This window comes from Gordionus sp. m RMFG-2023, chromosome 2, assembly GCF_954871325.1.
Source record: "Gordionus sp. m RMFG-2023 chromosome 2, tfGorSpeb1-WG-v2, whole genome shotgun sequence".
NCBI classification, from domain to species: domain Eukaryota; kingdom Metazoa; phylum Nematomorpha; class Gordioida; order Chordodea; family Parachordodidae; genus Gordionus; species Gordionus sp. m RMFG-2023.
The window spans coordinates 61824506-61968684 of record NC_088776.1 but is presented as its reverse complement, the minus strand read 5'-3'; the positions used below and the strand labels follow the sequence as shown (position 1 = coordinate 61968684).

The 144179-nt window shown below is 27.2% G+C and overlaps 4 protein-coding genes across 8 annotated transcripts; 1 reads left to right on the top strand and 3 right to left on the bottom strand.

Annotated features, from left to right (window-relative positions):
* Nucleotides 1–56521: 56521 nt before the first annotated feature.
* Nucleotides 56522–82452, bottom strand: LOC135923633 (NEDD8-activating enzyme E1 regulatory subunit-like). Its single transcript, XM_065458489.1, has 15 exons — nucleotides 82399–82452; nucleotides 81947–82050; nucleotides 80896–81083; nucleotides 80623–80705; nucleotides 75551–75660; nucleotides 72264–72373; nucleotides 71713–71793; nucleotides 65242–65347; nucleotides 63053–63189; nucleotides 62196–62433; nucleotides 61948–62081; nucleotides 58341–58434; nucleotides 57467–57574; nucleotides 56903–57155; nucleotides 56522–56764 (listed from the first exon to the last, which is right to left on the bottom strand). The coding sequence occupies exons 1-15, from the start codon at nucleotides 82443–82445 to the stop codon at nucleotides 56605–56607; spliced, it is 1953 nt and encodes a 650-aa protein (XP_065314561.1). The 5' UTR covers nucleotides 82446–82452; the 3' UTR covers nucleotides 56522–56604.
* A 12594-nt stretch (nucleotides 82453–95046) lies between these two features.
* LOC135924793 (uncharacterized) lies at nucleotides 95047–111948 on the top strand. Of its 3 annotated transcripts, none has more exons than XM_065459900.1 (15): nucleotides 95047–95177; nucleotides 98407–98481; nucleotides 99827–99895; nucleotides 100449–100511; nucleotides 101096–101379; nucleotides 103028–103093; nucleotides 104734–104790; nucleotides 106490–106549; nucleotides 106846–106908; nucleotides 109599–109658; nucleotides 109944–109979; nucleotides 110283–110345; nucleotides 110692–110751; nucleotides 111376–111523; nucleotides 111860–111948. In XM_065459900.1, exons 1-15 carry the CDS (start codon nucleotides 95072–95074, stop codon nucleotides 111904–111906), a joined length of 1257 nt encoding a protein of 418 aa, XP_065315972.1. In that variant the 5' UTR covers nucleotides 95047–95071; the 3' UTR covers nucleotides 111907–111948. The 3 variants fall into 3 exon arrangements, with proteins under 3 accessions (XP_065315972.1, XP_065315971.1, XP_065315973.1); XM_065459899.1 differs by having other exon boundaries at nucleotides 109944–110006; XM_065459901.1 differs by lacking the exon at nucleotides 103028–103093 and having other exon boundaries at nucleotides 109944–110006.
* Nucleotides 111949–117880: 5932 nt separating this feature from the next.
* Nucleotides 117881–121834, bottom strand: LOC135923962 (transmembrane protein 170A-like). 3 transcript variants are annotated; one of them, XM_065458996.1, is made up of 3 exons: nucleotides 121711–121830; nucleotides 118562–118695; nucleotides 117881–118236 (listed from the first exon to the last, which is right to left on the bottom strand). In XM_065458996.1, exons 1-3 carry the CDS (start codon nucleotides 121799–121801, stop codon nucleotides 118150–118152), a joined length of 312 nt encoding a protein of 103 aa, XP_065315068.1. In that variant the 5' UTR covers nucleotides 121802–121830; the 3' UTR covers nucleotides 117881–118149. The 3 variants fall into 3 exon arrangements, with proteins under 3 accessions (XP_065315068.1, XP_065315067.1, XP_065315065.1); XM_065458995.1 differs by having other exon boundaries at nucleotides 117906–118236; nucleotides 118516–118695; XM_065458993.1 differs by lacking the exons at nucleotides 117881–118236; nucleotides 118562–118695 and adding an exon at nucleotides 120165–121216 and having other exon boundaries at nucleotides 121711–121834.
* Nucleotides 121835–126067: 4233 nt separating this feature from the next.
* LOC135924536 (uncharacterized) lies at nucleotides 126068–138473 on the bottom strand. The gene is made up of 11 exons (XM_065459595.1): nucleotides 138279–138473; nucleotides 138144–138237; nucleotides 137388–137938; nucleotides 132888–132894; nucleotides 130509–130750; nucleotides 129960–130128; nucleotides 129651–129785; nucleotides 128635–128804; nucleotides 128404–128509; nucleotides 127849–128274; nucleotides 126068–126182 (listed from the first exon to the last, which is right to left on the bottom strand). The coding sequence occupies exons 1-11, from the start codon at nucleotides 138339–138341 to the stop codon at nucleotides 126070–126072; spliced, it is 2076 nt and encodes a 691-aa protein (XP_065315667.1). The 5' UTR covers nucleotides 138342–138473; the 3' UTR covers nucleotides 126068–126069.
* Nucleotides 138474–144179: the final 5706 nt, after the last annotated feature.

Here is a 144179-nt window from a genome sequence, read left to right as displayed (position 1 = left end):
TTCACGAATAATTATGCAAGATAAACATTAACATTGATATTCAAACAATATACTTGGAAAATTTTCGTAGTTGGTAACACTGGGAAACATTTTTTAAATGAGAAAATTTGATAAATTTTTGTTTTCCTATCCTAACACTCTACATATGATAATCAACAAAACACAAACCTCTCCATGCCCAAGTTTATTTGAGCTACAGGCCCTGTTACAGAATGTTGAAACAGGACAGAGAGTATTTTGAATAAATTTTATATAATTAAGATGATTTAGTATAGAGTGAGAAATTTTAAAGGGAACTTTATGGATTGAACCTTTTCTAGAAGAAACTAACATATTTAGGACTCCTGCAGGCTAATTCACTGCTATCAGTGCCTCTTTCTACATTTGATATCCTTCATGAGCTTTATTATCTTTTATTTTGAGTTAAAGTGAGCAAAGGGATATCTCCAAATTCTACTGAATAATAGATTAATCAAAGACTTAGTAAAGGCTTTTTATTCGCTGTTAGGAAATGGGGTCACGATAGAAGAATAAACCCGCTTTTTCTATTCTTCCAGAGTAAGAATATAAAAAGTAATGTTATTAAAAGCGTGTCGATTTAAAAAAAATGTCCGATTAAGATTATAACCAAAATAACATTATATGATTTTTCTCATAGCTGGCAGAAATGTTTGGTCATATATTTGTATAATTTCGATGCTCACATAATATTTTTTTAGCTAAAATGGCCATTTTGAGAAATCGATAAAAATCGGACTTTTAAACAATACTATAAACGAGGATCTGGTAGAAGAATGAGTTATTTAGCTACTCATGGGCTCTTCTAAATATGAGTAAGGTAGCAAGGGAAACTAATGAAGGAGGTATGCAGCTAATCTACCAACTTTCAGAAAAAGGATGCTAATTTACAACTGAAATAACTATATTATAAGTTTTTATTAAAAAAAATAATTTAAATAAGGTAACTGATGATAGATTTTTTCAGGGAGATTTTATTTACAATATATAAACATAATTTATTTACCATATGTATATTATATTAATATAATATGTGTAATTTTAATATACAAACAATACAAGAAGTTTGATAAACTTAAATCTAAAATAAAAATTCTTAATTACTCACATTAATGCGAAACTGGTTATCAAATTGTATACCACATTTATTTTATGGTTATGCGGGAATAAATTTCATGCAAGATTTTATTTTAAACTTTAATTTATAAAAATTAGCACACATTACTTATTTCTAATTATATTCCTAAAAATATAACTATTATATAGTTATAAATTTCCTCAAAAAGGCATTATAATGACAAAATTACTTTTAAAAATATATGTTCAAAATATGAGAATTAAAATATTTTTTTAAAAAGAAAAGATCAATAAATCTATATAGAGATCGAAAAATCATAAGAGTCAAAAATATTTTCAAAAGGGAAAATATTTAAATGTAAGTTTTTGGAATGCTTATTTTAGAAACTACAAAAAGGGTTTAATCACTAAAATGTACTAAATACGCACTAATTATTTAAAAAAGTTTCTGAATAATGGCTTATTAAAGCCCTCAAAAGTTACTAATTTACCCCAAAATATTGACATACATTTTGGTATTAGTGTTTCCATATAGGCCAGGCCAACATTACAGATGTAAGTATTAAGAGATATTACCTATTTTGGAAAGCCTACTATGAATAAAGCTTAGTTTATTCCCTTGCAAACGATTAAATATTGAATGTAATTAATCCTAAATAAAAAAATTATGCTTGGCATTGTTTCGTACATGTTTACAATTAATATCAAATTATCGATAAATTATTCAGGATTATTTTCTTAATTTAGCCATAAAATATTATCTTTTTACCAATCATTTACTAAAAAAAATGCTAGCCATATATATATATATCAATCTTTGAAATTAAATTATATATATTTTTTTTTAAATTATTTAATATTCACTTAGTACATAATATATAACATTTTCTTTCTTTCTTTTTTTTATATTTCTTTCTTTCTTTCTTTCTTTCTTTCTTTCTTTCTTTCTTTCTTTCTTTCTTTCTTTCTTTCTTTCTTTCTTTCTTTCTTTCTTTCTTTCTTTCTTGTTATAATATTCAGATGAATAATTTTACAAAAAATTTCCTTAAAATTAGAAGAATTATTAAGATATTATACTTAATTTCGCATATGTAGATGAGGATATTATGAAAATGCACATTTAAAGGAAGATATTTATTTGAGATTTAGTGTATATAATTCACTTTTAAATTTATTGAAAAAAATTCTTTTCCTTTTTATTTTTTATTTTTTTTTATTTATTACTTTTCAATTTTCATATAATAAGTAATATAAAGTATTAAAAAAACGAAAATATAATATTTTATGTTTTAATATATTTAAAAATGTTTTAAAAATATATAATAATACTATTTAAAAAAAAGAACGGAGATGGTGTGACGCAGGGAAACAAAAATGAAAAAGGGACTTAAGTGTTGTCTAGGATAGCTCTTTGGCTAGAAGACTACCATTGAAACTGATATAATTAGCTTGAAAATCACTATGGATAATCGTTGATGAAGAAAAAAACCCTCTCGAGGTTCTTCTGAGAGTTTGCCTAAGTTTTTGAAAAATGCTAAGGCGAGTTTGCCGAAGGTGCCAAGAGTGGTTGATATGATTGGGATGAAGCAATGATCGTTCATTATTTCTGTGTATTTAGAAGTTTTAAGTTGTTCCTTCTGGTCAAGGATGTTGATAGCGTGGTTGGATGGAGCCAAGGGGTTCTAGAGTGGAAGGAATTTGGGCGGATTTCAGTGCATGTTGGATGATTGTATTACATTGCTTGTGTCTGATGAATCGTCCGTTGCAGGAGAGACAATGTAAACTATGTCTACCCTTCGAGTCAACCCTGAGCAGATGTGAGGGTGAGTGATGGAACAATTTAGACGAATGCCGATGGCGTGGGTAAATTTATTGTTTGATAGTTGAAGCTTAAGATTGGTAGATGGGATGGCCTCAAGAAACTCATGTCCCGTACCATTGAGCAGGGAAGAGAATAGGGTGCGGTCAGTAGATTGCATGCTAGATAAGAGAGTTTCAACGTAGCGAGCAACCACTGGTACATCACAGTCTTTCTGTCTATGGGTTGTGGGGGGATGAGAATCAGCATTGATCCTTGTTTTCCAAATATCCGCCACAATTAAGGAAAGGTCTTCTTTAGAATTATGGGCGGTGGTTATTGGCTTTGTCAAAAGACTACTCGATATGAAAGTAGTTATTGCTAAGTCAAGTGGAGATCTGATGCCGAGACCACCAAATTTGGTTGGAAGAGTTGCTTGGGCCCAAGCGGTTTCGTTGAATCTGATATTTACTATTTTTTCGGTTAAGTCCTTTATTCCTTTTTCGTAAGTTTGGGGAGGAATAGGATATTTAAAAATTGGTGTTGACCGAAATGCGTAAAGAATCCTTGGTATAAAAAAGAAATTTTTTAGCAAAAAAAAGGACTTGTGTGATGGAAGAAGTGTAAAGATGTCCTCCAGTTTAAGGAGTATGTCAAGTGTGCAATGAAGAAAGATGCTTATTGCCTCGTGTCCTCCTACAGGCGATCCTAGATGTGTTAATTCAACGCTTGATGTGAATTTGAAATCGTGAATGTTGGAAGCGTTAGAATTTAGTGAGAATTCAGATTTGCTCTGGTTAAGCGAAAGTCCAATGGCTGTGCCCATTTCTTAAATTATGTTGACTGCTTTGGCAATTTCACTACAGGGACCACTAAAGATTCCATCATCAATATACCAAGCGTGGAGCGATAGAGTACATGAAGAGTTTATTGATTTTATCATGTCATTGATTCCAAGACTAAAGAGAAGGGATCCGAGAGAGTCACCCTGTTGGATACCCTCGACAGAAAGTATCTTTTCTTTGTTGTATTGTAAGATTGTTGGTGATTGGTAGCAAGAGAAAATAAATTTGGTGTAAGCGGGGAAATGGAAGCAAGTTGAATGTAGGAACGTGTTGCGCGAAAGAGTGTTGTAGGCGTTAGAGAAGTCAATTTTTACTAGGGATTCGTTTTTTGGGTTATTTTCAAGGTGAATTCTTGTTAAGTGCACAGCAGCTTCACACCCACCAGGTATCCCTACACCCAGTTGGTAGGGGCTTAGAATGTGTGCGGCATCGTGTTTGATTCTAGATGCGATTAATTTAGCGACCAATCTACGGTATGTTGAACCAATTGCGATGGGCCGAATGTCCTTGTTTGGTTTTTGGAGTGCGATGAGTCTGGCACCGAAGTGTAAGGGGGTAATAAAGCTGGGTACGTCTCCGTTTAGGATTTTGTTGACTAAATTTGTGATTTTAATGAGAATTGAAACCTGTGTACAGATCACAGGAGAGGTAATGTCCTGTAAAAAAATTGGTCAAATCCCATCTAGACCATGAGCCGAATCCCGATGAAAAGATAGGATTGCTTTCCTTACTTCTTCCTGTGTGAAGTCTGCTGCACAATAGGAATAGGGTTGGGGCAATATTGGCATAAATGTTGTTGTGGGATGCTTTGATCGAAGTTTCGTTTTTTTTAATACTTTATATTATTTATTATTTGAAAATTGAAAATAAAGGATTTTGAGTTTATTTTATTACTTTTTAACTTTAATTTTTTTATTATAATCTTTTATAATGTTAATAATGTACTTTTTAACATTACTTATTAATTTATTATTTTATAATTAATGGAAATGAATAAAAGGAAATCATAAATTTTGTTTCAATCTTCATATTCTTCATTATTCAATCTATCATTATTTTATATATAGATTCAACTTTTTATCTTTTACAATGATGTTCAAACTCTCAATTCAAATACATATTATCAAAAAAATACACTAATATTTATATTTTAAGATAGTCATTAGAATATTTTTTATATTCCTTGAGTTCATGTAAGGGTTCTTATTTTCAGTCTTTATTTTTTTGATTAAAATTATCGCTCGACATATGTCCAAGGAAAGAGATATATAAACAGAATTAGAATTCACATTTTTTTTAGAAATGATGATTCGTGAAGTCGCAAATTAGGGATAACTAAGAAACTTAAGTTAAACCATCTAACCTTAAGTCATCATCTGATAATAAATTAAATATTTTTTTATTTTAATAGCAATATAAAATATGTAATGATTTTCATAAAATTCCCAGTAATATAAAAATTAATTAATAAATGAATGTTTATATATGAATAAAAATTTATATTATATTATAAAAATAATTAAGTAAGGCCATTAATTCCATCACCAAATCAAAGATTAAATATGGTATATTGTTAATAATGTGTATGATTTTAATATAAATATATTTTACGAAAAAATTAATTTTGTAAGATATCTTTAACGTGAACATTAATATTCAATATTATTAATCTTGGAAAGAAGGAAAGACGGAAGCATTGAAGATCTCAATCAACTATTTATATGAATTAGTTTTAAAATACACATATTATGATAATAAATAAATTATTTTAAAAAATATTAATTTATGTAATATATCTGTTTAACGTTATTGCCTTTATTAAAATCTTTAAATCATTTTTTGAGCCCATTTTTTAAATTCCAAAAACAAGATTTTTCTATAAACGTATTCCAGTATGTATAGAAACTTACTTTTGTAATTGTGACAAAAATTTTGCCTAGAACATTTAAAATTTGAACTTTATCATTTATATTAGTTTGCCCATAGATTTTTTTATATAAATTATAAATGTATCAAGGGTCAACTGCAAAAATATCATAAAGTCTTAGGGTGAGTTCTAAAATTAAAGGAATACCTTTCCATCAAAGAAAAAATTGTATTTTAAAGTTCAATCCTTAAAGGTGATATTTTTTGTTATTTAATAATATAATAAAACAAATAATATCCCAAGCAAAAAATTTTTTGTCACTTTTGAATATTTTATAGTGTCTTTTTATTTTCAAACATTAAAATTTAGATATAATTAATGGAAATTGTAAATTGAAATAACATTTCGTTTGCTATTGATACAATTAAAGTAATTGTGAAAAAATATATTTTACTAATAAATTAATCAAAATACTGGGAAGAAGATATATTTATCGGTAAATAGTTTAATATACCGTACTATAATTTTAAATATTAGTGATCTTACTCTTAGATAACTACAATTTTAGGAAAAATATTTGAAATGAACATTTTATAGGGTTCAATGTTTTTAGCAATCAGGCAATATGCGCCAATCTTCTCAATGCGGGTTATTATATATATGCTTCTGGAATATGTTTTTCACAAAATCAAAAAAAATTTCAAAAAAATGCTTGAAATAAATAATTATTTTTTTTAAAAAAATATCTAAAGCAATCAAATCTAAAAACAATTATATTATTTATTATAAAAGTAGTAATATTACTTATATCCTCTATTTCTAAAGAAATTATGAGAAATATATTTAAATAAAAATGATTTAGAGTTAAAAAAACGAAAATTAACAGATTTTTTTAAACGTAAAATTAGCTCAAATTATTAACAAGCTTCTAACTATCAAATAATTTTAAGTGTGCAATAATTATTCTCAGCATTTACTATGAATGCATTATTTTAGTGTATTTTTTGACATGAATTATAGTATGATTATATGTATAACCCTTTTAAAATTACATTAAAAAAATATTCAGTAATATTTTTTGTTTAAAAAATAATATTATGATTGTTATGCAGTATATATGTATAATTATAATAAGTTCTACATAATAATAGAATTTAAAAGAATTTTACAGCAATATATTTTGCTCATTTTTATTTTTAAACATAATTGATAAATTATAACCCCCCAAATACCTAATCCCTCAGTTTACTCTCCTTATATGACTATCCTTTACCCTCTTAAAAAAATTGAAATCAAACTATACCTACCTCAGCTTCCCCCGTGAAAGACAAAATCATAATATAAATTGTTGATGTGAAATTTGTTTCTTAAGAATGATAACTGATTTGTAATTATATAAAAAATCTCCTTTAAAAAACTCATTTTTTCTGATATTTAAAATAACCTGTAGATAAATAGTTTGAAATACACATTGCATTGATAATTTAAGTTTCAGAATACATGTGATAGCAAATGCACTATTTTTTAGTTTATCAGATATATGTACAATTGGAGGCTGAGGTAAACGTCTTACTTTTTGATTTTTAGGGTTAATGTTTTAAATTTGGTCAAAAGATGATCCTCATAAAAAAATTTTAAAAAAATCAATTTTTAGGCCTTTTTAACGGCTTTTTTAACAATTTTTTATTTTATGTCCTTGATGATAATATACCCTTCTATATCTTACAAAATTATGTAATTATTTGCTAAATGTCTAGGATATAGATTAAACTTGGCGCTAAGTTTTTCTAGTATATCGAAAAACTCTTTCACCTTATTTAAACTTCAAGAGGTAAAATGGCAAATAAAAGAGTATTAAATTGTATATGAAAAAATGTTAAATTCCAAAAATGATAAAAATATGAAAAAATTTTTAAAAAAAATTGGAAAATAAGTAATGTTTGGCTAATGTTATCTATTATCCATAGTAAAAAAAAGCGAAGACTCGTTAAAGTGAATGTCCCAAATAGGCACGTTTAAGATGTGTTAGGAACAAGGTTGCCAGGTCATAATTTTCAAATTGCGGGAGAAAGTTATTATTTTGCGAGAGAAATATGAAAATTGCGGTAGAAATTTTAAATTGCTTGGCAAAAAATTTTTTGCGGGCCAATTAGCTTAATTATCGGCCTATTATTTTTTATAATTAGTTTATACAAATCAGAGGCGTTGCTAGCCTTTACAATCTCAGGGGGCTCAACTAAAAAAATTTCTTCGGCCCGCTTTTGCCCGGGCTTCGGCCGGGTTTTATATTATACTTTTTAAAAATTGGCTAACTCTGAATAATTATTCTGAATTTCATATTTTGTCATTTATTATATTATGCATACAAAATAAACTAGCATCATATAAATAATTAAAACAATATAAGAAATTTTTTAAAAATTTTATTTTTTAATACAACATCTATTTATTACAGTGTAAAATATTTTCGATTGCTGATATAAATTTTGCGTCTAAAGAATTACAAGTGATAAAAAAGATTAATTAATTAATTCATACATATGCCTCAATTTATAATGGTTTTTAAAAACTACATATTTTAAAATTAGCAACTTACATTGACAAAAGGTCAAGTAACTAATATAACACTCCGTTACCATTTTTAGACAATGTTTTATAGAATGGACTAATAAGGAAAAATTTATACCAAATCAACAATTCTTGGAGAAGAGAATATAAAAGACCAATCCAAATCATAAAACTATATTGTGTAGAGCTTCCTCTTAAATGACATGATGGAAGCTAGAGTAATTGAGAAAAAAATTGTGAGATATTAAATTTCTAAAAGATTATCTTCCATTATTAATGATATATAAACAACTACACAGTTGACCATTATTGCTTATAAAATATGCAATCATATGCTCTCAGCAGCTGTAATAATAATTTTATTAGCCATACAAAATAGATGCTTGTTAATTTGCAGTCATAGCCATGGTACTCACTATATTAAGTTATATCAGAATTTATTATGCTAGATAAATTGATAAAACAAAAACACTACAAATCTTTAGAAGAAAGCAAATGTATTGAAGCCTTAAGTTATTTACAAGGCAGGGATGACATATTAGAAGAAACATTTTGGAGTTAAAAATATTGTAAAATTAAAATTGGTTTTTTTTTTATAAAATTTTATCTTGTTTACATTCTTTTATATTTAAAAAAGATCGTTGGTTTTTTTTTTAGAAATTAATATATTTTAATAAATCAAGATGTTATTTCATTTTGAAAAATATTTAGCTACTTTGCATTTGTATAAGTGGCGTCGCTAGGAACGAGGGGCTCGAGCCTCCTAAAAAATTTGAATAACCCCTCCGAAGCAAAAATTTTTTTTTAATGGCTCCTTAATATCTCCTTAAACTAAAAATCCCATTGAATCATTTCTTTTATAATACTTTTGAGTAATATATAGATTTAATTTTATATAAAAAATAATAAGTCTATCTAATAATTATTATATTAGATTAATACTTATAAATTATATTGTCAGTATGTCAGCTTGCAATCAAATTCTGTGTTAAAAATAGAATATTAATATCACTCACTAAATATTAATTTAGCATTAATTGAAGCTTTATTGATTTAAATAATTATATAACCCTAATTAAATAAATATTAATTAGCCGAGTTCAAAATCACTAATCAACTATATTATTGATATTTAAATTTAATTACCATGCCTCTTAAAATTATTTTTAAGGTCCAAATCCAAATAAGTATAAGAGATTTATTTATAAAAAGTAAGTAAACATATAGTTTATAATCCTCTATTAGATATAATTGGTAATAAAAGATTAAGTTAAATACCACTTTTACAGACGTATTTGACAGTTATATAATATATTACAGTTAATATTTTAATAAATTTTACTAATAAATGCTTTTGATAATAAATAAAAGTAATAAATTGCTTTTAAATATTTAACGCCATCTAATTATTTAGAAATATTTAAAATTTTTAAGATCTTTTTATTTATCTAGAATGGATGTAATAAATTAGATAACTTTTCTTCTCTTTTTTAGAAAGCTATTTTTTTCTTATTTGAAAAACAGTTTCGAGTTAAATTTTTAATACTAGTATATTTTTGATATTATTACAAACTTATACTATTATAAGATATAATACACCAACTAGAGATGGTGTGACAATAATATATAAAATCTATTCGAATATCCCGCACCGCAATTGGAAATCTACCGTGTGTGTGTATTACATTATAAGGATAGGCGCTTATTTATCACGTATCAAGTTTAAATACATAATAAGATAATATTGTACTCATTTCAATGATAATTATTTTGATTTATTACAATTCAATCACATTATTATTATAATCAATGCAGGCGAGTGTATACATTCATTGCAAAATAAAAATATTCTCCATAAATAAGAAATAATAAAGATGCAACTACAGTTGCGGCAATTGTAATCACTTATCTTGTAGTACAACATTCACAGAGTTACTTATCATATGTGGGCAGAAAGAATCTTTTCCTCATAATATTTAACGACTCCAAGATAAATGAAAACTTTATTTGTAGAACAAAAATGAGCAAGGATATCATCAATGTTTTAGGACCTGAATCCAGGAAGTCATTTCTTGACGATTTGAAAGATGGGCATACATATGCAATTCTAACAGATGCATCTAATAAAGTAAATATTAAAATATTTCCCTTGATCCTCCGCTATTTCAACAAAATTAAGGTCCTTTTAATAAAACTATTAAATATTTTCTCCTCAAATAGTAAAAAATCCAAAGACATAGCTAACCATACAATGGTAAATATAGCAGATTCGGGATTATCAATAAATTGCATGTCAGCTTTCTGATCTGATAATGCCTCAGTGAATTTGGAAAAAACCAAAGCGTATTTACAGAATTGGGTCAGCACAATGTTGGTTTTGATATGTTCCTATTGCCCGCCATCGATAGAATTTTTAAATTTTATAATCCTTAAAAAAAAATTTCTTAAATATAGACTATAAAAGCTGTACTTCCATTTTGAAAAATTTTTTCAATAATTAATGGCAAGTATTTAGGAATGATTTCACATGTAGGAAATCTACTACATGCTGTTAATGTGCAGTTGCTAACAGAAGAATTTTAACAATAATTCACAAAATTATGCTGCAGATGTGTTCAACTTTAGAGTTAAAAATTGAATAAATTTTATGACGCCATTGCTAAAACTATATTAAAGTGTTCAAATATTTTAAAGATACCGATAGACATTGATGTCTTGTTTGAGGAGATTGTAATGCTCTCTATTTTTGATTTACAATGTAAAAAATATATTTATTTTATGCGAATGTATAAATAAGATTTTATAAAATATAAAAAAAAATATGGAAGATAAATAGTTATAATGTGTTAATTGTATTTTATTTGAGATTTAAATAATGGAACTATACGTTTACCGTCGTTATTGAGATATTTATAAAATTACTGGCATGACATATTATAAATTTGTTTAACCATTAGCTCGGCCTCTAATGTCCGATTTCTCTCCTTTTTCCAGGCAGTCTCCGTCAGGCTAAAAATGCGCTTGGTTGAGGCATTAGAATGAGGTAAGGAGAAGACATAGTCGCATTTTTTTCCAAGCATGGAGATTTATTGTTATTACGAAAAAATTCTACCCATTTCTCCTCAGATTTTAAACCATCTAACTTTAAGTATTCTGGCTAATCATAAAAAATAGAGAGAATTACAATCTCCTCAAACAAGACATAAATGTCTTTCGGTATTTTTAATATATTTATTAAATTATAAAAACCTTATGATGGTTTCTGTTCCAAGGTCATAATATTTATACATTTGTAAATAGAGTTATTAAAATCAAATTTTGATTGTAAATATTCTAAAATTGTCTTAATAAAAATATCTGCTTCATTTAAAAATGTATTAAATAGAGTATTATTTGAATATATTAATATAATATTATTTAGCAATAGTGCCATAAAATTTATTATCAATTTTTAACTGTTGAGATGAACAGAGCTGTAGCATGATTTTATGAACCTTTATTAATAAAGAATTTCTGATTGCAACGAATATTAACTGCATGAAGTAGATTTCCTACATGTGAAACTAATCCCAAATCTGCCATTTCATACTCGAAAAAATTTTTCAAAATTTTTGGATAGCTTTTAAAATCTTTATTTAAGAAGTATTTTTTTCAGGGTTTGTAAAATTTTATAATTCTATCGATGACGGGTATTAATGATAACCACCTGATAGGTACATATCGCAACAACTTACACCATTCCAAGTCAGACCATACTAACTCTTTTAATTCATTAACTCTTTTAGTTGATGAACTAAATTCGTTAAAACATTTCATCACAATTATGTTGACATCTACAGATAGTACATTCATTGCCTTCTTGCCAGAATTATGTAGTATATGGCATATACAGCCAATTGGTAATAATTCATTATTGTGCTGCCTCAATTTTGCCAAAATTTATAGAGGCAATCGTGCAAAAAGCTAACATGTAAATCATGATAACCCTGAATCAGATATATTTACCATTATGTGGTTAGCTACCTCGTTGGATTTTTCACTATCCGAGGAAAAAAATTTTAACAGTTTTATTGAAATGTTCTTATTCTTGTTGAAATATTGAAGGGTCGAGAGAAATGTTTTAATATTTCCCTTATTAAATGCATCTGTTAGAATTGCATATGGATGCCCATCTATCAAATCGTCTAAAATTGACCTCTAAGATTCAGGTACTAAAACACTTGTGATAGCCTTGCTCATTTTTGTTCTACCAAAAGTAAGATTTGCACTTATATTGGTCATTAAATATCATGGGAAAGATTCGACCCACATTGTGACGATATAGGTCTGTGGTTGAACTAAATGATAGTTGTATACGATTTCCGCAACTGTATTTTCATCTATATTATTTATTATTTTTGAAATATTTTTGTATTGCAATCGATGTTGATATACTCCCCTGTACTGGCTTATATGAATGAAATGATGTTGATATATTATTGGATAAAAATAAAACGGATAGAAAGAAATTTACAAACTGGACATGTTTTTCAAATAAATATTTAAAATTTATTTATAAAATATAAAAATATTCAATTACTATCTATCAAAATTATTATTTATATGTTAAAATGTTAAAATACTAAAAAAAAATTGCAGTAGCATTTTGAGGGAGATTTTCAATTGCGGTAGTTTTTCGGGAGAGAGATGTCTGCGTGCTGATGGGGGGAGACATGACAACCCTGGTTAGGAATCATCCATTTTATATAAAAATCGGACGAAACGTTTAAAGATCATATTAAAATTTTCTGAAAAACCTTAACAAATTTCCAATTTGATAAGAGATCTTATAAAATATGAAGAAAAAACAAATTAGCTTCCTTTATATAACAAGAGGCACATGCCAAAATTCTGATAAAGTTATAAAATGATGAGGATTTGAATAAAGATTTTGAAGATGATCTAATAAGTTCCCTTTTTTAATCATTCTTTTTTAATAAATTCCCCCTTATAAAAATTATTATCTTTTAAATATAAATAATACAACCCCCATATCCTCAGCACCAGTTGAAAGTGTGTGTAACACCGAAAGTTGGGATTGAATACTAAAACTCCCTTGTTCATCTGATCATAATTTTCATATATAAAAAAAATTATTACAAAAAGATATTATCTATATAATATATTTATTATATGTGGGGAAAAAAACATAATATTTTTTTAAATAATATGCGAGTAACGCTTTTTCCCCAAACGAGTAACTGAAAGTTCCTTTTTTTCAAATTTAACTAGTAGTGCATAACCTTTGTTGAAGTATTCGTTAATTACTGCAGTATTTATTTGGCAAAAATTGCGACCTAATAATATACTTAAAAATATTTTATAAATAAGAAATTATTCTAAAAAAAATATTTTTTCCCTATCTTTTCCTTTTACTTTCCTGTGGATGTTATAGCATCGCTTTTTAAAATCTATTCTTCTAAAACGTGTCATCATTTTTTGTATTATGAAGAGAAGAGAAGAGAAGAGAAGAGAAGAGAAGAGAAGAGAAGAGAAGAGAAGAGAAGAGAAGAGAAGAAGAAGAGAAGAGAAGAAGAAGAAGAAGAGAAGAAGAAGAGAAGAGAAGAGAAGAGAAGAGAAGAGAAGAGAAGAGAAGAGAGAGAGAAGAGAAGAAGAGAAGAGAAGAGAAGAGAAGAGAAGAGAAGAGAAGAGAAGAGAAGAGAAGAGAAGAGAAGAGAAGAGAAGAGAAGAGAAGAGAAGAGAAGAGAAGAGAAGAGAAGAGAAGAGAAGAGAAGAGAAGAGAAGAGAAGAGAAGAGAAGAGAAGAGAAGAGAAGAGAAGAGAAGAGAAGAGAAGAGAAGAGAATTTATCATATATAAGACCTCTAGGGAAAACCTAAATGAGCGAGTTCAAATCGAGTTTTTATTAGGTGACTAAAAAAAATTAATAGAACAAATATTATTACCTAGAGCAAGTCCTTCAGCAGCCACTTCTTAATAGAAAAAAAATAAATATATATTTACTATTCTTGTGAGAAAAATTTTTTTTTGTTTTTTTAAAATTTGAAATTAAAATGACTACAATAATGATATCAAATAAATGTCCTATTAGGATATACGGAATCATGTGAGATTCGGAATCGCCACGTTTTATACAGAATCTTTATTTTGTATATTTTATTAAAAAATATTGCGAATCCCAAAAACTATTATTTTTCTTCATTTTTTGTGGTCTGGCTACCAGATAATTTTATTTCTCAAAAATAATTTATGCTCCCTCTTTTAATAACAACTCATTCGTGCGAGCTGAAAATTCTAAAATTAATAAATACAATTCCCTAACCAGCAATCTCATACCAATCGTGTCCGACACAACCGGTTTTTTTGGCAATCATGCCCTAACCTCTTCAAATCCCTTGATAAAAAAATTCGCGCCATCACTGGTGACCCACAGGTAGGCTTCTATCTCAGACAGCGCATATCTATTGATATATGCAAATCTAACTGCATTGCCATCCACGGCTCCCTTTCTTGACCTCCTCCCACCCAACATACAATTTATTATACTAATTTTTTTTTATTATACAGTTTTTTATATAGATTTTAATTTAGAAATAGTTTACATGATATTTTTATATTTTTAAATTACCAATATATGTTTTACTTTTAATGTTCTATGTATTATTTTAAAATTGTGATATAGATTTATAAATCTATGATGAAAAAAAAAAAAATTTCTATTATAAGTTAATAAAATAATTGTAAATTTTCAAAAAAGATATAATCAAAAGAGGCCAAAATAAGAGATTTAAAAAGAGAATGTTTAAAAAAAATAATAGTATTAAAAGGCATATAATGAATTAAAAGGGATAGAATAGTTTCTAAATATAAATAAGAAAACACTTTAAATATTAATTATGAAGGTATATTTTGAAAAGATTTGTATTTGGGTGTTATTTATATTCTGTATCTATTTTGGGTAAAAAAATTTGAGGCATTAAAAAAAAATTTTAAATTAAAAATTGAAATAATTTAATATAAATTTACAAAAACAAAAATAAATTTTCAAAATAATAACTTATAAATTCTATGAAAAAAAATTAATATAAATGCCGACCAATATGATTCATAATTCATATAAAAAATTAATTTTCAAAATCAAATAATTTAGAAATTCCATAGAAAATAATCCCGCTAAATATGATTTTTAATTCATATTAAAAATATATGCCTTAATTTTACACTATTTACTTTTTTAAACATTTTCTTTTTTAAATCCCTTATTTTGACCTCTTTTAAATTATATCTTTTTTTGACAATTAATTTATTATAACTTATAGAAAATAAATAATTTTTAAAAAATGAAATTTTCTGGGTGACACCCAGATTGCAAAAAAAGGAAGAAAAATATAATATTATATTTTTTAAATATATTTTTAAAATTTAAAAAAAAAGATTCCGAATTAAACGTGGGGATTTAAGATCTCTCATCTCCATATTGGGATTCCGAATCCCACATGATTTAGTATCCCAATTCGTCATAAACATTATAGTTTTTAAATTTTTGCTTTTTATTTAATCAAAAGAGGTGCAAATTTTACTCATATAATATAAATTATATAAAATTTAAAAAAAAATTTTATTTTTAACATTGGTTTCTGTTTCAAATACAAAGGGATAATTATTAAATTTAATAAATTTGATTAAAATAAAAATGTTTTGGGCAACTTTAATTTTAAAATTGACCACGAAAAGAGTTATTTCTTTAATTTATATCATCCTTTTGTTTCTATTTTTTTAAAAATACAAAACTTGATATTCTTACCTGATGCAGCTTCTTGTTCTATAACTTGTTAGTGAAAAAAATATAAAAAATTAAAACAACGATTAATTTAAAATTATTTTTTTATTATTTCCTATATTCCTCCTTTTTAAACTAAATGCATATAATGAAAAGTATGAATGTAATTTTCTAAAATAAATATTCTTACTTGGAGCTACTTCTGATGTAATTAGTTAATTAAAAGATATATTATATTAATAAAAAAATAACCGGTAATAATAATCTCTGTATATATTTTTATTATTTTTTTTTAAATTTCAAATCATTTTATATATTTTAAAATAGGATATATATACACCAAATAATTAAAAATATATATGTATTATAATAAAAAACAAATAGGCATATATTAAAACAGAATTTAAAGAAAAAAAGAATATTTAAAAAAAAAGGAGTATAAATCACTCCAGAGAAGAGTGAATGCTTAAAAAACTTGAACCTGCAGATTTCCAAAAAATATATTATCCTAGAAATATACATTTCTGAAATTTACAAAACAGCCTTTGTTTTATTTTAATGTGAAATTTTCTAATTATTAGAAAAATTAAAGATTAAAATATTTATAACTCTTTTTTTATTATTATTCTTTCTTAACTTTTAATTCTATTAATAATTTTATTTTAGGTTTTTAGGAATAGTTAATGAATATATTTATATAAAATTATTTATATTTTATTTGATATATTAAAATTTTATTTGTGTGTAAGGGTTGGGGGTAGTATAAAATTTATATGAAGTTGAAATAATAAGTGGTAATGTATAAGAAGACTCTTCATCTGTACTTTTTATGATAATTTAACCACTCGTGAATATAAATCAAAATTAATGATCATAAATATAAATTAACAAGTCTATAAAATTTATACTGTTAATTTTTCTTCTTCATATTTTTTATATGCATTTTTTCTTGTAAGATATAATGTCATAACGGAATATGAAATTCATAGGAATTCCAAATCAGTGATAAAAGATTTTTAAATTTATAGATATCCATTTTGGGAAGAAATGTATTTCTACATGTGTAGAGTAAGTATTTTAAACAATTATTTTACCATAAACATTTTTGTACTTTTTAATCTCTATGAAAAACAATCTATTAATTAATACTAATACATAAAGGTATAGTTGAAAGGTTCAAGCAAATTTGTGTAAAAAAATCTCAGTAAATCATATTAAATTAACTAATTTAGAACTCTATTAATTTCATATTTTGTTAACGAAGATATAAATAAAAAATAATTTGCTTCAAAATAAATATTACCCTGAACAGTTTCTTCTTCCACTTCTTGATAAAATGAAAATTTTTTTAATAAAAATTAAATTTTTATTCTAATATTATGCCTAACCTTAATTCTACTTAGTAAATTACAGTTTACGAATAAAATTTTATCATTTCTAGTTTTTATTTCTCTTGATATTTTTTAGCTTTGTTTACGTCTCTATACATGGTTTCCAGATATAAATTATTCGATTGTGGTAGTTTAACTTCAAAAAAAAATATATATTGTGAGCTTAGCCCCCAAAACAACATTAACCATTCCTCAAGTCGGATTAGAAAGGAAACTATTTCCTGGGCTAAAAAAAATACTAATTATTGATTTATTTTTCAAATATTTACAAAAAAAATTATGAGATAATTTTTTTTACCCTTAGAAAATAATCATGATGCTTTTATCATTTAAAATATTTTAGTGAATATGTTATGGTCATTAATCTATTAATGATCCTATACTTTTATTGATTATCAGATAAAACATAATGAATTGAAAAGGTGTTTCAATAGAAAGAGATATTTTAATTTCTAGATTTTTGAAATTACATTTTTGGCCATATTACATAATATTTGTATATCAAAAACATGATTTGTAAAAAAATATTTACAATTATAGAAGATTGGAGGTTTTGTGATATATAAATTTAAAACATTTGGTAGAATTGTGACAGTAGAGTTTATATGGTATGTTTAGAATTTTTTAAAAAAGATTGTGAAAGGTCTACTAGTAAGTGTGATAGACTTGGCAACCCTGTTTCTATATCTATATTATATTCTTACCGGCAGCAAATTCTTCCATATCTTGTTCAAAAATACAAACATTTATAAATTATTTAATTTCGAATAAACATTTACTATATACTTTAGTAATATCAAATCATATCATAACCTGTAATCAAAGGTTGACAGAGAGGTGGGGGGGGGGACTATATGGTTATAACCTTACACTGGCCTTAAAAGTTTAAGTTAGATTAATATTATTTCTTCAGCAGTACTCTGCTAATATTTTCTATTAAAAAATATATGATTTTTTTAGGAAAAATGAATCTAAGTGAGAATACATCTAAATATTTTGGATAATTTGCCATGGAATGATCGTTTCCCTGACAATTTCTGTCGAAACAAGTTAAAACGGGTTTTAACTTTTGTAGGAATTTTTTCTAAACTAGAAAATAATAGACTAGTCATAACCAATTAGTTAAATTGGTAAGCCCATCTTTGATAAATAATGAGCTCTGCTAAGGTAATGACCTTCGCCAAAGTCTTGCCATAAATATAATTTGATAAAATTTTATGAGTTCCACTTCTTCACTTAAGATGAAGACTTAATCTATATAGATTTGTTTTTCATTATAAATATCGTTTTATATATGTAATATTTATATATGATCAAAAAATTTGTTTAATTGTAATCTTTTAATATTAAACTTTATCTATTTGCAATTATCTTGTTTATTTTCTATCCATATACATTTTTTTTGTATCTTTTTGTAACATATTGACATTAATATGGTATTCTCCCTCAAATCTTTGTCTAATTGTATAGTATTTAATATACCATCTTTTTTTAAAGTGGGAATTATCAAATACAGAGATGTATTTTTCAAAACACGAAATTTTTTTTATACATGCTAATTTTAGTTTTTTTTTAATATCAAGATATCTTAAATTATTAATGATTAAATGGCCTCTAATAACGATTATTTGATATAAATTAAATATAAATTATAAATATTTCTGTTAGTTAATTAAAATAAGGTATTCGATGAATTTAATGAAATTATAATTAAAGAATTAATAGATAACTTTCCATGATCATTATTATATAATTGAATATATTGCAGATTAGGATATCACAATTATCCCAGAATGCCATGGTACAAGTACAATCACTTTCACATATGACAGATATGTTTAGAGTTGTTACCACTCGTTTAAGCCGATTTTAACAATATTTTATCCAGAAAAATATTTGAAAATCTTTTTTATAAAATCTCCAGGCTTAGGCAATATTTTTCCTGCTACAAATAGATATTATATAAAATATATTCTTAATAATGGGAAAAGTATACATATAATTTACTTAAAAAAAATAAATTGTTAAATATAAAAAAATGGACAAAATACTATTAGATAATTTTTTTTTTATTTCTATATTTTTCTTTCTTTTCTTTTCTATTTTTATTTTTCATTTATATTACATTCTGTATTTCAATTATCTTTCTCCCTTTTTATGTAGTTTATTTTATATACTCTTAATTACATATTTCTTTTAATCAAAATATTATTTAATTTTTTTCGTAAAATAAATATTCTTACCAGAGAAATCTTCTCCTAATATTTTATAATTAATATAATATATCAGATTATTATATTAATCATGGTTAGCTTTAGCAGCGTCTACATGAACGGGGAGGGTTAGAAGCAGTTAGCATCCTGTTTTTTGATGGGGGTAGGATGCTTTAATGGGGCTAGGATACATTTTTTGGGGGGTTATCTATTAAATTTTGAGATCAATTATTTAAAAATAACTCCTTTATATTCACAAAATGTCGATTGTTGGTAGTAGAGATAAAATAATTTAAGTTATTCTTTTTAAATTTTCTGATAGAGTATCATATAATTAAAAAGGTGAAATTAAAAATAGAGAAAACATCGCCGCCGAATTCGGTGAAAATATTTTAGGGGGGTAGGCATAGGTTTTTGAAGGGGGTTTGCATCCAGTGAAAATTCTGTAATGTAGACGCTGATGGTTACATTACATGTCATGTGTTTTTAACGTTCATAAAATTGATTTCACATAACTTCTTCTAACATATTTTTTTTACAGAATATTGCAATCAATTATTTGTGAAATTTATATGAATTAAAAATTATTTCTCAAAAACAAATTTAGTGGTTAATGGCGCTATAAACTGCCTTTTTTTCCATCATTTAATAGTTAGGATAAATCGTTCCTTAATGAGTTCTTGGGCAATGAAAATGAAGAATTTCCCTACTATTAATATATAAACAATGTCTCTAGCATGTTACTTAATAAACATTAGTAAATAGTCAATGTAAAACTAAATGAAAATTAACGGAAATGTATTTAGTATATTTGTATATACCTTAGGGTAATATCTTATATAATATTTATTAAACTTTTAAACTATATTTTTCGAATATAATTATGATAATAATTTAGTGTGTCTGAAAAAAAACATAAGTTTGTATTTTATAATTTTTTATAAAATTAATATCCCAAATAATAAACTTCTATTCATTATTTGAATTAGACTTCAATAGATCTTTTTCCAACCAATTGGAGTAAGTATCAACTCTACTAAACAAACAATTTTGTCTACTGGCACTGCTAAATATTTATGGATGATCCAACAGATCTTTCCAGTTTATTGAAATATAATGAATTTTCAGTTACGGGTCATCTGGCGAACTCCGACAATTTTTAGGTAATATTTTATATCAATAGGTTTTCCTATTCCTCTCCATTTTATCTTTTCTCCACTATTGTAATTGTTGGTAAACTTATAATATACAATATCATCCATGATAATGATATTTTGAACGTTATCAGACATTCTATATTAATTAATTGTTTAAGAAAAAAAATTCTTATATTATAAATTAAAATTGTAGTTTGTAGTAAGTAATCATGTACATTAATTGACTTAATAATTAGATATATAATATCTTAATAAGACTTATTAAAGTTAAGAATTTATATATATAAAATAAACCTTCCAATTCTTCGGAAAGAGAATTATCAGTAATATCTGCTAATATTGAAAAAAAGATAATAAAATTAAATAACGTCTTGATAATTTATAATTATAGGTAACTCTGAAATTAGGAATAAATGTTAAAATAATCCATTTTATTCAAAATATTGTTCAAATAATTTGATCGAATATTCAAGATATCCGGAATAATTATTAAGTAGTCAATTTTCCTCACTAAATGAAACACCTGAAAATATTGTGGTAATTTTGTTACAACTATTATTGATAACAAAAGGTCACGTATTAAGCTTTGATATAGTCAGACAAGATATAGTATAACATTCATATATAATACATATTGGTTGTTTTAAATTCATTAAATATAAAAATTCAAATTATCATAAAATGTAAAATATGTAAATAAATTTTGAAATTATCTATCGTATTTTAATTTTTTACAATAATAACATTTTATCTTATTTTTTATACCCCTAATGATCAACGTTTCAGATATCCAACGGTTCAAATGTCCTATTTGTGATTAATTTTTAATGCCGAATATTTCTTAGTTATAGACTAAAATAAATAAAATTTGTTAAAATCTAGAATTTTTATCATCTGAAAAAAGTGTTCTCATTTATTTTTTTTATAAAATAAAAAACCTTCCACATCTTCGGGAGAAGAATTCTCATCAATATCTGCTATAATTGAAAGAAAATATGAAATAAAAATAAAGATAAAGAACCGTCATAGTAATTTATAATTATAGTTAACTCGAAAATTGGGAATAAATATTAGAATAATCCCTTTAATTCAAAACATTGTTCAAATAATTGTATCGAATATTTAAGTTATTCTCATTTCTGATGATACCCTGTCAAATATTATTTAAGATGAAATTGTATATAACAAATTTCAAAAACGAAATAAAAAATTATTTCAAAATATTATTTTTAATAATTTTATAAAAGAAATATAATGTTAATGCAAAATTTTTTTCATTTTCAAGCAAAATATAAAATTCTTTATGTTTTAGATCATAATATAACAATAAACAATAATCGTATAGAAATAATGAAATTCATTTATATTTTAATATTTGGGAAAAATTTAGCTTCATTTTTACAACAGTATACAAATATATCTGATAACTGCATCTATGATATGTGTCCATTACTGAAAATTGATGGTAATTTTTTAAAATTTTTATATTAGTAGTTCCTTCTAATCAGATACTATAAAAAGGCATAATTATATTTGCATTTTCAAAGTTTAAATATTTCCTGGATATATGTAAATATAAGCTAAAATATATCTTAAAATTTTAAAAATTGACTCGATCTATTGTTCGTTAATAAGTAGAGGTATTGGATAGTCATCAAACCGCAAAACAAACAAAATCTAGCCTAACTATCTATTTTAGCTTAGGCATTATTTAAGAGTTATTTAAAAGTCATGCTTTTTCCACCACGATCTGGGGCATAATAAAATATGAGGAGGACGGGAAATGACAAATACCCAAGCATGAAACATTAAATTTAATAATTTCTATTGTAAAAATTTATTAAAAAATTACATATCAAAAAAAATTTATTATATGCTGTATGTAACCTGTTTGTAAAAATGTAAATATAATCATTTTGACACTTCCTTGTCATTACCAGCCATATTTACAATATATTTAAATAATCTTCTTTATATAGCAAAGGATATAATGACGTTAATAAAATTCTATTTTTGAGAATTTAAGCTATACCATACGTGTTGGGATAATAAATTATTATTTTTTAAATTTACAGTAATATTGACAAAATAAATGGCAAACAAAACATATAATTTAAAAAGAATGTTAATCATTGATTTATTAATTGTAAAAAAGTGGCTTTAAAATTAAAATAGTCCCACATTTCCCATTCAGTTAAAATACAACATAGTTTTATAAATAATTAAATTAAATTTTATCCTCATTAGCTAAAGATAAATGAGTTATTTTTGACATAGGGTTCAATTATCAAAAAATTTAACTGAAATATATTTACAGAATATTTATAAAAAAAAATATTACCGTTCACAACTTAGAAAAAAAAATAAAGAAAGAAATATAGCAAAAAAAATATTATATCTAGCAAGATGCAATTTCGGTAAAATCATATTTCCAAAGGTTTTCTAGATGGGTCTAATTTTTGGTATTTTATAACATAATAATATAAATTTCTTAAATTATGAGCATGAAATTACTATAAATCATAATGGTTGCGCATGGAGCACAGACTTATTAGAATAAATTGTGTAATATGCCAAAAAAAAATAGATAATAAAAAATTTCATGTATCTTGTTTAAAAAGGTCATATATCATATAGATTAGCTGATTAAGACAATTATTAATAAGTAAATGCTCGTTAACCAAAATATTTCTAATAATAAATTCAATTTAATCATTTATATCGACATTTAAAAAATTTATGCCTCCTTCTATTTTTATACGTATCAAATATATAGAACAAATCGTCATATCAAAATTGTGAATGTTTTCATGAAGGTTTTTAAAATTTACTAAACTTTAAAAATATTTTTAATGTATTTTGACATGTTTTATAATGAAACTTCGATATTTTTTAAGTTTTGTACATCATATATTATACACTATTATATATATGTATGGTGTAATATTTGTTTTATAAAATTAAAAATTACTATATAATTTTTTAACTGTAATAACACTAATTTACAATATTATATTTAGAATTTATACAGTAATTTAGATTTAATGTTATAAACGATAATTTAATTAAATGATACTTTTATTAAGTGTATATTTATACATTTATAATAGTTTAATAATAAAAGAAGCACATATATTATTTTTTAATATTAAATTAATAGAGGTGATTATTGTAAAATCCATCTAATAATATATAAAGAAAATGCAAGAAAAAATTTATAATAATTTTTGAATTACCAAGAATTTCTTCCACTAAAAATATAATTTTTACGGATATTATTTTTAACTTATTATATTAAAACATTTCCTTAAGGATAAATTTTTTTATTTTAATCACATTTAACTTAGATTCTTTTATATATTTTTATCTATTACCAAATGTTGCTTGTAATTATAATCCTTTGAATATTGAATCTTAAAATTCTAGTCCGACCTTTTGCTTCATGTAAATATTTAATGTTATCGAATACTATTTTAAAAAAGCTCCACTGGTTTTCGTTTAATTTAATCATGAAATTAATGTAATATGGGTAACTAAAATGATGTGTTACTAGTTGATTTTTATTGATACACATATAAATAAATAGTCAAAATATGTAGTTAAATTATAAATTAAATTTCAACATAATTATTAATAATGATAATTATTTAAAAATAAATTTCATATTAAATAATTTTGAACTATTGTTCTCAGCATGATTATTTACCCCATCTTAGGACAAATCATTAACAACTCCCCAAAAAAAAATTCTAGCAAATCTTGAGAATTCCATTTACGTTTTTTTCTTACAAATAAAAATTGCAAATCTGGAAAAGATCAGACAATTTTTTATAAAAAAAATACGAAATACCTTCTGATTTCTCACATACTCCGAAATTTATTTTAATATCTTAAATATTATAAATGTCTTATGTTATTTAAGAAAAAGTAAATGCTTTAATTATAGTAATTTTATTTACTAATTATTTAAGCCTATTAAAAATAGAAAAAATTAGTTGTAGGTATTATTACTTGTTGGAACACAAAGCATAAAAGTTGGGAAAATATGGATATGTTTTGCATTATAAAATTATCTAATTAATTACCTTCAGGATCGATCAATAATTCCACTTGAAGAAAATTAGAAAAATATTATAAATTTTTTTCTATATAAAATATTTAAAGATTTTACCTTGCTCTCCTTTAATAAAATATTAAAAGTCGTTAAAAAATTTTATATTTATTTCATTTAATGCAAATTTACCAAATTCATCGTCAATTTCTACCTCTGCAGCGAAATTCAAAAAATCTAAAAAAAAAATAAATAAATAGATTATATATATTTTTTTTTATAAATAATGAAAGAAATAATACCTTCATTGAAAGCAGGCTCATTGATAACTTATAAAGAATATTTTTTTAAAAAAGTTATATATAAATATAGATGTGAACAAAGAATTTAATCGTGGATATTCTACCTTTCCATATTATTTACGTTTATAATTAAGAAATTTTATAGGATTCCTTTAAGTGTGTTAAAAGACTCTTTTTTTTAATTTGGAAGAAAATGTATCACCCATAAACCTTGTTGTACGGCAAATGCTATATTATCAACTAACTCCAAAAAAACTAAAAAAAAATTATATAAAGATATATATTTTTTTTTAATAATGAAAATAAATACTATCATCCCCCAAAGCAGGAACATTTGCCACTTATAAAAAAATATTTTAAAAGAAATTTATTAAATATTATAGATGAAGTTTGTAATGAAAAGAAATAATAACTAAAATAAATAATACCTTGAAAAGGTAAATCCATTGCTAAATCTTTAAAAAAATGTATGTTTAAGACTTTTACAAAAACGAACACTTTATGTTATTGTTTTGTAACTTTCATAAATAATTTTTTTTTTTAATTTATGTTTTGGGCCATGAAAAAACATGTTTATTTGCTATTTTTCTATATAATTATAAATTAAGTGATATTTTGAAGACTGAAAATATTCTATCTTACTTATATATAATAAATATATTTATTAGGATAAACAAATTGGATTTTTAAATAAAAATGATCTGCAAACTAATCTTTGTATTATTAATGTATAATCCTATATGAATCCTTTTCCCATGGGCAGATGTATGTTTGAAGGATTTTTCATTACAATTGAATAATATTGAAAAATAAAATGAATTTAAGAATTTGCTGCGATCTGGTGAAAAAGAGCTATACATATTTTTTTAATTCATTTATTTTCAAAGAAAGCTTATTTTTTAAAAATTATTTTCGAGAAGAAAACATGGAATACTAGAACAGTCATATGCATAAATTTCTAAAAAAAAATTAAAATATCGGTAGCGGTCGCCAAGCCATTTGTTCGTTTAATTGATACACTACTTGGATATTAGTAAAATCCATTAGATGCAGTTGCCCCTACACTTTCTGAGTGAATGAAGCCCCCCCTCGAAAAAATGATAATTGACACCCATAAATTTCAAAAATATTTTTTATTGCAACAATTTTTAATATATAATATAAATAAAATGCAAAAAATATATACTTTATAAATATTATTTTTAAATTAAAAATTTAGATAAATTAGGGGAAGAGAAAGCGAAAGATTTTATAATTTCATCAATATTTAGTTGTTTAAATAAATTTTTTCATTGATAATATGGTTAAATTTTTGAGAAATGAATCTTTCATGGTACTAGAAAGTCTTGTTTTAATTAATTTAAATTTACTCATGACTCTTTCGGCAGTACATGAGGTTGTAGGAATGGTTAATAAATATTTATATAAAATTCTTAAATAAGGAGAAGCAGAAAATTTAAAAGTAGACGATAAGGTAAAATAAATGAATAGTTTTTCCAATCTTAATCGTAAGTCCCTGAATTATCATCCATCAGAAGAAGCTAAATAATGTATTGGTAAAAATATTTTAATTAAATAAATTTACAATTCTCAGAATCTGACAAATCTTTAGATTCTTGAACTCTATGTCATAATAATTACATACCCCATTTTGGCCATTAAATATTCCTAAACTTCTACATTTCTTCGAAAATTTGACTTGAATTTAAATTGTAAAATTCGCAGATATCCTCGATATCTTCCTTAATAATTGATTTTTCTGCCACATTATTAGGCGTAAAAAATGATGTGTGATGTAAAAATTTTATCGAATTATCATTAAATCTTTCGTTAAACTGCAATAATTAAATCGAGTGCAGCTTAAAACACACCTATTTTAAAGCTAAAAAAAAATTCTATATTTAATGATGAAAGTATATATATACCTCTCCTTTTTGGATTGTAATGTTTGAAGTCTAGAACTTTTAAAATCAAAAGGTAGTTCTCTCCTTCATAAAATCTTTTGCCTTTGAAAAAACATCCAAAAATTCAGTGTTATTATCTATTAGATTAAAAAATAATTAAGACAATTATTTATATTATACTACTAAATAAATCAAGCAATCTTTTGCCAATTAAATTTGATTTATTGCAAACCCTCTATCCTTCGAAATGGTTTGCAATTTTGTACAAGCCAAACTTGTTATCAACAATATTTTATCCAAAACACAAAGTGATAACATAAAATTAAATTTTTCTTTCTAAAGACTATAGCACTAACCATAGTGGAAGTGGCAGGATCTTCAGAATCCTTTAAATTTGTTAAAGCTGCCCTCAAGGCATCACAAAGTAGAAAAAAATTTATAATAGTTTTATATGACGATAGCCAGCTTCTAAATAAAAAAATATTTTAAATCTAAATAAATAAGGTACTATTACCGAGTGATATTCTTGATGCATTGAAATCTTTGCGATTTTTTCAGATCATTACACTGACATTTTTTAAGTACCTCATATCTTTTTACACCATTAAAATAGATATAAATCTCATCTAGTATTCCTAGAACATTGGCATAATTGATCAATGATTAAATTTAATTGATGACAATAACACCAAATAAAAGCTGCCTTTGGCACCTCTGCTCTAATCAAGGCCTGCACACCATTGCTTCTTCCACTTATATTTAAGGCGCCATCATAACTTTGCCCAAATAGAAATTCAAGGGGTAAATTCATGATATTATATTATGCATATCGAGATCTGTGGTATTTGCCGTGCCAAATATGTCAATCTGTCTTTCAACAGGTTTCGATGTCTCACTATTTTCAACATACCTTACTATCAAAGCTATTGCTTCTGATTACGAAACATCAAATGTGTCATCAACTATGATTGAAAAGCACCTTTTAAATGTAATCTGGAAGAGGGGGGGGGGTCTTATTATTACATTTATAAACCAGAAATCACTTGATCATGATGGATGTAACAAAACAGTAAAAGAATTAAATAATAAAAATAAAATTTTTTTAATAAAAAAGTACCCCCATTTAAATTTACTGAAGCAGTTGCTTCGAACCCTCCCCCCATTGTAGGGGCTACTGATTAGATGAACTACCAAGAAAAACTAGGACTGAAAATTCATTGAACATCATTATTTGTCGCACTATTTAGAACCTGTAACTTAATCCCAACAAATTATGACCAAACATGATGGTTGGTTAGTTAGAATAATATTTCAAGATAGTCTGCTTGATACCTTAAAATTTTATTGGATAAAAATTGATATCGAGGGTTTTGAATGATCAAACCATTCTTTTGCTCAGAATTACAAGAATTAATTTTTAAAGAGAGAAAAGGGTTTTAGCTAACCTAAATCAAAACTTAATCAAGTAATCATAAAAGCTTGGAATTTAAAATCTAATAATATATATACATAAAAGAGAATAATCATTTTAGTTAGCTAGCTTTGACAAAGTTAAGTTTGTTTTTAACATTACCGCTTTATATAATTATACCTTCTATTCCTTGCAAAATTTCTTGTAAATTATCTGTATGTTTTGGCGTAACAATTAGGAAATAAATTTATTATAATAAAATAGTAAAATTTACCGAAATTTAGCCTAGGAATATTTCTTTGTTCTAAATTATGAATAAATATATACTTTAATATATTAAAAAGAAAATATGGAATTCTTAAAAATTTCAAAGAGTTTGTGTAGTTGTGCAAATAAAAGATTAAAAATATATTATTTCCTTTGACTAATTATAATATACTTTTCCTTCTGGCATTATGATTCAAAACAAATCTCATGTGAAAATTTTTCATTTCGGGCGTTTTATATATAATTTTATAAGTTGTCATCTTTTGCGCTTATTTTTTTTAAAAAAAATATTAACAAAATTATAAATTATGGAATCATTAAGGTATATATACATATATATATATATGATATACAAATTTAATTTAACCATCAAATTTTACCAACTTGTTTAATATTATCTTCAATGAAATCGTTCTTCATTCATTTTTGTAAATTTTTTATAACCGATAGGTTTTAAATTACAGAAACAAAAATCGCTATATATACTTCGGGAATATCAGTGATTGTATAAAATTTAGAAGAGCTTCGAAAATATTTAAACATCGTTTTATTCTTTAAAATATATCTTTACGGCAGAAAATAATATTTAAGATAAAAATATCTTTTAGTTTTTCATTAATACAATAATTTTAAAAAATAAAAAACACCATATGTGCCTTTCTTGATGCGTGTTATAACGTGTTTTTTATTTTTTTTATAGAAAATTATTAATCACGAGTAAATAAATAAAAATACATTGTCAAAAATGTTAAATTGTCAATATTTTTATATATGAGAGATTATACTTTACAATTTTTAAATTGATATTAAAGTCTGAATAACTTTTATGAAATAATTTATTAGTAAAATTAAAAAATAAAAAACTTATATTTGTGGTAAATTTAAATTTGCATTTGAAACATATTCATGATATTTTGGCGAAACATTTTTTTAGAACCAATTAAGTTTCATATTAAAATAAATACATTTATGATTTAAATTTCAAAATCAAAACTTATTAGTTTTAAAATTATTTCAGAAGAAATTACCTACCCCATGTAAAACTACTTCCGGTTTACCCTATATTTCAATCGAGTTTTCTTTTAAATATCGCTTTAATTGATAGAAACCTCTTAAAAATTCTCAAGATTCCTCATTTTTATCACTAAATCTTACCCTAAACAGGTCTCAATGAAATTGACTAACTTCAATCAATATTGCATTCGGGATTTCTAGGATATACACATGTAAGAATTATATATTTTAGATATTTTGACAATTTTAAATGAAAAACTATTTATTTCAATGACAATTAGAACTTATCTTTCAAAATATTTGGCAAAAATAATAAAATAAGTAACTTAACCTTCCTTTATATCTATGATGCGATGGTAAGCTATCACTAATAAAGACATTGTGCTATCATTCTTTGAAATATTTCCATTTTTGAGAGCTTCTAATAAAAAATAGTAAAATTAATATATAAGCTAGTCCATTATGGTCATTTTTAACTTTTAAAATTTTTGTCGACAATAATTTAAAAAAAATAGATATTTTTTAGATATTTTTAAATATATTTTGATATGATTTGAGTGATGATAATCTATATTTAATGAGAGTGACAATCGTCATAATCATGATTGACACAATTTCTTGATAATATAATTTACAAAGGTGACAATCTTTATAATGACTATTTTTTAAACAAAACCTTAAGATAGATATTTTACCATTATTTCCTGATAATGTAATACAGGTAATAATTGTCATAATCGTTATTTTAAAATTTTTAAAATTTTATTTAAGTGAAAATACAAGATAACATAAACTTAATTGTCATGAAGACACAGGGAATCATTAACAATCCAATTTGTATCATTTTATTATCCTTATTTTTTATTTTTAAATTTTTATTTATTTATTTAAAAACGAAATTAATCTTAATATTCCATCTATAAAAATTACAAATAAATAAAATATATTTTGTGTATCATAAAACAATACATTAAATTCATTCATTTATTATATTTTTCTATTTCCATTTTTTTCGATCCTTGGAAAATATTTCAAGTATAATTATTATACAAATTAATTATTGAACTAATCATTTTAGGTGATAGTTAATCAAATTAAAAGCAACAAAGATGCACAATATATAAAATATAAATAATCTTTTTAAAGAAAAATATAATTTTATATAAGGTATTTATACCAAATTCAGGCAATTACGTATTCAGTTAGAGAAAAAGGACTGTACTTATGTAAAAGAGTATATAAGATGAACAAAAAATAAGGAAATTTTCATCGACCAGTCGAATTAGAAGTCTAGTGAATCAAATTCATTTCTCTTTACGACAAATGGGTAGATAAGATAATTTGATAAGTTACTATAATATGGATTTTACATTCCCTGAAAAACTATTTGTAAAATGCCGAATAAATGTATTTTTAAAAACAAGGTCTCAAATAAATTTACACACTGATCTAAAATATTTTTAAAATCCGGGGGACCGGGCACTGTGACCTCTTGCAGATCTCTGAAACGTGATCCACAATAATGAATATTAAAAATATGGTAAAGGTTGAAGTTATAAACTAAGTATAAATAAAATAATTAGCAAATCTATTGATTACCCAGATCTGTAATTAGGACCAAAATTTTATAACTATTTTTTAATAGGCATGTCCCATATTTGTTTTATAATATTAATATTTTTTGTAAATTAATTACAATTGATATATAAACGAAAATATATTTGTATTTTCTTACTCTGATACAAGACCGACCATAAAACCACACCCGTTACCTTGTCTAATAAAATTAACTCCTTGCTCTATACCCCTTATTGCAAAGCTTATAAAATAAATCCAAGGCCTAACGAGAGTTACGGTTAGTTTATTTTAAGAATAACCAATAGGAGTTAGGGTCATAATCATAAATAAATATTTTACATGGTTTAAATCATAAAAATAATATCATCATAGGTAAGAATTTTTTTTAAAAAAAAGACTTTTATAAAGCATTAAAAATAAACAAAAGCAATTATTTAATTTAGCATTAAAAACATACCCTTAAATTTTTTCGGAAATACCATTATATCCAGGCTTGGATTATTTTTGTAAGTCGATCGGTTGACGTATATTACATAATCGGAACCTAATTTTTATGAAAATACAACAAAAAATTTTTTTTCATATTATTTCAAACCGTATAGATGAAAAAAATATTTATTTATAAGGGCCGAGAAAATGATTTTTTAAATTCTCAGGGATTAACAACACGTTTTATATAAATAACAAAGCTATTTCAAAATAATTTTAAATTTTTTTCAAATACACTGTGAACATTGTTATAATTATATAATACTTAGTTTTATATAAATGACAGGTAGGTATAATCCAGAATGGACTTCTTTTTCAAGTTATAGATATGGGAGAACTTATTAACATTTACATAATTTTGTCTAGATAAAATATAATTAGTTTTTTCTTTAGCAATGCATCTAAAATATTTTATGTTATTCAATATGTTAATATATTTGATTTCTATAAGTGTTAATTTGATTTCTATAAGTGTTACTATATTACTGTTGCTAATATAAATACTTGTTTAAAATCATTCTACTTAATTCTTGTCTCTATTAAACTCGGGGTTATATCTATTTTTTGACATATTTAAAGAAAAATACATTAAAGGAAAGGGTAATCAAAATTTAATAAATATCATAAAGTGCAAAGTATCGAGTAACGTTTAAAGTGACGCGCTAATTTTTTTATACATATATTTGACAATAATGCCGTTTCCATCTTTTGATCGAAAAATTTAAAGAATTCAAATAAAGGCTTTACTTTGTATAATAAATTAATATGGAGCTAATAATATCTTATTCTTTATTGCATATTTGCCCTTTCTATATAAATTATAAATGGCTCAGAAATTTTTAAATAAAAATATAAATATTTGGATAATTTTTAAAAGAAATTTACCATAGTAATTATTGAGAGGTTTACCATCTATAGATAAGTTTTTTAATTTAAAAATAATATATATAAAATCTTTTTACAATAATAATGAAAGCGGTAAGAATTATTTTATTTTTAACTTGATTCTTTTAGAAATTTCCTTAATTTTCTTTCATTTACCTTACAAAACTAAATCCAAAAGACTCTAATATTCCTATGTTTAATAAAACTCACCCTTATTTTGTGGTTCCTTACACTTTCTGAGCGATAGAAGTAGAATTACCTCCTAAAACGTACACCTTCACTACTCTCCCCAATAAACTGTTAATTATTTTTTGACACCCTTTTGACAGTATATAAATGTTAAAGATAAAATAAACCAAAAATAGTTGCTTCTAACCCCCCCCCCATCCCGTAGGGGATCACTGCTTATTTTTAGCATGGACTAAGAATAAAAGTAAAATGGCATTTAAATAATTAGGTTTAAAATGATAGCCGAATTTCCCAGTTTTGGGTATAAATTTTATATAAAGTTTTTTTTTTTTATAAAAAATAAATATAATTTGTTTTGTAAACCTATTTTGACATGTTTAATAGTTTTATTAGACCAGGTTTCGCATGACATAACTTGGAAACTCAGCTTGTAGGTACCTTTTTGCTTGAAATCGTGTTTGAATGACGAATTTGTGAACTTTATCAGAATATAATAAACAACCATAATTAAACTTTAACCTTTTTAATGAAGAGAAGAAGGTAAAATATCTTAATAGACTCGTATTTGTATTTTAAAAATGGAGAGAGGTTGTGTTCAAAAGGGGTTAAAGAAATGCCAAAATTTAAAAATTTAAAGAAAAATAGGCTTTTCCGAAGGTCGAGTTTAATCCTGGTTAATTTGGAGCCAATTATTAATTGATTATATACCTTGTATAAAACAAAAAGTCCTTATTATAAAATTGAAGAATTTATTCATTATTTTACTATAAAAATAATAAAATATGATATAGCTGATAACACAACTATATTTATATTATGGAATAGTTGTATTCCATAGTAAATCAACCAAAAAAAGTCGATTCTCAACCCGACCACCTTCAATTTTTTAAAAAATTTGCTTGTTAGTAGTATATACGCAACCTAATAAAAGTGTAAAATTTTACTTTTCAAATCATCTTACTTCATGAGATATGGCCATCTTTAGAAAGGCGGAAATTCCAAAATACACTATATTTAATTTAAAATATCTCAAAATGTAACTAAGCTAAAAACATGATTTTAATTTTATTAAATAGCTCGAAAATAGTTCTTTATTATGATATGAAATTTATTTTATTGAAAAAAAAGTCTATTACCAAAAACCGGAAATAGCTATAAAATAAAAACTGCTCTTTTTTTTTCTTTTAAATTTTTTTTTTACAGATAGACATTATACTTCTTAATATTTGTATAAAATCCTAGATTGGGACGAGTACTACTAGGCCAAATGTTTTACACTTTAAATATAAGTAGTATGGCTTAAATCCTATATTATACTAAATGTATAGTAATTTACGAAATAAATAAAAAGAAAATTCTTTTGGATCGTACCGGATATATTTTTTTGCAAATCTTTCTGGCCGTGTTAGAAAAATTAGGCCCTATGCAGATCGCTAGTAGACATTGTGTTAGTATTAGCACATAAGTTTAGCTATATTATATTAGAAGGAAAATAATTGTAAAAATATTTATAACTTTATTTAGCTAATTAATGGGAAATTAATATTCTAATAAACATATTAATTAAATAATATCATACATTTAAAATTTGACTTTCATTTTTCCTTCCATTGGAATAAATGAATGATATTTTTGTGTCTCGGGAATTCGTTTGACCATTAAAAATCTATTTTCAAGATTGATTTCCATTCTTAAATATTCTACGTTGCTAACAAATATATAATTAATTCCCGGGATATTGGTTCTCGCATAATTATATAAGTCAATAGGAGTTATATAATTTTCATGAGGACATTGCACTTAGTAATTCCCCCCTAAACTATCGCAGGGAGTTTTGCCATGTGCAGTTGCAAAAAAAATCCTTGATCCCAAAATCATTATAATGGTTGTAGAGGTTTACAAAGTTTTTTTTTAGTTTTTATACTGGGTAACAGGCTTCATCAGAAAAATAAAATATTATTGAAATCTTATCAAATCTTTCTTTCAAGAATAGAATATATTTTATTGGAAATAAATGAGAGGAACAAGTATTGTGTTTTGGACAACCTTATAAAACCACGTAACTTATTTGTTTGATGACATCTCTTTCGCGGTAATAAATCATGAATGGACCAAGTGTTTCCTAATTATTAGTCCAGTCCAATGGAAACCTTGAGCGTGATTTTGAACTACGAAGGCGTAGTTCGGATGTTATTAGATATTCCCCATCCTTCAAATTCGATTTTAATGACTTAAAAAATTAAAGATTGTTTCGAAGAAATAAATGCATGAGGAATTAAAATATTTAATTTTTCAATCAAATACTCCACAAGTTTGTTGGCGGACTTTGTTAAAGTTTCTAGTGTAGTACGGTCAGCTGCCAACCATTGTTTAAATGTTACATAATCTATGGCACTATTATCAAACAATAAGTGTAGTCTTTCTTTAAGTTCCTAAGTGCCAGAACACATTTGGCATTTCCTTAAGTAACAGCAAGGCTGGGGTGGATTGCATAGACTTTGTGCAATGTAGTGTTTATAACCTTTAAGGGAAGAAATGGAAAGTTTTGTCCAAATTAAGGCGATCTGCGTTATATTTAAAATAATACAATACAATTTGGTAAATGTTGTTTTGAGTTTTTTAGCATTTAAAAAGCAAAATAATAAGATTTTTTAGGATTTTAGTTTTAATGCTATAATTTACATATGTTGCCCACTTTTTAAAAAATTAATTACTCTACATTTGGTATAATATAGGATTTAAGCCATACTACTTATATTTAAAGTTTAATAACTATTGACCCAGCACTCGTCCCAATCTAGGATTTTGTACAAATATTTAGAAGTAAAATGTCTATCTGTAAAAAAATTTTAAAAGAAAAAAAAGAGCAATTTTTATTTTATAGCCATTTCCGGTTTTTGGTAATAGACTTTTCAATAATAAAAATTTTCAGTCATAAGAGCTATTTTAGAAATCATGTCTTTAGTTTAATTAATTTTTGAGATATTTAAAATTAAATATAGTGTATTTTAGAATTTCCGCGTTTCTAAAGATGGCCATATCTAATTAAGTAAGTGAGTTGAGAATTAAAATTTTAAATTTTTACTAGTTAGTGTATATACTACCATCATACAAAATTTAAAAAAAATTTTATATGTAATAAAATCAGCTTTACTAAGATAAGATTGAATATTATTCATTTAATATTCTATTTTTAAATCGTGGTCCAATACATTATTCCATTTTTCTTCTTTCTTATTATGTTACCTGCTTTGGAAAATATTTTCTCCATAGAATTGAAGTTGATTGATTTAATTTAATATATATATATAATTTAAAAAATATAATTTTTCTATCGATCCAGGGAGCACTAAAACATCGAAGTTCAATTCTAAAAATATAATTGAACCATGAGCACTAAATCGACGATTCGGTTAAACCCTTAGTTTAAACTGAGGAACACGGACCGTTGAACTTCATTAAAGAAAGAAAGAAAGAAGGAAAGTCCAAAAATAGAGAAACCCAAATATTATCTGTCGTGGAACATTAAAATATATCAAAAAATTTATAATAAATATATTGAAATTTATATATTAGCTTATTAGATTAAGATGTAATTGATCTACAGACTTCAATTAGAAGTTAATTTAGATGACGCTTTTTACTAAGCTTGGCGTAATAATGTCGTCATCTAAGCAAACATAGAACTATTAACGAGTCAAAATATTATTATATACATATAGAGAGAGAAAATAAAACTTTATAAATTATTATTAAACTCTATTTATTGTGATTATCGAGGCTCTTAGGATTTAGCTTGTTAAATCATATTCAAGAAATAATAATTTTTATCAGAAACCTTGAAATAGTATAATCTTCGATTCCCCTAAACGGGCCTAAAAATAATAACAAACAACTGTCCCCAGTTTTCTTACATAAATTAATATTAAATCAATAAAATAGTTGAAAAATCTAACGAAAATTTTTAATTTCATTCAACATATTTTTTTTTAATTACCAAATTTAACAGAAACAGGGCTGTATCCCAACTCCTACTACACTGAGAGAGTTAGACGCAAGATAATCAGTAAAATTTTCCGGGAAAAATGGGGGGGGGGGGGTAATCATTTTAGATTATTAAACCTCTTTCATCCTTAAAAAGGGGCCAGTTAAATTTAATTAATCTTAAAGAATTTGTTTATATTTTAATTATTGAATCAACTTCGTCTAAGGTGGAGGGAAGGAGTTTACATAATTTTTATATTTTATTAAAATTATAATTTAGAAGGTAGTCATACTCATTATCTTTTGTTTGATTTAAATATTATGTTCTTTATTTCGCAATATATTTAGATAAATAAACCAATTTTTTGGGGTTCTTCTAAAGCAAGGATATGATGAGGAATTGGTAGACTTGCGGATAATCTCTTTAGATGGTAGAAAACTAACTGAAAAACTTATAAAGAAAAGAAGAATGAAACCAACTCCCATTTTTATAGATAGTATGCTAATTTCCCTGAAATCACTCATCTATAGGTATAAAGGTTGTTTTAAAAATTGTTAAACTTATCTTCTTAGCCCCAATAATCTTAAAAGGTAATGACAAAACTGATTGAGGTTCATAGATGCATATTTCGGATTTACTCTTATTCAAAGATAGTTCAATATTATATGATAAAGATCAATATAATCACCTGAACTCTGAATATAAAGTAAATCGTTACATAAAGTACCAACTTCTAAATAAAATATATTCATATTAAGATTAAATTTATATTTAAATTTAAATTTTTATCATAGGAATTAATACCAAGATTATTATGAAAGGGGAGGGGGGGAGGGGGGGGAGAAGAGGAGGGTTTTTGTTGAATGACTTCCTGTAAATCCAAGGAAAGGAACATTAATTAAGTGTAATTTTGGAATCATAACAATCTTTCAAGAATTGCTAATACTTGTGAAAGTGAGATAAAAAAAAAATAAAGATTTTTACAATAATTTATTTGGAGGTATTAACTTCGTGTAGTAATGTGTCATTCAGCTAAGTAGAATATATACAACATTACTAAAAAATTGAAGGGGGGGGGGGGGGGTTGTAGGTGGATTATGACTCTGCAGGTCTCTAATTTTAAGTTTAATGAACACTGCATTTTCTATATAAAAAAAACTAATAGCAGTATTTTCTAAGCAAACTGAAAATGAGACAAAATTTTTGGGAAGTAAAATCTCAAACCCAAATTTATTCCTGATATCTATATATGGCAATTAAAAGATAGATCTTTGTGCGGCGATTCACCTGATGTTAAGAGTGCTGTTGAATATATCTTTTTCTTTTAGTTTTGAACTATCTTTGAATAGGGGTAAATCCGAAATTTGGCTTCCATGGATGTCATTTGGTTTTGTCATTTTAAGATTATTGAATATCATAGACTTTCAATGCTTGGACCACTTATAGCTGGATCACCTTAAATTCTTTCCATAAACCCTTTATATTGCGAAACCTGAAGATGTTTATGGCTAGCTTTTTTTTTGGCCAAAGTTATATGGTAAATGAAGTCACGATTATGATTTACTAATTTACAATGTATTGGTTATATCTGTTTGATTAGCATTCATAAAATGTTAATCAATAAATGTCCAGACCTGTCTGTAATCCATGAGTAAAATCTTTAGGCTTATAATAGTTTTTTTTTAAATTAATTTTCTCGCGTTTATTTATACTACCTTAAAATCAATATCACTGTGATATGGTAAGGAGGAGGAGAAGAAAGAAAAATACAAGAAAACAATTTATAAAATAAAGTTAAATGCCTAAATTAACTTGGAATTATATTTTTTATGAAGAATATTTTGTCATAATAGTAATTTATTTACTTTAAAAGATTTTCTTAATTTTTCTGTTTTGTTATTAGTTGTCCTTGTCAATAGCGTCATTTTATAGGTATGGGCAGGAAGGGATGTAACTAAATCGAAACGGACAAGAGATGGAGTCTCTTTGCGATAATTCAACCGTTCTAAGAGATAGTTAAAAATTTATGATTGAAATGGATATGCCATATATTCTAAGGATTATATAGAAATATTTATCTGGAAAATTTAAATTTGGGGAAAGGTTTGTACATTTTACATGCTAATAATGGTTGATTAATGGTTGTTCTATTTGTTATGTATTATATAATAATATAATATTTAATTCGATTTTGAGGATGATTATTCCTATATATTTATTGTATTTTTGTAGTTTTTGTAAAATATATAATACGATGATAACAAATATTAATTTTGAACACATAATTTTGATGTATAAAAATAATTTGATTTTTTTAGCGAATAAAAGAGTTTTTAAGAAATTACTAATAATTCGGTACAAGGCTCCAATTGTTAATAATTCAAAAACAACACCATCAGTGTGATTTTTTAAAAACTGGATTATGAGAAAATCAGAGTGGTAAATCCGATCTTTGGCAAAGGTAATTTGATTACGAAGAGCTTCATCGCCAAGTGCAGTAAAACGCTGCTTTATTCTAAAATTTGGACATTATTATTAAGTATAAACAAATTAAATCTCATTTTTATATATAGTCTTTATTTAAAGAATGTATTTCAATTTTGAAAAGATTTGTCATGCACATATATGGATAAAAAAAATAATGGAAACTTTATATATAAAAACACTTGTAATATAATTAATGGATGCATATAATATAAATATTGTTTCTAAAAATAAATATCTATAAAAATCTAAATAAGTTGCCAAAATATTACATAATACTAATTTACATAATTTAAAAGGTGGGGAATAGGAGGGTTAATTCAAGGAAATCATGGGTGTATGAAAGTTGGATCTGAGATCTCTAAAGAAATGTTATAGATAAAACCTCTCGCTTGGATCAAGGTATTAAAATAATACCATCAAGTATTTTTAAACTATCGATAAAGAGACCAACTGGTCCAAGGTTGTAGATAGGTTAGTCTTTTAAAAGTTTGTAATATATGCTGTCGATTGTATTTTGGACGGTTGGCATCCGTGGAAATTAAATAGATGGTGACCTTTATTGTCTATTATTTTAGCACAGTCAACACAATTAGATAATTTTACTGTATTTTACATTCTAAGCGGAGTCCAAGCGGGGAAGCCAGAAATTAGATCGTATTTCCTCAAATCATTCATAGCCACTTTTTAGCTTTAAAAATGATTGAGTCATGGTGGATCTCAAGATGACCTATATAAAGAAAAAATCAGCAAAGTGTGGCATATTTCTTTTGTGCATAGTGGGCTGGTCTTCTATTAGATGTTGAGCAGATGGTGGTTGTCTAATTTTCTGGGTTAGATAATAAGGAATGTAGGGTTATCATCCTTATTAAATATTAATATTAAAACCTTCAACGATGAAATAAAAATCGTAAAGCGATTTTTAGAGCGTTTGAGGTTAGCTGACTAAAAAAAATATACATTATTTTTTTTAAACATTATTAAAATGATATTATGAAATGAATCGTAAACCTTTAAAAAATATAAATAAATTCTATTCGGTTGCCCTTATTATTGGGTATCAACAGCTTCTTCTGAGGCCTTATTCTTTATATTTATACTAAGAGGGTTTTATCGAACACTAGAGAATTAGTCAAAAATGACCAAAAAAATATTTGGTGCTAATATGAAAAAAATAATAATATGAGAATTGTTTAGTACCTACGTTTAAAAGTTGAAATTTAAAAATAAAATAATTGTAAGTTTTTTAAAAAAATATTATAACTATTGACTATTTGTTTAATTTAAAAAAAATTGACCACCCTCATATAATCAGTTGGCACCTCAATTGAAAATTCATTGCTACAATTTGGAAGTTTTCCCTTATTTTTTTTTGAGATATTTAATTCGAGAAATCAAAATAAAAATATAATTAAAAAGTTTTTAAAAATATCTTAAAAAAATATAAAGAATTATTAAATAAAATATAAATTACCTATTTTTGTTAAGTAGTAATCTAAATATAAAGGTATATATATATATATATACATTAATATAAACTTATTTAGAGATAGATATATATTTTTCTATTAAAGAGCTGAGGTATAGAGTTCAAACCAGAAATATTCAACTAAGCCAAAATAATTATGCCTAACCTTACAAAATAGACTGCCAGAGGACTCAACATATAGGCATACCTTTAAATATAAACTATGATTAAAGATTTTCACACTTTCATAAAAATTATATCATCAATAATTTTTATAGTATATATGTTTCTATAAAATTACCCATCTTCACATAAGAGTATGCTATTTGAAGACTATTCAGAAGGATGGGGCTTTTCAAATAGAAGTAAATTTGGTAAGTGTTGAAATCGCATGGGAATCTAATCTTGATTATTGTTGTATTTTGGAACTTGAAATAATAAAATAAATTTAGTTCTATCTTTCTTCTTTTCTTTCTTTTTATTATTTAATAATTATTTTATTTTATTTTATTTATAATTTTATTAAAATTATCACTATTTTCGTTTCTTCCGAAATGTCAGAGTTAGGAGAGATCTTCATTATAATTGTATAAGGGTGTTGTTGAACCAGTCCTTCGATAATTGAATCATTAATTTTGAATATTTTTAAAGGCCCTCTATCTTCTACCATTACATTTACATCTTTCAGAAATTTAATTTGTGAAGCTTTGTTAAAAATTTCTAATTATACGTTTATATATATATATATATATACATATGAGAAGCCTTTCCTATATGATTTTGAAATCTATTAATTTTATATTATTTTTCTATAAATTTCAAATTATTTAGTAATTAATTATTTTTTTCGTTTTAAATTTGTATAAAAAATCCATTTATATATTTTATAAGGATAATTTAAAAAAAAAAAATTAAAACTAGTTTCAAAATATGTGTTTCGGGGTAGGTATTTTAGACTAGCTATGTTCCACAAAATCAATTTTTTCTCAGGCCTACTTCTACTACCCATAACCGGTATTAAAAGTATTAGTTTTTAGCTAAAGATCTTGATTATTAACAAAGCTTTCTAATGTTCTCATCTCAGACCACACAATCTTAGAGATATGATTAATAAAACAATTTAATAATTTTTTAATCTATTTTTTATTTAAAATTAGTAAAGACTTGGATTTTAAACTAGAATGTTACTCACGAAGAATTCAGACAATAGAATGGTAAAAGGATCGGTTCAATATTTTCCGTTTTTTCAAATAAATTCGTTTCTTTCGTATAAAAATATTAGAATACATATACATTATGAAATAATTATTAAGGATGATATATTATAAATGTTGTTGTAAAGACTCGATGTAATAGGCCTATAGATTTCCTTTTTTTATTAGCTAAGAGTTTATATGCACGATAATGTGAATTGACTTGATAAAGTAGAAATCATGCAAGATCTGAGATTTGGTTCATGTTTGTTAACATGAAAAGATAGATGTTTATTGCTTGCGAAACTTAATAGAGTGTTTACTTGATAAAATTATACGTTTTATTTAGGGTGGGGTAGGTTGAATATATGAAAAACTCTCTTAGTAACAAATAAAATATAAATCGTATTAAATTTTTATACGCTAAACGCTGTAATAAGTAATTAAAAATACCTGTCTAGGTTAAAGGCGTTAAAATAATAACTACCCGCTAATCAGTCCGGTCTTAGATCGATCTAAGACCGTTGTCTAAATTATTAACCTTCATTATTTAACCCACATGTAGAGCTATTTTGTCTGCTTTCCACACCTCAGAATTTATAGAGATGATTAACAGAGAAGTCAAGATATTTTAATTTTCATCAATAAATGAATTAATTAGGTTATTTGAAGAGAAAAAAAGGATAAACAGCTGATTCTTTTTACAATTATAGTTGAATTTAATTTTAAAATATATATAAATTTATAGGATTTTATTTATGTTTTCCTAAATATGTTAAATATTTATGAGAAGAATTCTAAACATGCTGAAATCCATTTTCTATAGTATTTTTAAAAAAAAATTTGAAACGCTTTCGTATTATAAATCTTAAATTACTTAAGAAATACGGGAAAATTATTAATCTAGAAAAACTTATGGCCCACCCTTTATACAGAATAAGTATACATTATGTCAAAGTTCAAATTTTTTATAAAATTCAAATTGTAAACTTGTTATCAAGATTAATAATTATATGCTGTTACGAAGAATAATTTAATTATATGAGTACAAGCAGATATTAAAATCTAGATGAAGAAGAAATTGTTTATTACATTCTTATAACTAACCCAAAAAAATATATAGAGATATCTATAGTTAAGCATATTTAATATAATTATGTGTTTATTTGTATAGAGCTAACTTTTTAGTCCATCATACTTCATTCTCCACTCTTCATTTCCATGGCATGCCAATAAAATCGCATAGAGACCTATCGCTACGATATATATCTTTCCATTATTAAGCTTGAATGATACATTCTTCATAATATATTTTATTTTTTTTTTAAATTAAAAAATTAATTTTCTATATACGAAAAATATAATAGGTTCAAATTACTATTTACTTTTAAACTAAAAGGTAAACAATTTGTATCTTATATAATAAAGTAAAATGGGAGTTAAATATTTTCTTATAATATTAATATTTAAAATATATATTAGAAGTCTGCAAAACCCGGCCCGGCCCGCTTCGGTCCTATAAGAATATTTAAACCAGGTGCCCGACCAGTTAAAATTTTAGCCAGTCTCGGCAAGTTATATATTTTTATAAATTTTACTCTGTCCGGCCTCATCCATTGTAATAGAATCGATATATAATTCTTTCAAAAAATATTAGTTCAGTTCAAAAACTTATAAAATCATCAAATTTAGATCTGAATTCCTTTTTAAAGTTAAAAATCACAGTTTTGCTATAAAAAATGAAGAAAAAAACAACTTGAAATATAATTTTTACCATGTTCTTATTTCCATTTGACATTAACTAACTTTTGATTGTAATTGGGTTTTGTGCATAGATATCCACTTTGAAGATATTTTAATTAAATAAAGCAAGGAACCTAAAAATATAATAGTTCAACATTATGTTTTTTCTTAAATTATCTGTAAACCCAAAAGTAGATTTTTTAAATATATCTAATCTTGCTAACTAAATTTCTATATTATTAAATCTCGACAAATGTTATTTAAAGTAATAATTAAATTGTTAATATTTTTTTTACAACGAAAGAGTATCAATATTTTTTATTTATAAAAATATCGAACTCTTATCTAAAAAAAATTAAACATCTTTTTTACTTGTCAATATTTATATTACTAATTTTAACCTTCCAACTCTTCATAATATATAAAAAATGTAAATAGTTTGCACTTTTAAGAGTTTAAACTACTATAAGATATTAAAATGTGTTTATTTTGATAATATAAGTAAATAAATTTCAATTATAATAATAAGCAAATATAAAATCTTCGATTTTATAATAAAAATATAGTAATAATAATTTTTTCGAAAAAGGTATATGTATATTACAGAGTTGTTAAAAGATACTTTTTAAATGGATCTAGATGCAGATACAGATACATAGTCTCAAAAGTTATCTAGATACAGATACAGATACAGCGTCTAAAAAGTTATCAAGATACAGATACAATTTTTAAATGTATCTGTATACAGATACATTTTTTTATGCTCTTATAGGTTTGCATAAACCTAAATTAATATTATATTGTGAAAATTCATGAAATGAGCTAAAAATTTATTGACGTGATATAACATTTATCAGAATATAACTAAAATTATAATTTTAATATAATATATGAAAATATATGATTAAATAATTATTAGATTTCAGTAATAAAATATTTTCAAAATTTTGATCATTTAGGCATCCTCGTTTATCTGTGAAGACATTTTTAGCAACACTAAATAGTCTTTCCACAGGGGCGCTTGAAGGAATTGTAGTGTTATATTTAATAAATAACAATTTTATATCAGTTCTTTAAAAATGCTAAAATCTCTACATTTATTTTTGAAAAAGTTATTTTTAAAATTTGTTGATTATCAAAATTTAAATCATTATTAGAAATTATATTTGCTGTAGGGTACTGAAAAAAATCTGAAATTAAATTATTTGTTTTTTTTGGCAGGTTATTTGCTTGCAGTCAGTTGATGACTTTGATAATTTACCAGCTAATCTTTGTATCAATTGTTTTCTTTTATAATGGCTGCATGCCATCTATAATAAAAGCAATAATTAAATCATCTAAAGTAAGTTAAAGTCAGTCTTTTAGCAAAAATATTATTGGAGGATGAGCCTTGCCAATATTTTCTTTAGTATTTTATTTTCCTTCCCCTTTTTTATTTTTGTTAACAAGGTTGGATATTTTCTCTTAAAATTTTAATTAGAATTTTAAATATATAATATCTATACCCTTATGTGCTTCACGATATTGCACGTTGAAGTCATACTGAGGGATATTTTTGTATTTTTAGGTAGACACGGCAAACCTATTACCATCAGAGAATTTTTTGTTTTCTTTGTTTTGAGGATATTATTTTAAAATATGCTCAATTTGGCCATGGTAAAGTAATAGAACTTGTTGCTTCCTCTTCTTCATCGATATAGATCTAAATAAATATATAAACTTAAAAATTTAGTTATAAAATAAAATTTACCATTTCCATATTGTAATATTAAAATTTGTATGGTTTATTGATAAACTCGGACATAATATTTAAATTAATGAATATTTATATATATTTTTTATATATAAGTTTTAATATTTTATGTATATATAATTCTTTATTATAGTATTAATAAATATTAATATATATTTTTATTTATAATAAAAAAAGGGGTATATAAAATGTATCTTAAAAAGTATCTAAAAACAGATACAGATACCTCTAAAAAAATATCTAGATACAGATACAGATACCTTTCTAAAAAATCTATCTTGATACAGATACAGATACTACATTTTTATATCTAGATACAGTATCTAGATACTTGTATCTAGATACTTTAACAACTCTGGTATATTATATTAAAAGGAAATGACTTAAAAATATAAATTAAAATACAAAGTTAAAATATATGTGTAGGAGAAGAAAAAAAAATTTTGTTTAAAGAATGATATAATAATGCAGAGAATGGACTAAATAAATATATCAAAAAAAAAATAGGAAGGAGAATCACCCGAGAGGGGATTGGATGCTGTGAAGATTAGATAGATCTTTAGGGAGATTCCGTTTATCAATAGAAATTTGATATAATGATAAGCCTCATTCCATCAATATCGAAAATAATAAGTACCGGGGAATTAATCTTCAATTTCATATAATAGATCCGCCCATTTCCGCCCCCCCCCAAAGTTAAACAGGGAAACAGAACAAGTTTCTATTAAAATAGGGAAATTGACACTCCTTATCATAAACTGGCAATAAAATTTGTACTGCCAATAAAACTTCGTAATCTTTAATAATTAGATTCTGAGAACAGGTTGAATACAATCCGTTGAAAATTAGGTGTATTTACTTAACGACTTCGCTTTTGTGTTTCCTCATTCCTGTCAAAGTTTTGAATCTGATAATAATAGTCGAATCACGGAATAGAGAGAAATATATATATGTGTAACTTACAATGTCTTCATGTCAAATGTTTTTTATAAATGGACATCTATTTCCATAAACTTATAAATTAGAAGAAGGATATATAAGAGGATATGCGTTTCCAAATGAACCCAGAGAATAATTCCTCATTCTTCGAAAGCAAAAATATAAATAGAGAACTTTTAAATACAATTAATAGATTTTTTTAATTAAATATAAAAGAGTATAACGCAATCATCCTAGCTAGACTTGTACATCTCAGAATCCTCACGCAATAAAAGAGTCGCAGGTTTCTAGAAATAAATAAATTTCTCCTAAAAGAAGTCATATTAAATAGTAAAATGGAAACAAATTACAAATAAAAGAATTTTAATAGCTCTATTATTTATCTTTAAAAAATATATGATATATAAGCTTGTTCATATGTCCAAAATAATTTATATTTTAAATATATTAGATATACATCTAAAAAATAATTTAGAATATGATTACAACCAAAAAAAAAAGGTAGATTCAAAATATACTGTTTAAAACATAGTTTTAGTATTATTGCAAAATTTACATTATTTTATAATAAAAGTTTTTTTATAAAAGAGATTTTTAATTAATAGCTATTTTTGTTATACATTTTAAACTTTTGCTGGTAAATAAAATTTGAACAATGATAATTAAGTTAAGGCTGTTTGGACAACTTTTTGGACGTTAATATATTTTTTAATTTATGTTTCAAAGATGTATAGCATAAAATAATTAATTAAGATTCTATCCCCAGTTTAAAACTCTTAATTATGTAGGGACTTTATCAAGCGTTCATGAATTCGTTGAAAAATAGGCTCCATCCAAAAAGATTGAATTTCACACATTATAAATTTATCATTCAAAGATTTATCCTCATCGATTTTTTGAATTTAAATTATGTAATTTTATTTTTTAAATGTAAAAATTTAAATTTCAAATGTTATTTTATTTTCTTTATTCAAAAATATTAAATATTCAATAAAGTAAATATTTTAGTGAATAATAATAATAATAAAATATGTATGTTTAAAAAATTACCCATATTAATTTTTAACTTAATATAAATTAATAATATATTTTAAAAAAATTTATAATATACAAAATATAATTATATAATTAAAAAAACACAAAAATTCAGATAATCGCATAATTTAGAAGAAAAAAACATACCCACACATGCAACATATATTAAATAATCATGATGAGGCTACCCATGTGAAGCTAATGTAATTAGCCTTGATAGCTATGACGAGTCATTGTCTCAAGGAAAATCCTCCACGAGGTTAGCCTCGTAAGTTTACGAAAGTCAAGTTCCTTGAAAAAGGATAGGGGAGATTTCCGAAGGTCATTGAGATGGTGGAAATAATAGGATTGAATATGTGTTCTTTGAATATTTACTTTTTTTATCAAGTATGTTAAATGTTTAATTTAGAGGAGCCAATGAATCAATACGGTAAATCGCAGACCATGAATTGACCTGGCTTCCAAGGAATTTGAGAAATCCTATCATATGGTTTCCAATTAGATCTGAAAAGACCTGAAGGTTCAAGAATTGATGGAAATTTGAGCTTATCTCAAAGCTCTAAGGATAATCGAATTACATAAATTATGTTTAACAATTCGATCTTCGCAAAAACGACAATGGAGGCTATGTCTTCCTATACCCTCAAATGATGAATTGTAACCAGAACAAATGTGTGACTGCGTTATTAAGCCAATGGCATGTGTGTACTCATTTTGGTTTAGTTGTAAATTGTAAATTAACTGGGGGAATGGCTTCAAGGCACTTATGGCCAGATCCATTACGCAGCGTGGAGAATCATGAATGGTCAGACAATTGCATTCTGGAAAGGAGTGATTCGATTTAGTCCTTCTGCCTATTCGTTTCTGCAGGGAATGATCAGCGATAATTCGTGATTTCTACTTCATCATAAGAGGAAGGATCAAGTTTTATCAAATGGGAATTTACGATATTTTTTGTTAATAGTCAACTGGATATGAAGGTTGTTAAGCCAAGATCGGAAGGAGATCTGATACCTAGTCCACCCTTCTTGGTGGTTAAAAGGCTTGAGTCCAAGCTATTTTATCGAATATTTAAAATACTATTAGGACCTTAATCCCATAAATACCCAGAGGTATGGGATATTTAAAAATGGGAGTTGGTCGTAGCGCATATAGGATACAAAGAATATTAAAGAAATTTTTCAAGAGCAAGAACTCTAAGGGAGGGGAGAAAGGAATAATCAGCCACGGCAAAAAGCGTGTTTAGAGTTGAATGAAGGAAGGAATGTATTGCTGCGTAACACACAACAGAAGAGGCGAAATGTTTTAGTTCCTCTTGGGTAGTCAGTTTAAAGTTGTGTGAATTGGGTTCAATTGATTTGATAGGAATGAATTCAGATTTCTCTTAGTTGATAAAGAGTCCAATAGCAGTACCAGCCTCATTGATTAAATTTACAGCTTTATTGATTTCGTCATTAGAAAAACCAAAGATACCATCATCAATATACAAGGCATGCATGTATAATGAACATGCCAAGTTAATGAATTTAACCATGTCGCTGATACCCAAACAGAAGAATAAACAATAGGATCTCATGGTTGTATGCCCTCAATGGATGGAATTTATAAATATCGAATTGCAGGGTAGAAGGCAGATGATAACAAGAATGAAAAAATTTAGTGTAAACGGGAAAAAGAGTACTAGAGGAACTCAGGAAGGAATTCCGGGAAAGTGTATTGCGGGGATTGTAGAAGTCAATTTTGAATAAAGAATCATTGGTAGGCTGATTTTCTAAATGTACAACAGCTAGTTGGAAAGGGCTTAAAAGACATAAAGCTTCATGCTTTATTCGAAAAATAATTTTCTTAGCTATTAAGCGGCTTTGAAGTGCAATTAGTCTCGCTTCGAAGATGATTGGAGAAACAAAATTAGATACACCTTATAAATTTTATTGCGAAGGTATGTTATTTTAGTAAGAATGGGAGTTTGTGAGCATATTGAGGGGGACGTGATGTGCTGAAGGAATATAGGGCTGTTACCACCAATATCATGGACAGAATGTCTAAGAAAGGAAAGGATAGCCTTCCAAACTTCTTAAGAAGTAAATAAAGCATATGTTGGGTAAAGTTTAGGGGATATTGGGGTAATGGTTGCAGTAGGGCATTTGACGAGCTATCGAAGTCCCGTCTAGAGAGTCAAGTGTTTATACCATCTGAGTGCACCTTTTATGTTGAGATTGTCAATTCTTCGGGCAATGGCTTCCTGTGTTCTTGGAGGTGAGGGGTAATCATGGATATGGTCTCCTTAATGTTTAGTTAGAGAATTATGTGAAGTTTGTCAGATACCCTGCATAGAAAAGGAATTTTAGTGATTCATTTTCATTGGTTTAGCAATATGGAGGATATACAATCAGCGGAAGATTTAGCAACTAGCATTCTTGCACCTTTAGAAATCCTTTGGCTTGGAATAGTCGAGAAAAAAGTCTGAGAAGCAGAAATTTAAAATGCAAAGAAGGGTGCAAAATTTTCATAAGGAATAACCGATTGACTGACAGGAGACAGTGTAGCTAAGTCAGAATGCTGAAATCTAACTGAAGGTGGTCCATGAAAATTTCATGAAGGACAGATTTGTGAAAAAGACTTAAAGAGAAAAAATGGATAAGTAACAATGACACGAAATAGTTAAGGAGACTTCAGGTTATGGAAGAGAAAATGTACCCAAACAGTGGTGACTAAATAAAGGGCTCAAGACATCATAAACTGCGTACAAATTAATAACTTCAAATTTAACCAAAAAGACGTTTATAATTGATATGTTTTACAATAAGTCGTGATTGGATAAAGAATAATATAATAGGGAGATAAATAGCGAAATATAAAAGATCAATGAATGAAACTGAGAGGAAAACGTTTTCATAAAACCACCAAAATGAGTTGATATGCTCGGTATAAGAGGTTTATAAAAATTCTAATATTTTGAAATAATTTTAAAATTAAATTAAATTTTTTATTTTATCATTTCTACTTTTTATTATTATACATTATGATTTTAATATTTTATATAGAACTTGAATAGTTTAATCCTTTTTAGATTTTCATTATTATTCTTTGTTCAAATATAAAATTTGGTATTTTGCTAATAACTATTTTACAGCACGGCTAGTAAGGTAATGTTAAAGGTTGGCAGGGAAGTTTGAACAATAAATTATAATTTTTAATATAAATTTTATTATTGATTCAAATTTAAAAAATTTAACAAATATCTCCATAATAATTCAACTATCATTTAAATTGATTGATTAATATATTAATATACAAAATAAATTGATCTCGAATTTGAAATATAATAGGTAAGATAAAAATGTATAAACGAATAAAATTGTAATTCATGCTATGCAATACTTTAATATATATCAAATAATTTATATGTAAATCCCATATATCAAGCTTCAACAAAAAATTGGTATAAAAGTTCACAATTTTTTATGTCCACAACATCGTTTTAAAGATTGAGTAATGAATTATAGGTATTTGGGCATCAAATGCTAATAATCAAGAAAGTCGGGGAAAAAATATGCCGAGGGAAAGATACATAGTAATCACTTGAAAAAGATCATCTTATTTACTCTGTATATTCACGCAGAATTGACCGCAATCCGGATGGTGGTTCATTAAGTTCAGTTGACTTATTTCTTATTATTCAAAAGCCGCCAATTCTATCTATATCAGCTCTAGAAACTATTTCTAAGTTTCTCTCATCTCTTCTATAACAATTTGAATTCACATTTTCCACACCTTTTAAGATCTAATTAGATTTTTGCTTCTGGATTAGGGTTAAAACCCAAAAATATAAAGCTATTTATCACTTTCTATTCAGGATAAAGTGTCCAATTTTGTTAATATATTCTTACTGATGAATCAACCCCATTTTATTCTGTGAATACTAACTCTCGGCAGGAAAATTGATCTCTAACAAAATAAAACAAGACCTTTGGTAATATTGGTATTGCTGCTACTTTTGGTGATATTAGTATTGATGGAAACCTTTTGTGATATTAGTATTGGTATTCGAATTATATCTTATGTCCCATCAATATGAATACTTTCCAAAAAGCATCCATTGGTTTCCTCTCCTAATCTTCATTCCCGTTCTTTTTTTCTTTCTTTGCTCTCTTATTCTCTTTACCTGGGATGAGATAAAGTTCTTCCTTTAAAAAGGGACGACAGGTAGTTTAGACTGTTTTAGACCAGGTTTTTGTTGGCTTAATTTGTCCAGCGCTTAAACCGATTTTAACCCTACGCTAAAATCTTTAATTGAATTTAATAATATCCTCGTAAGGGCAAGTGCCTCTCTTTTTTTCTTCCTATTCTTTTTTGATGCCCACCTGGCATAATAAACCAAACTAGGCGGTGCTATTAGATCCAGTTGTGTTGTTCTACTCTAGTCTAATTAGTCGCCACGATCACGGGAAACAAAATTGGTTCGAATGCCAATTCCCCTATTCCTCGGAATTAGGGGTGGCTACCGAGTGGCCACACTCATAGCACGTATTTTTATAAATAATGAGTCTATTGAAATTATCTTAGAATAGCATCCATAAGGAGTTCGTTCCTACCTTATTTCTTAACACTTTCCTAAACATGGTATTTTTTACAACTGTCTCGCTCTGAATATCTCAATTTCCCTCGAAATTTGGAAAGTTTACTTTAATTTCCCAAGAAAAAATCTAGCGTTCTTTGGGTCCTTAGTTCTTTACTTTAGACATTCGTGACTTGATCAAAAATCTAAAGAATAATTTAGATTTATGGTATCTTGACGGCTTTTAAGCATGTTGAGCTTAAGACCCATAGAATTGGCCCTTCCTTAAACGGGAAAAAAAACTGAGATGTCCTCCCTCAACAAAAGTATATTATCCCTTACTTTTCTTGTCACTTTTTCAGCTACTTTTGACAACTTGATTAAATTCATTTTTAGTTCCCTGAACAATCTTCCTCACCTTCAAGTATTTTTTTCTAGCAAAATTCTTTCACAATCTTTAAATTTTTTCCAAATTCTTTCAAATTAAATTTAAACATTTTATCCAATCTTTTTAACCCTAAAATTTTATAGATTTTAATTGTTCCCGCGTGTCTCTGGGCCCGCTAACCAAATAGGTCTTGAATATTTTTTACCTACCAATTTAAATATCAAGTTCTTGTTTCCTTTCATGATTTCTTTTAATGATTCTATTTCCTGGCTTATCAAGTTGAGTGATCCATTTCTCCATTTGGCCAAAAATCTTGACTCACTTTAAGTTCTCTGAGGTTGGCATAACCCCATCTTCAGCTATTTAATAGTTTCCTTAGTTCCCATATTTCAATGTGTTTTTTTTAATTTTATCAGCGTTTGTCTCCTGATATTACAGCTTAAAATACTTAGAAACGCATAAAAAAAGTATTAAAAAGCACGACTGATTAGCCGTTTCCCAGTAAGAATAAGGAGATATTACTCACGAACTACTAATTATAAATGGTCACTGGCCATAGGATGTTGCCTTATTCCTTCTGTGGACATCTATGCTACGTGTAGCAAGCAGGCAAACTCATTTAGTAATCACTGCTTCTTCCGCCTTAAAATCAGCTACAACATTTTTTTAACGATAATAATGGGTTGATAGGCAAATTTTGATCGAGGGTTGGAGCTCTTAGAAAATGACTACGACAAGCGTCCTGATGGCACGTCCTTAACATCTTGATATGGAGATAAAAGGGTAGTCTGGGATGTATCACGTGTTAATTGAAAATTAATGAAATATTTTATAAAGTTTAAGGTTTGATTTATGATGGGTCAAAATAAAATAGTAAAAAAGAAAAATTTGTAGATATAGTTATTATAAAATCATTGTCTATCAAACCTAATTTTATATTTTATGAAAATTTTTTAAGCAATCAATGTGTAATGGTATTTAGCTCATGTTACATATATGTTTGGATTAGGTTAAGGTGTGGTATTGATTGGGAAAGTTTAGAATAGATATGAAAGAATAAATCAGGTTGAAGGAAAAGAATTTTGCTCATCTAAAAATTAAAGTTTTATTAAAATGATTTTTCGTGTGTGTAATATATCATCAAACAATTGATAATACCTTTCTAAAATCAAAACATAATATCATATAATCTGATATTAAATTGACGCCTCAGACAGTAAAATATAAACATTTATATCATGTAACTAAAAAAATAAACATTTAAATTATTTTACAAATATGTAACTACAATATATATATCTTGCATCTATGACAAAGCTTACAACGTCGCTTTTGTTGTTATCGATAATAGTTTAAAATAATGACCATAAGAATTCTTAGGACTTTTTGACTAGGGAAATCGACTTGTACTCATCTTTTTATTTAACAGTGGGAGTTTTCAAAAGTGTTGTAGTTATTTCCAGCCGAAATGTAAGTAATGATATTTTATCAGGATTCACTTGATTCCATGAATTTACTACTACTACTACTACATCAATAAAATTGCTTAGACCTCCACCATTTTTTTTATCTCATGTATTTATTCTATAAGTTGACACTAGGTTATCGCACAGATCAACGCTACCCATATGGGAATTATAAGAATTTATTAGATTCGGTTGTGTAATTTTGATTTTTGAAAAAATCTTTCGACAGAATCTTGATACGTTGCACAAAGGTTAGATGTTGCTTCATTAAATTTTTAACGATTGGTATAGTAATATCATTGTCATTTGAGCAATACATTCTTTATTGAGGTAAGGAATTATATCCAGTCAGCAAATGAATTTCTATATCTCTGAACATGGTTGTAATAAAATTTGATCTATTATTTTGGTTGGAATAAATATGTGAGATTCACAAGCAGTGAATGCATTTTCTTAATTATTTCTATTGAAGTTTTTCCGATTAAATCAAATTGAAGATTCTATAATATTTCCTTATCATTATCAATAGGTCTCGGTGTGTAAATTGGATATATTTTCTTCCATTTTTTAAATTATTTCGAAAATTTAATTTGTTTTCTTAATTTGTAGATATTGAGGATTCTAAGACAAAATAAATGTCTGGCGATTATGTAATTTGATCTCCCCTGCAGTATCTAGTAGAAGATTAGGCGTGTAGGTTAGATCCTTTTCATCGAAATCTTCAACTAAAGCAGCATTAGGAGTTATAATTACATCTGTTTCATCATCAGGGCCTTTATCAAAAAGCATGAATAGGACTTCACTATTAGAAATAGAATGATCTATTATTTAAAAATTTGGCAAATATAAGAATGTTATAAATAATTTTTACATCTAAAAATATAATGAGAATAACAATAAAATTATAAATTCCCTAGAATTTTTTTTTATAAATAATAAAAATATTATGATGAAAAAATAGTATTTGTTTGGTAAGAATATAAGCAAAAATATTATGGCAAAAATTTTTTATAGAAAAATTTCTTTTTTTGAACCCATATGTGGTCAACATTGCATAAAATGGTACAGTAAAAACATAGGATTATACATCCGAGAATAGATAGAATAGGTCAAAATGAATTAGAATAGGTTAAAGCATCTAATATATAAATTTATGTCATTTAATTTAAAAATAAATCATTACTCTTTCAATGAGGGAGCCTAGAACATATGACATTTTGATAGTCTAAAATTGTGGAACTTCAATGATATCTAAACTCAAAAATAAATGTTTTTAAAAAAATGTATTTTTTTATGTTATAATACAAACTTCGAGCTATAAGAGTCATATTTAAATTATTTCAAATTTTTTTGATCATAGATTTGCAAGTTATTTTAATTTATTAAAATAGGGGAGACTGGGCTGGGGTTAGGTAAACCCCTGGGTTGGGCAAACCACTTAATCTTATTTTAAAATTAAATATACCAGAAGGTTAAAATTTTATCCTAATATAGTTTTCATTAATATACATCTATGGACAAAATATATTTTGAAATAATTAATTACTAAAAATTTTATAAATAAAATTTTGATGAAATTTTCAAAAGATTTTTACATGACAGAATTTTAATTTTTATTAAAATATATAATCATCTATATGTAAATTAAATTTTATTACAAAGTTTAAACATTCTTCTATCATTTGTGTAAGTTTTATGAGTATTTATCAAATCTAGTTATTATTTCAATCATGATTTGTCAATTTAGAACTAGCGGGGTTTACTAAACCATATACGTCAATTATGGCAATTAATAATGAAAAAAATTTCAAAATCTTGAAAAGGCAATTTCATGGCTGTTTATGATTGGTATTTAGAATTTATGCTAAGAAATTTTATCTATTCTTAAAATTCATATTTTTTTATGTCCAAAATGTTTATTAAATTAGCCAAAATTAAATTTCAATTTTTATATATAATTAGCTTCAATTTATAAGTATTATGATATTTTGAACAATAAAATTATTCTATACATATCATTATTAATAAATAAAATTGCATTTCAATTTATTATAGCCTAAAAAAACCAATGGTTTAGGAAGCCCCTTGAAGTGGTTTGCCTCAACCCGCTATAGGGGCTTGTTGAACAAAATTTTCACTTTTAAAAAAAAAAAATTTTTTTTAAATGATAATATTATTAAGATTTTTTATAAGGCACCTTTATAGAGTATAGTTTTAGGTATCCAATCATATATTATTTTTTATATTATCCATAAAACAACAAGAGTTATAGCCAATTTTGTAAAAATTGGTTCGACTAACCCCAATCTCTCCTACGGATAAAAATGGGAGTGTCCAAATCTTCAATTTATAGATCAGAAAGCATAAATGTGCATTATGTAAAGAAAAATACCTGGGTATATATATAATTTATTCTAATTAAAGTTGTCTTGTGATTGATATTTTGAGAATGTTAAACAGGATTTTTGATTACCATGATTAAAAAATGTATATCACAAAAACTAGCATCAAAAACCTAAAATACGCATTTACATTAAAAATGGGCGTAAAGAGGAGAGGCAAAAGCATTTAAATTTTCCAAGGATGGAAAATTTCATAGATCCTATTGCTACATCATTTCAAAGATGCAGGTGCAATATCATTCAAGACTATAAAAAAAATTACAATTTTTTTTACAACAAAAATAATATTACAATATTATTTTTAAAAAATATATATAATATATAAATGTATTAAAGACTTCAAAGGAGGTCTGTGAATATATAATAATTTTCAATTTTTTTTGAGGAGCTATGAGAATTGAGCGTTGCTGCCATCTATCCCGCTGTAGATGAATGTTCCTTTGAAGGGGACGTATTGTCTAGTTAACACTTTAACGCATTGTTGGGAAGCTATCCCACCGAGAAACGAGCAAGTCGTAATTAATTCGAGTGATTCATAGTGCTTTAACCTTCAAAAAAAATGTATGTTTTTTTTAACAAAAAAAATATATTTCTAATTCTTCATTTTCTTTATTTAAAAATCTATAATTATAATCGAATCCCCCCATCCCCCTAAATTTTAAAGCAAGATAAAAATTAATATAAACATTTCCTTCATTAAAGCCTCGGTTCGTTCAGCATCGATCAATTCTCGCAATTCTTGGGCCTGGCCAGGGCTACATCTATCTTCCACAAAGTTCCTAACACATTCTTTCAAAGTTTTTATATTGCGCATCTCGTTAGCACCTCCTTTGTAAGCGACGATGGGTTGTTCCTTTATTTCAGAGGCGAATTTGGAATAGCATCTGATAAGGCAGTAAATGAGGCTCAAGTCTTTGGGGCTCAAAGCTGATACATTCTCTAATATATATATTACAAATAGAAGACAATTTATATTTTGTTACTTTACTTTAATTTAAAAACTAGTATCTTTGTTTAGTCACATAGCAGCGTTTTTATTATTCACACTAGCCTTACTATTCAGATCGAAGGACCATCATTATATATTAGATTAAAATAACAACACCGACAGCACTAAGTAATTTTTTTTTTCTACTTCTAAACTCTCTTAAATTAAGGCACATTAAACCTCCAAAAGGCTTCTCGCTAGGATCTCTGCATTTGAAAATAGGGTTATCATATAAGTGGTATAGGTATTCAACAACGAAAACCTGAAATTTCTTGATCTGGTAAGGGGCTCAACATCGAATCGAATAACGCCGAAACTTCGTTCTCAGCCGGAAGACCTCGTACGACTCTAAGGAAATGACAATTTTTGCCTAACCGAATTTTTGAATTTTTAAGGGGAAACATAAATAAATTTCTAGTTATAAAATGGTTAACGTCGAATTTTCTATAACGTGATTGGTTAGCGAATTTTGGCGTTCAAAATTTTCGAGAAAAAAAATAAATAGCACGCAGCTAAAATGAACACATTTTACGATGAAATAATTCAAAATTCTCGAGGTTTAAATCTTAATACGTCCTTTTTAAAAAAAATAAAATAAAATAGAAATCGAGAGGTGACGAATTTAAACCAACAAATACTTTTAAAGTTTTTTTCGTTTGAGTGCAGATAGCACATTCCAATTCTGAACCCACGATATGACTCGACCATTGACGTATAATAATACCTAGACTGACGATGCATTCACATCAATGAAAACAGCTGGGGACGCCATCTTCATTAACCGAGAGGCCAATTAATTCCTATGACTGAGGCAAACTTTATTAATGAATTGGCCGATCATTCGAGCTAATTAAGGAAGCAAATTATCAATTTAATCGTAGTTTTTTTAAACATGAGAATAATTATTGTATGGGTTACCAAAATGGCGGGTCCAACTGATTTGCATTCAAAGACGCTTTCAAATGCGTTATCGTGAACGCATCGTCGGTCTAGGTATTGTTATAATGTCACTGAAGCTCGACAAATATCGATTATTTTCATTAGTGCCATAACCTCCATTTTAATTTAACGATTAATTCATATGTTCCATTCATTCAAGTTTAATCTAATCACTAAATGATAAACTTTATACTTACAAAATAATTCGATTTCTTGATCAGTTATATGAATTTTGAGCGATGAGGAACAACCAATCTCGGCGGAAGGAGAAGAAGTGTCGAGTATTTCAAGCTATTTTTAAAAAAAAAATTAAATAAATAATAAGGTTAATTATTATTTTGTTTATTTTTTTAATGGGAAAGGGGGGTGGAAGGGTGGAAGATAGTGTTAAGTTAACAAGTTACATTTTTGCTAAAAAATAACTGCAACTAGTTTTATCTTAAAAATTGTAACTAGTTATATTTTTACCTATGTAACTGTCAAAAGTAACTAGTTACTTTTGAAAATATGTATGTGTAAATCTAAATAATATATTCAAATAATTCATTTTATTTTTAATATGTTGCGATAAATATATTTTGAATTAAATTTGTTTTTTTTAAATTGTGTAAATGTGAAATAAAAAGATTTTCATTTCCTTCGGAATAAATAAACCAATTTTTTAATATTTGAGGATTTCAAAAATACCATGCAACATCTACTAAAATAATTTCCAATCCGATTTGTGGATTATGATAATGAAAGCGATGTGGTACATCATAATATTACATGTACAAGGATATGTCTTAAGTAAATTAATTTCATGATACAATTTTTCAATACTAGAATCTTTGTATGAAACAAAAGTCTGTTGTAATAAAGAAGTGTTGTATGTAAATTTAGACGATTGGTCAAGAGATGATTCTTAATTCTGAACCAAACTTTTACCTGGAAGTGGCCAATATAACCTAATACATCTTATTAATTTAAATAGAACAAACTATGTAGCAATATCAAATCAATTAAGTTAATTGAAAATAAGTTAAGTTTCCCTTTTTTCTCCTATCTAAACCTAAGCTTTATAATTAACTCAATTCCTTATGTATTATTTTTTTCCTTAATCACCTTGTTAAATATATTTCACATTTAAATTCTACTTGGAAATGACTAATTTAACCTGATAGATCCTTATTATTAAGCAGAAATTATAACATCAACTAATTATAGGTTAAATTAATTCATTGTAGAATAAACTATAAGTATTTTTTTCTTTACTATGTTTAGCAATAATCTCTCTAGGCATTTCAATTAAAATAGGTTGATAAAAACCTAAGTATATTTCAACTAAAAATTATATTAATTAAAAGGTAATCCAAAATATTCGTTAAAGGCTACTTATCAATCATTTTATAATAAATAAATAAACATTTATTAATTTTTTACTAACACCCAAGTCTAAAATATCTTAACATAGAGCAACTATTTCTAATTTATCCTTAGTTAAATTTAATATTAAATATATTTTTAGATTTTAAGTACATAGGAATCAGGATAATTATATCAATTTGGTTTAAAATTTGTAACTTAATTAATATAAATTTGTAATGTATATTCTCTTATAAATTACAGTTTAAATTATTTTTTATTTTTACATTAAATTTAAATGTTTAATCACCTGTCTAATAGTTAGCAATATTAAATGTTAATGTCAATATTATATTTTAAGAATATACAAATCTTTCTATATTATCTTGTTACAAATACTTACTTCTATATTAGCTATGTTTAGTAATATTTTATCCTAAGATAAAATTATTTTTATAATGTATTATTTATTTTTATTTCCCTAAATGAATGATGTATAAAGTAACTTATAATGTAACTAGTTACTTTTGAAAAATAACTGTAACTATTGTAAAAATGTAGCTAGTAACTGTAACTAGTTATGTTTCAAAAGTAACTTTAACATAGTGGAAGATAAATAATAATTTTGTAAATAATATTTTTAAAAAAATATCGAGCTTTTATTTTTGTAAGTGGAAAATGATAGTCTAATACAAAGAGTCCTCCAAACATGTGGATGGAAGGGGGTGGCAACGATGAATCACCTTATCTAAAATTCCGGGTGGAAAACCTACTAATATAAAAGCCGGAAAATTTCCAGGGAATTATGGGCAAATTCCCGGGAAAACAAATTCCAAAACATCCATTAAATCCATCGAATATATACATTTAAACATATTAGAAGATAAAATCGAGTATATCAAAAGTTCAGAGTTAATTTTCCGCTATTTCAAGGTGGATAAAAACAAATACGAATTTTTTTATCGGCGAAAGTGATCGGAAATGTATATCATAGCTTAGAGAGTGGGGAAAAAAAACGCGAAGAGTTTTAATTTCATAATTGCAGAATTCAATTATTGGAGTTTGTCCAACTTTCGCAGAATTTCGATCAAGGATTAGTTTTTGGGGGAAAATGTCGGAATATTGGTAGAGTGCTGAGCATGTTCTCAACCTGATAAGGTTGGAAAGATCTTTATTTGTGCCAACCTATAAGTATTATCGCTATGAGACTATTACAGATTACGCCGAATTGCTGCTTCGGACAGAATTTTATTCTTATTTTGGGAAGAATTTCCAATTCCAAATTAATCGAACGCGGGATAGTTATTTCCCATTAAAAAAATGCGATTTATTACAACATAATATTACTTGGTAATACATTATAAATCATTCAATTATTTTAACTCATAAAATTTTTTTTAGAAAAATGAAAAATATATCATCAGCAGTAGTGATATCGTTATAGATGAAATGCATGAGTTGAACTCATTCTCATGTATATTATTTCGACCATTATAATTTCAAGTATTAATATATTGCAGTTTTAAGACTTCTTTTTTAGGGTTTTTTTTCTCTATTTAGTATATCCAATTCATTGAAGTCAAGCATGGAATCCTTTTAGACTCAAAAAAATTATTTTGATTCCCCAAAATTTCCGATATTCCCGCAAGTGGGAATTTTGATTTTCCTGATTTTAAAATTGTCGAGAATTTTACATTGGTATGGAAGCCTCATAGCTCGATATCCCTTCTACGAGTCATCCTTCATTTTTAGGTAATGTGTGGGGGGGGGGAAGTCTCAAAGTGACGAGTTTTTGTGGAGTGGATTGGGGTCTAGAGTGCTTTAGTCAATGAACATGATTATCATTATTTTCATTAGGTCCCATGCCGGGTTAAAGTTACGTCGCCCCTGTTATGAGATAACAACGCGTTTGTAACAAATCACCTAATGTGGAAGATTTACCCTGTTATTCAAGGTTAGCGCGAAAATCGCGGCGTAGAATACAAAAAATTCAGAATATTTTGTATAATTTACCTAAAATTCGCGCTTAAGGCAGAGGGCTACAGTCTACATGATAACAACCGCCATTTTCATTAAATAAAATATTCGGGTCGTAAACAAATTTTTTTATTTTTGTATAAAATATTTGTAAAACATAACCAAAAGAAAACAACTTTTCCAAACAATAGTGTCATTGAACGGGGCTCATTTTGAAGAAAGAAAGAAAGAAAGAAAGAAAGAAAGAAAGAAAGAAAGAAAGAAAGAAAGAAAGAAAGAAAGAAAGAAAGAAAGATAGAAAGAAAGAAAAGATTTCTATAATATATATATGCTTAGACCTTTGTTCCTTCTATGAGCAAAATCTTCAGACTTGCGTAAATATTTTTCTGGATGGACTATAGAGTAAGCCGTTTTCAAAAATCGCCTCAAAACGAGCGGTTTAAACACTACCAAACAGTTTAAAGAGAAAAAAAATATATTTACCACTTCTCGTTCCCAAATTTCCTTAAATTGGAGGCATTCTTCGGCGAAACGGCGTCTGAATAATGTGAGAATTTCGACGTAAATCTCTGTATCGCAGTTCATGTCGGGTAAAATGCCTCTGAGAGGTAGCTTGCCTGTTTTTTTTTTCAAATTAAAATTTTATTTCTTTCTAAAAATTATTCTCTCTCTTTCTTTTTTTTCCTTATTTTTTTTTTGTTTATTAAATAATAAATATAAAATTTAAAAACCGTATTTATCAATGAACAGTTTGAGGGTATAGGCCAAGCACCAAAATTTATAGTTGTCGCGATGGTATTCGCGGGAAGAAAGACTGGCGCCCTTTTCGGCATTCGGCCCCTCGACATTTTTTATTCCGGTTTGGGAAAGCGTTTCTGTCTCGTGTCGAACCAAATTAACCGTCTTTCGGGAAAGGTATTCCAAGCCGCACTTGCGATCTTTCAAAATTTCTTCGACGTTTTGAGGAATCTTCAAAAAAAAATATGATACATGCATATTACACTCAATTTTATAGCTACCCAAAAACAATTTCATTTTACATCCACAAGGAACACGCGAACTTGGTTTCAATGATATCTGAAAAGTATCATCAATCGTCAAAACACAACGTAGAGAAGCTAATAAAAGATGGCGGGCTTCTGATACAATTATGCAGTTAATTTTGAAGAAGAAGAAAAAAAGAGGATCTTCAATGAGCACTCGAAATAATTTTGAGCGAAAATCTTTGGAAGATTCATTTTCGTCACGAAAGATTATTTAAACTAGTGTTCTGCATCGAGCCTAATTTTTCAAACCCGGCCCGACCCGAACTTATTTAAACATAGAAATCGATTTTTATAATCACTTAAAATAAACGACATATGTTATATGGTGTCTAGTTTCTATAAATAAAATTTATTTTACACAAAATATTCTATATAAAATTGATAAATTTAAGGCCCAACCCGGGGAAATATTTTCCTTAGGGCTCGTGCTGATCTGCGTATCGTCCTCTGATCAGACATTACTACAAACCCGATTTGTAAAAATTGCTAACTCGGAACTACTAAAGCAACAAATCGAAATATTTAATTGTAAAAAACAAAACTTTGGTTTCATCTATCAAGCACGTGTTTGTGGCCTTGACGCATTCGTTAACCATATCGGACCAATCATGTTCCGCTTCCGACGTTAGTCCAAACTCATCAGCGGAAGGCGTGATAACTTTTTTGTAGCGTTCGAAATCTATCATTATAACAACGTTTTTGTGATAATTAACGACAAGGACCAAAAAATAAATTACTAAGTAAAATTTAAAATCTAAAAAAAAACATAAAAAATATTAATATAGAATTTTATCATTGTGAAAGTGTCTTTTTAAAATTTATTTTTCGAATATAAAAAACGAGGAAAAAAACAGCGAAAACAAAAACAACCAGACCAAAATTTTCAAGTATTTTAAAAAACTGAGTGTTTTTTTTTTAATTAACACGATATAACAAATATTGGTAGATTATTATTTTCAACATTGTGATAAGCCATAAATTTAAAAAAACAAGCCAAGAAAACCCGTTTTTTACAAAGATATTTTGCAGGCGAAAATTAAAACAATATTTCAGAAGGTATAAATAACTCAACACATAAGGTTTTTTTTTAACCTACCTTATTTTGTATGTAGGGTTTTGCTTTAAATTTTAATATATCAAATTTTTCTTTTATTAATTAAAATTTGGATAATTTAACAAATTCATACAGAGTTGTTAAAGGATCTAGATACTTGTATCTAGACCTGTATCTAGACATAAAAATGTGGTATCTGTATCTAGATAAATTTTTTTTAAATATCTGTATCTAGATATTATTTTAGACGATGTATCTGTATCTAGATCCATTTTAAAAAGTATCTTTTAACAACTCTCAACAACACATAAGGTTTTTTTTTTAACCTACCTTATTTTGTATGTAGGGTTTTGCTTTAAATTTTAACATAATATATCATACAGAGTTGTTAAAAGATCTAGATTCTTGTATCTAGGTCCTGTATCTAGATATTAAAATGTGGTATCTGTATCTAGATAAATTTTTGATTAAAATATCTGTATCTAGATATTAATTTAGACGATGTTTCTGTATCTAGATCCATTTTAAAAAGTATCTTTTAACAACTCTGAATTCATAAGGCGGTATTTAAATTAATCGACGTATTTCGTAAGTTTACACAAAGCAATTTTAGCCCAAAATTTCGAATTATTAAAAAAAAAAATGGCGACAATTCCAGAATCGATTAGCTCATTTTTAAACTGAAATATTTATTTTAGATAAGAGAATGAGAACAGATGTTAGGAATTAATTTTTAGATAATAAAAAAACAAGGGTATTTTGGGAACAAAAACAATAAATTTTTTGAAAAAAAATAGGAAAAAGATGGCTCTCGTGAGATTCAGGGTAAACTCAGACAGTTAGTTGCCTTGGAACAGAGCAGCTCGGTCCATGAAAGTCTCTACTTAAAAATCTTTTAAAAAATGATGGCCTAGGGAGCTTAAGGACATATTGGTAGAAATAACTCTAAAAAGATAAAAATGAAATTAAATCTGATAGGTCGTGGCACTTTCTAATTTTTGACCTTTCGGCTGTCGTAATCGGGTGAACGTTTTGGGTTAGAGGATAACTGGGAGACCCAGGGAGAAATCCCAAGTAAGGTGTTTTTCTCTAAACCAAAGAATATTTTTAGAGAACATCTGGTCTTTTTTGCAATAGATAAAGGATAAGTGAAAAGGGTTCAAAGAGATTTAGATAGTTAGCCAAACCTAGTTTATTCGATATAATAATGTTAATCGCGCTTATGGCTACTGAAGCGCCATTTCGAATACAAACAGGCTAGACAGCTCCTAATCTAATGGCAGACCAAGATTGGCACTTGGCAACAGCTTATAGCGATTTATGGCATAAGTTTTGTCCAAAAGTATTTTAGAATGGGAATATCTTCAATAGAGGAATACCTACCAATTTCTTAAACTAATCAAGAAGAGGTTAAGAAGGTTTCTTTACGCCGAGACCATGTGGAAGAGATGAATAAATTTTTTCTTCCGCAAGTCACGGATCAGTTTCACAGACTATCTCTGCCTCTCTCTCACAAGCTTACTAATAACCTCCCCGCATTGAAGATGATAAGAAAGGAAAGTTGACAAATTGTATCGAATTTATTTTTAAAATAAGAAAAGAAAATCAAAAATAAAATGAATTATTTTGAGGTTAACGAGTTCCTTCGAATATATTATTATTTTAAAAAGTAATTACATTGCTTGACGTAAGTGGCGAATTCGTTCTTTCGATGTCTGTCGAGATTAGATGAAAATATTTTGACCGTTTCGTGGGATGCATCACCGTTGTCATCTTCTGACATCTAGAATGAGCCAAATGTCGTACAATAATAATGAATTAGAAATTAAATATCAACGAAATTTTATTTTATTCTTGATATTAATTGACGTTTCTTGCATAAAAAAATATATCCCTTTTAAAAAGTAATATTAATCTTGTTACCATTTTACTTAATCTTGTTTACGTAAATGCTTTAGCCTTCGCATCTATATTTCGAATAGATGCTCATTCCTGATTGGTAAGCCTTATAGTGCGAACAAATTGAGCGTTTCAACCGCTGCGTTACAAGCGCCAATAACGCCTTTCAAAATGGCCTCGCGCAAATTGGTAAAATTACCGTTTGGCTTAGCGACCATTTGAAAAAACGCAAATAGGTCTGCTTTTTCATTACTAATTTTCAGAGTTGTTACAGGATCTAGATACGTATCTAGATCCTGTATCTAGATATAAAAATGTGGTATCTATATCTGTATCTAGTAAGATTTTTGATTAAATAATCTGTATCTAGATATTATTTTAGACGATGTATCTGTATCTAGATCCATTTGGAAGTATCTTTTAACAATTTTATTCTTCGCTTTGTAATATTATATAAAAAATGTAATATAAATAACTTACCTTATGAATCCTAAAAAAAAGAATATTTATAAATTAAAAGAAATAAAGAAAGCAGACGATAATATAATTTTCAAAGACAAATCCTTTTTTATTTAAAGAACTTATTTAACATTTTGAATCGACGGACATTGATAAAAAGACACAATTTAAACAGAGGACGCGTTACGTTTTTTTATTAAAAAATTAAAGTAATAAACGCTCAATTTTGTGTGCATTATTAGCAAACCTCACACTTGAATAAAACAAATGGAGGGAATGTTCTATATAAATATATTTTAGGTTTATGCCTCGTGGAGCGATTTAAAACATTTTTAGTTTTATTTGTATTTTATAGCGTTAAAATTTACATTTTATTATTCTATCCACTTTAACTTTAAATTCAGTTTAAAAAGTTTGGTAGAGTTGGAGAATATTATTATTAAACGCATTCTATAATTGCCACCAAGTCAGATTTTAAATATATATAAAACTGTAACTTTATTAAATCGCTCATCAAAATAATATGTATCATTATAAAGACTGTCTTTATATATCGATTTTTGGCACACCATTTAAATATGTTTAAATAAATCAAGTAAATAATCAATCATTTTTTAGGTTACGCAATATAATAAAATAATTTAAACGATAATATATAATAAAAAAAATGTAAATTGTAAATTCGATAAAATGTAAATAATAACAAAAATGTTTTAAATCACGCCAAGAGGCACATAAAACTAAAATATATATTTATATATGGTATTCCATCCAACGTTGTATTAGAGTGGGAGGTTTTGCTAAGTTTAGCGTTACGAAATGTTGTCATGATACCATTGAACGTATCCATCTTGTCCTCGTTCTCGTTTACATATTATCATTATTTGTTATAAATTATGGTGGTAATAGTTTATCATTATTTTCAAGTTATAGCGAAGAAAATAATTGAAATAATTAAATATTAAATGTAATCGAATATTTAGAATAAATAAATGAATAAGAATAATTAAATTGTATTGGAATGATATATAAAATACGACAAATTAAATTTGCGTTTTATATTTATTTTATGTTGGACGCGTTTTTTAGATATTTTTTATTAATTTCGCGTTTTTTTAAAAAAAAAGGTGACATCCATGTAAATGGTTTCGGCTCCTATGGCAAGAATTCTAATAAAGCCATATGTGGAGAATATTAAAATCTAATGGCTCCCCCTAAAACGTTGTATATTCTGAAGGGAATATTAGCTCACTTTTTGTTAGAGGCAAGGCTGGCAGTGACTGCTTAATCATTCGAATCGTAGTTTTTTTGAACTGATTCAAAGCGTGGACGTATTGGGAAAGTTGGAACTATCTGGAACATTTTGAAGCCTTTCTGCTAAAATTTTGTTATATATTATTAGGATTCTAGTGGGTACGATTTCATAGCAGCTGTGAGACTATTTATTGTTTCGAGGCTTAAGAATTCATCTTTGTCCTCTTCTCATGCGTATGTTCTTGTGTTGTATCAATTCTTGAATTTCTAATTCTTAATATTGCACGTCCATTCCACAAATTTTGATGACACTTATAATAGATAGAATCCTTCCTAGAATAATCTTTAATGTACAGAAATCCCTGATAATAAAAGGCAATAATTACCCCCTTTGAGGATTCAATATATTGAATATCTATGATATATAAATAAAAATATTCATTGTAGATGTGATATCTGTTAATTAAATCATGAATTTATTACTTAAATTTAAAAAGTTAGCTAATTGTAATTCTAATAGCATGTGGGCATTGTTTATATCTTCTGTACCTATTTAAAAAATAGTTAAATAAATAATTTAATACAATAGTTATAAAAATGTATTTACTAAACATTTTAGGTTGTATATTAGATATGGGTAATAGTTGAGATTGAGTTAATATAATGTCTAATAATTAATTGATTATAAAATATAATAATTTTTGAGACTTGATATGGAATTAGCAGGTTGCAGTTGTGTTATAATAGGAGCTGAGATTAAGTAAACGTATTGCCTAAGAAAAAATTGATTATAAAAATATAATAATTGATGAAACTAGTTAAAGTTGGTTGGGAATGGGACCAAGAGTTGAGATTGAGCAAATATATTGCCTAAAAATAAATTGATTATAGAAATATTGATTTGTGAAACTTGATATGGCATTAGCAAGTTGCATGTTGGGTGTTACTAGAATTTGAGATTGAGTGAGCCGTATTGTCTATTAATATATTGATTTTATAAATTTAATATTTTATGAAACATGAAAATGAAGGTTGTAATTTAATTCTTTGAGATAAATTGGAATTGAGTCATTGGCTGACTATCAGATATACATGGAAAAGTTATTGAGTAAATAATAAGTTTCACAGTGAATTATTTATAAAAATATTTAATATTAGGTGATTTACATTGTTCTATGGTATGATCCTGGGTTTCTGTGAACTTACCTGATTTGAAGATTATCGTGCCTACCATTGTATGGACACTTAATCGTAAAATTTCGTCCAATTCTGTGATTGATTCTATTAAAGTGCGGAAAAAGCAATAGTTTAAGAATATTCTTATTTATAATGATAATCATGGAAATTAAAACGGTTGTCAACCAACATCAAAATTTTTCTTGAGAGAAGAATTAATCCCAATATAATTCAAAGTTAGCAATCTAACTTAGATGTAATCAATTTAGTAATGTGATTTCATAAAACAAATTTACTAATAAAAAAAATCCAAAAGAGGACATGATAATCTATGTTTTAATGATTTGGAAGAATACTATCAATATGGTAGTAAATTCCTCTGTGTATTACCGATGTTAAAAATGGAGATGATCAGGACGGGATATTTCCCAATCAGGTAAGTTCACAGAAACACAGGATCATACCATAGAACAATGTAAATCACCCATTGGTAAATATTTTTATAAATAATTCACTATGACACTTTATTATTTACTCAATAACTTTCTATGTATATCTGATAGTCAGCCAATGACTCAATTCCAATTATCTCGAAGAATTAAAATACAACCTTCATTATCAAGTTTCATAAAATATTTAAATTTTTAAAATAAATATATTTTTGGACAATATGCTCACTCAACCTCAAATTCTAGTAACACCCAGGTTGCAACCTGCTCATATCAAGTCTCACAAATTGAAATTTCTATAATCAATTTATTTTTAGGCAATATATTTGCTCAATCTCAACTCTTGATCACAAACTCCCAACCAACTATAACTAGTTTCATATAGTTAAATTTTTAGGCAATACGTTAACTCTATCTCAACTCCTAGTAACTATTATTAAACTTTATAATCAATTAATTATTAGGCATTTTACTAACTCAATCTCAGCTGTTACCCACATTTAATATACAAATTACAATGACTAGTAAATTAATAACTTTATAACTTTTGTATTAAACTAATTTAATTATTTTTTTAAATAGGTACAGAAGATATAAACAATGCTCAAATGCTATTAGAATTACAATATGCTAACATTCAAAATTCAAGTAATAAATTCATGATTTAATTAAAAAATATCACATATTACTATAACGAATGTTTATTTAATATCATAGATATTCAATACATTGAATACTCAAAGGGTAATTATTGCCTTTATTATCAGGGATTTCTGTACATTAAAGATTATTATAGGAAGGATTCTATCTATTATAAGCAGGGTTGGCAAGTCGGTCAATTGCCCGGAAAAGTATTTAACCTAGTCAAATACGGTCAAATGCTCTAAAAAAATCTAAAGAAAAAAAAATTAAAAATATGTTTAAAACAGGAAAAAACGATATAAGTTACATGTGATCACAATGTAGCTTATTTTTTGGGTCTCCAATATCAAGAGGAGCATCTCAATAGTAGTGATTTCAATGTATATGATATAATTCAAGAATTAGCCATTTTACAAGGTTGTGATGACCAAAATATTTTAAGTGTTATAATTAATTTCAGAAGCAAAATCAGCATGTTTAATAGCAAATTATGTGGAAAACAGTAATTTCCACAGGAAACAATCAATTCCGACCTCAAGTTAATAGATTAAACTTTACCATCATGCTCATTAAGAGACTAAATATTCCTAGTTATTTTAAAGAAATAGGTCGATTTGGGTTAAAATTCCTTTAAAAATAGAAATCGAAAGATCTCGACATCAGGAAAATTGATTATAAAATATTAAAGAAAATGATAATATTGAATATAAGTCAGAACAAGACTCTCCTACAGAGAGCTAAACGTTAGTTATTGAATGACAATGAATTTAAAAAATTAATATTATAGATTCATTTTATTATTATTAATTTACATTTTAAGTTGATATTGACTTAAAAACATATATTTGAATTTGACCATATTTGACCTAACCGAAACGTATTTGACCAGTCAAATGCACAACCCTGATTATAAGTGTCGTCAAAATTTGTGGAATGGACGTGCAATATTAAGAATCAGAGATTCAAGAATTGATACAACACAAGAACATACACATGAGAAAGGGAGAAAGATGAATTCTTAAGCCTTGAAACAAGGAATAGTCTCAAGACTACTATGAAATCGAACCCATTAGAATCAAGATAATATATAGCAAAATTAACAGGAAAGGCTTATTAATGTCCCAGATATTTCCAACTTCCCCAATACACTTTCACGCTTTGAATCAGTTCAAGAAAACTACGGTTCGAATGATTACGCAGTCACGGCCAGCCTTGCCTCTAACAACAGGTGAGCTAATATTGCCTTCAGAATATACGACGTTTGAAGGGGAGTCATTCCTCTTAGCCAATCATAACAATGATATTCTAATATTCTCTACATATGACTAAATTAGATTCCTTGCAGAGGCCGAAAGCCATCTATATGGGTGGCACTGGTAGCCATATATGCTTTATTGCCAAATAAAAGTAAAGCCGCATATATAAAACTCTTCCAAATGATAAAAGAGATATGTGAATACTAAAAACCAAAATATGTACAATTAGATTTTGAACGGGCAGCCCATAGAGGCCTCGTATGATGTATTTTATAAATATACAAATATCAAAGGTTAATTTGATAATTATTCTTTAAAAAAAATTTTTTATCTTATAATTAAAATCGATCAGCAGTTTGTCGTATCGGATCCTAATTACGTCTTCAGCCAATTCGTTGCATCATTAAACCAATTTTTTTTTTCTTGCTTGTAAGTGTTTTTAAAACGGCTAGTTTTCTGCTAATTAAATATTTCTACAGAAATAAAAATTGTACGCAAGCCTGAAGATTTTGCTCCTAGAAAAAGGTCTGAGACATATATCATCGAAATCTCGGGGCTAAGACAATATTTTTCTGGCTGGCCGCATTCATAGTGGATCCGATCCGACACGATTTAACAGCTGATCGATTTTTAAAATCGGTTTATTAGATTCAATTTTTCTTTATTAAAACCGATATTTCTTAGGTTATTATCGTGTTTAGAATTAAAGACAAAATTAATATTCCTACAAAAAAAATTTGATTCTCATAAACAGATCTTAAAAATCGATCAGCTGTTAAATCGTGTCGGGTCGGATCCACTATGAATGCGGCCAATAGGCTCGCCGTTTAACAATACTAATTGCTTGCCTCGTTCCCCCCCCCTCTTTCCTTTTAAAGTGAGTATATAGTATATATATATTTATCCGGTGGATCCTTAATATATGTATATATTTTTTTCATGAAATCGTAAATTTTAAAAAGAAAATGAAAGTTCGCGCAAAAAAAAATAAAAAAAATTTTTTTTTTTCGTACATTTTCGGAATTCTGTCGTCGGGAGAGATAAGCCCGCCATAATTTTGCCAAAATTATTATGTAAGGATACTTTTTGAGTTGCTATCTTGGCAATTATTTATTTTTTTTTTGAAAAAAAATATATATATATAACAAATGAATGATTTAATTTTATGACAAATATGCTGTAACGCTCGACCTGCCGTCGACGCCAGAGGGTATAAGTAGGGTCTTCTAGGGATATAGGAGAGGAAGTAAGACATTCTACAACTGATTAATAGTGAGAGTCGGGAAAAAAAAAGGTTCTTTATGTTGATTAAAATTTATTAGAAAGGGATGAATGAAATATTTTAAAAAATGGGGGGGGGGGGGGGGCATGTAAAATTCTGCCAAAAAAATTATAGGTCGAGTAGCGGGAACCCAAGACGACGCGGATGAAAGTGGTAACGGGTTACATTGGAAGTAAGGATCTTGCAGATCGTGATAGACCGTGAAATATGGAAAGCTTACCCGGATAAAACCCGGAAAACCGCCATTAAAAACGGAGCATCATATCGTATTTATTAATATACATTTTTATTCATGGCCGAGAAGTCTATGCTTTCCAAATATTCTTGGAATTCCGGAAATGGACGAATGATCCGTAAATCGGGAATGCTGTTTTCCGGGTGCGTATCGATAACTATTGATTTATAAATAAGTGTGCTTTCAAAAAAAAGGAATCGATAATAGTAAATAAAATAAAATTATCGATTGAGAGTGATGGGGGAGGTAGGGGGTTTGCTGGTATAGGGATTGTTGGGAAATGTTCATGTGCGTTAGCGGCAACGTGGTTTTTCCGGGAAAGTGTTATTTTATTTTATTTCCCTAAAAATCTGGTTTCAACCGGAAATATATTCCATCATGTTTGGGAATACGTACCCTAAGTGAATTCAGGATAATTTTTGTCATGAATTTTTGAAATTTATTATAAAATTTATATTAGTTTTTTTTTCCATAGATTTTTTCGCAAAATAAATCATAAATGACTCAAATGTTAATTGTAAAAGTTACTTACACTTTCTTTCTTTCTTTCTTTCTTTTTCCTTTCTTTCTTTCCATAAGATAGGCATTCTAAACATGCTAGAATATCTTTCCTAGTATAGCTAAATTGCTTGATTGGGTCGAATTTGCATGATTTTTTTGGTAGAAAAATATGAACCAGAACCAACCCAACCAAATGGGTCGATCTGGTCAACCAAATTCATAGATCCGAGCACCAACCACCAAGGATATTTTGCCCAATCATATTTCGATGCATAGAGGACGGGTATTTCAATATCAGCACACAGAAATAATTATCTTTTGAGATTACATTTTTTTTTTTTTTAAATTGAAATGTTTGATAATTTTTTACTTTTACACTAGAAACTCGGGTAGATAAACCAATTTAAAAACTAGAGGACGAATAGTTCAATTCATTATTCATTAAATATTTAACATCGAATTCGAAATAATTTATCTTCCAGGACCGGGCTAACTTTATTGTAGGGAATTTATCGATTCTTAGATATTTATAATTTTATATATCAACGAAAAAATGTGGTTAATAATATATGTGTATTTAATTAATAATTTTCGAGATCTGGCCTAGAGTCGTCAAAATTTGCCAAGGCTCAAGCCGACCAGATGAGTTGGCATTAATCAGCTCAAGAGTTGGCTCTAGTCGTCCCATTAGTTGGCTTTAGTTAGTTGGTCCACTAGCTGGGCTCTGGTTTAATTTTGAGCCGAAATGTATTTATTGGTTATTCAACCCTAATTCGCTAAATGGATATTACGACAAAAAAAATATTAAAGGCTCAATATGTAAGCCAAAAATTGCCTCCCAGCAAAATATTTTCCAATATTGGCTATCCAACTCTAGCGAGTAAGTTAGCAGCTGATCCTTTCTCGAAAGTATCGATTGAAAAGGATCCTTCAGTGCGCTACGATTAAGTAACCCCATTAACGAACTAGATTGGACAAACATAATTTTTATATCGATACAATCTAAGTTTTCTAAATGATTGGATTCGTCCCTTACTTACAAATTATCCACACCTTAGCCCTCGTAAAAACAATTTCCCCAAACTTTTTAAATCTTTCTTAAAAAATTTTGAAAACATATGGGAAAGTTTAAAACAAATATTATTTATTTAAATAAAACGAATTAAGTATTGGTTTATTATAATTCGTCTCCTAGTCCCGAGACCATAGTGCTAGTCATTGTTTGAGCGTATTTTAGAGGACATCCCATTCCCTTTTTTTGCGTAATCGTATCTCCAGCGCGTGAGAATACTCGCCCGCCAGGGACCAGATAATCCCTCGCCATTTGTGATTAAATATCTCGCCATTCCCGAGACAAGAGTGCTAGTCATTGTTTGAGCGTATTTTAGAGGACATCCCATTCCCTTTTTTTGCGTAATCGTATCTCCAGCGCGTGAGAATACTCGCCCGCCAGGGACCAGATAATCCCTCGCCATTTGTGATTAAATATCTCGCCATTCCCGAGACAAGAGTGCTAGTCATTGTTTGAGCGTATTTTAGAGGACATCCCATTCCCTTTTTTTGCGTAATCGTATCTCCAGCGCGTGAGAATACTCGCCCGCCAGGGACCAGATAATCCCTCGCCATTTGTGATTAAATATCTCGCCATTCCCGAGACCATAGTGCTAGTCATTGTTTGAGCGTATTTTAGAGGACATCCCATTCCCTTTTTTTGCGTAATCGTATCTCCAGCGCGTGAGAATACTCGCCCGCCAGGGACCAGATAATCCCTCGCCATTTGTGATTAAATATCTCGCCATTCCCGAGACCATAGTGCTAGTCATTGTTTGAGCGTATTTTAGAGGACATCCCATTCCATTTTTTTGCGTAATCGTATCTCCAGCGCGTGAGAATAGGACCAGATCCCTCGCCATTTGTGATAGGCGTGGAAATCGCGCCTGGATTCCTCTTCCACCACTCTAAAACATTAACGTTTTCCGAACAAAACCGGTTCCCCTAAATATTCGTAGATTTCACTATCAAAGGTACTCAAGCTGAGATTTTTATGTTTCTAGATGTCATAGAAAAAAATTTATTAGATGTATCGTTTATACTTTAAACACTTTCTTTTTATTTCCTGTAAAATGGACACGGATGTCAGATTATTCAGATTTCTGTCATCATCGAAAAATTTACAAATTGATCTCAGAAATTGAAGAGATCTTCAGGAATAATCATTTTGGATATCACATATTCTTTGGAATTAAGGATTTTTTGATCCTCGAGCCTAAAAATGAGGAGGCATAATGAGGAAAATTTGCCATTTTTCTCATATTTTCATCTCATTTTTAGCAGCATTTTAGATGCTTGCCGTCTTTATTATTTTCATACGTGCGATCTGTTTTTTTTTAATAATTACTTTTAGAAGATTTAAAAAGTATGGGGAAATTGTTTATATGTGGGCTAGGTGTGGAATAACTGTAAGTAAGGAACGAATCCAATCATTTAATAAACTTAGATTTGGCTCGATTATAAAAATCTGAAATGGGAGACCGGGGTTATATTTATCCATTACAAGAAAAAAATATAAGCAAATTCTTCAGCGTTCAGAAAATGATTTAAAGTTTTTTAAAAAAAAACCACATTGCCGCTTGTACATGAAAAAAAATATGTCGTTAAATCTATAATTATCAATTAATTTATAGAAAAAAATTCTAATCTTCCTTCCTTCATTCTCTTCTCTCTTCTCTTTCTTTCTTTCTTTCTTTCTTTCTTTCTTTCTTTCTTTCTTTCTTTCTTTCTTTTTAAAAATTGTTAAAATATATTTCAAGAAAATTATATTTTTTTTACTAACTCGCCATTTCATCGAAGGATATTTTCATGAAACCGAAAAAACCAAACGATTCGCAATGAATGAACGGTATTTTATGTTCCCACGTGAAATTGGATAAAATTGACAATTCGCTGAAATAAAAAAAATATAATATAATAAACAAGAACTATCTAGCTTTATTTAGGCCACTGAATGCACTTCGTTTGGGAATAATGAAATCAAAGCCAACTTGAGGAAGAACCAATGAAGACGCGGATGAAAATGATAATGGCGGGTGATATGAAAAATACTGTGTCTCGCAAAATAGCAACACCCGGGACGGTAAAAAGTGAGAAGAAAGAAAAAAAAGTAATCAGAGGCGGAAATTGGATATCCCGGGGCCATAAATCGATCTAAAATGGCCATTTCCTTGGAACCTCTTTCAAATAGAATGAATCTTTGTGTGATGATTATATATATTGTGAAGGACTTATGTGATTTAATATTTTTTTAAGCATCGACTCATTTAGTTCCGGAAAGATGGCGGGTCATAAACTATAAAAATGGCGTCTCTCATAGAGGCCAATATTTGGCATCATTAGATAACCCCCCCTGTATCCCTTTCTTGGAAATAATTTCAGGTGTCTTTTTCATGTCAGGAAAGGGTAAAGGTTTAAATTTAAAATTATTTTATACCGCAAATAAACGAAAAAGAGGAAGACAAACGCCACTCTACCCCTCTTCCTGTTTCGTTTTCATACCCATAATAACACACATTACTTTTCCGTTCTCCCACTATAGCCGACTTCCCCTAATCAGTTTAATAATGAGAGTTGGTTACGTTATATATGAGGTGACGATTAGTAAAAAGAGGAAAACAGAGAGAGACCTGCGAGAAAGAAATTGTGAAGACATACATTCATTCTTTTTAAATTTTGTGTTTTTTCTAGGTAGGCAGATTGTTATAACAGTTTTTTAATATCTTAATTATGTTTGTATCAAGACCCCGACCTCTGGATAGTATTTTCCAGAAAGAATATTGATTGACGTTTATCAAACGCCCGTTTAAAATCTATAAACGTCAAAAGAAAATGTAGTTTATATCTATCGCATTTTGGATAATGATTTTAAGAGTAAGAAATGGTTCCATGTTATTATTACCAAGCACATTTCGAAGAGGTTTAATGACATTCTGTAGAATGCGAATCTTAAGGATAGCCATAAAGATCTTGTATGCAGTCGAAGTGAGTGCTATTCCCCTATAATAGTAGAATCTGGTAGAGTTTGATGTTTTCGGGATGTTGCACAGAGGGATGGATAAATTCCAGTCCTTAGGTGTCATACCTGAAGACCATATTTTATTGAAGATGATTAGCAGGAAACGTAGTATGGCATCTGATGTCGCTTTTAGATGTTCTCCTGTGATATTATCCGGGCCGGGAGCTTTATGATTCTTAAGTTTCTTGAGAGCGGTGGAGATTTCAGTCGGTGAAAATTGGGAGGGAGATGAGGAGTAGTTTGTTGCTCATATGATATCCTCACGGGTTTTCTAAATTCAAAAATAGTCATATAATAATCTATCCGGTGCGCCATCTGATCATCCTGATCAATTATAACTTTGTTGTTCTCCAATCGAATGGATGGAAGTTTTTTAAAGATTTTTGATTTACAAAAATGCTCAAGTTTACCATAAGTGTCGAAATGTCTACTACCTCTCATGTCTACATCAATCTCGTAAGCTTTCCACACCGTGAAAGTTCTTCTGTCACTCCTTAGTGATCTTTGGGTAGTTTTCCAAAGTTCCCTGTCAAAGCAACCCCTTGAACGGAGCTCATCAATTTTTGGCAGTTGTTCTTCATTATTGGAAATGCAGCCCTCACACTACCAAATGGAGATGACAGTAAGAAAATCACTTGATTTATGTGGCAGCAATAATCTCAAAATTGAAAATACTTTCTTCTCTTGTGGAGAGGTAAATAGACTCACCTTTAGAAGGGGAAGTCACAAATGGCAGATAGATTTTTTCATCTCAAATGTTCACGGCTGGTACAAAGATGTAATGGCCATGACGAGTGTTAATTTAACTGATCATAAAATGATCAAAGATAAGATCTTGGAAAGGAATATATGGGGAACCTCAATTGGACTGAATAACAACTCCAACCAAACTGTTAATACACTCAGAAGGCAAAATATTAATTATTTACAAATACCAGAGATCAGAGAACTCTTCGACCGTAGACTATGTGAGAAGGCAAAAAATTTTGAAAGCTTATGATTACGAATCTTTAATTCCACTGTGATCCCTATATTATTATATGGCTGTGAATTGGGAAATTAGCAAAGCTGATAACAGGAAACTTCAGACGTTTATCAACGAGTGCATAAGGATTATGAACGGCGTTTTTCTACTCCCAGACTAATATCAAATGATGAATTATGGAAACGATCAAAACTTACTCCAATTCACATCATGTTAAAGAAAATAACAAGACTACTTTCAATCCATAAAAATTGGAAATATTTTAAATGAGATCATTAACTTTTGGATAATAAAATACAACAAAACATTTGCTAAAATTAGTTGGTTTTTTTTAAAAAAAAAAATAGTAAAATATTGAAATTTTTATGACATTTATACAAAGATATCAATGGTAAATAAAAATCAATATAAATATCGGATCGGTATCGGATCGGTTTTTCAGTAATATCGGATTGGATTGGTGAGAAACTTGTAGACAGGCACAGCCATAGCGATTATATTCTATCCCAAACCACAGAGAAGTCTCTCAAACCTCCATTAGTTGCACAAAAGACATTGTAACTCCTCCCCCCCCCTATGTTGAGGTAGAAGGTGAATTTAATATTATATATCATTTATTGATTGTATCATTACCACCACTCATTAAAAGTTTGTCATAAAAAAAATAAAAAGGTTCATTTGTAAGGTTACGCTAATAGAGGTCAACAAATGACAAAATATTCAAACCTGACCAGGTTGGAATTTAGTTTTTGTCTAACCTGGAGGGTCTAACCTGGCCGGTCCAAATTTGTACCCGGCCCAACCCAGTTTTAATTGTTTTTTTACTAAGGTTACCCAGCCCCCAAAAAAACCTATACTATGATGAGATGAGGATTTAGGTTCCATGAATTTATTGTAACAAATAAGCACGTAATTTTGGGGGAAAAAAAATGGTATTTATGAATGAATGATCATAGTAGCAAGTGAATCATTAAAATTATAAGCAAAATATATAAAAAATCACTATTAAGTCTTTACACATGCCCAACCAGTTAATTTTTTTGCCCGTATGCCAGGTCTAAATCAAATTAATTTATAAGATGTTGCAGATCTCCTTAGATCAATGACATTAATACTAACCTAGGCTCACTATTCAATTATCAAAATGCATTGAGAAGTGCACATACATTGAGAATGGCCACTGTAAGGCATTTAAAATGCCTTAAGAGATTTATTGTAGCCAGATTCAACAAGAGCAGCATGGCCTAAATGATATTATAATAGACCAGGTATGCAATATTAAAAAAAAATTCTTTAAAAAAAGCCAAAAGGCTGTGAGATCATACCCACACATAAAGGTGGCCATGAATATATGCGATAACCTAAAGGGGTTATATAATTAGTAATTAACTTCTAAAAATAATTGTATGTTAAACTGCTAATAGGCCACTTCCAAACACGACGTTTTTTCAAAGCGATAAATAACAAATTAAGCTTAATAGATGTGTGCTTCCAAACCAAACGATTTTTTCATGCATACGATTTTGCGATTATTTTAATAACAAACTAGCTTGATTTTTTTTAACGATTAAATGGCGTCTGATATAACTGAAATGAATAAGTAATTTTTTTTAACTTTATATTGAAAATATCGACTATTTTATAATAATAATTTTTAATTAACAGACTTTTTAATTAGATAGTATTTATTAGTAAGCATGGAATTTGAATTTTAATAATTTATATCTTTATTTAAATAAAATTATTTTTTATCCTTTATTATTTATCAGGCTTGATTCATCCCCAAATGTCTGTAAATTAAAATGGAAGAATTTGAGGGATTCTTATTTAAAGGAAAAGAGAAAGAGAGAAGAAGTGCATTCAGGGGATGCTGCAAAAGCTAACACTCCATGGAAATGGTATGATTCACTATCATTTCTTAACTTCCACCACACCAAGAAAGACACTAAATAATATCACAGATAATATAGAGAATGTAAGACCTGTAAAAAGGGCTAGAGTAACAAAAGACCCAATGGAAAGATATTTTGACAAAATGTTAGAAATTGATAATGACCCAGATAGATTATGGTGCCTGTCTTTGGTTGATAATGTAAAGAAGGTGCCAAATGAAGTTAAGGACGCCATGTAAATTAATGTGCAAACTCTTATTTATAATTATATAAATAATATTATAGTAGAAAATGTTGATGTTTAAATAGTCGTGTATTATTTTATAAGTTAAAATTAAAATAAATGATTTATATACACATACATAAGTGATTTATATACACATACAAAAGTAATTTATTAATTTATATACACATACAAAAGTAATTTATTTATTTAATATATAATGATAAAATGTTAAATTAAACATATATTTAAGAATTAAAATAGTCTTTAAATAATTCTCTAATTTCTCTTGAATTAGAACTTGAAGCATTTAAAGATCTACTGATCCCTAAATTTTCAGTAATAGGTAAAATATTAGGTGTATATTCTATTTTATCATAATCATTAATAATATTATGTAAAAGAGTAATTGTAGATATAATTTTATCAGCATTTTCAACTGAACACTCTATAGCTTTAGAAAGTAGGGGAAATTTAGCAGTAGCTATGCCAAATGTGCATTCAATGCACATTCTAGCACTACTTAATTTATAATTATAATAAAATATCTAGTTATAAGATTCATTTTTAAAAAATCAGCTGTAAAATATAAATCGTTGCTGTTTGGAAGTAAAAAATATTGCGAAAAACGTGCCTTGGAAAACGTTTTGAAAAAACGTCGTGTTTAGAAGTGGCCATACAATTAAAAAGAGAAGAGTAATAAAATATTATTAAAAATTTAAAATAAGATTAAAACTTGTCATTGATGTGACTAGCTATAATCAGGTCAAAACAGTCTAAGGAACCTATATTCTTTTCTTCAAGAATTGATTCTATACCCTAAAAAATATAAAATTTATGGGTAATAAAATTAAAAATTAATATTTTCTTGTAAAATAAGGGTTATGAATTTAGCATAAAATTTGGTTCTAATTATATTTAAAAAATGGCACAATCTAAATATTGTTTAAAAAAAAGGAATAAACGAAGCATTATAAATAAATATTTAAAATGGTGACAAAATATAAACTTTATTAATGTGGGAACCTTTAACGTAAGGATTCAATTCCAGTAGATTCTTGACTATGATTGATCCTTTCAAATCAAGATTATTTTTGTCACTAGTAGTGTTCTTAGGGGGAAGATTGATCATAAAATTGTTGTAAATGTCATCATCCATTATTGGTTTGTCATCTATTATGGTAAAGCTTCCTATTCCTAATAAAAATTAAATGATATAATTTCCAATTATTTTATATAATTAATATAAATCGTATCAGAGTCTGTCAATCTAAATCTTTAGATCTGGAGAATTTGAAATTTTTCTATTTTGATTCTTAAAAAAAGATTTATATATTTTAAAATCCTATCATTTTTGGATCAGGTTAGGAAGTTCATTCCAAATTTAAAGATGATTTATTAGCATTGAAATAAAAAATATTTTTAGATGGGTTTCCAAATCAAACCTAACCATTATTATTAAGAGGAACCTAAACCAAATATGAACTCTTAATATTTTCCAATTAAACTTGAACCAAACCTCAAAAATAGTCTGTGAACACTGTTTGAACATTTTAATACCTTAACACTTTTATATTTTATTTTGATTGATAAGTATCAATAACTATCTTCAGATATATTTATATATTACTATTTAACACAATGGCAGATAACCAAGTTATAGAAAGTGTTATCAGTTATTTTATTCTTTCTCATTATAAATATAATATAATTTAAGAGAACAGAATCTTGAAAGTATTTATATTGTACACAGCTCAAAAATAATTTTTTAGGGTATATTGATAACTTATTTTAAAATGTGCTTTCTTTACCTAATTCTTTTAAGTTTATATGTGAAAAGGTTCAAACCAGTTTTTACAGGTTCAAGCTAATATTATCTATTTTTATTTTTAGCACCAAATCTGAATATATTTTTTTTATCTAAGCTTAAATTTATTGATTAGTATGGAATATGGATTACTATTTTTTTAAAGATAAATGGCAAGTAATCTCAATTTATCATAACCATATCATTTTTCTCAACTTTGTTTAATTTCTGTTAAATAAATATTAAATATAACCTGCTAAAACCAAATTTTTAAGAATTTCAGTTCCAGTTACAGAGGCATTAAGCAGACATATGCTAGAACTTTCTAAACATGTTTGACCCTCATTTCCCCATAATCTATGTTAAAATATTGTATATATATTATTAATAGCATCTCACACAACATTTTTACATTGATAAATATAAAAAAAATTCACTTCTCATTCAATTTTTAAGATTTTCAATCTTTAATTTATGTAAATTTATAATAGATAAGAACAATCCAAATTATATTGCATAAAATTTTCGTTTATATATTTTTTTATACATATATATTATATTGTGTAAGTCTCCAATAATTTAAATCAAATAATATTATTATTTTGAGAAAAATATAATTAATTATAAAACTGGCTTTCAATTTAAAATCATTCATTGAAAAACTTATATTATCTTTAATTTTATGAAATAAATTATCATTTAAACCTTAATTGTCTATCATATTTTTTAGTTTTTAAATCTTCACTCACCATAATTTTGTGAAAGAATGCTATAAAAAATATTTAACAATACGTTGTATTACCATAAAAACTATATTTGTGCTACAACATGACTGCTTTTTTTTATACTAATGTCATTTATTTTTATAATTAAAAATATATATAGAAATAAAATTAATATTAAAATTAAAATATCAAATATAAAATAAAATAAAATAAAACAATATTATATAAAAACGGAGGTGGGACTACAAGTTCTCAAAATCATGAAAATTTTATTTTAAAATAGTGATTTGAAGGTTTTGTTTTAAAAAATAGAATTCTTATGGTTCTGATGTAAGGGCTCTTGTCTTATCCCCTATATTTTTTCAGAACTTTAAAGTTCCGCTTGGCATATGTCCAAGGGAAGAGATTACGATCGGTGTAAAAATATAATTTGTGAATTTGAAATATTTCATTATTTTTTTTTCTAAGCTATATCAACCGGATTTAAATTTTTTGGGAAAGAAGATATGCATGTGAAGTCCCAAATTAAGGATTTCCCTAAAGACCAAGGCACGGAAGTTAAGCCATCTGGTCTTAAGCCATTATCTAATGATAAATTTGTAGGCTCCAGGATGTTTGGTATTCAGGTCCTGGTAAGAGAACGGCTAATAGCTAAATAATTAATTGCTGCATGCCTTGTATGCCTGCCTTGACTATATATACAATTTAGACCATGTCTCCCTTTGGAGTCAACTAATATTTTACATTTGATGCATGTATGTGGTTGAACAATGTTACATCCAAGTCGATGGCCTATGGCAACTCTTAATTGTTCATCTGATAAGAGGTTACCTATGTTACGACTTGGTAATTCTTCCAACCATTCATAACCACTAGTACAGTCAGCATTCTGTAATAGTTGAATATACTCCAAATGGGAGGTTTGATGAAATTATTTTAAAAAATTTTTTAATTAAAGGTTCGAAAATATATTGGTGTGTTAAGATTGTGGGTAAGAAAGCTTCAGGTGGTGCTAAAGATACCCAGGCTGTCAAGGCTGAGTTTAAAAGGTTATCTTTAGGAGAGATAAAAGAAATTATCATGGCGTTATTCATCAAACGCGATGCCAAAAATGAGGAAAGAGATATAAGATTTAAAGGATATAAATCTAAACCAACCATCGAGGGTAATTGTGAGAAACCCCAATTAAAATCTTCCAATTTATAAAATATTTTTTAATAAACTTCTAAAAAATTCATGAACACGATTAATAATTTCATTATTTAAAAAAAAGGAAGAAGATCTAAAAATATGTGAAATCTTTGGTAAAAATAAATATTTTTTTAAAAGAAAAAAGCTCTGGTGTGAAGGAATTTTGTTTAAAATAGTTTCAAGTCCTGATAAGCCTTCGAAAAATTTTTCCACGAACACCTCACAGTTGATAAAACTCCTTAAAGGAGAAACTAGAAGATTAATTTCACTTTTTTTAATGATTTTAAACCCTTGGACTTTGAGAGTATTTGAATTTAAAAAGCATATTTCCGATTTAGCTTTATTTAGAGTGAGGCCTATGTTTAGAGAATTCTTCTCTATATATTCTAACGCTGCAAGAATATTTTTAGAAGGTCCGCAAATGGTACCATCATCTAGATACCATATGTTTAAATCTAAATTAAAAGAGGATTTTAGACAATGAACTAGGTTATGTATACCTAAACTAAAGATCAGAGGGCCCAAAGGGTCTCCTTGTTGAATACCTTCGTCATAAGGAATTGTATATTCCCCGAATTTGAGAGGGGTCCTACAGCCATAAGACTGTTCAATTAAATCTTGCATAAACTGGGAATTTTTTATAAAAAATGTTCAAAAATGCTTTTCTGGATAAAGAATTAAAAGCATTTTTAAAATCAAGCTTACAGACTACAGCGTCTGGAGGAGGATCTTCGATATATATGCGAAGAGAGTGAGCGGCTATTTCGCATCCCCCTTTAGTACCAAAGCCTAGTTGATATGTTTGGAACATTTTTGAAGCATCAGGTTTGATGCGCTCAACGATTATCTTAGCTAATAGTCTCCTAAAAAAAGACCCTATTGCAATTGGCCGAACTCCACCATCAGGCTTAGAAAAAGCAATTAATCTTGCGCCAAAAAGAATTTGGTGAACTTGACTAGGTAAATCATTGTTCAATATATTTTCACTAAGTATTACCAATGAATTTATAAATGAATCTTGATAAGGATTTTTAGGGTTAATTAAAAATTGGAAATAAGAGGGTCGAAAACCTTCAATTCCCCCTGAAGAATTTTTATTAAAAGATAAAACTGTTTTAATTAGTTCTTCCTTACCTATTTCGATTAAATTAGATTTTATAGGGATGGGAAGATCTTCAGGAAAAGCCTGAGGGTGCAATTCTTTTAATAAAGTAAAAGTATGTTTATCAAATGGAGCCAATTTATCATTAGATGAAGCTAATTTATGAGCTCCACATACGTCCTCTTGGTCTATTTTTTTTGATATAATTTTGCATTTATGAGCAAAATTAGATGTAGCCCTTACATCAAGAAGTTTTTTTCCATTTCTAAGTCATAAAAATGGTCTATTTTATATTTTATATATTCATGCAAAATAGTTTTTTTATTTTTATCTGTAGGTTTAATTAAGACTTTAAAAGGAATGGTTAAAAGATTCTCCCAAGCCTTAAGGGAATTTAAATTTGAATTAACTTCCATAATAATTGTTGTTAAAAAATTAGAAATTAAAGACCTTGATTTAAGGGGTAGGTGGATTAAGGTTGGTGGCTTTTCCCACTTTAAAAAATTATCATAAAAATCAGGATAAAAATTTTGAGTTACAATGGGAGTTGTTTCAATTTTGTTGTACAAAATTTCATTTGAAGGGGGTTTACCAGAGTTTATACATGGTTTTGACCTGGGCCCATTTTTATAAAAACAAATAGCTTAGGTCAAGGTTATATTTCTATGGCAGGCATTACAAATGCTTGACATACCCATTTTAGAAAAAAAAAAGGAGGGGGGAGGGGGTATATATGAATGAATGACTTATTTCTAAAATTCCAAAAATGTTATTTAAAAAAATTAATAAAAGTTATAAAATTAAATTTTAAATTTTGTTGTATCAAGATTAATGAATATTAGGGTTTAAAAAATTAAGTAATGTATAAATAAAAATTTATATTTTAAAAAATATAATTCAAACTAACTTAATCTATATTTTTTGAAAAATATGTATTAAAATTTGAGGTTTAGATGGTTCTGGAATTTTGGAATGTTTAAAAATATTTTTTTAAAAAAACATTTTTTTTAAAAAAATTAAATATAATATAATGATCAAGTAGATAAATTAACTTAAATCTATATATGATTGATATAAGTATTGACTGAATCAAAGAAATCTTGGTGGTAAGTTAGTGTTGAGCAAGCCACAATAATGTTCTTGTATTAATGATTGTTGTGCAGGAATATCATTGATTGAATCAAAGAAATCTTGGTAATAAGTTGAGCAAGCCACAATTATGTTCTTGTACTAATGATTGTTGTGCAGGAATATCTATTTAAATTATATATGTTTGAGGTAAGTATTTTCATCATTGATTGAATAAAAGAAATCTTGGTGGTAAGTTAGTGTTGAGCAAGCCACAATAATGTTCTTGTACTAATGATTGTTGTGCAGCAATATCTATATAAAACAAAACTATATATGATTGAGATAAGTATTTTTATTATTGATTGAATCAAAGAAATCTTAGTGGTAATTTAGTGTTGAGCAAGCTACAATAATGTTCTTGTACTAATGTTTTGTGCAGGAATATCTATTTAAAACTATATATGGTTGAGATAAGTATTTTCATCATTGATTGAATCAAAGAAATCTTGGATGTAAGTTGAGCAAGCCACAATAATGTTCTTGTACTAATGATTGTTGTGCAGGAATATCTGCAACAACTACTAGAAGGTATTTATTGGCTTATAATGGTTTGCGGTTCAAATTTTTGTGAGAAGACTTTGAATATTTCGACTTCAAATTAAGCTTAGGTGTTGATTGAAAATTAGTATTTTTGCATATATTTTGTAAACAAAATGAAATAATATAAAATAAACTTATGGTTAATCATGTCGAAATAAATTTGCTAATACTAAGCAAATAAAACAAGTAAATTTTTTTTAATAATTAAATTATTCTTTACATCACATAACTATTTAAATCTCCTTCTCAAATAGTTTAGGTCAACTATTTTTTTTCCCAAAGTGTAAATGATATAATTAGCTTATTTCATCAATATTCTATGAAATAAATTAGTTAATATGAGAGAACCTTTCTTTCGACAAATATATTGGAAACATAAAGCAGACAAACAACTTATTAGAAAGGCTAGTACTGAATTTATTTGCTTCTGAGTATATCATAATTAGAAGAGGAAATTATAATTTGCGAAGAGAAAAGTACCACTAAAATTTAATTGATTCTTTATAGAATAAAGATATAAAAAAAAGTCATAAAATACACTATATAGATTATTAAAATAAAGAGAAAAACAAGTTTAAATAGAAAAATAAATCAAAATAATTTACTGCTTATGTCAATAAGTAAAAAAAAATAAGTATTAAAAACGCCCTCTTGCGAATATATATTTATGATCATATTATAATTTTTTATTAAATCCTTCTCTTTTCTTTTTAAATACAAATCTGCCATATATTTTAAATTATTTTCTTTTCCATTCGTATTCAGCATAATATTAAAAAAAAAATTAAAAATTATTTAGATTCAAGACCTATTCTTTAACATTTTAACTCATAAAATTAATTCTGTAAATAATTGTTAATATATTAATTTAACTATAATGAAAATATTAGAAGCAATTTTAGACATAATTATGATAAAAGATATAATAACAATTTTTACAATGACATAATGGATCTAAACTTAAATTTGAAGCAATTCCTAAGGCTAAATAAAAACAAAAAATCTATAAAAAAACTACTAAAAATTAAATCGAATTACCTAAACCTCCCATAATTTATTTTCTGTATTTTTCAGGTTATTTAATTTCTTCATCTCTAAATTTTACCTCTTGATTTTTTGTCTTTCACCTATTCTGTGAATTACTTACTTCACTGACTTCAGCTTTTATTTATCTTATTTTCTGAAAAAACTGCATGGTTAACATTATCAATAGCTCTGTTATAATTCACAAATGTAAAGCAGAAGGGGTTTTGTACTTAGTTTTTCTGCATGATTATTTTTCTAAATTAATTTTGGATCCAGTATTTTCTTTTCTTGGTCTGTATATACTTATGTATTTTTGGTGTGGGTGTTATGCTTTTTCCATGCTATAGGATGTGATGGCTATAGCTCAATAAGTCTTAATTTTCTTGTGGTCTTAGTTTTTGGGTAGTTACTTAGGTAGGATTTTTGATTTCATCCCACTGCAGTAGTTCCGCTCTCCCATATTTCTATTAAATGAGGGCAAATAGGTAGCGATATTGTTATAGATGCTATTTATTTTTTGGTTTTTCTGCTGTGATATTATCTGGCCCTGGAGCTTTTGCTTTCTCTTAGTGTTTTTTTTTTTCATTAGTCTTTGTTCGCTTGTTACTTCATTTATGGAGAAACCAGTCGACAGGGGGGTGGCGAGGTTTGTAAATATGTTTTGCTGGTAGAGTTTTCCGTGAATGATAGACTATCATATAACAATCAAGCCAAAATGCCTTTGTTAATCCTGGCCAACAATTACTTTTCAATTTCCTAAAACTTACGGAGCTGGCTCCTATTTCTGCGTCATAGTTTCCTTTCTCTCATATCTTTATCATTATCAAAGACCTTTTTCGCTATATAATCTATCTATCACTCCATAGAGTATTTTGTTTCTCTGGAAAAAGGAAAAATAACCGTTTGTTGTGTGGTGTTCGTTCAAATCGAAATTTTAGCAACAACAATTTTAGAGGTTATTACACCAATATTATTAACTATCGCTCTTACCAAAATAGAAATTATAGGAATATGATAATAATTCAAATAACTATAGTAGAAACAACACATAGTTTATATCAAAGAAAAACACATTCAATATGATGGATGACCAGATGTAAAAATAATAATCGCAATATGAGCATCGAAGAAATTGTAGAAGACAAAATCGACACCACCAAAGACAATAAATTTGCTTTTAATGTTATTAACTTGATTTAGAACATTTAAAATGACAGTGCTTTTATGGTTACTTTGTAATTAAATACAATCACCTGTACAATGCAAATTGATGCGAGATCAATATATATTATTGTACCTTGTGACAAAGCTAAGTTTAAGGTATATCAGAAATTAAAAAATCAAAAATACAATTAACAGCTTATGATGATAATCAAATCAAAGTATTCATTACAACTCTGATTAACGTAAATTATTATGGCGCCGTGATTGTTGAATAAAGAAAAAACGCACTATTAAGGTCGTTCATGGCTAATCAATAATATTTTATACAAATTTGTATCTATGATTAGAAATTTAAAATATTAATTAAAACTGCGAATCTAAATGACTAACAGTCCAATCAACACAGCAAATGTCAAGCTATATTTAAGGAACGACTACCCAACCCTAGATTGTACCACCAAGGCTAATATCTTAAGTAAAAATTGATGTTGTTGGTAAAGATAGATGGATACAAGAATTAATTCATCGAGCCGATAAAAAATGTTCACTCGGCAAGTCCTATAACCGCAGTCTACAAGGAAGAGAGGAGTATCAGGCTTTGCGCTGATTTTATAGATACAATTAATAGAGCTCTACAAAATTTTAGATATCCACTTCCACGAATATGATTTAATAGCTAGATTTTCGGGAGGAAAGAAATTTACCAAGATCGATGTTAAAAACACGTACAGATTCCCATTAATAGAATTTACAGAAATCTGGCTTTCTTTTGGGCGAAAAACTTCATCTGCAATTTTTAAAGAAACGATGGATCGGTGATATGAAAGATGTTATATTTTACATCGATGATTTATTTGGAAATAACGACCAAGCTCATTTAAATAACTTAAAAAAAAGTTTTCGAGAGAATTATAAAGTGGTTTAAAATATAATTTTGCCAAAAGTTTATTTTTCAAAAGTGAAATTCGTTTTTTGTATATGATAAAGGTTGTCATGCACTCCCCCCCCCCATCAGCGGGAGACTCCCGCAATTTTTTAGTTTACATGCAGACATCTCTCTTCCGCAAAATTCTGCAATTGGAAATCTCCCGCAAAAATCTAATGCAATTTTTAAATTACTCCCGCAATTTTTTATAAAAGTATTTTAACGTTTTTAATATATAAATAATAATTTTGAGAGACCGTAATTAATTATTTTTATATTTTTAAAATACATTTTAAATATTTATTCGAAAAACATGTCTAGTTTGTAAATTTCTTTCCATCCTGTTTTATTTTATCCAATAATAAATCAACATCATTTCATTCATATTAGTTAGTACAGGAGAGTATAACAACATCGATTGCAATACAAAAATTAAAACACTTGTGATAGCCTTGCACATTTTTGTTCTACCACAAGTAAGGTTTGCACTTATATTGGAGACGTCATGGGAAAAAATTTTGACCCACATTGTGATGATATAGCTCTGTGAATGTTGAACTACATGGTAGTTGTATACGATTTCCGCAACTGTAGTTGCATCTATATTATTTATTATTTTTGGAGCCTGAAACCTAGAGGTCAATTCTAGACGATTTGAAAGATGGGCATCCATATGCAATTGTGACAGATGCATCTAATAAGGGAAATATTAAAAAATCCTTGATCTTTCGCTATTTCAACAAGAATAATAACATTTCAATAAAACTGTTAAATTTTTTTCCTCGGATAGTGAAAAATCCAACGATGTAGCTAACCACATAATGTAAATATATAAATATAGCTGATTCAGGGTTATCAATGAATTGTATGCTTTCTGCGCTGATACTGCCTCTGTAAATTTTGGAAAAAACCAAAGTGTGTTTACTGAATTGAGGCAGCATAATAATGAATTAATACCAATTGCCTGTATATGCCATATACTACATGATTCTTGCAAGAAGGCAATGAATGTACTATCTGTGGATGTCGTTCATCAACTAAAAGAGTTAAGGAATTAAAATAGTTAGTGGAGTGGTCTTACTTAGATGTATGAGTTGTTGCGATATGTACCTATCAGGTGGTTATCATTTTTACATGCCACCGATAGAATTAATTTTACAAACCCTTAAAAAAATACTTTTAAAATAAGATTTTAAAAACTGTCCAAAAATTTTGAAAAATTTTTCGAGAATGAAATGACGGAAGCATATTTGGGATGAGTTTCACATGTAGGAAATCTACCATGCAATTAATATGCAGTTGCAATCAGAATATTCTTTATTAATAAAGGTTCACAAAATTATGCTACAGCTCAATTCCTCCCTAGAGTTAAAAATTAATAATAAATTTTATGGCGCTGTTGCTAAAAATATTATATTAAAATGTTCAAATAATACACTAATTAATACATTTTTAAATGAAACAGATATTTTTATTAAGACAATTTAGAATATTTACAATCAAAATTTGATTTTAATAACTCTATTTACAAATGTATAAATATGACCTTATAACAGAAACCATCAATTGATGGTTTTTGTAATTGGATAAATATATTGATGCCTTTTTTGAGGAGATTGTAATTCTCTCTATTTTTTATAATTAGCCAGAATACTTAAAGTTAGATGGTCTAAAAGTAGAGGAGAAATGGGTTAAATTTTTTCGTAATAACAATAAATACCCATGCTTGTAAAAAATAGTATGCCTACCTCATTCTAATGCCTCACCCGAGCGCATTTTTAGCCCGATGAGGACTGCCTGGAAAACGGATGGCTTTAACAACATTAGAGGCCGAGCTAATGGTTAAACAAATTTATATGTGAAGCCAGGAATTTTATAAATATATCAATAACGACGGTAAACGTTTAGTTCCATTATTTAAATCTCAAATAAAATATAATTAATATTGTATTATATTTAATTTTCCATATTTTTTTATTTATACATTCGCATAAAATAAATATATTTTTTACATTGTAAATCAAAAATAGAGATTACAATATCCTCAAACAAGACATCAATGTCTATCGGTATTTTTAAAATATTTAAACATTTTAAGTTTTAGCAATGGCGCCATAAAAATTATTGTCAATTTTTAACTGTAAAGATTAACACCTTTAGCATAATTTTGTGAATCTTTGTTAAGATTCTTCTGATTGCAAGTGCACATTAACAGTATGTAGTAGATTTTCTACATGTGAAATCATTCTTAAATATTCCTCTGCCCTTCATTACTGAAATAAATTTTCAAAATGTTAAGATAGCTTTTATATTCTTTATTTTAGAAATTTATAAAGGTTTATAAAATTTTAAGATGGCAGGTATTAGGAACATATGGCAACCAACATTGTGCTGACTCAATTCTGTAAATACACTCTGGGTTTTCCCAAATTCACTGAGGCATTATCAGATCAGAAAGTTGACATGCAATTTATTAATAATCCCGAATCTGCTACATTTACCATTATATGGTTAGCTATGACTTTGGATTTTTCACTATTCGAGGGGAAAAAATTTAATAGTTTTCTTAAAACGTCCTTAATTTTGTTGAAATAGCGAAGGATCAAAAGAAACCTTTTAATATTTCTTTTATTAGATGCATCTGTTAGAATTGCATATGTATGCCCATCTTTCAAATCGACGAGAAATGACCTCTTGAATTCAGGTTCTAAAACATTGATGATATCCTTGCTCATTTTTGTTCTACAAGTAAAGTTTTCATTTATCTTAGAGTCGTTATATATTATGGGGAAAGATTCTACCCACATTGTAATGATAAATAGCTCTGTGAATGATGTACTACAAGATAAGTGAGATCTATTGCTGCAACTGTAGTTGCATCTGTTTATTATTTTTGGATAAAATTTTTGTTTTACAATGGATGTAGATACACTCATCTCCACTGATTATAATAATGTGAATGAACAATAATAAATAAAATAATTATCATTGAAATGAGTACAATATAATCTTATTATGTATTTAACGTGATACGTGATAATTAAGCGCCTATCCGTATAATGTTATACACACACGCAAGGTTTATTTTCAATTGTGGATGTTTTGCGGGACATTCGCATTAAATATATTTACATTGTAAAATTAAAATCGTTTATTTTTTTATAAAATTTTATCTTGTTTAATTCTTTTATATAAAAGGATCGTTGGTTATTTTTTATAAATTAATATTTTAATAAATCAAGATGTTATTTTATTTTGAAAAATAGTTACCGAATTTGTATTTATATAAACTAATTATAAAAAATAATAGGCGGATAATTAAGTCTTAAAATCCCGGCCGGGATCTTGCGGGCCTTTTCTAGCAAATTTTTTATATCTACCGCAATTTATATATTTTTCCCGCAATTTTCATATTTCTCCCGCAAAATACCAAATATCTCCCGCAATTTGAAATTTTGACCTGGCAACCCTGGTTATGATAATGATGCAAATGGTATACATGCAACACGATAAAATTAAAGCAATAATAAAGAAACCAAAAAAAGAATCAGCCACTGAGCTATCAACATTTCAGGGAATGGCTGGCAGCTACAAAAAGTTTTTAACCAACTTGGCGGATATTGCAGATCCTTTATACAATTATGGAACTTAGAACACTCTAAATTATAATACATTAAAAATGTTGATTATTCTTACTCTAACACTGACTTATTTTAATCCCGAATTACCAATTGGAATTTCTAATGATGCATCTAAATGGGATTGAGAGCTAAGCTATTTTACACTGATAAAGGTGGAAAAGAAAAACCAGTAGCTTTTGCTTCGAGAACTTTACTCAAATCTGAAATGAACTACAATAACATTGAAAGGCTCTTGCTATAATGTTGGCCATCAAGAGGTTCCAGGAGTATCTAATTGAGACTAAATTTACAATGACCATAAACCTCTAGTCCATATTTTTACAAAATGTTTAAAAGACAATAGCACAATGTCCTTGCTGTTACAAAAGTGTAATATATCTTTAGGAGGTTACGATTTTATAATAAAGTATGAAGCTGGCAAATACAATGTTGTTCGACTGATTCTCAAGGTTACCACAAAGTCACAATGATGAAGTAGTTTAAATTTTTACTATTAGAGATGATCTATGGAATATACCTATTTTCTTTAACAAAATACATGATGAAAAACCGAGCCTAAACCGTTAACCTAAACGTACACCGCTAAAATGTTTGTTAACCTTCTAATCTCATGATTTTTGCTTATAAAATAGTATGAAAGTTATTACTAGTATATATTGCTAAAAATGTAGATTCCAATTGTTGAAATTATTATCATCAATTTTTATAAGCATTTGTATATTACAATTCACTTATTTAAAATATTTTTAAGCCTATTATGCCTAAAGATTAATTTAATCCAATCTGTAAATTATTTATATACAGTATTATAAATATGTAAACAACTATGAAGGGTCACTTTGTAGCAAATCTTGAGTGTCAATAAAAAAAAGATACCAACTTTTGCTCTATTAAATCAAAATATGACAACAAATAAAATATTTAATTCGAATGTAGGTTTGCATACCAAAGTGTTCAAACCGGTTTTTAGAGGTTCGAACCGAAAAATTTACGAATAACTAATTATTGGATTCGTAAATTCGAATTAAATAAGAAATATCAGTTTGAAGTATAATAAATTTAAATTATTTTTGCAAATTATATGCAAAATTTGATTCCCCGGATAAAAAATTCCCTGGAAGATAAATCTACCTAAAATAATCCCCTGAAAGAGATTCCCCGTGATTTTTAGAGTAGAAAAAATAGGAGTTAATATACTTGTAAATACATTTTTATAGACGTTGTTACAATATGCCAAAATCTATAATTTAAAGGAAAAACCAAAAAATAATTTCTAAGTTTTAACTTTTCCGAGTAGTATATTCGAACAAATTTTCTTAGCTTACTATCCGTAACCGAAACAGATTTATCCCGGATCAAATATAAGAAACCGGAAATTGATTGTTAAAATTTTTAGGGAACCCGTTATCCGAACCTCTGTTTTTAAAAAAAACTTTTAACTATTTTTTTTGTGATAAGATGATTGGACACCATTTTGGTTATTTTAAATAATATGTTTTGATATCAGGTGATTTAAATCCCTTTTCTTTTTTTTTTTAAATCTTATCAAATGTCTTTTCAGAACAGATATTTTGAATACTCAAAAAGGAAGAATTAAAGAGACGGCCTAAAAGACACAAACATAACTCTTTTTGTACATATTTTACAAACTATTTATTTAAAAAAAAAAAAATTAAACAGCTGATTTCATATTTAAACGGTTTAACAGCCTTTTCTAGAATCATAAAATTAATATATCTATATGTTTTGATTTTTCAATTTCTAAATTATAATGATAATAAATACGCCATTCTTCTTCGTGTCAAATCTTTTAAAAAAAAATGCTTCCACTATCGATGCAACATATAATCACAAACACACATTTTCTTTAGTTTCAATTTTTTTTTTGTAAACCCATTTCTTATATCATAACCCATATAAAATACGACACAAAATGTTTTTATTAAGAGCCATGAAGGGTAAAAGGGACGTTCGTGAATCGAATAGGAAATATCCATTCATTTCATTATTCCGAAAAAATCCTAAGAATCAAACTAAAGGTATATTAGATATTTTATACTTATAAAATAAAATTGTTAATTAACCATGAGTAAGTTAAAGGTCTAAGTTTAAAGTCTAAGTATATGTTAGGGTCAATGTGTTTTTTTCCCAGCAATTTGTTATTTTTTCAACTTAATTTTCAGAGTTGTTAAAAGATACTTTTTAAATGGATCTAGATACAGATACAGATACATAGTCTCAAAAGTTATCTAGATACAGATACAGCGTCTAAAAAGTTATCAAGATACAGATACAATTTTTAAATGTATCTGTATACAGATACATTTTTTATTATGCTCTTATAGGTTTGCATAAACCTAAATTAATATTATATTGTGAAAAGGTCATGGTAAAGCAATAGAACTTGTTGTTGCTTCCTCTTTTTCATCGATATAGATCTAAATTAATATATAAACTTAAAAATTTAGTTATAAAATAAAATTTACCATTTCCATATTGTAATATTAAAATTTGTATGGTTTATTGATAAACTCCGGACATAATATTTAAATTAATGAATATTTATATATATTTTTTATATATAAGTTTTAATATTTTATGTATATATAATTCTTTATTATAGTATTAATAAATATTAATATATAATATATATATATTTATTTATTTCATAAGCTCATATGAAATAAAATAAATTTTACAGTCAAATATTTTTTTTTATAATAAAAAAAGGGGTATATAACATGTATCTTAAAAAGTATCTAAAAACAGATACAGATACCTCTAAAAAATATCTAGATACAGATACAGATACCTTTCTAAAAAATCTATCTAGATACAGATACTACATTTTTATATCTAGATACAGTATCTAGATACTTGTATCTAGATACTTTAACAACTCTGTTAATTTTTGATTTTACCGGATATATATTCCATCATGTTTGGAATACCTACCCTACCCTATGGATTTCAGATAATATTTCCGTGGATAAATTTTTTATATATAGACTCAAAGATTTAACAGCAAAATTGTCTCTACAAATTCATAAGATAGGTAATTCCAAACATGATTGGAATGTATTTCCGGTAAAATCAGATTATTTTAAATTTAAATAGAAAAACGCGCTCGAAAGTATGATTTAAAGTTGTAAAGAAAAATAATACATTACCGGAAAAAAAAATACGTTGACGCTAACATATATATCACTACACAGTAATGTTGTTAAACGGCTCGTTTTGAGCCGATTTTTTTTCAAAATGGCTAACTCAATATTTTAGCCAGAAAAAATATTGCCCTAAGCCTTTAAGATTTTAATAATACATGTCTCTAGACCTTTGTTCCTTCTATTAACTAGGTTGGGGTTAGGGTTAGAATTTTTAGAACCAGATTACAAATTTTTTTTCCTAAAAATTTCAAAATATTTTTTTTGGAGAAAAAATACTTAGGCAACCTCCCCCCCCCCCCAGGGTGGCATTCCCCCTCCCCCCACCTCTATTTTGTTATCTTTTATATATATTGTATCTTTATTTTATTTTTTTTTAAAATTTGTAACCGTTTTTTTTAAACAAAATTAAACTTCAATTTTGTAATTTTAAAATGCACATTTTAAAAAAAAAATATTTTTGGTTAAATAGATATCGCAACGCAATGTCATTTTAAAAAAAAAATTGCTCAAAAATATGTTTGAATATTTATTTTTTTCTTTCAAACTCTATTAAAACTGGCTCCTTGGCTGTGTAAAGAAACCTCTCACCTCTTATGTAATATAAAAATAGCAAGTGTGATAATTTTGATAATATATAAAATTTGATCATAAATGCATTACACATTCAATATCAATATCAATAGCTGACTAGTAATCACCTCCTGGATCACAAAACTTCTCGATAATTTTTTCATGTTTTTTTTTGTTTGTGGCCTGATAAACAGAAGTATTAGCTCCAATTCATAATCCCATTATATTTTATTTATTTATTTTTTTACTAGATAACATGTTTGAATCCATAAATGCGCTATATTAACTCATTCAAGCAGGATCATTTGCTTCAATGTGCGGCAATACTTTTATTCTATAAAATAACTTACAATTAAGAGAAAAAAATTTTTTTTAAATATGAATTTTAAAAATTAAAATCTATTTTCGATTGAATTTATTTTGCATTTTCATATGCCCTAACTCTAACCCTAACACTAAACTTAATCCTAATCCTAACTTTAACCCTAACAAATATGTTTTATATACTCTAAATTTACTTTGGAAGTTATAACAGGGCTCATTATAACTTTCGTAGTTCAAATACTTTTTTTAAATTTATTTTTACGAATAGTTAAAACATTAGGAAATTTTGACTCAAAAGAACACCGGGTTCTGGAGGCTTGGTCTGAACCCCAGATTTCAACAGTAAATCCCAAAGCATCTTTAATTGATTCCTTGAAAGATTAATAATTTCCTATTAATTCAATTAAATAATTAATATTTGCTGTATAATAGGAGTTTTAGTCACGCGGATTTTTCCCATTAATAATTAACTAATCAAATTAATTTTACCGCTTCTTATTATTAAGCCCTCAGGTTCAGCGATAGTCATTTTTATCGAAATACACTGATTAGTTTGTATTATTTTCAGAAATTTTTTTGTCATAATTCAGTGTACAAAGAAATCATGTATTTCTTCCAAAATTTTTGCCATTTGATTTAAGAGGTATTTATTCGAACTTTCACATCTTTATATCTGAACAATCCTTGAATAATCATGTATTTTTTAAAAAATTATCTTTTCATATTCTTCATCTTAATGTTTAAGCTTAAAATTTTTTTAGATTTCATCTAAAAAGATCATTTTTAAAGCAATAATCATAGTCAATTCTTTTACCATCTCTCTCTCTATACGAGCAGATTAACAAAAGTTTTGTAAATTACCTGCAATTTTAAAACATTATTTCTTTTAAATTTTTTGCCCGTTGTCAATAGGTATAATGTTTCTCTGTATTTTGGTTTGGTTTGCACTTTCATTTGTTTTTTAATATAATAGCTATTGAACCTTGTGGTTGTTGATAGATGAATAATTATTAAAAAAAATTTTAATCTGGTTCTAAAAATTCTAACCCTAACCCCAACTCAAAAAATTAAAAGTTGTGAGGCGTTTTCAATGAATACACACGTAAATGATAGACACTGGGTGTTAAACATATTGCACATAAGAAATTATTTGAATTTTTCTCAACATTTTGTTATCATATTTTTTGTTTTTTAAAACCGGATTTAGAGCTACAGGAAGAAATAACTAATCCTTCTAGAAAATCCAAGAGTGAAGCTCATGCCATGGATATGGAGATATCAGGTTCGAATGTTATTTTTAGTTATTATTTGGTTTTTTTATTTTAAGAATTACTTATTCACATTCGATATTCGGCTCGGCCTTAACCAAGGAAACGCTCGTAAAGTTTATTGGAGTGAAAAAAATAAAATTATATTCTTTACTTGTAGCGTTTTCGCTCAGAGTTTCAGCGTTAAAAATACGCAAATAAATAGCACCGCTTTAAATTATAATAACGGAGTATATTTTTTTTTAAAAACAACTACTATTGTTCCTGAACCTCCCCTGTGTATTTTCAATTAATAAAAGCACTAATCCTTCACAATGATTATCCTAGTTTTATTTTTTGTTTTTTTTTGTAAAATTATTTTGTTTTTTTAAAAAATTGTTTTGTTTTTTTTAAAAAATTGTTTTGTTTTTTTTAAAAAATTGTTTTGTTTTTTTTTAAAAATTGTTTTGTTTTTTTAGAAAATTGTTTTGTAATTTTAAAAAAAATTTGTGTTTTTTTTTGAAAATTGTGTTTTTTTTAAAAAAATTGTTTTTGTTTTTTTAAAAAATTGTTTTGTTTTTTTAGAAAATTGTTTTGTAATTTTAAAAAAAATTTGTGTTTTTTTTGAAAATTGTGTTTTTTAAAAAAAATTGTTTTTGTTTTTTTAAAAAATTGTTTTGTTTTTATTTAAAAATTGTTTGTTTTTTTTAAACAATTTTTTTGTCTTTTTTTAAATAAAATATTATTATCTTGATTTTAACATCGAGTCCCATAAGCTAAATTAATAATTCAAAATCTCTATATTAAATGCGCATTCTCCACAATGACATATAATAATAGCGAGACTGACGAAGCATTCATTAATAATGCATTTTGAAAGGGTAGTTGAAAGCAAACCAACTGGACCCGCCATTTTGGTAACCCATATAGTAATTATTCTCATGTTAAAAAAACTGCTATCAAATTGATGACTCGCTTCCTTAATTATCTCGTTGATCGGGCACTTTAATAAAGTTTGCGACAGGACAATAAATTGGTCTCTCTTTAAAATTTTTGATAATGATATGGGTAATTAATCACAATGGCGTCCCCAGCTGTTTTCATTGATGCAACACTTTTACATCGTCAGTCTATTAATTATTATTATAATATGTCGTTGATTCCCTCCTAATTTTTTTAAGAAATGATTGAAGGGAATTAGGGATTTTCAATGAAATGGGAAAATTTTTTCCCAATTCCGAAATCATCATTGATAATAACGCGAGATGTGAAAACGTAGAATTCACCCCCCCCCGCCCTTAAGAACCTCCAATAATTAAAATATTATAATTAAAATAAACTAAATTTATAATAGAGTGTAATTATGTTTCATAAATTCAGAAGCTGGTAGAATCGATCATAGTAACAGAGATTGCGCTGGAGCCATCAATACTTCCTCATTACATTCTGGTAAAATTTGATTAATAAAAAATACCAAAAAACAAAATCTATATGTTCATTTATTATATGCATAGCCAGGATTTTGCCAAAAGAGAGAACGTGAGTAATATTATACCCTGCACTCACGGGTAACGGCGAATTAGCGGCAAAATATATTAAAACTATTTTGTATAATTTCGCGCCAACTGCGAATGCGGGGTTTTAGGTGTTCCTAAAAAAATAGGCTTTTTTTATTATTGGGAGGACCTTAGTTTTATTTACCCTCAAATCTCTGAAGTTTATTCTGAAATATTTTGAATTTATAGTGATTTATTTTAGAAAAAATATTAACCTTTTACTTATTTTCCTTTTGGAAAAATGATTGATTGTAAGTAAAATATTGTATACTTTTTTGGAGAGAGGGTAGAGTAAGAGCTGGGGGCAGGAGAGGGGTGTAAGAGAATTTTTGTATTAGCTAAAACAGAAAAATTTCTTGTTGGAAAACATTTCCTCCCCCCCCCCCTTCTCTTACCCATATGGCTACGATTATATAAATATTATACAATCATGTTTTAAAATTCAGGAGTTGGGATTCATTATAATAACGCAGGCGGTGTTGGAGATATTCTGGTACCTGCTTTATCCGGTAAAATTAAATACTAAAACGATGCTCATAATGTTTTTTACGATAAATATGTGGTAAAGCCGCGGAGAGAAAAGTTTTTTAAATATACTCCCATCCCTACACCTCTCGTACGATTTTTAAATATAAATATGAACTAGAAAAATCGATTATTGTGGAGAACTAATTTAATATCAACGCCAATTATAATTATGATTTTGAGCCGAGTAGATTAATATCAAACTGAAGATACAGTCTATATGTATCAGTTGGTATCTAGCCTATACTTGGTCCAGATATTGGCAAAAAAAAGTGATATTCTTTCTGAACTCTTGAGTAGAAGAAAGTAGTCGAAGGATTAGATTTTTATCTTTAGTAATAGTTTCCGAAAACTTATCCTAGAGAAACATAAAATATCTTCTTTCTTTCTTTCTTTCTTTCTTTCTTTCTTTCTTTCTTTCTTTCTTTCTTTCTTTCTTTCTTTCTTTCTTTCTTTCTTTCTTTCTTTCTTTCTTTCTTTCTTTCTTTCTTTCTTTCTTTCTTTCTTTCTTTCTTTCTTTCTTTCTTTCTTTCTTATAGTATATACCGTTCGTTATTAATTTTTCAAGATTCAAATCAGTATTATTATCACGAAAAAACCGCTACCCCGAATGACAATGTCTGGAACAAATCATATCCGTACGTTCAAAATTCGGAGTACGATGATTCGAATTTAAAGACCGAAGGAGACTTGCTTAAATATGCTTCTAAGGAACATTATTATTATCCGGCTACCGATCAAAATGATGGGGTAGGATATGAATACCAAAATAAAGAATATTACGCAGAGAATCATAATTTTAAGATGTGGGGAGACGCCTATCAACAAGGCTATTATGACGGTGCGGCTAAAGTAATCACACATTATATACATATATATATAGATTTTTAAATTTATAATAGTTCGATAAAATAAATCTCTTAATGGAAGAACTTTTAAAGGTCAGGAATCTGAGTACAAGAACAATGCATGAGTCTAATTTCTTTTAAGTCGCCGTTATTGACCTATCATTGCATAATTTATATTAAAGTTACAATAAATATTTATTTCCGCGATCTTTATTATATATATATATAGACCTGTGTGCCGCCAGTAATTTTTGACTGCACTGACGCCGCCGTCAAAATGTGTTGGCGGTGTGGCGGCATAATACATATTTAATTATTATTAAAAATAATATCTATTTTATAAATTAATATTATATATGAATTGTAATTAGATTAAAAAATAATATACAATATTTTTTAAATTAATAAAAAAAATGCTATTTTTTTTACATGCGTTTCTATTCATAACGTTGAGTACTTTATGTTATGAATTATCATAGACAAACGCTTGTACTGGCCTTGTAACCTAATAAGTTTTAATGAGGCGCAGTTAAGGTAATCATATATTAGTAATATGAACGGATCTTCATTGTCCAGATCTAATATATATGATGTTAGATCTTTTGCCTCTAAACATTCTCTGTTCTCCGATATAACTATCGAGATATGAGATCTTGAATCTTACTATAATTTCTCTTATTTTTTAACCTAGATTTTCAATTCTACTTACTTTCTGTTTTCCATTCACTGTTACAAATTATGCATTCCGTGTCAACATATGTGTGTTCATATTCACCAAACCGGGCACTTCTCTTGGCATTAGAGCCTGTGTCCATGAAATTTTCTTAGACCTTAAATTAAACATGTCTTCAACTTTATCTATTTCAGAAAGAAATTGTTTTGATTTTTTTTAAAAGATCCATAAAAAATATAAAATAATTATTTAAAGATTTTATGAGAATGATAGTTTTAATATGCCGTTATTTATGCATCAGATACAGCCTCAGAACTATCGCTTGTCTGAACCTGAATATCATAAAATGTTTACAAACATCCTATAAATAGAACCTAGTACAGCTTGTAATAGAAGTTATGCAGTAATAGGTAATTAACTGGGACTTCATTCAATGTACCACTCAGATTCAGAATCCTCACGTGCCAGGGTTCTTTAAATAGACATAAATTTAAAGTCTCCATTAAGAAACTTCTCTTTTTTAGTGTCGATGTAAATTTAAAAAGCTGTCTTATTATATTTTTATTTAATACTTATTCCTAAGCCTGTGCGCCGCTCGGCAACATTGCCGCCGCGGGGTTATTTTTGTCATACTACGCTGCCGATTAAAAATTTTAGAGATAGGCATAGGGCCACTGACTTTTAATTCGGCGACGGTCCGGCGTATAGTAATATTAATATGAAATACGTTAAATTTTATGGAAATGATATTTTATTGATTTAATAAAATTTATGCAATTAAGAAAGTGTCGGATTAGCTAAAGATACTTCTGTAAAGTAACTTAGATGAATTTAAGGTTCGTTGATTCTTAGTCGGCACGAAATATTAATATGTGTCCAACTTATTTTAAAATCACATTTAACTATTATTCATAATTATTTTTTTAAACTATAATACATATCAATCTTTTTGATCTATAACTGTTTTTATGATATTTAGGTTCAGAAAAACGCGTATTCTGGCGATGTGCATGAGGCTTATTATTACGATGCAGGTGCTATTGAGGTAATCCAAAATAGTACTATATAAATAGTTATAATCCTTCAATTTGTGCGCACAATTGAATTAATCGTAAAATGATAGACATAATAATTTCTAGATTTTTTTAAAATTTGCTCAAGAGTTATATAGATATTTTAGATTGAGCCTTTAAATATGTGTATCCAAGAAACCCTATCCATTCTGAGTCACCTATTGTATGAATCTAACTTCCCCCGAGTCTTTAATTATATATTGAATATATTATAATTAAGCCTATAATAGATATATTTGACGGATTTCTAATATTACATTATAAATGATTTGTGTCATTTCCCTGTAACTGATGAGTGAGTGTTATGATGCCAGTGCAGTTGAATCGATTGCATAATATAAATACATAACATTTAATATGCGAAGACGTTTGCAGTTTATAATCGCCTAATTATTAGTGAAATATAAAATTATAGCTAATTTTAAAAAATTAAAATCTCAACTCTGAAACTATTTTTTAATTTGCTTCCCCCAACGATTTACTTTTTAAACGTAAAATTACACAATTCATTGGCTTGATTTTCTATTTCTTTATTTTAAGCAATTTTGTTACATTTGATTCTCTAATGTTATTTTTTTTAAACTTAATAAAATTATTTATACCATAAATATATCTTAAGAGTATGATTTTTTTTTGAAAATTTATTATATAAAATAATAAACAATTTTGAATTTTCTTCTCACATATTTTATTTTTAAACGTAAAAAATAATAGTAGTAAAAATAAATATATATATATTCATATCTTTATGATTGTAGCAAATTTTTTTTTAGCATAGTAAAAAAAATTGTATAATTTTTTTAACATAGCATAAAGATTAAACAAGGATAGTTTTATTTTTAAATTTTAATTTTAATTTCCCAAAAATAATTTTTAATTATATATAGTTATATTTAATTGTTAAATTTATAATATTGTTTTTTTTAACCTAAATGAAGGGTTTACAAAAAATCATTCCCTTTCTACTTTTCTTTCGATTTCTTATTTTGCCCAAAACATCTTGCCGAGAAAAATAATCAAAAAATCTGAGAAAAAGCAACTGTCTATTTTATTTCATTTTTTTTATCTATATATTATATATATGTACTATAAAATAAATATAAATTGATTAATAATATAATTGATCTAAAAATATCACTTTTTTAATATCAAAAAATAATATTCATCACAAAAAGAATAACTTCTCAATTTTAACATAAAAAAGAATGATTCCACAATTTTACCTAAAAAGGAATGACTCCACATAACATATTTAATTTAAGATAAGATAATTTAGGAAATATTCTAAGGGAAGCAATGCTTATCTTGTTTCTATGAACGCTTCGTCACTGACATATAATATACCTAGATTTATGCAGTTAAATTAATCGCCTAATTAAAAATGTGCTAGTTATAATAAAAATTATAGCTAGACTTTAAAAATCTAATATGGCTATAAAATATATTTCTAAATAGTCCTTTTGTTTTTACACTCATTAATGGATTCTGAGTTTGAAGAAGGTGGAAGGGGAATTTTTGTTATTAATAAAAAGTCTAACTTCTTTAAAGTCATTAATTATGTATTATTGGATTTTATATTTAAAGGTATTAAATGTTTATAACATTTATTCAGACAAAAGCATATTATGACCCTCTCACGAGTGCGTATTATGATTCCGGTGAAGTTAAGGTAATCAAATATTATACAAATAAATGTTATACATTATTTTTTTCAAGCAATTAAATTAATTTTAATTATAATAAATAGACATATAATAATACCTATGTTTTAAAATTTACATCAACGCTTATAAAAGAAATATCTTAACAGAGCCTTTAAATTTATGTCCCCTATCACTTCACGATTATGAGTAATTAATATAGGTAATAAGAAAAAAAACCCCCAGGAAAAAAAATCCCTGGAAAAAAAACTCCCAGGAAAAATCTCCGGAAAAAAAACCGAGGAAAAAAAATTTAATAAAAAATAAAATTCGTGTCTATTTATCTTAAATTTTTTTCTCAATTTATTATTTTCTTTCAATTTTTGGTTTAAGTCATTGTTAATCTTTATTTTTCTAACCTTTTCTCAATTTTCTTCTTCTCAATTATCACTTAATTTTTTGAGTATAACCTAGCAATAATTTATATTGATAAATAATTTTATCGAATGACACATTCGCTATTAGACTCCAAAAAAACACAAAATATTTACAAAAAATAATCGAAGTAATAATGTCTAAATGTCAAGAAAGGTATTTATTTCCTGATCCATTATATATATACATGGATTTCTAAAAGTCTGATATGAGCGCGGTTAAAACTATAATTGGTATGATCATTAATATGTTAAATTATTTATATTAATTTTTTCATTTAGGAGACATATCATAATCAGAGGATGCTTTTACCATTTGTGTCAAAGTACCCATAGAAAAATTTAAAAGCTAGTTCTGGAAAGCCAATACAGAATCCATGAAGCCCTAAGCTTCTTTTGTGGCATGATGGACAGCTTAGCATTTGTTCCTTTATGTGATATGGGCAATGCAATGGAATTCCTTAGATCGGTTACTCCGAGCAATGGTAAGGATATTCTTTAATATTTCGATAAAAATTACATCAATGGAGTATCAAGGGAGGTCACAAGAAGCAATTCTCAATCCCAGACAGGTCGAATTGGCCCTCTATTTCCTCCAGAAATTTAAATCAGAGCACTCTATTCAACTAATCATAAATAATCAATGCGAAGGTTCGACATCGTTTTTCTAATCTGGTTGGGAATAAACTCCCATCAATCTGGGTATTGATTTAAAAAAATAAAATGCGAGGTGGCTGCCGTTGAAATTAAACTTGAACGATGGCGTGTAGGTAGTTGCACACTGAAAACAAAATCGCAGTGCTAAACAATAAAAAATGCTGATATTCAAATTGGTACTGGGAAAACAAATACTCCAGTAAAATAACCCATGTATTACTTAAGCTATAGTAATAAATACAATATCCATCCTTAATAATTATATTAAGTAGACTAAATTTAACAAAATTTGCAATAAGATCTGTTTATTTTATGATAAATCATTATTATGTATATAATTTATTATTAAATTATATTTTTATAATATTTTTTTCTAAAATACTAATTTGTCTATACCTTATATAAATCCAAATAAAAATATACCGATATTATTAGATCTTAAGTAAATTCGAAAAAAAATTTCGGGGTTTTTTTTCCGGAGATTGTTTTGGTTTTTTTCCGGGATTCATTAATATATGTCCAAATTCTTTTGAGTCATATTTAATTACCTATTATTGCATAATTTATTTTATATTTTATATTACCTTTCTTTGAATCTTTTTGATCAATTATTATGTTTTACGGAATTTACATTAAGAAAAACGCGTATTCTGGTGATGTAAATGGTGCCTATTATCATGATGCTGGTGCATTTGAGGTAATACCATATTAGTACTATATTAGTATTATATCATACCTATATTTGTTAATGCAATTGAATTAAAATAATCGCAAGTAATAAATAAAAACAAAATATTTAGATTTTTTAAAATTTACACAAGCGCTATATAAATTTCTTAATTGAGCCGGATTTGAGAACATACTATTCTGAGTCTACGAGCAAATAATATATTAGTCTAATTTCTTTGAGTGGTTATTAAATATTATATAAGCTATAATAGATATATTTGACGGATTTATGATACTATGTTCTAAACGATTTATGATATTTAGGTACAGACAAACGTATATTCTGGAGCTGTCACTCATGCGTGTTATAATGACAGCGCAGTTGAAGTAATTGCAAAATATATAAAATACAGTGGAATAAATAGGGGGGGGGGGGGGGGGGGAGGGGGGGAGGGGGGGAGAGAAGTAAACGGAATAAATAATTTTTACAAGTGAACAGTGAACACTAAACATTGATACAAATTTCAGAATAATGCTTTCTGTCGCTTTTTAATCGTAAGGTGCAAAGTTTTTTGTTTTAATTTATTTTATTTATGCTGAATACTCTATTGACTAAAGTCAGCCACTAATAAAGCACAAAACATTGGCACATTTTAGAATTAATATTCCCAATTGTTCAGCCGAGAAAATTAATAATATACAAATTTTTATAGGAGGGACCCGGCCGAAGAGCGATGCCCTCAAAATATTTTCCACCCCCCATCCCCCGCCCTCCCATTGATAAATACTGGTTACTCTACTGAATACATAACACACGTAACTAAATTTGTACAGTTAAATTAATCGCTTAATTCCAAGCGTAATATTATAAATATATATATTATAACTTGATTTTAACAATTAAATATGACTATAAAATGCGTAACTCTATCTTTACAAGCATTTGAGGGGTCCTAGGAATGTGAGGGGAAGGGAGGGGGGAATTAGTATTGGCAATATTTGATTCTAGCTTCATATTGTTAACTATCAAATTGAAAACTATAATAGATTTATTATAAATGATTTATGATATTTAGGATAAGTCAAATGCCTATACTGATCTCGTCCTTGGTGCGTATTATGATTCCGGTGAAGCCAAAGTAATAACATATTATAAAAAAACGGGTTATACATAGATTTTTTGCTTGCAAGTAGTTGAATATTATAATAAGAATAAATAGAAATATAATATATCTTATATTTTTAAATTTACACATGCTCTATAATAGAAATATCTTAACATCCTTAAAATTTATGCACTTCACAAATCTGAGAATCTACCATATATTAATGAATGAGTCTCCAACTTCTTTTAAGTCACATTTAATTACCTATTTTACTAATTTAGACTACATATGACTTTATTATATCGTTTTTTAAAAACTATCAACAATGTCTCATCATAATATAATCTATGAACTATAATAATATCTTATATCGCATTTATCACACCTATTATTGCATATTTATATTTCAAGTTATAATACAGTGAATGTGGGGGGGGGATATTTTTCTTGTCAGATTTTTGAAAACAAATGAAACTTTATTTTCAAAGGTTCAAATATGAAAAATATAAAAATAGAGAGAAGAAAAAAAATCAAATTTTAAAAAGAAGCTATAGTTTTTAAAAATAAAAGATTTTGACTAAGGTATAATTAAATAAAATTATATATGATAGATAATTGAATTACAAAAAAATACCCCAATAAGATTAATGTAAAAGCTATAAATATTACAAATTATTGTTTAAACAATCTGAAATGATTAAATTATCAAATTAACAATTTATTTATTTTTTGTTAGTTTATAGTCAACTATGGTACATGAAGAGTATAATGACCATTATCCATCCGATAGGAATATATTCTTGAACCTCTAGGTTTCATTTCTTGTTCTAGATTAAGAGTAAGGTGCTGATCTCCTAGTCTAATTCCGATCACCAAATTTGGAGCTTCCTTGATGTATATAATGTGCCATCTTCTTTTTCACAGGAGAAATTTAAACGATATTTTTTTAAAATTAATCTACATTAAATATCTTTAAGTAAGCCAAAGATAATGACCAAATTTTTATATATCATAATTATAAATATCGTTTTTATTTAAAAAAAAAATTAAATGTAAACTTAAAATCTTTAAAATTACCCCCCCCCCCCTTCGCTGTATTAGGCCTTGAATATAAATATGCAATAATAGTTAATTAACTGTGACTTTTAATAGAAGTTAAAATTCATACATTGACATATCGAAATACTCAGATTTGTGAAGTGATAAGGTGCTTCAAATGGACGTAAATTTAAGGCTGCTAAGATATTTCTTTTATAGAGCTGGTGTAAATTTAAAAATATAGGTGTTATAGATGTTTAAAATAACATTTTAATATTAATTAAAATTAAATTATTATAATTATAAAAATATAATATAAAATTAATTTAAATAAATTATATAATATTTATTAAAATAAATAATATAATATTAATTAAAATAATTTATAATAATTATAATATTCGAATAACCTTTTATAAATATATGGCGATTTTTACTAACATATTTAATTTTATTTTATATTCAAATTAAAAATTCTAAGTAGAAATTTAAGATATATAGTATGACAATGTAATTCTACATTTTATTAATAAAATAATTTTCTTAATCCTAGCTAGCCATCATGATTTTATAACAATAAGTGATGTTATATTTCTATTTACTCCCATTATAATTTATTCAACTGCTTGCAAGCAAAATATCTGTCTATAACCTAGTTTGTATAATATATGACTACTTTGGCTTCACCAGAATCATAGAATTCATCAAGGACAGGGTCAATAGGAATTTGAAAATATAAATAATTTATAATATATCTATTATAGCTTTTGATAAAATAATCAATAATATTTATTTATTGACTTATAAGAAGTTAATAACGTATATGGCTAATACTAATTTTTATTTGTTTTCAACACTGGTCACGGTCAGAATACCTTTTACACTTTATATATTTTTCAATTTTTTTTTGATGTTTTATGACATTTACTTTAGAAAAACGCATATTCTGGCGATGTATATGATGCCTCATATTACGATACAGGTGCAATTGAGGTAATAATAGTATTACATAAATATTTATCATACTTAAATCAGTGCCCGCAGTTAAAATTATCGTAAATATTAAAAATATAATATTTGGATTATTTAAATTTGCACAATATTATAAAATAAATTTCTTAATTGAGCCTTTAAATTTTTGTCTATTTGAGAAATCCTATCCCATTCTGAATCTGTGATGGAACAATGTATGAGTCTAATTACTCTACAATCGCTAATTATATATTATTAAATATTATGTTAAAATCTATGATATACTATATATGTTATGATATTTAGGTTCAGACAAACGCATATTCTGGAGAAGGAACTGAGGTGTGTTATGATATCAGTGTAGTTGAAGTAATTGCTTATTATAATATAACATAACATTGATGGTACCTAGATTTGTGAAGTTGAAATAATTTAATTATAATGTAATATATAAACATTTTAGATTTTAAAAATTAAATCCGTCACTATAATCCATTCTTACTGCGCCTTTATTTTTATAGCAATTTGAAGGATTCTAAGTCTGTATAATGGGGGGGGGGGGGTATTTAAGTCGCTTATTACATATTTTTGTATATTATATTAAAAGCTATAATAGATGTATTATAAATGGTTTATGATATTTAGGTTAGGTCAAATGCGTATACTGACCCCATCTCCGGTGCATATTACGATTCCGGCGCAGTTAAAGTAATCACATATTATACAAAATGAGTTATACATAGATTTTTACTTGCGAGCAGTTGAATAAATCATAATAGTAGTAAATAGACATATAATAATATCTATTTTTAAATAAACACCAGCTCTATAAAAGAAATGTATTAACAGAATCTTTTAATTTATGCTAATTTGAAGTACCTCATTACAATTTCACGGTTCCGAGTCTATATGATATATTAATATATAATTCCCACTTTTTTTATGTCACGTTAAATCACCTATTATTGCATAATTTATATTTTAAGCTATAATACATAGTTTGAAATCTTTTTGATCTATTATTATAAATGTTTTATGACACATTTACGTTCAGAAAAACGAATATTCTGGCAATGTGAATGAAGCCTATTCTTATGATGCCCCTGCAAATGAGGTAAACACATAGAACTATATAAAAATTTAAGCATATCTCTGAAAAAAAATCAAGTAATTTAATATTTAGATTTTTTGGGTACAATTTGGTGATATAAATATTGATATAAGTTTATAAGACACTCCTCAATTTTAAATAATATTTTTATAATATATTTTATGATTATATTATACTCCCTTAATGCTAAATAAATTGATTTTGAGTACTAAAATCTAACAATTGTTTTATAATTACTTATATATTTTTTATAATTTATTACTGACCATCATTGTTTTAATTATCTATTTGTATCGACGTGATGATATCAGCTTCAGCTCAATAAATCTTTTACCTATTATCGAAAATTTATATTTTAAATTAGAAACCTAAATTATACATGCACATCTTACATAAGTATAATAAAAACTGCATCTTTATCTAGTTACGTTTTTTAGACAATGTATCCGTATCTTGATCCATTTTTAGAAAATCTATATATGTAATATCTAGATTAATTTAAAATATAATCTTTTAACAACTCTGAAAAGCTATAATAAATATCATTTTCAGGGAATTTTTTTTAAAAATCATTCTTTATTTAATAACCAATAAAAAAGTAATTGTAATTATAAATTTCTGTTATAGTTTCAGACTAGTGGATATTCTGACGCGGTACCTGATGCGCGGTATGTTAATGACGATTATGGATATACGGATTATAATTACGACTATGCAAATAAAAATTTTGATGGAGTCCTAGACTTTGATAACCCTTCTCATATGACATCACTGGGTAGTTCTCATTGATTTCAAAAATAATTACAATAATATGAATAAAATTTTAATCTTTTTATTTATAATACTAATATTTCTTTCTCTCTTTTTCAAAATTTGTGATTAGAGTAATTGGTTATTCTTATTCAAGAATTTCAAATCTAATACGAATTTTGAAAAAATGGTTTAATCATGTTTTGAAAAATAATATTATATAAGCCTGGGGATTTATGGGGAAAGTTAACTAAACCAATCCTATCTAAATAAATTGACTTTCATATAATCGCTTTATATTTTTTATGAAATAAGGTTATACAATATTATCGTTTTATAAGATTACAATCTATAATTTAAGAAAACAATGAGACATGGACACATTATACTGATCAAGTCGTACAATGATGGAAAATAAACTCAAGCTTTATCTACAAATTTTGAACGATCTATTTTAATTAATGATTTATTTTTTTTAAAAAAAATTTATCCTGCAATTGCAAATGTTTTATATAATTTTTTTGCATATTTTAATTTTGTAATAATTTTTTAAAATTAATTCGTTATAATATTGTTTTTTAAATAATTTAATAATCTAGAATTAATTAATAAAATTTATTTTTTTAAAGATCCAAACATTCTACTAGTTTAATATTCGTTAATATGATTTGTCATAATTTGACGATTTATAATATTTTAAAACTGACTTTGATTGACCCCCCACCACTTCCATATTTATACGCATTATAATCTGGACTTATTGGTTCGCGTTTTTTTATTACGATATTTAATGGCAACTAAAATACGCCTTGTCAAAAAATCACCCAATCCGATATTTTGTTCAAAATGTTCCATATAAAATAATGACAATTCCATTTCATATCTGCGCACTAATCAATAATTCCAGACATGAAATTCAGTATTTTCTAAACGTTGAGTATTTATTCTCGAAGTTTAAAAAAAAAATTTTTTTTGAAGCATTTTAGTTTTAATTTTAAGCTATTAAATTAGTGCAATCTTAGAATATGAGTCTTGATAAATCGAGAGGTAGCTTTTTTATTTTATAAAAAGTATGGAAAGAAAACATGATAGATTTTATAGAAAAGAGAAGTAAATTATGGAAGATATTGAAGAAGAAAAAAATGTGTAGTCAAATTGTTTCGTAGAAAGAGTAAAGGATATTTTATGTATCCATTTTTCGTCTAGATATCAATTAGATATCATGTATTTTACTATACTTTTTTTTTACCATAGTCGAGGGGAAGGGGGGGGGGGTGGTATTTTTAACCCATCTTTATAAGCAATGATAACTAACATAGGAATGAGTTTTATTATTTAAATTTAGTCTTTCGAAAGTATACTAATAATTAAATAAAACTAGTTACCTTATCGAAATTCGGTCATAAATTTTGAATACAATGACATATAATAATATCTAGACGATGCTTTATTAAAAGTGCATACATCAATGAAAATAGCTGGGGACGCCATTTTGATTACCCATATTATTATTAAACATTTTAAAAGAGAGACCAATTCAAATTCCTATGTCTGACGCAAACATTAAAAATCGCTGATCATCGAGATAATAAAGAAGTAAGTTATCAATTTAATAGTAGTTTTAAACATGAGAATAATTACTATATGGGTTACCAAAATGGCGGGTCCAGCTGATTAGCATTCAACGACGCTTATCAAATGTATTATGAATGAATGCATCGTCAGTCCTAGGTACTATTATATATCATTGATCTAATACAGTGGAAAAAAAAAAGAAATATATTTTTGCTACCCAACAGTGTTAAAGTAACGCACTATAATTTTTGTATAGGGCCATTCTTTTTTGAAAAAAAAGAGAGGATGTCTCTTTAAAGATTCGAATCTACTAAATAAATATTTGAAATATCTGATACAGGATAGATGAAACAGATTGGGATCCCAAACAGAAATGTCATGTACAAAAAGTGTCCGAAATTTTTTTTTCAGAGTTGTTAAGAGGCGTTCCTGGAGCGCCACTACATTTTTATCAAAAACATCTGGAACGCCCATCTTTATTTAAAACTGAGGAGCGGGAACTAGCTCTATTTAGGGCTGGAGTGGAACGAGAAAAATTCCAGGCAAAATGACATTCTGCACCAAAATATTTTAAGTGATATAATTAATTTCAGAAGCAAAATAGCATGTAATGTATAATATTAATACTATCTGTTAAATATTAATACTAATTCAATAAAAATGAAATTTTGTTTTATTTAAATTTATCCATTATTAAATGTTTATCCGAGTTATATATTGGTTTTTCATCTAATCATTTTAAATATTAAACATCAAGTTTTTCCTTTTTATATTGAAAATTTTTTTGGAAAATCTTGTAAGTCATATTCATTTTATAGATATATAATAAAAAAATTGTTATCGATATTATGGATTTAGAGATCATAGATGAAGAAATCTCCATTCCATCAAACAAAAAATATTTTAAACTTCTAAAAGATGTTGATCCAAATGATCAAACAAAGTTAGGGGCAAAATGCCTTGTGTTTAAATAAAGCTATTTGATTTTCAAAAGAGCAGCTTCAATAAAAAAGCATATAAAAGTAAAAAATCTTTCTTTTAAAATACAAAATGATTTGGAAGATTTTTTTGTTTTCCATGAAATTGATCATCAGGAAGATAATATATTGGACAAATATTTTTTAAATATTGATACCAAAATTAAAATTACTATTTTTGATAGATTCCCTGAATTAAAAAAATATCATTATAAAATACAATACCCCACTTCCCCCTAGTGCTCCTGTGTAGGGCTGGGAACCAATATTAAAAACCCAATATAAACAAAATATTGTATTGGTATTGGTATTGGGTCTAAAATATTGGTATTGGTTTAAACAATATTTTCTATTTCTTGTATTGGTTTTGCTATTGGTATTGGTTTATATTGGTATATATTGGTTTATATTGGTATTGGTTTAAATTCAAATTACTAATTAAAAGAATAGAAATAGTGATTATAAAACTCTTAATTTCTAGTTTTAAATAAACATGGAAAAAAAAATCATGAAGCATTACCATAAAAACAGGGCTAAGAACCAACTCCCAAAATTTTACTAAATCCAAATTCTTTTTTTAAACTAATATATTTTTGAAATCAACAAACCAATCAAATAATAAACGTATATTTTGAAACTTTTTATTTAGCACAAAGAATATAGCAAAATGAATACACTAAAAATGTAACATAATTGTCTATTTATATAAAATATAGTGCAAAACATTGTATTATAAAGAAAAAAATTTATGTATTTAAGAAGAATCCTTCATGCGCATCCAACTTTTTAAGCACAGGCAAGCTTGGATAGTATGCTCATCTAGTGAACAACGTTGATCTGTTATAAGATACCTTCCTTCTGAAAAAGCCCTTTCAGAGCTAGATGAAGAAGCTGGAATTGCAAGATAATCTCTGGCAATTTTTGATAATATTGGATATCTATTTTTATTTAATTTCCACCAGTCTAATGGATTTGTATCATTACAAATTGTGACTTCATCCACATATTTGCTTAGACATCCAATAAGAGTTTCTATACTATTATGCTTTAATAAGTGACTTGATAGTTTAAACCTTGGGTCAATCATTGTTGAAATAATATATAGGTGTTTATTAAAATTATAGTATTTATTAAGTTTTGTCAAGGCAGCTAATGAAGCTGTCTTTAAAATAGCATTAGGATTATTATTATATGGAGTATTAGCACATGAGGCCATCTCTGTAGCAAAATTAAATGGTTCTAAAAATTCTCGGTATATTTCAATATTATTCCAAGCTAAGGCACTAATATAATATTCTTCATTAGTATTTTGTTGATGATTGGTATATATTGTGAGATAAGGTTTGAGAAATATAGCCCTTTCGAGCATTTGGTACGTTGAATTCCACGTGTTGGTATATCCAAAATAGGGTGAGGAAATTTTAAATTTTGATTTTTTTCAAGATATATTTTTTCAAATTTATTAAATTTAGATATAGAAAGTTTAAAATTTTTTTAAAAATTTCTTATTTTTTTTAAAGTTGGATTTAGAGGTTCCAATGCAGCCATGATAGACAAATGGATAATATGGCAAAAACATTTGCACACATTATCAAAATTGTCTTTTAGTTTTAAAATTTTTAAAAATGCTAAATTATTACTAGCATTATCTAATGTAATACAAAAAAAAATCAATTTCAAATTTTACTTTTAATACAGAATTAAAAATATTATAAATATTAATAGTATTATGTGCTGATTTAAAAGGAATAAAATCTAATAAATGATTAATTAATTTAAAATCATTATCAATATAATGAATGGTTATGCCCATAAAGGGTATTTTATTTGGAGAGGATCAAATGTCCATTGTTAAAGAAAATTTAGAAGTAATTTTAGAAAGTACAGATTTTAAATTGATAAAAGAACTATGATAATGTTTCATAATTTCTTTTTTAAGTGTTTTTCTAGAAATTAATGTTAATGAGGGGTTGCAAAAGCTTATTAAATTTTTAAATGACTCATTTTCAACCATTGAAAAGGCTAAATTATTTTGAATAAAAAAGTCCATAATTAAATTATTTAAATTAGCTATTTACATTATTAATTAAAAATGATTTTATGGCGTTAATTTTTTTACTGACATTATTTATTTGTTCACATTTCTTATATAAAGTTGGGTGGATGGATTTAAGATGTGTCCATAATCCTGAGGTTCCAAAATTGGGAATAGATAATATTTTTTTACATTTTTTACAAATAGCCTTTTTTTTGTTATCACAACTAGTATAAAATTCCCAGATTTTTGCTGTATTTCTTCTTTTATTAGATATCGTTGATTCTTCTTGTTCATTATCGCTATTATTATTAGTATCAACATCATTATCTATATTTATTAACTCGATTTGGTTTTCATTCATTATAATATCCTAAATGAATAAATAGATAAAATTGATAGATATCATATAGAAAACTTACTTCCATAATAATAAAAAAATATAATTATAAATAACACCAATATTGATATCACAGGAATATTTGGAAGAAATAACAGATGTAATATGTTTATCAATGAAAGTAAAAAAATATACCACGATATAATTATCCACGATAAAACCAAATAATTTTATGTATTTATCTATTTTAAATTATTAATATTGGTATTGGTTAAAATTGTATTTAAACAATATTTCAAAACCAATATTATATTGGTATTGGTCCCACCCCTACTCCTGTGGAGCGCCTAGTATTGCAAAGGAGGTCTTAGGGGAGAGGCGTGGATATTTGTTAGATTCTAATTTAGAAAATTGATAACCTTTAAAAGCTAAGGTTATAAATATTTTGATAGATCATTTAATATAAATAAAGCTTTTTGATAAAAAAAAAATATGATTTTGTTTCGTATATCTTCTAAAAAAAATGAAAATCAAAGGAGAGGTTATGGAGTGGTGCTCCACATTACTTGGAGCGGGGGCTATCTCCTTTTAAAAATGTATTAGCGGGAGCTAGCTACTTTTAAAAAGGAACAACTCTGCCTATAATATCAGGAATTTTTATTTTTATAGACAAGAATATTTTCTTAAAGGATTCTGGCTTCGCTAAATACCTAAACATTAGTTATTATTAATGCCAATGAATTTAAAAAAAATATTTATTAAATTAAAAAACATTTTTTATCGCTTTTGATTATATTTGACAGGCCTCAAATATCGGTCCATTGACAGATTCATTTTTCACCGGACAAATACACAACCCTGATTCCTACTACCTCATATATTGCCTAAAGGGTCATGAGTAAAATTAAAACAAGATTCGAAGTATCATAAAAGATTCTAGAAAATTTATTTATATCAATTAAATTTTGATGAAATTATAAATTATTTCCCTATCTCTTTCCCTTGATTTGTCTAAGTTATTCATTTTTTAAAAAAAAATATTTTTAATTACATTTATATTATATTTTAAGGATTTGATACAAAAAAAAAATTATTTTTTGAAATTCATATTTGAGGTTTGGGAGTCAAAAAATTTTTAATTGTTTTTTTTTTGAAGGAGGGTATTATTTTTTATGGGGGTAGGGAGGGGGGTATTCTGCATCCATCGCTCAGAAATTGATGGGCCACTATGTAAGAATCTAAATTGGTAATTTTAATTAAGCGCGAATTTAAAAAGATAAGAAATATAGTAAATCGCGAGAACCAAAGTTGAGTTTTATCTTGCCAAACTTTAAATGTATGGATAGATGAATTAAGTGAGGAAAAATTATCACAGCTATCTATTGTCATGTATATATTTATAAACTTTTAATATTTAATTATTATAAGATCCATCTAAACTGTAAAATATATTTTATAACATCTTATAATTACAATCGAATATATTTTCATAACATTTATACATATAATAAACTCCATTTTCCTTTAAAACAAAGGAACACAAAAACAACTTTTATCTCGAAACAAAATATTGAAAAACGTCCATAAATGTCAATTACAAATCGACAGATACAACAGCTATGACGTCAATTTCTTTTATTGGTCCCTTCACGTTATAAGATAACGCTCGAGGAAAGCGTATCAAAGGGTCGCTAATATATGCGAAAAGGCGAAAAAAAGGAGGATTATAGTCTGAGCCAACCCAAGAGCGAGCGCGTAAAAGCCTGGCATATCGAAAGATCCCAAATCGAATATGAGAGATATGAAGAGAGCTTTAAAAATACATAAAAATAAAAGGATAATTAGGAATTATATAAAGTCGAAGATGCGGTCATGGCCAAATAACGGATCGATTTGCATGTCCGGTTATTTCATTATCCATTTCCGGTCCGTTTTAACTTTCACTAAGGTTTACTATTGTAACATTAAGTTTTCCACGTTTGAGGATTTAAGTATCTTTAATCAATTTAAATTGTCAAAAAAATCAAGATTCCATCTCAATAAAAAAATCGATCCTGTTTATAATAAATAGTCGCAAAAGTTAAGCTTACAAGTAACGAAGATAAATATGGCGGATATGAGGAAATTGATGAAAACCCCTATGGATAAGAGTGGGTACGTAATTTTCCAGTATTTAACATGGCGCATTTGCAGTAGCGATATGAGCCAAGCTATGATATGTACCAACGCGCAAGAAGTGATTCCCCATTTGAATACATGCAAAAACATATCTTTTGTAAATATATATATATAATTTTCGTGTAGTAATAATTGTTTACTATTTTTTTTTTTGATATTACATTATCTTTAAGTATTTTTTTTTAATATCTTACGAACTAAAAGTAAATAGAGAAAAGACGGAGTATATGGTGATAGGAAATGAAACAGAGAGTATTGATATAAATGAATGGCAGATATCGGCAAATGAAAGCTGCAAATATTTGGGCTTCACTATACAAACAAACGGCACAATAGAAAAAGAGATAAAGAGTAAAATTAATCAAGGGTGGTTAAAGTGGAGATCTTTATCTGGAGTGCTATTTGACAAAAGAATCTAACACAAATTAAAAAGAAAAATTTACAGTTCTATAGTACAACCAACTTTCTAAATAGTTCGGAAACATGGCCAACCAAAGAATCAGACGAGAGAAGTCTACAAACTATGGAGATGAGAATGCTGAGGATGATTGCTGGGGTAACAAGAAAGGATAAAGTGCACAGTACAAGAATACTAAATAGTTTAAAGGTAGTGCCCAATAAGACTAAGTTAATGGTAAACAGACTTAGATGGTATGGGAACACAATGAGAAGGCCTTTGAACTAAATAGGAAATAAGGTTGAGAGTTCGGAAGTGATGGGCAAACGTAAAAGAGGAAGGCCAAAACTTCAATGGTGCCATAAAGTTAGAGCCAATATAAAGAAGTATAAATTAGATAAAAAAGATTGCATGAATAACATAAAGTGGAGAGAGATGTTGAAGTAGATTATCACCAAAAAAGGTGAAAGCTAAAGAGAAAAAAAAATTACATTATCTTTAAATTGTTTATTTTACATATATTAACAATAGTTGTTGTTAATTGTATAATTTTATTTTAATTTAATTAACATGAAAATGGTATATTTTATCATCAATTTGTTATTTTTTCAACCTTGAATAAATTAAAAAATTGGATTTAACCGGAAATATGTTTTTCATGTTTGGAACTACACTATGAATTTCAGACAATCTTGCCATGAACTTAATTTTTTTATTTTAATTAAGCATCTATTTTTCTGTAAAATTAATGAATAAACTATTGTTAAAGCTTTATTGGATTTACTAAAAATAATGTTATCAATATTTCCTCAATTTATTTGAAATATTTTATTTTAAACCTAGAATTAAAAGCAAAATTTTATAAACTAAAATTAAATTACATAAAATCTGAATTTTCTTATTATCAAAATATTGATATTTATTCAAATATAGGCAAAATAAAATAATTAGAGGTTCTTTTTTAAATTTAGACATTAATTATAATAATTTTAAATTTATTTCAGAATTAAGTCAATATATTTTCACATTTAACGAATATGAAAAGAATAAACAAATATTCATAAATTGAATAAAAGAATCTACATTGTTTTATAATTAATGGGGATTCAGATATAATTATTGATATTTTATTTAATTTAACGTATATATTTTATTGGAGGCGATACTCTGATGTAAAATTTTGTTAACTTTCTCTTTATATTTTTTTTTATAAATCCTTCGAAGTGAACAAGGTGGATAAAGAGTTAAGGTATATCAGGTACTATTGATCCGTTAATTGATGTAGTTTTTGCCATCATAACTTTTATTATATTCGTTTTAGGTTTTTCTTCTATAAGAGGTACAGATATTGGTTTATCTCTGATCCCTACTTTAACGACTTGATCTAGCAAAAGAGTTCCTGAATCTACATCCAATTTGTTAGTTACCTTTTGTCCACTTATTTTTTCCATCTGCATAGCAGTTTGATTAAATAAGATTGATAAATTATTAAGAAAATCCATATGTGTATTAACTATTGATGTTAAGCTGTGTTCTAAATTAGCTATGGAAAAATGCAGAAGTTCACTATTACGAAGTAATTTTACTAGTTCATCGCCCATTTTTCGTTTGCGCAAATGAACGTAGTCTTGCAATATCTAAATTAGTGCATGCTACTCTTAACATAATCGCCTTTTTTGAATTAGATGTCCCTGGTAAAAAACATAAGGAATACATTAATCCTGTAACCCATTCTGGTGGATCAATTAAATGATCCCATTGATCATCTCTCCAAATTTTCATGATAGGTTGAAATAGCTCTGGTGGCATACTATTTATATTCATCCAATGATCTTTAATTTCGGAGTCAATTGTATAACATTCAGAACATGCACCCTCAAGTTTTTCAAGTTTTATATCCCCAGGTGGTGGTCTCATGGATCCGCCAATTTTATTAGGTTTTAATTTCAAAGTAGGATATGTGTCAATATTTGGTTCACACATTTCAGTGAACTTTTCATTTGAGAACCCGTGATCAGTTAAATAATTCCTCTTTTCCTCTTTAGAAAGTTGAGCATATTGCTCCGGTGATAACGTGTCCAATTCCTCTTTTGATTCAATATGACTTGATTGTTGTGAGTCAGAACCAATAATAATTGTATTGTCAGTTATCTGCATTCTCTGTTTCTGTAAGGCTATCCTGTATAACTGGTCCTAAAGACTTAATGGTGATTGACCTTTTGTTAATGTAATAAATATCATCAGTCATTTACATAAAAATTAATACATGTTAAAATAAATCACTTTATCAAATAAAATATACATTACAACATATACAAAACCATTTTAAATAAAATTTCACAATTAATTACAACTTATATTCAGAATATAGAAAATTAATTATTTTTTATCAGCTTTTTAGGGTTCACTATAAAAACCTTTAAATTGTAGAATAGTGTTTATTTAAGGTTAAACTAAGATCCAAATTTTGATCCCAAATGAGGGATTTCATAGAACCCCCCTTCCCCCATTATTATTTAGAAATAATAAATAAATTGTGTGCATTTTTATATTATCCTAGTATATTTCTCTATGAATTTTTTTTTTCTTTCTTTTGTATTTGTATTATATTTAGAGACATAAATGAGTATATAATAAGACAAGTTTAAAAATATTCTGCTAAAATCATTATCAGCCAAAATAAATAATTTAAGTGTATATGATAAATTACCTTTGTATTGCGATAAGGGTTTGTGAGAGTAAACTCTTATAAAGTATTCTAAAGCATTATATTCATCTTTAACTATTGTTTGGTTTGCCATTTGGAGAAAAAAATGACTATATTTATCTTTCAGAAGATTATCCTGTTATATGTCACGTCATAGTGACATTTATCAAATAAGATATATGTTATCTTATTTATATTATGTTTTTAACCCATTACTGGTTAACGGTGCATATATACACCACCTCCTTTATATCATTTTTAAATATAGTAGTTTTTATTTAAAAAATAATAAAAAAGGTTTTTATATAGTTTAGACATTGTACCTCAAAACTGGAAAAGAAAAATATGAAAAAATTTTTTTATGTCCCTACTTTTGAAAATAGTTTTGAGCCCCCCGAGAATCGAATAATATGTTTATTTTATAATTTTTTACTTCGACCTAATTATATGAAATTATTCGCAAATATTCGGTCATAAATATTCTAAAATTAAAATTATTCATAAAAATTTTAAATTAACCCTCTTCCTTGCTGAACATTTTTTTTCTTATGCACCTGTTTTATTCAATCAAAATTATCAAAATAATACATGAATAATTAAAAAATCAATATTCTATAAAATAAATTTTTTAATTTTTAATTAAAATTTTTAAATGAATCGTTTCTAAAATGACTCAACAAATGACGGAGTTTACCTTCAGATACTGCTGGTGAATTGGAGATTCCTAATTTAATTTATGACGAAATTCCAGAACCATCTACTACAAAAGAAGCTATTCTGTAATTTCTCGCCATTTAAAATAGAGAAAACAGACACGTTATGTTATATTCTACAATCCCTTTCAATGGGGAAAAGAAGATATAATAAAACTTGAAGACAATTTGCATGGTAAAAATCCATCAGACATATTTTTTAATTTTCGAGGAAGACTTATATTCCCTATTATAGATCAAAGTAATATTTATGCAAAACAAATGAATAGATCTAATAATGTATAACCATCCCAGATATTATGAGATTTATTGGTATTCATTTATTTACTGGATATCATTCGTTCTCACAGTAAATGATGTATTGTCTAATAATAGTGATATTTCTATTCTAATAATCCGGAATACAATGACCCAATTAAAATTACTAAATCTGAAATATAATATTCATTTGACAGACAATACTAAAAACATATACATGATAGATTTTATAAAGTTAGGCCTTACAAAACCATACCTCAATTAAACTTTTATCATACTTAAAACAAATGGGATATTTTACAACTGGAACTGTGAGGGATAATATAATGGCATTGTCTAGTTGAATCTATAAATGCTGTAGAAAAAAAGAAAGAGGATATTATGATTATAGGTTCGAAAAATTAAACGAAATATTTATAGTTCGTTGGAATTATAATACGGTGGTGACGAGGTATTCCAAGAAAATATCTTCTTAAATAAAAATTCCTCAACCAAATATGATCACTGCTTATAACAAACACATGGGGTGTGATAATCCCATATATACCATCATTTTTATTGATGTAGCTTTGGTAAATTCGTGAAAAATTTGGAAATTCATGAATCGAGATGAAAAAAAGAGACTGCTTGTATTTAGGCGAGAAGTTACTACTTCCTTCGAACACAAATAAAAATAGAAAAAAAATTTAATTACAGGGCACGCAAACCAGTTTGCATTACAGAGCTAAAACCCTACTGATTCAATTGGAAATTATTTATCCAAAATTAAAGATGGAAAAAGACGTAGATGCAGATATTGCCATACGCACTCAAAATATATGTGCCAAACATGTCAAATCACACTTCATACTAAATGTTTCAAGGATTTTCATAATATATAAACATTTTCTCGTTTTCATCATAAATTACAAAAAAAAGTATAAATATTTCTATTGTTTTTTGATCTTATAATATTATATATAATTTTTATCTTTACCTATTAATGGTTAACGGTTCAGATATGTACCAGGTTAGATTTTCTATTTAGGTTTATTTTTTTCGGCTGATTTTTTTAGAATATCATATTTGAGCATTAATCAATATAATTTGAGCATTAATCAATATAATTTGAAAAAATTGAGCATTTTTATCCACTAGAAAAATCTTGACCATTAATGGGTTAAAAAGCTAAAGATTTTAGTAAAAAAATTTTAAACTAGTATAAACGCTAAAATTTAATTAATTTTATATTTTGAAGATATTTTACACTGAAGTATTATAGTTGAATGGCAAAAGACCGTTTAGACTCAATAAATCGTTTCGTATATTGACACCATAAAAAATAAAAATAATTTATTTTCTTATAAATATATTTATTGAATTATGTTATATGCGACAGAAATAAAACTACCTTTTTAAATCATTTAAATCTTCAAGATAATAACAGGCCTAATCTGATAAATGTAAGTATATTAAACTTGATTTTGCAAAATGAAGATTCCACCTCTAACTCTTTACCACACAATATAATGTTTGTATATTGCTTCCAAAAGTTTTGAGGGACTCTCTAATTTCTTTTAATTATTTTTCAATAATTAAACAAATAATATTTACTATTATTTTATATTTGGACCCTAATGAACTATATTACATATAAGTCGCAACATCCAAAAATTTAATTGGTAACACATAGAGATCGAAAAGAACAAAATTTTAAAAAACTGTTTTTTAATAAAAAAAACAACAAAAATTAAAAAAATTATTGACAAAATTAGTGTTGTTAAACGACTGGATTTGATCCGATTCTTAAAAACGGTGAACTCAATATTTTAGCCAGAAAAATATTGTCTAGATTTCGATAATATATGTCTAGACCTATGTTCCTTCTATGAGCAAAATCTTCAGGAGCCGTTTAACAACACTAGACAAAATAAAGAGAAAACGAAAAAATAAACATTTCCACCAATAATGAAGGGCCAAAGGAAAATTTTCAAACTATATATTAATATGGGTAAAGTTGGGTGAGGTTATTCATTATCTGTTAAAGGATCGAATTAAAAGATCGCCGATCCTGGATACGATCCTAAATTTGTCAATTTTCTCGGATTCGTTAATTTTAAAAAAACTTTATTGAATATAACACATTGTTACCATCAAGCGCTCCTGTGGAGAGCTTGTTTAGTAAAGGTAAACACATACAAACGTGGTTGTTTAAATATAATAATTTGGAAAAATTATTATTTTAAAAGGATCGATTAACAAGCCTGTTCATTATTTTTAGAATTAGATTATTTAAATTAAAAGTAAAACCAAGGAAAAGAACGTAATTCCAAGTCAAAAAGCTTTATTAAATGCAAGTTGCAATGCACTGTCAAAAGTTAGGCATTAAAGATCGATATTTCAATTTTAACACATCTATTTTTGAAAGGTATCGTGATAATTCGCTTATTTTTTATTTTTATGGTAAGGCCAAGGGCTACATATAGTAAAGTAAAGTTTATAAAAAAAAACTAATTTTTCTGTTATCTATGCTAAATTTTATAAGCCATTCGTTTTCTGGACCACGAACCCTGAACCAACCGGAATCCAAACCTATTTCGCTGAACCAGAACCCAAACGCGAACACTTTTGTTAGAAGGGTTCACAGCCTGTATTAAAGGTTGTTGGAAAGCATGAATATGTGTCACATAAAAATTAACAATTATTCTTTTATTTGCCAAAATATTTTAATAATAGTACAATGGTTATAAACTGTGGATTTTAGGAATTTATATAAATTATTTATATTTTTTTTTAGTAATGTAAATAAATATATAATTTTTTTTTTTGGGAAGATAGTTGACAAATAAAACATTATTTTTGAATTTAGCTAAATAAAATATAATTTATTTGATCCGAATCTATAAGATCTTGATTGTGGAAAAGGAAAATAAAAAAAAATTTAAAAGTTACAATTTGTCAATTTTAAAAAAATAAATAATCAAGGCGGGAAATATAATCCCGAATGCTTGATTGGTTACTATATATCACGAGTGAGGCGCCGAGATAATCGTGATTATTTAAATAAAAATAAAATTAATATATATATATACTTTATAATGTTTATCTCAATTTTAAGTAAATTATATGGGGGAGACGAAATAATAAACATAATAACATATATTATTTTCGTAGTGTAATTTAAACTAAATAGGCAAAAGTCATTTTCAAGTCTGCAAAAATTGATAAGATTCACAAACAAGGAGATTAATTTAAATAGTTACAATCATACAATAATGATAAGATAACATATAAATTACATAATAATCATAATTTATATTTCCGTTTTCATATTTTTTTGCATTTTTTCTAAAAAAAAAAATGTGTAAATTTTATATATGTAAAATCGTTAATTATTTTTTTTGTATCACATTCACAAAGCAGTTTCCATGTGGGATAAAGGGTTATAATCGGAATTGGCATTATCGTCTGCGTTCGATATGGAGGTCATCAACGTGTCATCGGGTTTGTTACTATTTTTAGGTGCTGCATATAAATAATAAAATAAAAAATATTAGTGTTTAAAAGTTTCGACCAATCAGGAGATTTTTAAACATGAATAAAAACTATTACTAAATATTTATTTAGGTTTCCGGAAATGAAACTTTCGAAAAAAACGGGAATGGTGACTTCTCGGGAACGTTTCAGGAATGTTTTGAAAAATTATTTTTAAAATTTAATTATAATATTTATCATGGCTTCAAATAGATATTTGGGTTTATTTTAGTTTATTTTTAGTAGTTTGCTTCACTTTAAATAAATTTTTTTTTTTTTGGAAAATCAAATTTAAAAAATAATTTTAGCTGTTTATTAAAAAATTAATATTTTATAACCTTTTGTTTAATTTTTTATTGTTTAATGACAAAAAATATTAATATTTTATAGTTATGGCATTTAGGTATACAATCAAGTTCAAACATTTTGAACGAATTATAAATGGCTTTAAATTTATCAATATAAATATCGATGATACGAATGGGAAATTTGTTACGCTCTCCAAAATTCGTAAAAAAATGGATGTAATTGTTAAACTCTAATCACGTATTTTAAAAAGTTTTAGATTTCGATGGATAATTTTATTATCAAGTTAAGTATAAAGAAGTTATTTTTTTTGACACTCAAATTTATATTAAATACCACTTTTGCGAATAATAAAAATAGTTATTCGTTAATACTTGGATCTAATAACTATAGTTAGGTAATATTGGGCACAAATTGTGTTATTGATGCTAACTACCAAGTGAATGAATGGAAATATTCTAAATACCAAACCTAATTTGCTAAATACCGACCAAAATTTATTAAAATGTAAAAAGGCCCTTATTATTTAATATATTATACTTCTACATATCATTCCCCTAAGGATGGAACCACCAAGTTAGATTAACAAAAAAAACATGACCATTCCCGGGATTCGAACCCACGATCATGGGATCAGTAAGCGAAGCTCTTGCCAAAAAGGCCATAGAGGCTTTCCAAAAATCACAAACGCAAAATGCATTTTAAATGGCCTCGTGCAAAATTGGTAAAATTATCGTTTGGCATTAGCAACCATTTTAAAAAACGTTGAATCGACGGATATTAATAAAAAAAAAGACAAACTTAAATTTAAACAAGAAACGCGTTACGTTTTTATTAATTTAAAAATTACGGCAAAAACGTAAACGCTCAATTAGTGCGCCTGCGCACTATAATGGGCTAAATGTCGGCTCAATCTTTAGGCGCCTCCAGGAGAAAATCCTATTAACATTAAGGCGTTTTATTTCGTATTAGTTTCTTTCAAATTTGAACATCATTTTAAGAAAAACCCCTGAGGTCAAAGTGATAGTTGTTGGCTTTTTTTAAAACCGGCAAATATAGTAATTACCTTAACTATACTAATAACCAATCTATGTTGTTTAAACGACCCATTGTTATTTAAAAAGGGTCAAATCAATATAATATCCAAAAATAGTTATTAATTATTATTATAAATTATTTTCCAAACATTTAAATCCTTATAATATGGAAGAATTGATTTATGGCGTTATATAGAATTTATAGTATTAGCACCTAATTCTGCTTTTAAAGATTCAAAATGCTGTGACATTTATCTTCTTGCGTAATAAGAAAGAAAAAATGGTTGAATGAATAAAATTTATAAAAAAATAACATTTGGTAGTTTCGTTTTCGTCTCGATAACCAAAGCTCATGCGAATATCGGCGTTCGCGTCATGGGGGCGGCCACATGAAATTGCGTGTGATTGATTGACGTCTTGATTAAGGGCTCTCTCATGTGATCCATCATTTTTATGGATATCGTTGATGACGGAACCTGGAAGTCGGTAACTATTTTCGAATCCCATTTCCCCTCCGTACGAATCACAATTTATGCCACTACTTCGGTGGGAAAAATTGGTATCAGCTCTGTCTGAAGAGTCGGAACTGTAGAGTGAATGATCGACAGAATTGGGCGAATTATTTGGAAGAGTATCCGAGATGGCTTTCAAAATAACGGCATAGGCGAAGCGTAATTGATCAGCTGTTTGAACTAACCCGGCACGGTATCGCCTCATCTCAACTAGGATAGCAGGAATGTCTAAAAAAAATATACGCATTATTAATTGAGAAGACACAACTTATTTTTTTTAAAAACACAAATCAGCTGATTTTCAAAATATTGCAAAGTAAATTCGAGAATATTCTTTTGAATGTTCGAATATGAAACCTATTTTAGTCGGGGAATGAGTAGTGGAACCGATAGCCCCTTGAGATGAGTCATTCTTCCCGCGAAAGTTGGGATTTAGATCGTAGGGAGAGTGGCGATAGTTTAACTGAGAAAGATAACAAGGATTTTATATTTTTTTTAAATTTAAAAATCATAATCCTTATTTCCTCCCCCTATTTCTTCTTTTCCTCCATACCTTAATTTTTTTTATTTTTTAAATTTCAAACTCACGTTGAGCAAATTGAGAACGTAATCGATCAGGCAATAAGTGCCGGTCCTACCTATCCCCGCGCTGCAATGTATGACTATAGGGGCATTCTCGGCCAAATTTTTATCGTATTGGTCGTTCCCGTTATGACGCGAGGCGGAACTGACAGCCGATATTCCGTCGTTCCTAATGGCTGAAATAAACGACGAATTAGACAGAGTTGGTCAAATGATCAAAAAAAATATTCCTACTTTAAAACTACTGTTTCTCGCAAACAATGATCAGAGTTATCTTATATTTCTGGAAGACGCTCGCCGCGGGATTAACAGTTCAGGTCAGGTCCAAAATAAATTTCCAAAAAAAATAATAAAATAAAAGGATGGCCTATGGATAGTTCAGCCTTCATTTACCGCCATTTAAACCAGGTTGTAAAATGTTCAAAATATATTTCCAAAAAAAAAAGCAAGGGGGCGGGCCAGTTAAAACCGCTTTTATTTATACCGCGTCCTAACTCACTAAAATTAACCGCAAATTTTCTTGGAGGAATTTGGGATCAATGTTATCAGATTTCCTTCGGCTTGAAAATTCGTAGTGAATTTCAGTGGACTTGTGACGTATTTAAAAAAATGAAGGCTTTGGCCAGATTTAAAAATTTCGACTTCGGCGAGTATCTGTTCTATACTATTTTATATAAAAAAAGTATCGTTAAAAAAATGAGCCTTACGCCGTATTTATAATAAGCACGATTTGCATCGAGTGGCGCGAAATTAAAGGCTGCGTAATTTACAAAAAGAAGCCAATGATGGGTTGTGATTTTATAAAATACGGAGCGAAATGATGGAATCGCGACAGCTGTTTATATATATTTCGATAAGTCTTAACGCTTTTGAATTCGCTGATTAATTTCGCATCGCTTGAGCAAATCGCGTTTACTACAAAATGCAAGGGGTTGGTTTTTAGAGTAAGTCCCCCCCCCCTCCCTTTTCTAAATATTCGTTCATCTTTTCTCAAATAATTTTGCATATACATCACAGTTTACCGTTGGCCGTGGAAGGGTCGCTATTCGACGAAGCGTGAACGGTATGAGTTATAGTCATTTTGATCGACGCATCGTCTCTAAGAGGGTTAGGCTCTACTAAGGGACGCTCGCTCTTTATGGGCGAAGTATTGTAATCTTTTTCAATTTTAAATATAAAAAAACATGAAAATTTCAATATTTATTCCTAACAGGTTAATATATGTATCACTGCACCTATTACTGACAGGCAAACTAATCATGTTAAAAGCTAGAATGTTCTTTCGGGGGAAAAAAAATTTGCATAAAATATTTAATGCACGCCGCCTAAACCTGTGCCAATGAAGGGGGGCGGTAGCGAAGAGAATTTACCACCCCTCGATTCGGCTTCTATCCTTTTGATCCTGGAAAGAAATGTTAGGAATTGCCCCGGTTCCGATGGCACCCCAAAATCGGGCCAAGATGTGTAATGGAAATGGTAAACTTGCCGGCTAAGGTTGGACTATATATTATTTTTTGATTGCAACATTTAATATGGTTTAGTTTAAACTATCACAGCTGAGAATGGCAAACAAAAAAGTGATCAGCTGATGACTTTAAAAAAGGCTAAAAATAATTTTTCATCACATAATTTTGTTCGAGAATTTTTAAGCGTTCACATTTTAATCCCAAACAATTTTAAAAAAAAATAAAATAAAATATGTTTTAGAAATTATCGTCTGTTAAAATGTAAATTTTACAAACGATTTATTTGGAGTTAATGGATAGAAGAAATATACGGTCGATATTATTAAACATATGTTAATGGATTGAAGTTATTCTCCTTGACTCATTAAAATTTGAGACATGACTTGACACTATACAATCCTTATATAAAAAAACCTTCGAATCCGTCATCTCGAGTAACGTGACTATAAAATCCGGCGTGACTTCTCTTTTCAGAAGACTGACCTTGATTCCTACTTCCGGAAAATCCATTTGGGTCGATTGAAGGGCAAAGTCCACCTTTCCTTCGTCGTTCTCGCTATATTCGGGTACACCTTGAGCCGAAGATGGGTAATAGGGGTGGCATTTTGTCTTTATAATAAATGTAACATAGAATTTAATCAACCGATAATTGACGCCTTAAAACATCAAAATTGGCATAAGAAACAAATTATTTAGGAAAAAGGGTATTCTCGTATGATTAGTCACTTAGTCATTCGATCGAATTATCAAAAAAAAAATTATAGTAGTCGACAGAAATGTCCCCAAATACTAAATACCAACTGGACTAGTTTGAAGACAACTCAATTTGGTAACCAAATAGTAAATTTTTTTAGCCCAAATTGGTCAGGTTTGAAAAGCTAACGACCACTTTGTTCGAGATATTTTTTTTTCGAATAGTTGAGAAGTTTTGAGCCTGTTTTGGTTAACCTTCACTATCCCTAAATCAATGACATATTTATTTAGACGATTTATTCCTTCAAAAGTCAATCAATACAAATCAGCTGCTGGTTAACAAAGTATTTTGGTTTCCGATATAGAATCAAAAAAAAATCAGTTCATTCAGAGTATTATAAAAATCTTCAAATGCGCATTCGCGATTTTATCATGAAAGATTTACAAGTTACAAAATAAATTTAAGATTTTAGAGAAAATTTAATCAAAAAATGCTGTTTTATCATTCTCAAGAATAATTTCCGAGATCTAAATATTTGAAGATTCAAATGTTAAATTTCAGTGTAAATATTCTTATATGGGAAACCTGTGAGGGGTCTCACCAGCTGATTTAAATTCCAAAATTCATGTTAGGCTTCGTTTATAGTAAGCGGGAAATACCGCGTTGTCGTTCAAGCGATGCGCATAATTAGCGCTAAACAACATAGCGTGATGTATTATGTAAATTACGCATCCCTTGAGCGACATCGCGCTCACTATAAATGAGGCCTCGATGAATGAATTGTCGGTACTGGGTACATGTTATATTGTCCCGAACATAAAGGTTGCACAGCAGATAGTAATGGATTCCTATAACGCATACCTAATCACCACTTGGTTCCCAGTGGGAAGAAAATATTAGATTAGGCCTTTTATTCAATTATAATTGAAAGTATCACATATTCTAGGAAATATATATATATATATATATATTTGATTATTAAATTTACTTTATAAATAAATAGACAACCATTTATTTTTATTGCATCATTTAATCTAAAATTATATTTGATAATTTTTGCAAGTTGCATTTTTTTAAAAAAAAATATTTTACCACGTGATTTTGTACTTCTCCGTGTCTTAATATTAATTTAATAATCCATAAACAACAATATCCTTAAAATAAATATTTTTATATAATAGCATCATCAATACACTAAAAAAAAACTTTTAAAATCTGCTTCGCTGGGTAAAATTTTAACAAAATTTCTACGAAAAATGGCCGACTCTTAAATATAACAAAAATAATTCCACGAAAAAAATAATCTCAAAAAATGATTTTTTTTTTTGAATAAAAACAAAGCCAATTGTTTTAAATAGGAAATCTTTTATAAATGAAAATTGTAAATTACATGTTTTATATATTATATTATTATTTTTTTAAAAATTAAAAAAAAATGGACCCTGTGGAACCCTCAATTTTAAAAAGAGGGTTTGGGTTCATCGAAATATCAACGGTTCGGGTTTTTATCCCCGATTTTTTTACAAAAATTATCGGAATTTTAAGATTACGATCCAAATATCCTGTTCGAGCATTCTGAAAAAAAATCTTTCCAAGATACGAATCTTTAAAAATCATTTTCCTTACGAGCAAATGTCAAACTAATTTCACCGGAGATCAACAGGTCCTAAAGATCTGGTTAACGTGTTGGGATAAAGAAATGGCGCAGTATAACTTGCGCAATGTATTTTCTTTGGTCTGAACTCAAAAAAAAAATTTCGAGCCGACCTGGTAATTTTGCACTTTTACGACTTTCCGTAAGCAAACAGAGAATTTGGAATTTTTTTTAACGGGCCGGTTAAAGAATTATACTGGCCGAGTCAAAACACATTTTTTATTTTAGAATTCACGACGAATCACTTGGGAAGGTCGAACCGTGATGATGTCAAGATACATAAAACATGGGGGACACGTATAAATCTAAAAAAATATATAATCAATTGACCCCTCAGAAAAAAATAATAAAAAAAATTCATTATTTGAAAGATTAGAATAAGATAAATTTTTGATTATAAATATTATAAAAAAAATATATATATGCATATCTAAAAATTATATACCATATATCTATTTTTTTTAAAAAAAACAAAAAAATATTTAAGGGAAAAAAATGAAAATAAAACTATTTAGGTTAAGTCGGCAGGGCTTAATGACCCAGGTATAGATGACACACAATTGGATCATAAATTTAGATAAACGCTGTTCTATTTATTGTATTTTCATTAATTCTTAAATAGCGCACATAAATTGAGCGTTTATGTTTTGCCGTAATTTTGTAATAAAAGAAACGTAACGCGTCCCTTTGTTTAAATTGTGTCTTTTTTATTAATGTCCGTCGATTCAAAATTTTAAATAAGTTCTAATAAAAAAAGGATTTGTCTTTTGCAAATTATATTATCGTCTGCCTTTCTTATTTCTTTTTAATTTCTAAAATATTCCCTTTTTTTTAGGATTATAAAGTAAGTTATTTATATTACATTTTTATATAATATTATAAAGCGAAGAAGAGTAAAAAAAAAAGTAATGAAAAGGCAAACCTAAATGGTTGCTAACGCCAAACGGTAATTTTGCCAATTTTCGCGAGGCCATTTTGGAATGCATTATTTGGCGTTTGAAACGCTTAATTTGTGCGCACTATAAGGCCGTGTCCTTGGTCGGCTTAATTCGGAATACTTAATTGCTTTTTTTAGTACAGGCTAAAAAGCATTTGATCGAGGACACCTTATTTTGATTTATTTTAAGTATTTGGTGGCATTTGCTAATTTTTCGTATTTTATACTCGTTTATTTATATTTTTTTTTCTTGTTTTTTTCGTTTTTTTAAAAATTTTATTATGTTTTTTTTTCGTTTTTTAGCCGACACTTTAAAAGACGACCAAATAGCTGGCTATTAAGTATTAAGCCTACCTAAGACACAACCTAACAATTTTTATTCTTCTTGAGTATTTTTTTTCTTTTCTCTCCTTCTTCCTTTCTTTTTTCTCTTCCGCAGTTTTTTTATATTTCTAAAGTGTTTTTTTTCTTTCCTCACCGACATTTTTATTTTCCCCGAATTTCTGCGAAACAGGAAATAGAGTGAATGAGTCAGCTAAGGCGGAAACGAGAAAGGACGTATTTTTTAAAAAATTACTTTTATTTTATTACCTTACAATTAAATCGCAATCAAAAATATATTTTTTAAAAAAATCGCAAACATGTTAGAAAATTGTTTTTTTATTATTATTAAAAAAGGTGGTAAATTTTTATTTTCGAAAATTAAATTTAAAAAACGTTTTTTAAAAAGTTGGCAAAAAAATAATATTTTAATTATTTTCATTAACATTTATTTTGAAAAAGGAAGCTAAATAATAAAGAAAGAAAGAAAAGAAATGTAGAATTGTATTGTTAATAAATCAGAAAAAAATGGAGAAATGTTAAGTGCAAATGGCGGATTCGATATTTTATTTAGAGAGAGGGGGGGGTCAAATGCCCTGTTGGCACCCTACATTAAAAACTCCGAATGGTTACGTGTACAATAATAAAAAATAATATAAAATGAAGCGAAATTTCAGCATCATCTTTATTTTTTATCGAATTCCTCTGGAAAAGACGGAAATCAAAAAATGTCATAGAAACCGGGTCAAATAGGATTAAGAAATAGAAAAATCCCTTTCTTAAAATTTCCAGGAACCAAAGAAAACTTCACTCTTAAACATTTCCAGAAACAAGGAGTCTTGGCGAATCGCTTGCCATCTAAAATTAGAATTTTTTCTTCGGAACAGCAACTATATGGTTTTAAAAAACCTAATCTAAAAATCATATTTTAAGGTCCATGTTCCATATGGGCTTTATATAAATTACTGAATTATCGTAGGAGTTGCTGTTGATTGATAAATTGATTCAGCCCTAAGCTAAGAGTTTAGGGCGGCTAACCACCAACACCGTCTAATCTATGTTATAAGCATTGTAGGGACCCTTTTAATATTGGCAAGCGCGTGTAAAAACCAGTAAGGGGTTCTAGGTTTTGTTTCATAGAAGATAGGTAAAGTAGTGGTCAGCTCGAACCGGTCCAGAAAATAATTTATCGGGTTTTCGTCCTGAACCGTAATTATATTTACTCGGGACTTGCCAGTTAAAATATATTTTATCGTGTGACCGGGCTGCGCTCATAATGGCGAGATTTCTAGGGTTCCGTCTGGTCAAATTCTGTTAAATAAGCAATACTATTTAGCAATTTGAAGGAGCCAGTCATAAAGTTACTTCTCGAAAAAAATTTTGATTGGAAAATGATTTCATAATAGGATAATTCCGTACCACAAATCCATAGCTTTTCGGCCCTACCTTTTTAATTTTGATAAAAATTTAGCATACTGACATCGTTAGAAGGCATCGAATCCAAAATTAGTAGCCTCCTAGTACTTGATAGTTCCTGGGATATCAGTGGTCAAAATGCCATAAATGACCCTTTTTTGGCAAAATAAAATTTTTCTAGAGATTTTGCTAATAAATGTCCAAACCTTAGTGCCATCTATGAGCAAGATCTTCAGGCTTGCGTAATATTTTTTTTTTAACGGAATGTCACAAATTTTAATTTTCCCCAGAATTTTGGCCAATCGGGTTTAGCGAGAATGACGATTCATGAAAAACTTTAAAAAAAAGTCCCGATGTTCTTGTAAAAATATGAACAGATATATTTATTTTTATTGTTTTTGTTTTTTAGTTAATTATGATTGTATTTCTTTCTTTCTTTCATCTCTTCTCTAAATTTATACGTAATTCCTAGTGTTGTTGAAGTAACTAGTTACTTCTAAGGGTTACATTAAAAAAAATAACTGTAACTAGCTACGTTTCAAAAGTAACGTTTAACAACAATAATAATTTCGTAAATTTATTTTATATTAAGAGCGCTAAAAATTTGGCACATTATTATTTTTTTGATGTTATAATTATCTACCAATAAGAAAAGGATTAAATCTTCATTTTTTTTTAACCAATAACATTCAGTTATTGTTGCTAAACGGTTAAATTTATCCTATCTTTTAAAAATAAAAAGGGTAAAACTCAAGAATTCTAGCCCAAAAAAAATAAATTACCCGAGCTTGAGAGATTTAGCTTACGGGTGGCAGAAGGGTTTTAGAACACCATCTATTGGACGAAAATTTAGAGGCCTTAGGTTGCAATAATTTCGGTCAAAATATTGATCTAACAGTTTTTAAAAAATAAATAGGCTAAAGCCGTTCAACCACTACTACATTCAGCCATAATACATTGCCCATATTTTAAAATGAGATAGATTATTGACTTTTGGAGAATAAAAAAAAAATATTGATTTTTTTTATGAGATTAGTTTAAAGATACATGGTAAATAAATCAATACGAATATCGGATAAGTATCGGTTACCGGATCGGTTTTGCAGAAATATCGGATTTTGATTGGTGAAAAATTTGTGGACAGGCACAGTGCCAAGATGTAAATAATTAATCGAGAATATTTAATAATTTATTCATCTATAGAAAATTTTTTTTAAGTTATCGATAACTTTGTTTATCGATTTCCAGAGTTGATAAAAGATACTTTTCGAATGGATCTACTAGATACAGATACGTAGTGGATCTAGGTAATAGTTTTATTATATTTACATAAGATGTGCATAATATAATGTTTAATTTAGGATTATATTGCTATATTTGAATTTCGAAGTGAGTTAAATTAATTTAACTGATATCACACCTATGCACAAAAAATATGTATTAAATATATTTAAAATCCCAAAATTTCATTTAAAAAAAAATGATTCAAAATTTGCTAAAGTGTCAAAACTTAAATCAATATTATATATTCTAAGGAGTGTCCAAAAATTGCATATTAAATTATTCGATTTCTTTTTCAGAGATTGTCTAGAAATATTATCTAGAAATCATGTATATTTTTAAATTAATATATACAAATTAAACAATAAAATTTGTGTAAAATAAAATTTGACTAATTTGTTTTTGTGATGAAATAATCTTGTTTTAATATTAAAAAAACATGAAATAAAATTAGAAATGTATCTTCAAAGGTATCTAAAAATAGATAGAGATACATCTAAAATAGTAATTAGATATAAGATATTTTTTTCCGATACCATTTTAACAACTCTGTTAATTTCTAACTGTTAAAAAATAATTTTTGATTTATAAAAATCTTCATAAATGCTATTTGAATGTAATATTTTTAAAAATTTTCCAGCCAAAAACAGCTATCTTAAAAAAAACTGTCCCAAAGAGGGAAGATATGGGCCTGGTCCAATACATCTATAAATATTAGGCATAACTTTTATTCCTTTCTTTAATAATTTTTTATTTATACTCAAAATTTTTAAAAATTTGTTTAGCTTTAATAAATTTTATATGGTGATTAAGATCTAATAAATTTTTAATGTTTAAAAAAAAATTATCCCCCTCCCCTTGTAGAAAACTTATAGATATGTACCCACAAAGTCTAACTTTCAAATGAGAAAGTGAATGCCAATAAGGTTTAAAAAAAAGAAAAGAACATATATTTTAAATTCTATGATTAATAATATAAAATGAGCTTACCGATCCTCTCTCCACAATATTGTTCAGCATTATGATACATCTGACTTTGTACTGCCAAATCATTTGCCAAAAATGAGGTGATGTATGGCATAAGGGTCCTTGTGTGAGTATGTAATAATAGCAATGGCCTTTGTCATTGTGATTGACTAATTTATTAGCTAGTTTGTCTTCTTTGTATTTCCCACTTCTTTCCCTTTCTTTGGTATCTTCTGTTGTGAGATTCTTGGGGTTGCTGTCATAGCAAGGAATATATATAGGGAGGAGGCTTGCATTGATGTAATCATTGAAGGTAGATTGATGTTGTGAGGAAGAACTTTTGTTGCTATTCCTGTTATTTAGATTGCTACTGAGGTTAGTGTTAGAATTAGTATTTGAGTAGTTGTTCATTATGTTTTTTTTAAACCACCTAGAACGTATGATTTTGTGTGATAATGAGCTATTTTTATAAGCACCATATCTGGTTGTAGGATTGCTATGGGTGTGATTCTGATTAGTATTTGACAGGGATTTTAGAGATGGCATTGGATTTAATCTTATTCGATTATGGTCATCTAAATTGATATTGTAACAAAATATTTTACTGTAACAATGCTAAAAATAGAATAATTTGCAATTTATTCATTTTTACCTATCAATTAATTGATACTCAGAATTTGTAATTAGTTAATTAACAAAAATATTAATTGAGAAATAATATTTAATATATATTCAGATTTTATATAATCTTTGACTATATTATTATCAAAAAACAATTACATGGAATAACATTAGAGTAGCGATTTCTCTCTTTATTTTGTGGAAGTTGAGCAATTTGAAAACTGTAATCAAAATCTGAATCATATTTTATATCCTATTTATTAACTATATATATAATTATTATGTAAATTAAACCATAAATAAATCCTCCCAACCATCTGTTCTTTCTAATTCATCATATTCTTGTTTAATATTCATAGTATTAATTTCAAGGAGTATCAAATATTGAGGGATTATAAAAGTCTAAATACATTTTTATGTAGTATTAAACAAAGAATTTTAAATCTAAAAAACAATTTCATTTTGACATAAGATAAGTTTAATTATATTTTATTCCTAAATTTACAATTTACATGTCATAAGCCAACCAAAAAAATTTTAATTAGAAAACCGAACGATAAAGCGTTTATCTTTTTCTTAAAATTGGAAGTTATATATTATATTTCCTATAAACTTTAAAATAAAATTTATAAACGGGTAGTAGATGCTTTAATTAGATAATCTGTAAGTAAATCACTATTAGGGAGCTTTCATTAAACTTTGGAAATTTTAATTCGGAGTATTATAGATATCTTCAGCCATTTTTGATAAACATTTTTAAATATATTATTATTTTAATTTTTGATATCAATCAATACTTATCAATATATATCATTGTTTTATAATTATCAAGTAAAACATAAATGTTAGTTAGAGCCCTCAAAAGGATAAAAAATTTATTAAATTTAATTTGAGAAAATATTTAAGAAAGTATGAGAATCTAGGAGAAGCAGTGGCGTAGCTACGGGGGTGGTTTTCGGGTATGGACCCCTCCCAGAGCAAAAATATTTTTTTAGATTATACGTTCAAAAGACATAAAAGTGACTTCTTCAATAAATATCATTAATATTTATATTATTTTGGTTTTGATGTTTGTGAAAGGATATTATATTACTATTGAAATTATTCTGGTTAGTATAATTATAAAGTCATTGAGAATAATCTACCAAATTATAATAACATATTATTGAGGCATTTAAAAAATATATTTATTATATATTATCGAAGATATGGTTATGATTTGTAAAATAAACCCGGCCGAAGGCCCGTTAAAGGAGGTCTGGGGGGCGAAGCCCCCCAGTCTTTTATATGTATGGACCCTCTCTAAGAAAAATTTCTAGCTACGCCACTGAGGAGAAGAGATAAAGCTTAGGTAGTTCAAACTAATTTAGTAATAGCTAGCTTTTGCCATAAAATTTTTTTATTGTACTTTTCTCTGATCGGTTTACATAAATATTTAATATATCTTTTACATTTGCTAGATGAAGATGTCAGATTAAAGCAAGCGAAGAGCAAGAATATGAAAAAGGATTGAAGAGCAATATTTGTGGATTTTCGAGGTTAGGAGTATTAGGGCATCAAGGTTATGCTTATATGATACATTTAGGTTTATAATTGGTATAGTATGGAGGGGAGGGGGGTGTTGAAATGATATTTAAATATTTTTTTATTTTGATATATTATAGATTAACTTAATAGATTTTTAGTCAACACTTCGAACAAATACCAATATTGTAAAATGATTGATTTATTATTTTATATTAATATATTAAATAAATATCATATATAAAGGATTATGAATTTGAGAATAAATGATTTTAAAATGTGAAAAAGTAATTCATGATTAAACAAATGTACATATAAAAAGATCTTCAAAGATCATCGTAAAATTTGAAGATCTTTTATTTAAAAAAAATTTTGAGCATCGATCTATAGAGATCGAGATCTTTGAAGATCGTAAAATTTGAAGATCGTAAAATGAGATCTTTTATTTTTAAAAAATTTGAACAGCGATCTATATTTTAGATCAACGATCTTCAAAGATCTTCATATTTTATAATGTTATAGTAAATTATTATTTTTTTGATATTATTTTTCGAAGTAAATGGGTTAAGCATGTTAAATTAAAATAAATATTCAATAAAGATGTACCGACAATTTTCATAATCGATATTTTTAAACTTTTTTTGACATATATGGGCAAAAATTTATATTTAAAAAAATTTTTTTATTAAAATTCAATGAAGATGTAAAGTAAGTGTAACACAGAAAAGTGACAATTGTTATAATCGTTATTTTTTTTTAACTTTTATTGTGTCGCAATCGCAAATAGGTATAATAAATTTATATTATTAAAATGTAAAAAAAAATTAGGATATACCGTGACAATTGTCATAATCGTTATTTTTGAACTTTTTTAAAGCAAATGGTTAAAAATAGATATTGTTAACATATTAAATTAAAATTTCAGTGAAGATGTACCACAAGAAAGTGACAATTGTCATAATCGTTATTTTTGAACTTTTTTCAATTTTTTTAAGACAAAGGGTAAAAATAGATATTAGTGTTGAATTTTGACGTTGATTATTATAAAAAAAAAGGAAGATTAAAGATTAAATATTTATAACATCAAACCTTTATTTTGAAATTGAAATAATAATCCGTGAATAATTGAAATAATTGTTGGTTGAATAATAATAATGAATTTTTTTAATGATTTTGTTTCCTATATATATATCTTTTTAATATTCAATTGGCAAATTTGAATGGCGAACTAACAATGCCCAACTAAGATTATAATATAATAATAACTAATTCTAATATTCAAATATAAAAAAATTATAATATTCAAAAAAATAATTACATAACAATATAAAAAAAATTAATAAAAAAAGGAAAAATTGAATAATTACAACACCATCCCCCCTTAAAAATCCACTGGTGTGAAAGATTTAGGCTGGTCAATATCCTCTCTTACTGATAGCAGAGTATTGTTGTCGGAGGTTAACGCCGCAGTTATACAGTAACGTAACTTGTGGGTGCCTCCGCAAGACCAACACTTCATTCGACTTCTCTTGACCCAATCTTGATCCTGGTCTCATATCTTGGTCTTTTCGTTACTTCTTGCAATAACTCTCCATATCTTTGTTGTGCCTCCAACCGGGCTGCTTCTATCCATTTCTTCGACTCTACGGATCCGCCAACCTCTCGTATTTTGATTTTAATAATTTTATTTCCTACTCTTACGAAGGAAGCCATCTAAAACAAATTACTATATAATTTAATTTTTTTAAAAAAAGTCTAATGATCTCCTATAATCTCTCATACTCTCGTAATTATTTTATTCCTCTTGATATTATGATTCTCATAACTATGTCTATCATCAATTCCATATCGTCAGAAATTATGATTCTCATAATTATGTCCTTCATCAATTTATCATCCTTAGAATTATGATTCTCATTATTATGTCTATCATCAATTCCATATCGTCAGAAATTATGATTCTCATAACTATGTTTATCGTCAATTCTATATTCTCTGAAATTATGATTCTCATAATTATGTCTATCATCAATTCCATATCATCAGAAATTATGATTCTCATAATTATGTCTATCATCAATTTCCATCTCATTATATATTTTCCTAAATCCTAAAACATTCTATCTATAATTATATCCAATATTATTGCTCTAAGTATCTAGGTTTTACTTGTTTGATATGTCTAGACCAAGTTCCCTTTTGTCCTTCAATTTCTACCGCAACTCCTTTTCTTCCTAAATTTCTCTTTACTATTCCCTTCCCCCATTTAATTGGACCATCAAACATAAGAATCCAAACTAAGCTTCCAACCTTAAATTTCTCCTCATATTGTATTATCTTTTTGTTTTATTTTTTCTTTCAAAAAATCTAATTCCATTCTTGTTTTTCTACCTAAAAATATCTCCGCGGGTGACTTCCCTTTGGCTGTCTTAGTGTTATTGTAAGCTAATAACAATAACCACCATTTTCCTTCTCCATATTTTTCTTTCTTAAGCCAGCTTTTTACAATGGAAACCATTCTCTCGGCCTGTCCATTACTTCTCGGGTAATGTGGTGGCGATAATAAATGCTTAATATTCCACCTTTCACAAAATTGGTCAAACACTCTACCTTTAAACGCTGGTCCTCCACCCGAAACTAAAGTTTCCATTAATCCAAACTTACCTACAAAATCCTTTATTCTCGTCAAGGCTACTCTTGTTGTTAAACCTGACACCTGTTGATAATCTATCCATTTTGACCCAGCATCTACCATGATAAAATATTTTCTTTTTCATATTCTAAAAAATCTACGTGTATTCTTTTCCCTGGAACCTCTGTTTCTGGCCATTTATCTGTTTTATTTTTTGCTGGTACATTTGCCCACATGTTACAGGTATCACAACTTCTAGCTAAACTTTCTATTTCCCTATTCATTTGGGGCCACCAAATATATACCCGTGCTTTATTTTTCATCCTTTCTATACCTTGGTGTCCTATATGTATCGTTGTTAGAATATCTTTTCTTAACGTCCATGGAATTACTACACGATATCCTCTCATCAGACAATTGTCTTCAATATATAATTCATTCTTAACTCTTTTGAATGTGCCCTTATTTTTTCATTCTATGTCTCCTTTCAAACATGCTTTAATTCTCATTAATTCTTCATCTTGTTTAGATATATTGTCTACCAGTTCCAAAGTTATCGGTTTCTCTCTAGTATCTACTTTCAAAGATCTTATATATTATTAACTTCCTCTTCTGCTAAACATATTTCTACATTATAGGTTTTGGACTCTCTTTCTTCCTCTTCTGTTTCTTTTATGAATAATCTTGATAAAATATCTGGTAAACAATTTAATTTACCTTCTCTGTATCTAATTTCAAAATCAAAATTACCTACCAATAACAACCATTTTTGTAACCTGGGCGAAATCATCACTCTTTGTTATCTTTTCTAAATAGTCCTACCAACGGTTTGTGATCAGTATATAATAAACTTTCGACCCAATAAATATTCTCTGCATTTAGTTAGACCAAACTTTACTGCTAACGCTTCCTTTTCTATAGTTGAATAAATTTTTTCTGCCTTATTTAAATGTCTTGACAAAAATAAAATAGGCTTCTCTATATTATCAATCATCTGTAACAATACTCCTCCTATACCTTCATTGGACGCATCAACTGCTAATATAATATCTAAATTCTCATTAAAACAATTTAATATAGGTTTCTCTACCATCTTTATTTTCAATCTTTCGAAACTTTTCTCCTGTGCTTCTCCCCATTCAAACTTTTTATTTCTCTTTAATAAATCATACAACTGAGTAGCAATTTCTGCAAAATTTTGAACAAAACGATGATAATAATTCGTTGCTCCTAAAAACGCCTGTACTTCCGTTTTATTAATCGGGGCTCTCATATTCATTATCTTATCAATATTCTTTGCAATTGGCATAATTTCATTACCCTTAATAATATGTCCTAAATACTTAATTTCTTTTACTCCAAAAACACTCTTATTCATATTGGCTCTTAAACCATTTTCCAATATTATATCTAACACTTTAACCAATCTAGTATTGTGCTCTTCTTCTGTTTTACCCGATATCAGAACATAATCTAAATAATACATTACTCCTTTTATTCCCTGTAATAACGCCGTCATAGTTCCTTTGAAAAATTGGCGCCGAAACTTTTAAACCAAATGGTAGCCTACAAAACGCAAATAAACCCCTATGTGTTGTTATCGTTAACATTTTATTTGTATTCTCATTAACTTTAATCTGTAAATACGCATTAGAGAAATCTATCTTTGAGAAAAAAATCGCTCCTTTCAAATTTGCCAACAGTTGTTCTATTCTCGGTAAAGGATACTTTACCGTTATAATCCAAGGATTTAGTGAAATCCTATAATCTATGCATAGCCTTAGACTATTATCAGGTTTTCTTACAGGCACTAACGGTGTTGCCCATTCGCTATGTACTATCGGTTTTATTATACCTTCTCTTAACCATTTATTTAATTCTGTATCAATCTCTTCTATCCAAGAAAATGGCAATCTTCTTACTGCACAAAATTTCTGGTAGTTCTCTACTAATTTTATATCTATTTCCACATTTTTTAATGTACCCAACTCATCTTTAAAAACCTCCAAATGTTGATCTAAAATTATACTTATATCATT

Bases quoted from the DNA above. Each gene is read 5' to 3' on its own strand.
- LOC135923633 (XM_065458489.1), bottom strand. From the start codon at position 82,445: ATGGTGAGTGAAGATTTAAAAACTAAAAAATATGATAGACAATTAAG. The intron at 82,051-82,398 runs GTTTAAATGATA...ATTTTAACATAG, and splicing joins AAATATGATAGACAATTAAG to ATTATGGGGAAATGAGGGTC. The intron at 72,374-75,550 runs GTTAGTAAAAAA...ATAAATCAATAG, and splicing joins ATCCTTCGATGAAATGGCGA to TTATCGATACGCACCCGGAA.
- LOC135924793 (XM_065459899.1), top strand. From the start codon at position 95,072: ATGTTTTTATTAAGAGCCATGAAGGGTAAAAGGGACGTTCGTGAATCG. The intron at 110,346-110,691 runs GTAATCACATAT...ATTTACGTTCAG, and splicing joins ACGATTCCGGCGCAGTTAAA to AAAAACGAATATTCTGGCAA. The intron at 111,524-111,859 runs GTAGTTCTCATT...CTATAATTTAAG, and splicing joins TTCTCATATGACATCACTGG to AAAACAATGAGACATGGACA.
- LOC135923962 (XM_065458993.1), bottom strand. From the start codon at position 121,157: ATGCAGATAACTGACAATACAATTATTATTGGTTCTGACTCACAACAA.
- LOC135924536 (XM_065459595.1), bottom strand. From the start codon at position 138,341: ATGAATATTAAACAAGAATATGATGAATTAGAAAGAACAGATGGTTGG. The intron at 128,510-128,634 runs GTGAGTTTGAAA...TATCTTTCTCAG, and splicing joins ACGTTCTCAATTTGCTCAAC to TTAAACTATCGCCACTCTCC. The intron at 126,183-127,848 runs GTTATTTTTTTA...ATTTATATGCAG, and splicing joins CGAAAACGAAACTACCAAAT to CACCTAAAAATAGTAACAAA.